This window comes from Plodia interpunctella, chromosome 19 (genome assembly GCF_027563975.2).
Source record: "Plodia interpunctella isolate USDA-ARS_2022_Savannah chromosome 19, ilPloInte3.2, whole genome shotgun sequence".
Taxonomy (NCBI): Eukaryota; Metazoa; Arthropoda; class Insecta; order Lepidoptera; family Pyralidae; genus Plodia; species Plodia interpunctella.
The window spans coordinates 2,617,549-2,761,727 of record NC_071312.1 but is presented as its reverse complement, the minus strand read 5'-3'; the positions used below and the strand labels follow the sequence as shown (position 1 = coordinate 2,761,727).

At 33.1% G+C, this 144,179-nt stretch overlaps 3 protein-coding genes across 4 annotated transcripts; 1 reads left to right on the top strand and 2 right to left on the bottom strand.

Moving 5' to 3' along the window:
* Window positions 1–218: 218 nt before the first annotated feature.
* Window positions 219–1,549, bottom strand: LOC128678262 (uncharacterized). The gene has a single exon (XM_053759694.2). It carries the CDS (start codon window positions 1,305–1,307, stop codon window positions 414–416), a length of 894 nt encoding a protein of 297 aa, XP_053615669.1. The 5' UTR covers window positions 1,308–1,549; the 3' UTR covers window positions 219–413.
* Window positions 1,550–24,447: 22,898 nt separating this feature from the next.
* On the top strand, window positions 24,448–35,232 carry LOC128678318 (synaptic vesicle glycoprotein 2B-like). The gene is made up of 10 exons (XM_053759773.1): window positions 24,448–24,705; window positions 25,686–25,904; window positions 27,220–27,382; window positions 29,218–29,399; window positions 30,866–31,050; window positions 31,468–31,628; window positions 32,530–32,701; window positions 33,091–33,365; window positions 33,530–33,657; window positions 34,649–35,232. Exons 1-10 carry the CDS (start codon window positions 24,681–24,683, stop codon window positions 34,711–34,713), a joined length of 1,575 nt encoding a protein of 524 aa, XP_053615748.1. The 5' UTR covers window positions 24,448–24,680; the 3' UTR covers window positions 34,714–35,232.
* A 46,064-nt stretch (window positions 35,233–81,296) lies between these two features.
* Window positions 81,297–132,651, bottom strand: LOC128678238 (leucine-rich repeats and immunoglobulin-like domains protein 2). Of its 2 annotated transcripts, XM_053759648.1 has the most exons (10): window positions 132,390–132,651; window positions 105,902–105,996; window positions 105,366–105,549; window positions 94,507–94,615; window positions 92,901–92,980; window positions 92,510–92,643; window positions 89,559–89,761; window positions 85,434–85,530; window positions 84,341–84,399; window positions 81,297–83,777 (listed from the first exon to the last, which is right to left on the bottom strand). In XM_053759648.1, exons 2-10 carry the CDS (start codon window positions 105,963–105,965, stop codon window positions 83,766–83,768), a joined length of 942 nt encoding a protein of 313 aa, XP_053615623.1. In that variant the 5' UTR covers window positions 105,966–105,996; window positions 132,390–132,651; the 3' UTR covers window positions 81,297–83,765. The 2 variants fall into 2 exon arrangements, with proteins under 2 accessions (XP_053615623.1, XP_053615622.1); XM_053759647.1 differs by lacking the exon at window positions 84,341–84,399.
* Window positions 132,652–144,179: the final 11,528 nt, after the last annotated feature.

The window sequence follows — 144,179 nt, the reverse complement described above, 5'->3', positions numbered from 1 at the left end:
TCACAACACCGCCACCCATATCCATACCGCTTGCTATTGGGTCGCGATCACATCGATACACCGAGTACCTATTATCAAAGTACTCGGAATCATAGAAGTTATCATTGAGCCAACTTTCGTTTATGCATATAATGTCATAATTTCCTGACAAAACATTTCCTAAAAATTCATGTGACTTTGTACGTAAGCCCCGCACGTTTTGATAGTAAATGGAAATATTATTGTTACCGAATTTTAAATATATTTATTGTTCCACCAGCATATTCGAAACAAATAATAAAATTTAAGACTATATAGAAATAATTACGAGTACATGTTTTCTTACTATAAAAATAAATGCAAAACGAGTTTAGGGTATTAAATATAACTATTATTCTTAACACATTCGACCGGAAATTAAATAGACGGCATAGTCATTTGATTTTGATGAGATCAGATTCACGGGACACCAAAATAGCATGCGAGGTATCACTTTTTCGCACAAAAATTTTACAGTCTGATAACCATATATATTTATATAACTTTTCCTTGGCTATTTTACGAACTTGCTTATAAAGTAATTTATTTTGTGGTGTAAGATGATCACTGATGAAGATGGGACTCGCTGGACCATCCAAACCGGCATCTGCAGTGGTGAGTCCGCGTCGCGCCCGTGCCGCCGTCAACATATCTGTCTTGCGTTTTCTTTGAGTAAAACGGACGATAATATTTGGTGCGAGACTAGCATCACGCGCTGGTTTTATCTCACTTGTCTGGGCATTATTGAAACGTCTTACCCGGTGGATGAAATCAATGTCTGTGGGCTCAAGAGAAATGCCAATCTTAGACGCAATATTACCAACAATGGTGTACAGGTTTTCGCCCTTGACAATTGGTATGCCGGTTATTTCTAAGTTGTTGATTCGTCCTTGTTGCTCTTTTAATCTTAATTGGTCTGTGAGTTCACTAACTTGAGACGCAAGGCTATTAATATCACATTCAATATTGTCCACTTTTTTATTTGTTTTATCATCTGATGATCTCAAATCTGTGATCTCCTTTTTTAACGTTGATTGATCCTCAATAATTTTGTGCATTGTAGCATTTAATTCATTAATTTGTCCTGTAAATGAGTTCACATCATCTCGCAACATGTTTAGTGAACTATTTAACTGTTCAGATTGAGTTGCCAGTGATTCATTAAAAGAAATGGTCATTTTCCTTTGAAAGTCACTCATAATTTCCTGGATATTACAGTGACAATCCGGTGTTTTCCTCTTGGGCCGGTTGGCTTCATGTTTTGGCGATGGAGTTTTGCGTGTGCTCATAGTTAATTATTGTTGTAAACACAAAACACGATAAAATATATTAGATTGAAGCGAGCTAGGCACGTATTCCGCTTTGTCATAAAGCAGGTAGCAATAAAAAGGTAGCCGACAATGTTTATGTAAATTGCACCTTGATTGCACTGATGCACCATTCAAATTAGCACGCACTTACTATAAGACCGGTAATTGAGTCACAAAGCAATGAGATAAGCGTCCTGCCACGAACGAACACTCGACTGAACTGAACTTACCAGCTGACGTGAATCGAGATCGAAAATTGAAACATATAATAAGTATAACTTTGTTCTCCATTGGTGAAACTGGTGTTAGTTTTTATTTAAGTCGGCTAATGGCATCTAACGGCGCGGCCCGATATCTCCGTCGTTCTTATTCATTGACGTCCATTAATGGATCAATGCAGAGATTGTATGGTGCGTCAACGCACGTCAATGTCAAAACCATGGAAAATAACGGAGCGGCGCAGCGCGTCGACGAAATCGAGAGCGACACGGGTAAAAGTGTTTTTTTTTTGCGTGTTGTGAAAATACGCTAGGATGAATGAAATTGAGTCCATAAATCTCATGGCTTAAGGTGCAGACACTAGTAGACAATTGAAACATTTCTATTTGTGGATGATGTTCACTCCCACTACACACAACAGAATTCTAAACAATGTCACAGTTCAGGAAGAATGAAACCACTCTTCGCAATCACGTATATTTTTCACTCGCTTACTAAGTTTACAGCTCGTGTGCTCACGGCGACAATAGCCAAGAATAGGGAGAGAGGATGACTGTTACACCGTAGCGTAACGATTTACCAAATTTACATTAAATTCACACTAATTTTATGACATATATTTAATTTAATTTTTTTTTGTATTGGTTTATATATGAGTAGTGTAGATCCAATTTAGTTTTTTTATCAGCATATATCTCAGCATATATCTGTTCAGTGGCCAGTTATGTATTATACAAATGTTAAAGATTAACCTCGTTATTCATAAAAAAGCTAAAGTATATTTTGTTACTATCGTACTTTATAATACCTGAAATTGACAGTAAGATATAAAACATACTTTACATCTATTCCATATTTATCAATAATGAGGTAAAATTATAATTTGGACACAGTGTTACATACACACATTTAATATTTTCGTATCGCGTCGCTCAATCAGGTAAAGTAATAATAAATATTTTGTCTCAATAAGGTTACGGTGTCACCTCCCGCCGGCCCGTCTAAAATGTTTAATCATAATAAAAGTCGCGAAAGATCGTCGACGTATGAATGAATAAGTTCATCGTATCGTGACATATTTCATTACTCTGAATGCGCTCACGTACATTACTTTTTAAGGCTGTAGCCTTTAAAATACCCTTTTTACTAGGCCGTTCTCCTTCCTTGGCCGTGATGTTTTCTTGCAGAACAATTTCGTAAAAGATTACCTTAACTACATAGACTACTAGGAATATATATATATGTATATATATATATAACGAACATAAATAATGTTCGTTAACTCTTTCACGCAAAATCTACTAGACCGATTGATATCGATTTGTACACGGGTAGAATATAACCTGGCATAACACAGGGTAGTTTTTATCTCGAAATTTCCACGGGAGTGAGGCCCTGGGGCGAAGCTCGAGTGGATAGAGCGTAAAGAAATAACAAACAAAATTATTTTCTCATTCATAATATTAGTTAGGATTAGGAATAATATGATTTAGTGGTAATGCAGTTATTGACAACCATTTAAGCTTGTGTACTATTAAACCATGGAAGCCTACTGCGAAATTGATTTTCCCTTCAATATAACACCTGGACTAGAGCCAAATATCTCATCAAGTGTGTGCAAAGCAAATGATATTGTTTATGATCACTTCGATCCAGTTGGCCGCCTCGCTTAATGATGTGGTTTGTGTATGTGACATGGTGTCAATATCATAACATACACTATATACTATATATTATAGTCGTAACTAATATCATAAATACGAAAGTAGGTTTGTTTGTTTGTTACCTCTTCATGCTCTATCTATTCAACCAATCTTCTTGGAATTTTACATACATGTTGTTTGAAGTATGGAGAAGGGTACTTTCTATGGAAAAATAACTGTTTCCTGTACGAAATTTGTGCGGGCGAAGCCACGAGCAAAAGCTAGTATTATATATATTTTTATATATAATATTATATATAGTATTATTATTTGACGACCTCGGTGGCGTAGTATTTGTTATAAATTATAGTATCGTTGAGTTAGTAACCCATAACATAAGTCTCGAACTTACTTTGGGGCTAGTTCAATCTGTGTGATTTGTCCTAATATATTTATTTATTTATTTATATATTTAAATTCCCGAAAATTCTTTCAAGCTTCTAAATTCGTTAAGTCACTTAATCAAACATTTTCAAGTTATGGTGGAATCAAATCTCAATCTAAAAGCGTTTACAGGCCGCCTGTGGCGATTCTTTTAAATTATTGCTATAACACTGCTGTAATTCAGCCCAAACTGGCGATTTGCCAAATGAGGATCTCGAATGCCAAGCAGTAACTAATGTTTATGAGATAAGACGATTATGTGAATGGTTGTTGTTGGCTATATATCATAAGTTAGTTGGCTTCGTTAGAGACCCATTACTATCTTATTCTACATAAATAGGTACTATTAATTCAAAATTATTGATATTTGTTATTCAACTCTTGACAAAACATCAATACAGCTAACCACGTCTTGCGTGAATTATGTAGGGAACAAATGTCTGGCTATGCCGCTCCCGCCTAGTCCTGGCAGAGAGACAATTACATGACATGCTGGCTTCATGTCGTCAAGGATGATATGCGTTGCAATTGCATCAGTTGGATTTGTTATTGTCGTCACAATGAGCAAGGAACCTAAACCAATGTGTAATGAATAATATTGGATAAGAAACTACCCCCTATTTCTTCTGTCGAGCTTGTGCCCAGAAAATTAACATATTAATGAAGCTCATTATAAAAAACTAAAATTGGGGCAAACAAAATTATTATGGATTCACATCTCGTCAAAGTTAAAGAACTTGAAAGTTGTATAAAATGCTTTTATACGACTTACCCGATACTGTGTGCATAAAATATAGACCGTACAGAGATGGGACTTCAAATTACCTATTCTGGTGAAGGAAAACGTCAGGAAACCTGACACCGGTTGACAGTTTAAGTTCACTAGTGTGTACGTATTACTTGCTACTAGACGTGTAGTAAAAGTCGTATCAGATGCTTTTAGAGGACTTGAGTATATTTATTTTTGATTTATTTTTTGATAGGATTTGGGCTAGGGTATATGGTCAGGGATATGGGAGCAAGAGACTATGAAGGATGAGCGAATAAGAGGATAGATAGTATCATACCTATAATATTTAAGTATTTTAACATGAATAGTTGAAATGAAATTTGGTTTTCCTACATGAAACTTTTAGTTATTGATTTACTTTATAAATAAATAAATATATTAGGACAAATCACACAGATTGAGCTAGCCCCAAAGTAAGTTCGAGACTTGTGTTATGGGATACTAACTCAACGATACTATATTTTATAACATATACATATATAGATAAACATCCAAGACCCGGGCCAATCAGAAAAAGATCTTTTTCCATCATGACCCGACCGAGGATCAAACCCGGGACCTCTCGGTTCAGAGGCCAGCACATTACCTATGCGCCACCGAGGTCGTTTATAGGTTATTTACCATAATATAGGCTTTTTTGTGTTGAGTTTGGTTTGTTACGAAATGGGTTTATAAATATTATATTTATTTCTCACCATATTTTTAATTTGCTACGAAAGAATAATGACAACGCGCGATTGCATTTTATAGAAGCTTGTAATAATATGGCTATTGAAATTTTAATGCAGTATTGAAAAAATACATTTTTAATTTCCCACGGGAACAAATCCCTGAGACGTAGCTAGTTAACATTATGTAAAATTATTACATAATCGTCAACAACTTCGATATCACTTGATAATTTATATTGTTATACCCCACCAACCTACGAATGTGTTATTCGTAATAATAACAGTGGTAAGGCCCTATGTCAACGTCAAATGAATTAATTGAATACCTTGTACTTATTAAAGTAGGCAAGAGACGGCGGTGCATGAGTAAATAATTATTGAAACAGAGTACTGTTTCAATAATTGTAAATATTAAAGTAATACATAGTTCCCATAATTACAAATTTTAAAGTATATAGTAACATACTTTAAAATTTGTAATTGTGGGAACACAAGGAACTGACCACGCGTATGGTTACGCTATTTAGCGCACTATGTTAAATCGTACCCTCTCATCAGAGCGTTTTCCCGGTTACATCCGCAGCCGTTGAGCGTCGGAGCCCAGGGTCCGCTTTCCTACTTTTTCGTCTCCACTTCGCATGATCGTCTGCATTAGCTAGTTGTCAGACCATTGAAACGCATATCATCCCTGACGAAATCAAGCCAGCATTTCTTGGGTTTGCCAGGGCCAGACGGGAGCGACATGGCCAGACATTTTCAATCGCATCAATTTGAAAGAATAAATTAAAATGCACCTTTTACCACTACTATTGTACGTTTCAAAATAGTGCGTTAAACGGAATAACGTTATGGGACTATATCATTAATTACAGTACAGTCGCGGAAATATGGCATAAAATGTATTTTTTCAATTACATATAATAAAGAAAAAAAAAATTATAAAATTCATTTTCCGATTTGTATTGTCTGATGTGTTCACGTCAACGCGCGTATTACAACCCTAGCCGGTATATCTAGCTGGTATATGTATGGGTTTCGCGAGCTCTCCCATCGACTGCAGGAATAAAGGACCTATGTGTCCAATAGGTCCGCAGATATCGACAGGTAAAATAGATTTTCTAGTCTATCCATAATAGGCTACGGTGACAATTCTGTATCTGCTTATAGCAGGAGCGAGGTGATCATGCTTGACCGCCACAAAGGGCGACAATCGGAGACAGGCGGGAATCGCACGGCTCCGACGGTATCACGTCGAAGGTTATATTTATACTTTCAATTGAAAACACGTGCTTAAGTACTTAGTATAAGAAAAAACACATTAAAAATAAAAGTTTTTTGCCATCTTGGTTGACTATATACTGCTACTTTCCCAGGCTTTACTCACACAGCAGAGTCACGCAAGCATGACAAGCTAATTGTTCGATGCCCGAGCTGAATTAAATGGAATTAATTGCTTATAGGCATGTAATGAAGGGTTGTCTGTAGAATTAAAAAGGTTTTATATTTTTCACACTTAAATATTCACTACGATGACGCAATACGACCCAAAAACTATCTTTTATTTAGGGTGAGTCGTATTTTGAGCAGCGCTGACGTTTAGACAAATTGGCGTATTTTGAGATTTTTCGCAGCTGATCAAAGATAACGTTAAAGTTGACTGGTGCAACTGACCTGCTTGGAGTGATGTGTCAAATATTATTTGAAATTATGGATAATAACCAATAACTGGTTATGACATAATGAGTTATTATATTACAGGTTTTACCATCTTTAAATTCAGGAAAATGTAAATGCCTCATTTTAACATTTTTTTCACGAGTCTACTGGCTACATTTCCATTGAAATAAGTAGGTATTTCCTTTTTACTATTAATTGTGACTAGTATTTACACTGTCAAGTTGTATATAAATTAATTAGCAAATAAACTTTAAATGTTTTAATAATAGAATAATATTAAATTATTGATTAGCTGCCTAATACCAAAACAAATTGGTATATTTCACCAAAAACCTAACCCAAACTACCCTAAATTGGGCGAGTAAAATATATAAAGACATAAATTATGTGAACATAGCTGGTGGAGCAGACCTACATATTGTTGAATTAATCAACACTGTGTATGATAAATTGTAGTACAGGCCGAGAATTTCCACTATATTTTCAAAAAGTTACATTCAGCCGTTTCTTACTTTGCATTTTAAGACTTTGTCACTTTCTAAACTTTTGCATTTTAAAAGGAAGAAAACAGTAAAATTATGCTATCATTGTTGTAATAGCCTAAAGCAGAATGAATGCGAAAATATGTTTTATGTAAAAACAAGCGGCCCGTCCCGGCTTCGCTCGGGTAAAAACACAATTTATCATACACTTAAACCTTCCTCAGGAAACACAATATCTATTGGTGAAAACCGCATGAAAATCCGTGCAGTATTTTTTTAGTTTACCGCGGACAGACAGACAGACCCAGCAAAGGACTTTGTTTTATATTATGTAAGGATAAGAAGTAGATCTTAGTAATAAGTTGTCTGCATTACTCGCATATATTTCAGTCGCTATAGCGTTGCTCGTATTCGGTTTGAAGAGTGAAAGAGGTAGTGTAATTACTGGGTACTGAGACAAAAAATCCTATATTACAAAGCTTTCCATCACGTTGATCGTATGCCTATTCGACTGCTTGGTAGTATAATAACACGGCCCATAGCAGTAGCTAAACGAAGTATGGCCACTAACTACGATAACACACAATCCCGAGTACTGTCAACCGCACATTTTCAATGTCAAATTGGCAGTGAATTTGTGCAGGTAGGTGTGCTGTCAACTGTACTCGGAGCTAGCTCGTTAGAGGTGAGAGCCTCTTTGTCATGGCGCTGTCGGCTGGACCATTAAGCTGTTCGGTCACAGCAATAAACTTGTGAGCCCACTGTTACGCCAATGTCAAACTACGGTGGAAATTACAACTAAATAGTGGATTTTCGCCTTAAGTGTTTGGCTAAATGACTTTGCCCAGCAGTGGGACACAAAATAAAGGCTATAATCGATTTATATTTGAATTGTATTCCACATATCATCAGGTCTCGCTCTGGTTGTAACCAGAGTTATTACAGAGTAAGTTTTCACTTTTTTTTGATCTCAAACGTTCACTCAAACACATTCTTTTGCGTTTACATGTAACATATCACGTGGATTTCAACAAATTCATCTAATTCCAACACACGAGATTACACCACCTAACCTCCAATACGTGTAGAGGTACTTAAATCACCGGCTAGGCTTGAGAGGGTATTTGTCATGGGCTGTCAGTTGGGCCATTAGATTATTCGGTTAGATGTCTTGGCCTTGTTGTCCAGTGTCCTGCTATGTGAGCACTTAAAAATTATTGTTATCTATTTAACAATAATAGAGATAATAGAAGGTTTGGTCTCTTCTTGGAATTTAAAACATTACGGTTTTTAAAATTTTGTGATTATAGCAAACTAATTTTTGCCCGCGGCATCGTCCGCGTGTATTTTCCACGGGAATATTATTAGTTTTTGCGGGATGAATGTATCTATCCGGCGGCATGCGGCAAACATGTCCAGCCCAATCCCACTTGAGCTTGGCTGACTTGGCGCCTACGCCTACATTTCGAGTTTTGGAGCGCAGTTCGATGTTTTCTAATTCGGTCTAAACGACTTAAATGTAATATGCTTACCCTTATATATTATACTCGCTTCTGCCCGTGACTTGGCCCTTGTTTTTCCCATGAGTGAAATATTTAGAATCTTTAACTGATCTGGTTTTACCCACATAAACTTTGAACCCCCTTAGAGGATGAATTTTGAAAAATCCTTTTTTAGTGCAAATATTAGACCTTAGGCTAAATTTGAAGTTTTTAAACCCAGCGGTTTGGCCTGTGCGTTGATATGTCAGTCGTTCTTTTATATATATACATATATGAGATAAATTGCCAGAGTCTCGCCTGGACACCAAGCATAAGATGCAGCCTATGCGTGTGATTTACGTTCCGAGAGCGGGGTTATCAATGCGGTTTCAATAAATTTCAACAATGTGGCCGCGTCCCACTGAATTGCTAGATGACATCGTATAAATAGTCCATCATATTCTCTCTCTTTCCACCCAATGGATGGGTGGAAGAATTAGCATTTGATTATATACTGGTATTAATAATATACTGGTACTACTATCAATAATATACTGGTTACACCGCGGGACTTCGCTCCTGTGAGAATTTTGGGATAAAAGGTTGTTATAACCCTATGTGATATCACAGGTTATATCCTACCCGTGTACCAAATTTCATAACAATCGGTCCAGTAGATTTTGCGTGAACTCTTTCACGCAAAATCACATATGGTGCCTTTTATCCCAAAATAATAAAACAAACATACATGCACATCATAATACATCTTCACAAACTTAATAAGCATGTTCTCGAAATACTGGAGGAAACAACCGAAAAGATGTGAGAGAGTTCTGTAAATAGTGCAATAGAGAATTGACCTATCAATCATATATATGTAAACTAGCGTCCCGTCCCGGCTTCGCTCGGGTAAAAACAATAAATTCTTCACCTAAACCTATCTAAAATAACATGAAAATTCGTGTAATATTTTTTCGATCAGACAAACAGACGACTTTGTTTAATATGTAAGGATAAGGAAATAGGATAAACTGCCTAGAATTCTCACATACACCTACGCATCTCCCAGCTTGTGCCTATTCTGTATTCTGTTTCTGTCCAATACGAAACAGACGTAGTAAGCTTGAAATCTAATTGTTAGGCTCTGCTGTACAGTGGAACTGCCTATGGATTGCTGAATGGGTATACATAACATGTACATATGTTACTAGCTTTTGCCCGCGGCTTCGCCCGCATGAGTTATTCTGTGAAAGCGGAACACAAACTTTCACCCCCATTATAGTCAATTGGCTCAACCACCAATTGACTACATTTTAGTATTTTTTTAAATCTACCCTATGTTTGAACGGGAGCCTTGAACTATATGTATACCAAATTACATTAAAATCGGTCCAGCGATTTAGCCGTGAACAGACAGACAAACATACAGATAGACAGACAGACTTTCGCATTTATAATATATATTTTTATTCCTCTAGAGAAAAGATTTTGTGGTGATAAATCCTTTAATAATATTACGAGATATTTAGATGTAAAGTAAATCGTTAATCGAAATTGCCTAAGATAGACAAATTTGGCATGAACAGGGAAAAAGGGTGAGAAAAAGAAAATAAATCTTATTTGTTAATATAAATACACAAATATAAGTTCATACGTACAGAAGAATTTCCAAGAAATGTTTTTAAATTATTTTTGAAAACAATAATGAGATGAAAAAATTCTGGAATCGAGCGGGAATTGAACCCATACCCCTGTCTATATCGGAACACTGTTCTTGACAAGAGCGCCCCTGTCTATATCGGAACACTGTTCTTGACAAGAGCGCCCCTGTCTATATCGGAACACTGTTCTTGACAAGAGCGCCCCTGTCTATATCGGAACACTGTTCTTGACAAGAGCGCCCCTGTCTATATCGGAACACTGTTCTTGACAAGAGCGCCCCTGTCTATATCGGAACACTGTTCTTGACAAGAGCGCCCCTGTCTATATCGGAACACTGTTCTTGACAAGAGCGCCCCTGTCTATATCGGAACACTGTTCTTGACAAGAGCGCCCCTGTCTATATCGGAACACTGTTCTTGACAAGAGCGCCCCTGTCGATATCGGAACACTGTTCTTGACAAGAGCGCCCCTGTCTATATCGGAACACTGTTCTTGACAAGAGCGCCCCTGTCTATATCGGAACACTGTTCTTGACAAGAGCGCCCCTGTCTATATCGGAACACTGTTCTTGACAAGAGCGCCCCTGTCGATATCGGAACACTGTTCTTGACAAGAGCGCCCCTGTCTATATCGGAACACTGTTCTTGACAAGAGCGCCCCTGTCTATATCGGAACACTGTTCTTGACAAGAGCGCCCCTGTCTATATCGGAACACTGTTCTTGACAAGAGCGCCCCTGTCTATATCGGAACACTGTTCTTGACAAGAGCGCCCCTGTCTATATCGGAACACTGTTCTTGACAAGAGCACCCCTGTCTATATCGGAACACTGTTCTTGACAAGAGCGCCCCTGTCTATATCGGAACACTGTTCTTGACAAGAGCGCCCCTGTCTATATCGGAACACTGTTCTTGACAAGAGCGCCCCTGTCTATATCGGAACACTGTTCTTGACAAGAGCGCCCCTGTCTATATCGGGACACTGTTCTTGACAAGAGCGCCCCTGTCTATATCGGAACACTGTTCTTGACAAGAGCGCCCCTGTCTATATCGGGACACTGTTCTTGACAAGAGCGCCCCTGTCTATATCGGAACACTGTTCTTGACAAGAGCGCCCCTGTCTATATCGGAACACTGTTCTTGACAAGAGCGCCCCTGTCTATATCGGGACACTGCTCTTAACAAGAGCGCCCCTGTCTATATCGGGACACTGCTCTTGACAAGAGCGCCCCTATCGATATCGGGGCACTGCTCTTGAACTGAGACAGGGGCGCGTGTTCAATTCCCGCTCGATTCCAGAATTTTTCATCTCATTATTATTTCCAAGAAATTACTTTATAAAAACAATATATGCGATGAAAAATTTCGAGTATATGTAAAGGAGTAATGTAAAATTTGACGTATTAAAAATGAAACGCGAAATTTTGCTAGTATAGAATTTGAAAGAATGTAGAATTTTACACGGAATCTACTGAATTACACTAAGATTCAGTAGTTAAAAGTGAAAAAAATCCCCGGCTGGGGTTTAGCTCATGTGTATCGAGACAAAAACTAATCTATGTGCTATATAGATAATAATTTATATGATAGATAATAATTTATATCCAAATTTAGGTAGTCGTGGACGCAAATATATTGAGATCCAATGTTCGATTCCCAGCGCCTGCAATTAGTTGTACCTGTGATCACATAAATAATATATACACTATATTTTTCTTTTAATTGGTTTGAATGATTTTTGAAAATAAATATTGAACTATAAACGTGATATCAATTAATTAACAAGTAGCAATCCAAACACGATAAGGTAGGTATTCTATGTTATTTATGAAGGCCCATTTCTATCAAAATTAACATCGTAAATTCTATTGTGTTTGATGGAATTATTCCTACCAGTAAATTAATTACCCAGCCTTGCAAATAGGATTAAGATTGTTACTTATTTCATAGAATAAATAATATAAACAATTTACAGAATATTCACCATCGAAACTGTGCTGAATTTAAACTTATCGCCTGACACGAATGTTCATATTCCATTGACCTCTTATTCCAACGTGGTCACGCATTAACTTTATCTGTAAGACTTCACAAAGTACCACAAAGACCTGATGTTTGTGGTCAAATTATTAACTTTACATTCATCATTTGACTACACACGTAAAATGTTCAACAATGTTGTACAAACATACAAACACGTATCACGTTACTGACGTCCACATAGACAGCATGACTTTTTCCCATATCGTGTACGCATCCTGTACAAAGAAGAAAGAACATTACCTATTATACCCTCGAGTAGGGCAGTGCCTAAATCCATAGATTTAGGTGTTATTCATACTTTATTAATGCTGATAAACATCGATTCCCATAAAAAAAAAACAAAGTCGACCAGCCTTGAAGCCCTAGTCAAGAAAGCCAAGACTAAACTCATGATAGTGTTAGTCACCCCTCGTGGGGTGTAGCGGGCTATCGTACCTAAAACTCTAAGCCCTACTAATATAAGTAATCATCACTAGCTCTTGCCCGTGGCTTAGCTCGCGTTAGTTTGGTGCTAATACTTTATTATTGTCAATATCCCTGGTTCTAAACCCATCTAATATTTATATAAACATAAACCGCATCAAATTCCAACCAGTAGTTTTTGTGTGATGCGCAAATAGACAGACAGACTAAGATTCTAATAAAAATTGTTTTGGCTTCTATTACTCACATAAAGAAAAGACATATTTATTTTACTTTAATATCTCCTATGTACAGACATACCTCACTTACAGTTTTATTATATGTATGTATATATATATATCAGGAACCCTGACCTTTAAATATCTCAAATATACAGTTTGTGTCAATTTGAGTAACAAGTACAGTGTTTAATTAGTTTTATGTCTGATGAAACCTTTCGATTACGCGGAAATTTCCAGAAAATGTTTCCAAATTTTCTTTAAATTATTTTGACCTCTTAATAATGTTCCTCAGTCGGTTCTTCTACTTATTCAATGGTCTGACTAATAAGTACTCCGATCGCTGTGAGAAGAAGAGTAAACAGTAATAAAGCGGATTCTGGGCTGGAATTACCCTATTTTAGATAGGTATATAATAGCATAATAATAAATAAATTTATTTCAGATAATATAGTATAGTATAATGCATTGTATAGAGATATAATATATACATATATAATGCATACTTCATAGATACATGGAAGTATCGAGCATAATTAGCTATTTCATAGAGCATTAAAAAATTATACTATGTATGTATTTCTAAGTTTGCATATTATATCAATCTAAGTTGAGTTTCGCGAAACATCTAGAATGAAATATAGTTTATACGACACTATCAAGTCTACAGTGTATAAACAAAGAAAAAATAATTTCATTCTGTTTCAATTGAGGTTAGATATCAATTTCTCATTTTTCTGTGAAAAGTAATACGGCTGTGGGTGGCAGTGCCAAGTCTAGGTATACAATTTCTTGGAATTCCATAAACACAGACTAGTGGGTTGCGCTACTAAACTCTAACGTTAACTTTAATGTGCGCAGAAAAACGCAAAGTACGCCATTTTGTCTAAACGTCAGCGGCGCGCGTCGAAGTCAAAAAGTTGATGTTGCAACTCACCTTAAGTATTAGTTCTGATGAATTGTAGGTCTTTTTGCTAAAGAGTTTTCTTGTTAATAAATCCTATAAATATAATGGGTTTCTCAATATTTATTTGTAAATGAAATGACCAAATTGGTCAATTTCATTTTCATTCATGAATATTATACAGAATTTTATTTATTTATGGAAATATTAGGAGCAATGGGGCAGTGGATAGCGCGCTCGGCCTGTGACAGCGGCGGGATCATTTTCAAAATCAATCATTCATAAAATTGCCATTACCACAGTACAGACTAATTATTTTAAAGTCATATAGTTAAAATATTTATTGTCTTTGTTAAAATTTGAAAATTTTTAATGACAGCGTGGCGGCATCGGTCGAAACGCTCTGAGAACCACACCTACTGACAATCGTTCCGTATATAGGCACAATATTACCTAATATATTTTTATTGCGTACTCGATTCGCCGTCAAAGAAACATCTTTTAATTCAAATAAATTTGTTCCAATCTTTAACCAGATTAATTTTCTCCGACCTATAAGCTACATTCGCCTATGAACTTTTTGCGGTCAAAGTGAACTTTGGCCGAACAGAATCACGTTGCTAAAACAGCTTTAGAAACAGTTCGCGGGTGTATTGTAATTTTTGACCCAGCCCCTTTATAGCAGAGTTACTTTTAAATTTCCCCACGTACCAAACTTTGCGGGGCTACCCACGGCCTGAATGAGAAATAGGGTTTCTTAACGAACTTATTTCTAAACATGCCGCCATATTATTTTTTTATATTTCATCTCGCGGCATTAAAGTAGCTCCTATTGAAAGAGATTTTGGTGTCTGTCAAAGATGCATTTTTCTTTTATTTTCGCATAAATAATCTATTGATACCGGTAAAAAATATAGAGAACACAACAGAAAATGCAAATACGATACTTTCCTACCTCTGTGGTCTTGCGGTCATAGTGCCTGATAGTGACATTAGAGGTCCCGGGTTCGACACCGGTCACGTAACAATGGATTATATTTGTTATAAAATTACTAGCTTTGGCCACGGGAGCAGTTATTTTCCGGGATGAAATTAGACACTACCAATGTATGCAAAATTTCAAAAAGAATAGTGAGTAGATAAAGCGTGAGTAGAATGTTACCTACTAATAAACTCACTTTCACATTTATTAATATTAGTTTGTATATGGATAATAACTGTTGAGTTAGTTTCCTCACAAATCTCTAATTTTGAGACAAATTCAACCTCATTAGTTTCCATCATATTATTTACATACGTATTTCGATTATAAATAAATATATTAGGACAAATTACACAGATTAAGCTAGCCCCAAAGTAAGTTCTAGATTTGTGTTATGGGATACTAACTCAACGATACTATATTTTATAATATATACATATATAGATAAACATCCAAGACTAGGGCCAATCAAAACAAGATCATTTTCCATCATGACCCGACCGGGCATCGAACCCGGGACCTCTCGGTTCAGTGGCAAGCACTTTACCACTGCGCCACCGAGGTCGTCAATTATTTCTACTGTATTAAACATAACGTTTAAAACAGATATGTACCTAATTATATAAAAAAGTTATGTAAATAAGATTGAGTACTGCGATCATCAACACGCGGTGACTGAGGCGATGTTTACACTCCAAACAAAACCATGACAGAATATGCATTATCATCTAGACTATCTAATTATAAATTTCACGAAGCACTGTAATCACATTTTATTGCTTCTTACACGTCATAATTGTTGAATACTATTTCGTCATAATTTTGAAATTGTTTTATAATTTTAATTTTTGTATTGCAAATATCAATTATGTTTTTAAAAGGAAATATCTACTAAGTAGTGAATTGAGACTTTTTTAATCTTAAAAAGGCTAGTCTCCTAATTAAATAAGTGTATTTGGGTCCCTACAATTAGGGACAAACGAACATCTACGTAATTGGGACATACTATTCCAAATGCTTCTCCTAATAGTATTCCTGACTTTCTCCTTCCATTCTCGGAAATAATATTTGGATAAAAAGGTCCATAATGGATGTAGTTATCATAGAGCAAATGTAGATAGCATAAAATGCGCATAAATAGCGAATCTTGAATAGCACACCGTTCGGCCGTAAATATTATCTATGGTCAATAAAATCTGTTTCAACTGGGAGGATGTCTATAAAAGTGAAACGGGCCATCACGTTCTACGATGTTCGATCGATTCCCTTTATGCACCTTGATCACTTGCGATGCATGCTAAAACATCGTTCCATTGTTTTAGTGCCATTGTGGATTCTGGATTTTTCCAGTTTTATCCAGTTAGATCAGACTCCAGTTTGTGAACTGAGCGTAAACCTATCTGTAATTTTTGCTGAACTGACAGATACAGCTGAATACAAAAGTGGTACACATGTTTTTATTTTTCCTTCCATTAGTCTACATACCAGTTTTACACAAAGACAATTTCGAATTAATTATTTTTTTTTTAGTTTCAAAATTACAATACTACACATCAATTTACTATGCACTAAAACAAAAGGCAAAACTAAAAGCAAAAGGGTCTTAAACAGCATTTTTATGTATCTCATGTTCTGTCTGTGTATTCTGTTGTAAGATTGGTTTATGTGGGCGGAGATTCCTTGGCAGGTCGAAATTCAAATGGTTGGATGGAGTAAAGCAGGACACTATAGACTAAAGAAAGCATTCAGAGTTAGAGACCGGAAAGACTGACGATAGATGGAATTAATTGGAAAATGCTGCTTAACCAGGTCAAAGCCCACCCGCAGCTGCTGTATAGATCAAAAATGATTTATAGCTAGGCTCGCGTCTAATGGAGTTTTTATGCACGAAACATCAAAATCTGTCTGGCAGAAGTCAAGTGATACTTGTAGTTCGCCACGAACTTAGACTTTGCGAACATAATAATTTTTTGATGAGTTTTTACAAAATTGTGAATATTTCAAAAACGACTTAACCGATTTTGATGCCCCAAGAACTGAAAAATTCTATTGACAGATCCTACATACCTTTTAAATTTCATCAAAATCAGACCAAAGATTCGAATGTTATCTCGTTACAAACATACATGCACACAAAAAAATATTTTGCCCCAAGTTGACTTGTAAATCTCGCTCGCTCGGTCAACTAAATTACGGAGTATTTTGAATCTAAATATAAACATTTAATAAAAAATGGCAGCGATATAATACTGAAAATGAAATTGAAAAGAGAAAAAAGTGTCAGCGATTTAACAATAGGATCTGGTACGGTCAGGAAGACAATCTCTGCATGGACAAAGAAGTGTCGCTTCTTTGTGTCCGTTCTGAATGACTGACCGAAGTCCGGGCGTCACAATGGATCGATGCTGCCGACTGTACTGATATTCAATCAAAAGCTCTATCTTTCTATATTTCTATGATGGCTGACTTGGCGATGTTCATGTTTTGTAGTGGTTATAATACCTATGATTGAAAGAACCCAGGTTTGATCTTATTTGCATGTACATGATTGTGTATACCATTCTGCCTCATATAAGTATGGTAATTTTAGATCACCACTTACTTCCGATGATGATATGGGCGTATCTAAACATATTTTCTAGGGGGAGCATAAGAGCGGAGGTGAGTCCCTAATAACCTTTTTTTTCACGATTGCAAAGCGGTGAGTTTTCATTCATATAAAAAATAAGCCTTTTTTTTATCTGGTTTGGACACCAGACTAGAATCGAAGTTAAAGTTTACCCTTAAAACAAAGCCATTAAGGGGTTAAAGATAAAGCAACGAAGTAACAACGTCCCGTTTCGCGTTATTAAGCCGTTACGTCCCGCGAGTTGGTGATTGATGGCGCTCCACTCGTTAGGCAAAAAGCCATATTACAGAGAAACAAAAAATATTTCCCATATTGGGGCACAGATTATATAATACTTCCAGTAGGTGGTAATCAGTAGTATCAGTGTTTGCTCCTAGAGCAAAATCCAAATTGAGGTACCTACCGCCTATTTGTGTCACTCTGGCACACTGTCACAATCCGCATGAGACAAATTTGTCTTTTTCTTAGACGTAGTTGTAGTTCTATCATTACTTTTTTTTACTTTTTATTGTGAATGTGTGTCTTTTTGGTAGAAATAAATGCATTTATCTATCTATCTAGTCTAGTATTTAAATTAAATGTAACTTTAAAAAATATCGCTTAAATGTGTTTGACTTTTGGAAACATTTCCAGTTAAACCTTTTTAAAAATTACCAGCCTACCAGAGGTATACCTTGGCACAAAGGTAGTTTGTAGCTTGTGAGAAATAACTATAAATATAAAAATTGAGGAGAAAAAGTGCCTGTGAAGGTCTAATTTCTGAATAAATGATTTGAATTTGATTTGTATCGGTACCTTACTTTGATCTATTTCAATTTAGAGAGAGAGAGAGAGAGAGAATGGTAGTAGTATACACATAACTAATCCGCAAGATTCCTTCATTGGAAGCAATGGTGATCTATTAACTAGACTCTCAGATTGACATACAATTTCAATTACACATTCATATCAATATTGTAATAAATACTAGATATCTTTGCTTCAGCAATAAATTTTCCTGCAAGTGTCTCTGTCAACCTCGTCATGATAAAAACGTGTTCTTGTAACATAAACATGCAAAATGTCTGGCGTCCGCTACCGTCGGCCGTTAGCATGGAATTAGAAATTATAAGACAGTGGAAGTGTCTATGACCTGCTTTTATATCGCCGCCTGAAATATCTAAATGCCTCGACGGTCAATCTTGAGTAAAATCTTATGTTAATTTATCGAATATTAATGATTTATTATTTTTTAAATTTCAATTTAAATTTTTTGATTTAAGTTTTTTATTAAATAAATTTGTCGGATTTTTTTTTATTTATTTATATATTTAAAACTTATTTCACAAAATGTAATCAAGAGGCGGGCTCAATGGTAAGATTTAAATTTTCTGTCTTGCTGTAGCTACACTAGTTTTGAAATATACATCACAGGAAATGAACAAAATGTTAATATTACAAAGGTACATTAAATATGCTACAAAAGGGTACCACTCAGCTTGTGCCGTGACGAAGAGCCAGGACGCTGATTTTCAGTGATATCAAACAAGATGGCACTACCAGAAAAGAGTTTGCAAGATAAATCCGTTTTAATAGTTTTCAGTTTCCAACTTTAAATTACTGTTTCATTGTCGGCTTTGACGTCCCAAAACTCTAGGTTTGATCGATAAAAAAATATCGCAAAATTGTGGAGGATTCGGCAACTATTTTGGGATATGGGAATGTCGACTTTGAGAATATGGTTATTCAAAATTATCTGTCAAGGATTTTCATCCCTTAGTGAACCTTAGTGCAATATCTCCATTAGTAGCTCCATTAGTATCTTCGTTTACAATTCCTTCCATAGTTCCATGATGTTATCATATATTAGGCAGAATGTGGCACTTCTATCTGCTTTATTATCTCGACTTCTCGCGCCGCCGTCCGCGTAGAATTTCATGAATATATTCCCGTACTCCGTATTTCCTCCATCCGTTCCTATTTTACTATCAAGTGGCTTGAGTTTATCTTGTATACATTTACTTTCTGACTTTTATCTCCTTTTTATTGTTACTTAAGATTTTTACATTGTAAATATTCTTTTATCTTTGTATTTACTTTATATATTTACTTAAACGTTGTGACATAACGTAAATTAATACGTATAAATTTATAAACTTTAATATTAATGAGATATTAAGGGTGACTTGCTCTAGTCAAATTTGATGTTAACTTTAAAATGCGTGCCTCATTCGTTTAGATAAAATGGCGTGCTTTGCACCAGATGCAGACAGCATCTGGTTAAAGTCAAGTCAAAATTGGTTGGTGCAACCCATTTTGAGAGTATAAAAAATATGGATCAAATAATTGAAAGTTTTGGTCGTTTACAAAAATAATTATGGTTTATCACTCAACTGTTTATTTTTTTTTTACTTTATGTTAATAAGCTTGTGTACGTTGAGTTGTTAAAATAAATCATTCATTCATTCAACTGATCCCTTTCTCAGTTTCTACCTCAACTTCAGCGCCGTGTCGGTGTGTAGAGTTCACTTTTCTTCTCCATTCCACACGAACGTTATCATCCATGTAAGAAGATCTATCATGTTAAAAGATTATGAAATTAAATTCTGATTTTCCGGAGCGAAACTAGAAATTTCTTTCATTACACTAATTTAATAAACTGGTTTCCACTTTAACGAGCAGTATTCATCAAGGAAAGATACTCAATTACTTACCCGAATCCTTAGAGTGCCTATGTAGTTTATAGAGCATTTGCCTCACCTAGCTCGCAGTTCCAGCATATTATTGTTAAGTATGTTTATGTTTCTTATACTATTTTTTTTAATAAACTTATATTTTATTTCGTCAAATAAGACAGCAAGCTCGTTAGATCCTTAACATCCGATGGAGGCACCACATATCTGTTGAGAGAGAGATTAACTCTTCATTAAAATCATCAGAATTGCAGTAAACAAGTATGCGCTTTACCTAGTCCTTGAATACCTGTTAACCACCCAATACATACAAACAAACAAAGTCACTGATACAATACATGCGTTACAGGCTTTTTAAGAAAGCGATAAGCTATTTTATTAAAATCTCCATCGAATCTAATTAGGAACACTGTTGCAAAAAGTTTATTACACAGTGCACTAGCACTGCAGTAACACACCTAATATAATTTAGAGAAACGCCAGTTTAAATATTAAATCATATTTGAAATACAACTAAATCAATTTATCATGCCCTGGTGAAACGCATTTTGGTGCTAAAATATAAATTTCTTTTTTTTTTTTAATAAATTATGTTAGCGCAAGATCTATATAGAAAGCTATTCTAACATTACCTTTTATCGTCCATCGAAAGAGGCCTGATTGTGTATGTAAGCAATTTAAGGTTCTGCCCCTCTCTTACACAAAGTGAAAGCCAGGCTATCTTTAATTTTGAGTAGAAAGTAACTATGTTGTTTTGGAGGAAATTTAACCTGTGTAACTTTTTATGAACCCTTTTTTTTAACAAAGTTGATTTGTTTTGGACAACATGATAATTAATCTATTAGGCGTGGGACACCCACTGGTTTCAAATTATTACTGGGTACGTAGATTGCAGGGTGGATGCGTGAAGTCCAAAACCAAAAGCAGTGACATAATAATTATGTAGAGAACCTTTATACCTATAGACTGGAAGTGTATGATCTTGTAAATCAATGATATGACTGCTTCATCCAATCCACTGCTGCTTCGGGCGACGATATATTTTTAACTCGCGTGGGCTACAGTTCTGTTGAGGCGAGTCTAAACATACGGAAAAAAAACTATACGACCGATCAAATGCTTACTGGGTACGTAGATTGTAGGGTGGATGCGTGAAGTCCAAAACCAAAAGCAGTGGTACACCTGGGTTAGTGTTCCTATTAATGGGGACAACGGAAAATGTATGTACCTAATCGCGACAATTTTAACGTGCGACTACTTTTATTGACTTCAGTTTAAGTATCTGTAACATTTTATTATTAATTTTAACTTTTCCTACTTGGGCCGCACAATATTGTCATTAAAAACTTTATTAACTGAAGTGTGTGTGTGAAAAAGAATAAAAACCTTATGAAACATTTTCCCGCATACATAAAAACCATTTTACGTCATACCTATCCAGCAGATAACATTTTATCCGCCACAAAACCAGGAGTTAGCTGGCGTTAACTCGACTCTAAATTTTTTTTGACAAATATTTTTCCGACTCCCATTTCCATACCGCGCTAGCTTTACTGTTGTGTGAAAACATCAAATCGTGTATTTTTTTCGGTTGTTCGTTCCGTAACTTCATTTTTTTATTCGATAACGAATGTGACGGTTTTTTGCTTTGCGTTGCGATTTTAATAGACGATAGTTTGTGGGTTGATTTCATTTTGTACAACTAGTTTTTGATGTAAAATGTGAGTGTAGTACTTACGAATATGTGGATACTATCAATATGTAAATATAAAATGTAATGTTGTCTACATTTACTCTAGATACATGGACATACAGTAACGAATTTGCAATTAATTTTGGCATAATAATTATGTAGATAACCTTTATACCTGTAGACTGGAAGTGTATGATCTTGTAAATAAATGGTCTGACTGTTTCATCCAACCGTTCGGGCGACGATATATTTTTAACTCGCGTGGGCTACAGTTCTGTTGAGGCGAGTCTAAACATACGGAAAAAAAATTATACGAGCGATCGGACTAGGCAGTTGGACCAAGCTTTTACATGGTAACATACAACATCACGTCACTCAAAGGGCATTAAAGATGGAAGTAAAGAGTTCCAGGAATAGAGGAAAGCCTAAAATGGATGCAGTGTGTCCAGGATAGTATGAACAGGAAAGGAGGTTCAATGGATATGGTTCGAAATTGAAGGAACTTACATATTATGCCGACCCCACATGAGTGGGATAAGGTCAAGAAGAAGTAAGTAACAAGCAGCTTGTCTAGGTTCAAATGAATTGAAATGAAATACAGTACAATACTCTTTTATTCAGGAAGCTCCTGGCGTTAAAAATTGTTTACAGAAATGAGAAGATAAATAGAAATATTATGGTCCGTATTCGTAGAATCCAGAATCTAATATTTGCTTCTGAAGACTATCATTGGAAATGTGAGGCAATTTTGTCTGTTTATTAAATTTGCACAAAACAATTCTACCAGCGCCGCCGTCTATATTTGCATTGGGGAGCGCAACGCTTTCCAAATTGTTTTTCTAGAATTTTTACTCTGGGCATTCCGTTTTAAATACTATTTTTCTTAGACTTGCAATTTTTAGATATATTTTCGGTTTTATTTATCGAATATAGGTAATTGTAATATAGTAATCGACGACCTCGGTGGCGCAGTGGTAAAGTTCTTGCCACTGAACCGAGAGGTTCCGGGTTCGATCCCCGGTCGGGGATTGAGTTAGTATCCATAACACAAGTCTCGAACTTACTTTGGGGCTAGCTCAATCTGTGTGATTTGTCCTAATATATTTATATTTATATTTATTATTTATATTTAATATTGTATCGTCTTCTTAGCGTGTCGACTTGGCGAATCATTTTAGTGAAGAGCGATAAGGTTTGGTCGCAACAGTCAATTTTGACATTAACTTTAACCTGCTCAGAAAAACGCAGAGTATGCCATTATATGTAAACGTCGGTGGCGCATAGGTTTAAATTAATGTAAAAGTCGAATGGTTCAACCCACCCTAAGACGTTACCGATCAGCATGGCGACATATAAAATTTCTAATCAAGAGAACCATTGCACTGTTACTACAAAAAATTTAAAAATCCCTTTGACTTTGTATTTTTCTTTACTGTGAATGACTTTTGTTCAAATAATAGCCGCAACTAACCACATATTAGCGCCACAATCAAACTTATGTAATTTTTTTTATTTACTAGCGAAAACACAAAAATAATCTTAAACATTTATTTATACTAGATACAAAGTTTTCTTAGAAAATTATATTAAAACTATTATATGTTTCTATTAGACAAAGTTGTTAAAACATAAAAATTGAAATTTTACTTGCGCATCTGAGTAATTAAACAGACCTTTGAGCAAATGCCCCTCGATTACAGAGTAGAGGCAACCACACTGTCAAACAACTTTTCGGAAATAAAAACTAGCACAAAATATTTTTATTATTTTATTTACTTAACATTTTTACGAAAATGTAAACGGTGAATTTAAAGCCTACGGATTTTTCTACCGACACAGTGAAATAGAGAAAGTTGTGTGACGTGCGAAATTAAATAACAAATTTTGCTTGCTCGCCTTCTTTCTATGTCTTGGAAAATTATTATGAAAAATCAAGTCATAAAAAACTGACTAAAAATTAGAGGATATTCCCATTTTTTAAACAAATGCATTTAGTATGATTTTTTTAATATTGATTATGACTATGATTTTTTTATGATCGTAAAACGGATACAACATTTCAGGAAGCTTTGACTTCCTTCTACTCTGTGATGTTGTTACTGAATGGAGAATATTCGTGTTTTAATTAACCCGTTTCTGAGGGCGAAGATTTATAAACCCCGATTTATTTAGCTCAATTAAACACTTCTGTTCTTAGAAAGGCTGTCATGAATAGTTAATAATTTATAGTTTACTAGCTGTGCCCCGAGGCTTCGCTCCTGTAAGAATTCCAGGATAAAAAGTACGCTATATTCCAGGTTATATTCTACCCATGTACTAAATTTCATAACCCTTGCGTCCTATTTGTGACTTCACAAATAATTCCACAAAAATAACTCACTGAGAAAACAGTATGTCACTGTGAGAAATAAGATTCGTTGATAAGACTATTTACTCAAGTGATTTTGATTAACCATCTCAATTAATATCAACAGAATGTATTCTGTATTCAGTGCACGGACTGGCAACACGACATGTGAAGTTCTGAATTTAGTGTTAGCATAAAATTATTCCTAGTTAGTACTAAATATTGTTATAAGTATAAAAAAAAATAACTTTGCACAAGTGGAATCTGACAAAGTGACTAAAGAAAATAATAAACTTACTGATTCCGATGACAAATATAAAATATAACATTTACCTAATAACTTATTAAAAAGAAAAGCTCATACTAAAGTGAAAATGAATAACAACGCAGACGTAAAAGGTAAGTTTGGTATAGTAATTAATTTACTACATGTAAAAATTTAAGAGATTTAATTTTAACAGATTATACATCTAAAAATCGTCTGCAACTATAATAGACAGTCTATTCATTGATAACTATATAACAGGTCCAAACGCGATGGAATCAAATGCAAGTCCTATTTATAGATATCAATATTTAAATGTTACGTTTCATCCCTACAAATACATACGAGTATAGTGTCTCGTCGTCGCTCCGTTTTGAAGTAAAAGAAGAAAACAAACATGCGTTTATATTTATGATATTTGTATAGATTTCTGCGTACTGGTTGGAATAAATTTATAATTTGTTTTTCGATTTTATTATGAATGTAAGTAAATATAACTAAATAAATTCAAGTTAACACAAATGCTTCTCATATTTTCCGCGTTCCTTCTTAGCTAGAGTGATTCTAAATTGCATGACATGTGTACACTGTTTCAAGACATATTTTATTTACCATCGTTATAAGCTGCGTGGAAAATGCAGAATAAGTGCTATTATAATAATATTCTATTTTCTGTAGAACGACCATAAAAATGTTTGCTTAATAATTGTATTTTCATACAAACAATAATGTTATATTCTGGTGGATCACCGACTGAGCGCTTCTCTGCCTCCTCTTCTTTAATCCTACAGGTTATATTCGTAACAAGAAAAAGAATTGAAAGTTGGAATTACATTTTGTGAAAGCCAAATAAGCGAGTTACGATGTTTTACGAAAGGCCCTCAGTCCTCATGGTGTCGTCTGTCGTGAAAACTATACATGCTACAGATAAAGTTTTTACCCAAAATACAAAGACTTAAGTTTTTTCATTACAAAATTTAAGGGACTTAGTTTTTAGTAATTTTTGACGTCAATAAATGATTGATATTATCCTAAGTTGAATACTAATTTCGAACAGAACAAAAATGTTTGTACTAGGCCAATTGAACCAAATATCTCATTTCCTTTTCACCAGAAACGAAGAAGACAGAGAACTCAATGCAGATACTAGAGGAAGCGTTGTCACTATGCAAGTTTGGGAAGTTTCACGTGAGACTGATGATAGCTACTCTACTAGCAGTATTCGCGTCAACAATCGTCACAACTACTGCTTCTTACATTTTACCAAATGCCGAGTGTGATTTAGACATGAGCATCATGCAAAAAGGTGTGCTGAATGCTATGCCGTTTTTTGGTGAGTTTTTGAGTTGATTCACACGTGATCCAATGGTTAAAGCCTGTTTGTGAACTGATATATTGGGATCTATGATTCGAATCTTCTTTCTGTATTCCAATGCCGATGTATCATGTGTAGTATTTTTCATCGATTTCATTACTTGTGAAAAATCATCATGATAAAACTTGAACTTTAGTTTTAAAGATTCAGCTGTGATTTTATAACCATCCTACCTGACTTGAAGACAAAATTCGGAACGCTCAATCAAGCCTACGCTTGCGTGTCCCTTAGTCTCCGTATGACATCTTCGACTACGACTAGGTATCTATCATCACACTTCAAGCATCCAAAAGTTCCCGAGAGCACAGTACAGTGTATAAATAACAGAACACTGCGAAAAATGAAAATCATCATTATCATCTTCATCTTCATGATTTTATCTCAAAATCTTATCATTACGTTGTATGGTTTGTTTATTTAATTCAATTATACTATCAAACGGAAGCGTTAGGACCTGTTTCACCGCTTGCTGATAAAATATCTGATAGCCTATATAATTACACACTTTTACTAACATACAAATAACTTCTGGCACATTTATTTAGTATTAGTATATAGTTTATCTGTCAAATTATTGCATTAATTGAATTTATATTTTATTCTAGGAATTGTAATTTTTATTGTTTGCCAGTTAACATGTTTAACAGCGGCGACTGAATTTAACATTCTTTCTTGAACCGGTGGGTGAACAGGTATTTGCGACTAGCTTTTACCTTCACATGTGTTAATTTTTCGGAATGAAAGATACCCTATGACCTTCTCCATACTTCCTACTATATGTATACAAAATTTCAAGAGGATTGGTTGAGTAGATAGAGCGTGAAGAGGTTACAAAAAAACTTACTTTCGCATTTATAATATTAGTTTGAATTACTCCTATAGCCACTACGTCCCTCCCGATCCGTCGATCCATTGGACTTTCCCACTAGTGGGTGGACGAATAATTCTGTTGATGCGCCTACTGTACCTACCGAATATAAATTGTAACTTCATACGATGTGCTTTCGTGCCTATTTTAATAATAGACGGTCAATAAAAATAGTTCATTACATGCAAGGACAGTGGATTTTTCCATTATTACTAATTAATACTCATTTACTAGCATGCGTACGCGCATCACGCAAAAATATCGAGTTTCCTCTTTTATTTTTGAGAACATAAAAAATATATTAATATATACATTACAGACGAACGATCAAACCACTCAAGTAACACTTCAAGTTTCAGAGAACGCTTCTTGTCGCATTATATTAATATTTTTTGTCATTTCCAGGTCAAGTGGGCGCTAGTCTATTTACAGGTTTCATAGTAGATGCCTTCGGGAGGAAAATATTCCTGGTTGGGGGTAATATTGGAATGTTTGTTTGCTCAATACTCAACGGGTCCAGTCAGACTTATTGGATGCTATTAGTGGCTAAACTCTTCGAGGGAATATTGTGAGTATCATAGATATTAGACTTTCTATTTTTTTCACAGAAAACTGATTTATTTAGGTACATAGCGTTTGATATTACTTAATTATTGTTAGCACCTCAGTTGCATAATATGACAGTGAGACGCAGCTAACCAATCACATGAATTGCGTCTGTTGCGTCTGAGTTGCGTTGCATTGCGTCTCACTTCGAATCGACTCCATAGTGAGGAGTAAAATGCAATCCTGTCCTTCGTCCTCGGTTTGTTTTGTAGAAATTTACTCGATCTTCGATCAGTGTCTCTAAATAGGTACAACTACGGACCCTTGAGGAATTGTTAAGTTCAACGACAATACTACGATGGTTTGAGATAAAAATACGGATACAGTTTCAAAATATTATTTTGGTTTTCCATACAAGTATTTGCTCTTTGTTTGTGTGTGCACATTTCAAACCGGCGACGTGCTTCCCGATTCTAAAAGACAGGATGCCGCAAATGTAAATTTCAGTTTTCTGTGATTTATAGGTATCGATATAGTCTGCATTATTATCGATATAACAAATATCAAGTACAGTATTTGATTTGACTTAACGTCTATAATTTATATCTACTGTAACTGATGAGATTTTAATATAGTAGACGACACACGTTAAGCCGAAATTATTTTACAATAGTCGCTCTAATTAAGAATCAAATTAATTAATCGTTAGAAGAATCGATATACTGATTACTAAGTCGCTCAACCAGTCAAATATCATTAAAATTATTTGCCGATTATATTACACGGTATTGGATAGACGAAAGTAATTTTTAGCAGGAACTATCTCAAATCTCGTCATGTGACAGATGTAACCACTAGTTGAGAAATATTCAGGCGTAAAACCACTATTCAGTGCAGTGGTATTTGGATCCTTTGTCCACGGCACCCGTCTCGCTAGATCTGACATCTGGGAAAAACCGGAATAAGTGATAAAAATAAAGATATTTTTATTGCAGAACATGTGTTAATTTAATACTTATAAAAAATAGTATCAGCCACTAACTATCCTGAAAGTGTACGTAGTATGTATGTAGAAGAATCTGTAATATGTTTTGTAGAAATGTTTGCATGAAGTATGCGCAACATGTTTTGTCGAAACATAGAACAATGGGTGAAGTGCGGGTTAGCATTTCACTTCTCACCATCGTGTCAATTCGAAATGAGACAGAGCGAACCAATCCCATTGCGCCATTGTGACGCAACGACAACCACACTGCAATGTCATTCCTCAGGTCACAGAAATATAGATATTGTGACAAACGATCACAGTTTATGTATGCCGGCTTTTCCGTCCGATTTTTTCTCGGATATCGGATCCAGCAAGATAAACGTCCTGTGGACAAACAGTGTTACTATTTCATCACAAAGTTTGAGGTTTCAGCGAACAATTTATATGTTGGTTAACTTTGCACATCGTTAGTGTACTGTTACCGGTAAAATGACAAAGTTTTCTCCTTTTTAACTCTGTTCCTACTGATTACCAGATTTTTTCCATTTCTTTGAAAGAATAAAAAGTTATTTAACACAAACTAATAAATGTTTCTCGAATAATCTACACTTTTATTCTATTATTATAAAGAGGTAAGCTTGAGTTTGCAGCTTTATGAGTTTGTATGTTTGAGGCTGATAGTCTTCAAAACTACTGAACCGAATTCAATTTTTTTTTTTCACTTTATGAAGGTATATTATAAAAGATTTATATCAGGCTACATTTTATATCAATCTATCTATTATATTTCATATCATTTATATTTTCAAAAAACCTTCACCTTGGAAAATTACAAAAATCATGTTATGATATGATCATTGTTGTTCTAGTGTAAGCATAAGTTATGGAGCAACGGCGTCAATGATAACAGAGTTCATACACAAGAAAATAAGGGACCGAGTGATGATGTTGTATGCTTCCTTTATGTCAATATCATTGATAGGCATACCTCTTTTATCATGGGGGATACTGATGCAGCCGTGGGATGTGGTGTTATTAGAAGGATATTTTGGTAAATATATTTTTAACACGCTTATATTACGTCGATCTGTATGTAATGGAATCTAAGATTTAATCATCTTCCGAAGATCGTAGCGTCATGAAAATTGGCAGCTGTATGTAGTTCTAATGACAGTACCACAATATGGCCGGTACAATAATACTGTCGCACTGATGTGATGATGGAGTCGGAAGATATGAACTGGAAGTTCATGATGGGACATCGTATCGTAGCTGTGTTTGGACTTGTTAGAAAAGTCTTGTAATGAACCTTGACCACGATTAGGTTTCAAGGTCTGATGATGAAGCCGGACGATAGAGACTGTCATCCCATGATGAAGGCTTGATGAGGTTTTGGCTTTTATGTTAATAAAAGCGTGTTTTTCTAATTTTTTTAAAACTATTAATTTATTTATTACGTCAAGATGTCGGTCATCAAAAAGCTTTGAAGCTTCGTCTGTATACGAGTATTATATTTTACAACAAGTTTATTTGTTAGACAAATTAAAAAGCTCCCGACTTTCAATATTAATTTCGCAACAACTTTTGAACGGCTGAACCGATTTTCATGAAACATGGCTAAGAACACTCGGGATAAAATTATCTATGACATAAAAAAAAACAAAATGAAAATCGGTTCATCGGTTTGGGAGTTACGACAGCCACAGACAGACACGTTAAACTTATAACACCCCTCTTTTTGCGTCGGGGGTTAAAATAAAATGCAGTAATAAATCTCATCGATTTTTGTTTAAATTAAAATCAATTCACTGTTTAGAAATGTCACGTATAATTACTACTATGCACAGGGAGACTGACTCACTTATATACTTATGTGTTATCATAATTAGTATATCATAGTTAACATAAATATGTGCTCGTGCATTGATTCAGATTTTCTTAAAAGAGACTTGTTTCATCTCAGTAATAATGACATTCAATATATGATAACATTTGTTACTTGTTTACACGTTCTTATAAAAACCACGTAGAACAAATTTAAACATATTTAACATTGTAAATATTAAATATTTATTTTACACGTATGTACGCACAGTCAATGTGTCATGTTACGTGGCATACACAACTCTATTCCGCTGTAATAGGGAGGAATTTGCAATGAATTTGGGTAGATTGATGTGCTGTTAACTGTAATATACATAGGAGATACATATATTACTAATTGTATTAGTGTTCTAGTAGGTATATTAAAATTAGTCATATTCATTCGATAATAACTGCAAAGGTACGATTATTTTCACTTTTCTTCTATACTGTAGCTACAGCGACGATTCATTCGAGTTCTTTGTGCAAAGATTCCAGCTTCATATACCATGAACTAAGTACTTGGCTATAATGTATTAATCTAATCAATCTGAGATCTGTTCCAATTTTTTTCAAAATCGGCCTATCGGTTTAACTATAAAAACTTGATAGACATACGTAAAGAAGTACCTAATCATAATATATTTCTTTCAGAATTACATGCATGGAACTTTTACTTCTACATTTGCTCGGCGTTCAGTTTAGCTTCTGCTATACTATATTACTACTTACCAGAGAGCCCCAAATTTTTACTAAGCCATGGACAAGAAAATGAAGCTTTGGAAGTATTGAAGGATATTTATAGCATAAACACTGGACATTCTCGAGACTCTTTCCCGGTAAAAAAGCATCAATCTAAATGAAAATATGAATTTACAATTAATAGAATTAATGAAAAAATAAATAAAACAAAGTATGACATAATAATTAAAACATGTATGAATACACAAACGTAGAGAACGGAGTATTGGATTTTTAGTGTGAAAATTTATTTTTATACACATATATATATTCAATCCATTAATATTTATAAAAAAATCATATAGTTGAAAAAATAAACTATAAATAAAAATAATCTTCCAACGCGCCACAGGGAGGCAACGTGTCCAAGACACTAGCAGCGTTTCCTCACTGTATTGCGAGATTTGCACGCTGAGCAAAAAAGGTGCCAAGATATTTTCGACAATTTTCACACTAAAAATCGTCTGCCGTGGACGTGGACGGCTGGTCTATTATAATTCCATTCATATTTCTAGATCAATTCTCTTAACATAACCGGAGAATACGTGCCTACAGACAAGTACAGTATGAAGAAACAATTGGTGAATGCTCTCTTCGAAGTGAAGGCTCTATTCAGGAAGCCTCTTCTCTTCTTCCTCATACAGTTCTGTCTGCAGACTGCTGTCTGTCTATTGGCGTAAGTTATTATATACCATTGTCATTAGCTATTTTGATCAGTCCATTGCTAGCGCTCTCGCCTTGCATATGGATGAATTTATTTGAAATGTTATTGTACAAAAGATGGATTTAACTCTAGGCTAGGTTATGTCGACAGTACTTTTGGTTTTCTATATGATAATCTATTTATTCTATTTTATAAACTTGATTTTATTAATGGTCATATCCATCTGACATACTTTAATATCAAATTTCCGGTCTATATTGATTGCCTAAAGTGGTATCAGCAAACATCATTTTGTCAATCTTCTTTGATGTTGGGTTCTGATATAATACTTATAATGTCGGACACAGCGATAAAGCTGTGACAGTGACGCGCAAAGCAATCTGAGGAAAATTTTAAATTTTAAGATCATTTTAAGAAAACTGACATGCAAAGAAGAATATTGTTGGCAACCAGTGGGCGAAGTACGGGTTAGCACTACACTTCTCACCATCGAATCGATTCGAAATAAGACACAGCGAACCAATCACATTGCGCCATTGTGACGCAACAACAACCACACTGCAATATCACTGGTTCGCTGCGTCTCACTTCGAATCGATCGATAGTGAGAAGTGAAATGCATACTCGCACGTCGCCCTCAGAAGTTTGGAATACATGAAAAAATAGTCATTCCCTAAGTAAAAAAACTCGTTGACGATGTCTCTTTTTCTTGCCTTCTCATTCTGTCCAGAATCGTCTATATTGGGAAATGATGTACAGTGATGCACAGGACACATAATGCGCTGGTCATGTGTGTGGTCAATGTCATTATGACAACGTTTTGTTTTAACTGAGGAGACTTCTAAACCTATCGATACTTGCATTTTTTCTTTCTCAATTGTTATCAATAAATAAAGCATACTTTCTATTTCAGCTACACATCCTTGCGTCTATGGTTCCCGCAGCTGTCGACAGTGGTGGAGAACTACCGGCTGGCACACAATGAGACGCAGAGGTTCTGCGTCATGATTAACGATTACATCAGCGAGACTGACAGGACTCCCGTCATAGTTAGCAACGCCACCAGACCGGAGATATGTATACCCGTAAGGTTCTTCCTTTTACTTTAGATATTTTTTTACGTAGGTAGTTCTCCTCAAACTTCTATCATTTCTATCCGATGCCTTATCATTTCTTCTCCTTATTGATTTTATGAAAAAAAAAATTAAAACGCATGAGATTTGTTTCTTATTTAGTCTTTGCAGACATTCTTTGAATCCTAGCCCAAACTGTTTTAGTTCGTAAATATATTTGATCGAAATGAAATTTTCGTGTGGAAACAGATTTTCTCTTTCTCTCAATTATGAGTTATAATTAACCTGAATGACTCTCTTAAACATAACAAAAGTGCCCAAAATTATAAATCATTAATTCCAAAACGAAGTTGCAAGCTTTAAATAATAAGCCTAAAGTATTTTCTTTTTTTTTATTACAGAAACTAAGTGGATCAGAAACCTATATCAACGGAGTTATAATGGGCGCTGTATCCTTACTCTGCGTTAGTGTCAACGGATTCCTAGTCAAATTCGTTGGACAGAAACCATTGATGTTTGTGATGCTGCTACTCTGCGCAGCTTGCTCTGCTAGCCTTCATTGGACGTATACATCATTGCAAATAGCCATTTTGGTGTCAGCGACGTGTGGGCTTATGCAAACGGTGTTATTTCTACAGCAGAGTATTCTTGTTAGAGTGTTCCCTACTACATTGAGGTACATAAAAGTTTATACCTTATTTTTAATCTGTTACCATATCGTTTTATATGAATATCATCAACTTTCTTTCATCTCAGCGTGATCTTTATATTTCCTTCAAAACTTTAAATTATTTCCACCAAAGTAGTCTTACCAAATTTATTGAGAACCTTTTGTTTCAGGACGCTAACGTTGTCGTTCATACTGATGATGGGGAGAGTGGGGTCTCTGCTCGGGAACATACTGTTTCCAGTGATGCTGCAGGCTGGTTGCATGGTACCATTTCTAACGATGTCCGGAATTACCGTCTGTAAGTTGATGTTTGATGTTTTAGTATTTTGACGACTTAGAAAGTATATTATATGAAATAGAGTTACTATAACTTAGTAATTTTTTTTTTCTTATTGTGATGTGTGATTCCGCCCTAGAATAAGACCACTCTATGCCCTCCTGTGGATGTCGTAATAGATACGTGACTAATGTGTGATTCCGCCCTAGAATAAGACCAATTTATGCTCTCCTGTGGATGTCATGGTAGATACATAGCTTAGGCAGTGGATAGCCAATACTATTCCCAAAGAGACGGCAGGCGGTCGGTAGTAATCATATTTTTTCGCTTAACCCGGTCTTCATGGCGTCACATCCTTAAATTAAACCGGGACATATGCAGATATGAGAGAGAGAGAATATTAGCTTGTTTTGACAGTTACATAGTCATTAGTCATATTTCTTCTCATCAAGATCTGTCCCTTGTACTTTACTGTATACGTGCAATGATGTTAAATAATTGGTCATATATAAAAATATATAGTATAGCTTATTAAAATAATAGCCTCAGAATATAAGTCTGCTTTTGATTAGGTTTTTATTATAAATTTAAATAAATATAAAATTACTTACATTGGTTAATAGTTTATTATAAGTTTGACGATGAAATTATTCACAAGAACTGGCTTATTTTAAATTTTATCTGAAGTGCAAAATACATACTTATAATTTTATTCATATAATAAGTCCTTTGAAGGCTACAAACTAAAGATTAAATATTTATACGTGCCTTTTACTATATTTTTCATAGTAAACTAATTTATCTGATCTTATCTTTAATCAGTTTATAAAGGTACGGGCGGAGTGAAAACTTTCTGTCTGCGTCCATAATTTAATAAAACACATAGGCATCTATAAACAGACGGACATGTTGACATTATTTATCAATATGGTTGATAGGAAAACTTATTATGTTAGATAAACATTTAGTAGTATATTATAGTTAATTATAAAAATCGTGATTTTTTTTCCAGGTTTTGCTGGACTTGTATATTTCTTACCGAATCCGCAGAAAGAGAACCATGCGGGAGATCAGTGAGACCAGTTTTCGAAATTATCGGAAATAGATCTCTCTCAAGGACAAAAACGAAGAAATGAGATTATTTGCCTTCGATACAGTGTGATAGACAATTTTAAAGAGATCTATTTATAATGAAATTGATGAGCCATTGTTGTCGTTTCATTGACGTTTTACAAACTAAACAATAGAAAATTATTGTATGGGTGAGATGCACCACTATGACGTTGAATTTAACCTGTCGCACCGCCCACTTTTAAACAAAATGGCGTACTTTGTGGTTTTTAAGTGCAGGTTAATATTAACGTCCGGTGCAACCCACTCCAAATATATTTTTCGAATTTCTGTGATTTTAATCAAACTGATCACTGTCGTAAAAAAAATGTAAAATAATATTTTAATGGGTACACAAATAATGTAAGTAAATTATTAGATCTTCTTTTTAATATGTGCTTAACTATTTATTTTATTATGGTTAAGTTTTACATGATTGTTAAATTGAATTAGTTAGAAAAAAGTTGAAGTAAAAATATTAGAGAATAATAAAAAAAATCTTTAATTTTCATAAATAGCAATACATACCTTCAGTAGGCCTTCACCTTCTTCGTTTCTAGGTTAAAATAATGACAACATTTCTGGGCGTATGTAGAGTTCATATAACATAAATAAAGCAATACATTAATAGTTTTTTTCCGCAATTTGACGTTATAATAACGAATAATTTACTACCTTATGTAAATCATAACTTGCTCTCCATATGCCAGTGTGCCAATATTAATGATTCTACAAAATTGGATAATGAAAAATTCCATTATGTTTTAAAGGTTCTTTGCTCATAATTACGGTCATGTTTGATCTGTCCGTCGCTAAATGAGTTATGAAAAATTAATTTGTCGCATCAGTCGAATTAATGATTATGACCTCATTATAATTAACACGACGTACCTACATATTTAAAGTAATAATGAACAAAATTCATGAAATATATACGTATTTAATCCCAACTTTGCTATTATAAATGCAAAAATAAATTCGTTTATTTTTCTTCATTTGTTTGTTTCCACCTCATGCTAATTAAACAATCTTCTTAAAATTTCACATTTTTATATACTATGAGAGATATAAGATATAAATACATGAGCCCGTAAGATATTCACATAGCCACAACGATACGTGGGCAAAGCTAGAGAAAATATTAATGTTTATTTACTCAATAAACTTTGAGAATTATTTTTTTTTGTATAATCATTGTGTAAACTATAAATACAACATTTTATATAAAAAGAAACCTATTTCGAAGCAAAATGTTTTCACCAAAACATTACCAAACAATTCGTAAAAGTTTTCATAAGCACACGAGAATTCCGTCAAGGTGGGATCGTGACGCGAATAAGTAAGGAAAAACTATTCGTTCTAATTGCTAGCTGGCCGCCTTCCGCGCGCCAGGAATACGAAACGAGGGTTCAAAGTGGAAGTTTAAAATCTCAATCAGAATAGGTATTAAGAAGATGTCTCTTTATCCTATTGTCAATTATATGTAGGATATAATATAAAGGATAGAGGCATCGGGAGATTTGCGAGCTGGTAGCTTTTTTGTCTCGGTTATTTATTTATTAAATATAATGGCGTATATGTTATTTTTATTGTTCATTAAATAAATCTAAATTCATTACAACTTTACATATAAAACTCTTGCATTACTGAGTGACTGACAGACAACGTATAGCCGAAACTACTGGGAGTAGAAAGCTGAAATTTGGTCTGTAGCTTCCTAGGACAGTGTAGGGGGCACTAAGAAGGGATTTCCTGAAATTTCGACGGGAAACGGGAAACGGACTCACATACGAAGTTGTGGGCAAAAGCTAGTTACAAATATAATAGGTAGGTAGTTGTTAATTGCTTAATCCATTGGATAGCGTCGTTATTCAAGCTAAACAAGTCTGCCAATATTCTGGGTAGGTCGCCTCCCTGTGAGTATTTCGATCTTCATTTGTAATTTATGTTATTGTATCTGTCATATAGTTGATTAAATACAAAGCTAACATTAAATTAGAGGCACAATTAATAAAAGTGCAACACACTGCACTGCAATCGTGCAGTGAAATCGAATTACAAGTCAATTTTATGCACTCGAATGCACGCAGTATCGACTTCGGCTAAAAGGCAAAGCGAAAAACAAAACGGAAAATTGTAGTGTTTGCGAGGTTCCCGCGAAAATTGGAGAAATTCTATTGCGGACTTGCATCGTAATTTTACCAATACTGAGTTTTGACTGGTACATAGTACATTCGTAATATATTTTTTTAAATATTTTTTTAGCTAAACTAAAGTGATTATAGTAAACATCTCTCATCCGAGAGAGAAACAGGTATTATAATTGAGATAATTGTGTTAACCAATGATTGAGTTAGCTGCTCTCAGTAAGTCTAGTGATAAATGTGAAAAATTTATTATGTAAGTGTCGCGAAAAAAAATAATATTACGCCAAACCATGCAAATAATAAAATATTGCATTATGAATTTTTTATTAGGTCTTCCCTTTTGAACACGAATCTTTGTCTTTTTATTACTTCGAAGAAGTTTTTATATACAATTTGCTATATATTAATAACAAATTTGCCAGATAAAACTAATTTAATATTCCAAATAAAACGACTGGTTAAAACCGTACATTAAAGCAGATATTAACAGGATTTATTGTCGCCATACAAAAGTTCCGGCCTTAATCAAGGGGTTTTATTGGAAACAGTATCGTGCATCAATCATCGTCCGGAATCGGTGAAAATTTTCCAAAATTTCCCAAATTTATCGGTGTGGCAATGAGTGTTCGTTTTAAGCAGTATTACTTTTCCAATTCCAATTAAAAGCTGTAATTAATATCTTGGTTGTCAGCTATATTTCAAGTTGCGGTAAATTTGGAATACATTTTGTTAGTTTGCGAACTGACTTTAAACAAATGTTACACTGTTTGTGAATCCAAACCTGGCCGAATGAAATAAAAATAAAAAAGGAAGTATTAAAAAAAAATATCAAAAGAGCGCCAATTTTCTCATAAGTTTGTGCATAAAGTGCTATCTAGTACCTCGAATAAAGTGATTACAAATAATGCAATATCATAAATCTGCGTTTTGTTTTCCCATTGAAGTTTTCCCGTTCACAGCTAATTTTTCACACACTATAATAATTGTAACAGATAGTTGAGTTACACAAATTAATTATACAATTAGTTCGTAATTTAAAGTATATTCTGGCACACGATGTTCATTTGTTGTAAGCGATAGTGTTACTTTCTCTAATCATTCAGCATATCTTTAATTTCCTGTCGTGTTTAATTTTACAATCTTTTAATCGACCACGGATCACTGAATCAGAGTAATTGCCAAATTATGAGATTTCCAACTTTACAAAATTAAGTGAGAGTTACAATTAATATCAGAACGTTATGATATGGGCTAATCCAACATTAAATTAAATATATTTAATACAGTCAACCGTACATTACTCTATATGAACTTAGCTCGTTACAATAGCATAAAACAGTTGATGTGTTGTTAGGTGGGTCAAAAGAATGACGTAACAAGACAGCAAAATCGTTAAAATTTAAAAGATTATTTTTTACGCGGTCGCTGATATTTGGGACCTTGCAGCCTATAATGAAAATGGAAGCGAGGATAACAGAGAGAGCCAAGAGAACTTTAAAATATAGGTATCATAGCATGTGTGAAATCGTAACGGATGATTGCGTGCCAATGATAAAGTAGGGATGCCTACGACCATGCTAAATGGAGACGAAAAAGTAGGAAAACGGAATCTGAGCTCCGACGCTCAACGGCTGAGGAAGTATGCAAGAAGAAGCCTCATATTAGAGAGAGTGTGTGTGTGAAATCCAACCACGCTTGACCGTTTGTTACATAACTATTGTAAGTATTGTGCTAATCTGTTTCATGATGTTGTGTAATCATTACACAAATATATACGTCATAACTTTTATTATCTATTCTTTTATTTGTTATAACAAACTACAAACATAGTAACCTACATATTTATTTACTTTTTTCCTCTACAAATTGTATGTACACTGAAATCGAAAATTATCAAACTTTATTTGGAAAATGTCAAAATAATTCCGGAAATACATTTTAAAATGATTGTAATTTCAGGCGAAGCCAGTTTTGGATGCATGTTTTGTTTGTACATGTCATATGTTTGCAATGTGAACGATAAACAAATAAACGATATTTTTCTTTATTTGTTTTCTTAAATTTGTTAGCGCTAGAAGATTTTCCAAAACTTCTGCTCATGTGGACCTGAAAATGAACCGTGTTTTTACGATTGTACGAAGTCGCGAGCATAAGCCAGCCTTTAACAAATTCACCGCACATTTCCTGAAAATTTCACTACAGATCCCCAAAGCCCTAGGATGTTAGAAATGATACAACTCTGGTTGTCAAAGAACAGCATGCGCCGGCGAGAGCGACGACCACCAATCATAGTCAGGATGAGTGATTCTCCTGCTGACCAATAAAAATGCATGCTTTGTTGAAAATAAAATAATATTGCACGAGAGACTGAGAGAAATTATCCGGACTTTCCTGAAATGGAAAATGGGTTTCAGCTTTACATAAAAGATAGGAAGTATATTTTCACTCGCATATTTTTATCGCCGATTCAAGTCATTTTTGTTGTTTCCAAGTATGCACCAATGTTTTAAAACATCATTGTATATAACACATGCCATGTACCTACTTACTTCTTTTTAATATTTTTCTGTCATTCCATATCACACATCATTACAAGCTCGGCTATACGATCAGATAATCGCGTGTCCTATGGAATCACATAAAAAATTAGCATGTACATTCGATTTCATTTAAAACTCACTTTGCCTAGGTTTCGATTTTGCTAACGCTTTAGAGCCATTGCCGTGTGCATCGACGCGAGGTGATTGCTTTGTCGTGGTTTTAAACAACACACGCTCAGCCCTTTGTATGTTCCGTTTGATTTAAAGTGAGACCATTTGCTATTTTTAGTCAACACTTCGAGTATGTTTATTTATTTATATTTCATGTGGTCTGTGATCAATTGGAGTGCCAGCCAAGTAAACGTTGCCTAATATTTGTAAGCACAAGCAGCGTTAACGTGGTTATAATGTTTTTTACATAAGCGAACAAAACAATTTGAAGTATACTCCAATTTCTGCATTGTGTATTAAAAAGAAATCATAAATAAAATATTAAAAAATATATATATATTCAACAAAATATATCAATACAGATATTATGTTCTGGGTAGATACAATCTTCCGCAAGTCTAGAAAGTTTATATGGTATAAGGTATGGCATAAGCTGTTAATTTTTTTAATAAATATATACTTGCTTTTGTATCTACTAAATGTTAAGTATAATTGGCAATACATGATTTAACCCTTCCGTGTCTGGGTTATTTATAACCCAATAAAGTAAAACAAACGTCGTAAGTACCGTTTACGAGTCGTAAAATTGTTTAATTTGTTCGTTCAACGTTTACCAGTTAGGAATGTATTGTTTTGGAAATATTCAGGTTTAAGTAAACTGCGTGTAAATTGTATTGCTGTGGGAAGACTGAACTGAAGATATAATCGAAAAAAGTGTATTTACTAACAAACTGACCTAGTCGTTGGTCGATAATAAATGAAACAAGAACAAGGAAGAAAATAAAAATCATACAAGTATAGACAATCGGCGGGAATTATTTTCGCAAAAAGTGAAAAAATATTTGAATAAGGAATACAGAAATATTTGAATTTCTTTTGGTTGCCAGTGCAACATCGATACTGAATACAAACCACATGTTTATTACTTTTTATTGTCAGTTTGTTTCCTACCATTTGCATAAAATAAATCATAATATATGATGCCATATATTATGATTTATTTTATGCATTATTTATACTCATGTTTAATAACATTTTTTAACCATTTGTAGGCATAATTTTTTAAGCATAATCATGTTGAGGCGTAACATTAAATTTATTTTGTTGTACTTACTGTCTAATATTTAGGACGCTCAAGTAACAACAAAATATATTTGTTATGTGTTATAAAAAAATATGCCAAAATCGAGCCATGCGAAAAATACACTATGCTATAATAATCTTATGCGAAGGTATACTAACTTCGTTATGCCAAAGTAGAAAATCATAGGTATTTATGCAAAGAAAAGGGATCATCATATTTATTCTCACATTTTCAGTTCAGTTTTTCTACAGTAATACGGTTTCTATATATAATATATATATAAATTTTCTTACTATAAGATTTATTTAAAAATATTTGGATAAGATCTATATTCATTCCTTTTTTTAAAGCACTTAAATAATAAAGCATATCGCAGTTTAGAATTACCATTATAATCTACAGATTAAAAAAAATCATAAATAACTTACAAATCCTATCAAAGAAAACATTACCTCTAAACACATGATCCTCCGACCATGTGTTTAGAGGTAATGTTTATTAAAGGTAACCCATGTAATAAACCATCGATAAAGATGTATCTACGATCAAAGAAAAATAAATAAACGTACACACATTCATTGTAAACAAGAAATGTGCGTCTGCGATTTACGCAATATACAAAAAATAAAAGAGGAGCCAAGTTTGTTCAGGAAAATCCCATGTTTGGTTAGGATCGCCTATGTTTTAATAAGGGCATTGACCAAATATACGGGTCTTATGATTATAGAATGGTATTTTTCATGAACGCACGCACGCTCTGTGTGAAGCATGAGTTTTTTGCGGAAATCATAAATGCAAATTTTTGAAAGATATTGAAAATAAACTATTTAATAAATAAACTTCGAGGCGTTCTATACGAATACAAACTTATGTATACATAATACCATTTATTTAGATGTAGGGCATTGTGATTTTATCACATTTGAAACAAGTCAAGGATTCTCTTAAGCATTAGAACACTGGAATAAATAACTTCATCAAAAATATAGTATAAATCTAATGAATGAATGCCCACTCTCGTGTCATATGCCTGTAATTATAATGAATTTTAAATTAGTTTTATTTCAGTTTAATCGAGAACCTTCTGAAGGCTAGTTCCATTACTTATTCTTTGCTAAATCTAATGCTTTAGCAAAGAATAAGTATATAGGTAGAATATAATATAATAGAATGTATATAGGTAGGAATATATTGAGTCTGCTATCCCAAGCGTAGCTTTATGTTTTAGGATATCAGTATCTATATTGTTTATGTTTACCTATGATTTATCATACTGCACGATTGATTGCGTAGCAGTCCGTTTAAATAAATGACTTTTTATGATTTTTAAGACGGGATTTGTGAAAACTAGCTTTTACCGCGGCTTTGCCGGCATTTATTTTGTGCGTCCGCTTTTAACTTTCAATATTTCGAGTTCTAAGCAACGTATTGCGATAAAAACTATACCAGATTTTTGGTTAGATTATCCGCTATACAACTGTGAAAACTGCATCCAATTACATCCAGTAGATTTTGCGTGATGCACGAACAAACCTTCAGGCAAAAATTGTTTTGGCTGCTGCTGAATACTAAGAAATTAATATTACATATTTTAATATTATATTGAAAATGTAATAATTTTGTCACAAAATAAAATCACAAAATAAACGCGATCAGAGCGGAGGGCAAAAGCTAGTTTTAGTAATAAAAGTCAACGACATATTTACATAAAATCTTATTTTACTATGAAGTTTTACTAAAATCTAAATCTACTCAGTTAAATTATATTTTAAGACAGTCATCCCTTTTGCAGATATTACTTAATTTTAATGTTGCAGTTAAAAGTGAATAGTTAAGTTAACAGTTTGTAGTATTATGATACCCGGACCAACAAACCACAAAGACGTACAGAAAGGAATTACCTACAGCCTCGGAATCCTTAGAATTTCAATATGACTTCTCCATTTACATGCGAATAACGGTGGCTGCCTATCACACCGTTGCACTAATATTGTAAATAAAATTAATTTACGAATATTATTTCCGCCTCTATTCCATCCAAATATTCGTTTGTGTGTCAGTCACCTTCTTTTTTGTATGTCAGTGGACACACTGTGCTAGTAGTGCAAGTTTTCTGGAACAGCGTTAGTGTATAACTGCTTTTGATGCACTTAAATAAAATGCTTTGCATTATCATGCTTTTGATTTTGAAATTGTGATAATGATGTTCAACCAGTAAGTATGGTAGTTTAGTATAAATTCGATAACCTAGAAATTAAATTATTATTATTTTACTTGCATGGTAACTAAATGAGCTAGTGTAGCGCTGTAACTTTTAAGCTAGCTTTGTTCAGAAATTCTCCGTTGAGTTGTCGAGTGATTATTATTTACTATATCTCTCATCCGAGAGAGAGGAACAGGTATTATAATTGAGATAATTGTACTTATAAGTGGTTGTTAACCAATGGTTGTTAACCATTTAAACCGATCAACGCAGAAATACGGATTTTCGATATACGTCGCGTGTATATATGTGTAGTATAAAACAACGGAGCGACTACGCCCTGAGTTGATGCAATGCTTACACTTTTGTGTGATAGGCGGCTGCGTAAAAACCGAGCACAACGAAATCCCAAAAGACTTGGGGTTATGTGCAATCCGTCCCAACGTATATTCCTGCTTTTTATTTTCAAACTAAATGTATACTCGTATGTAACTGGATCCATACAAAGTATATAAAACGGGAAGATTGAATTGCGTCTTTCAAATGCTTTCACCAACTGAATTTTCATATTTTAAGTGGATGGATTTGTTTTGTGATAACATTTTCTCGGCGTTCCATTCTATGTAAGTATAGTAATTGTATTTGTGCATTGCATAGCCCAAATTGATTTGTCTTTTATATGGTTTCACGTCTAGCCGTACAGGTTAGACACAGCCTTCGTTTTTATTTTTTATCTCATAGTAGCGACGCTAATATTTGGCAATATACGTGTAATTATTGCTTAATAACTGGCTGGATTACGAAAAGGTAAAAGAATATAAATTTAACTTTTTTCTAATAAATTATATGTCGGTTTATTATATCACTCATCAATTTATCGAATAACCGCTACCTTTAGCTTATTCAAAATTGTTTTATGTTAGAGGAAAAATGAGTAAAAACATTAACTTAACTTTATGAGCCTTATCCCAAAGGAAATTAGCTTTTGGGACGGTTAGTATGTTTAAGTTTTGTAAAATTTATTTTATACGTACTCTGCAGACTGGCCTATTAAAACAGAACAAGAAAAAAATGAGGAAAAATAGGCTTCTACAAAATTCTGTGAGATACAAATTTTTGATGTGAGAAAAGTAGGTCTTTGCCATACATTTGCTTGGAATCTATAAATTGTCAATTTAAAGATATATTTTAAAGTAAATAATCACACATATCTTTGGATTATGAACAGCTCCTTGAAACTTGTTTCCTTATACATCAAGTGATTGTGATCTTCTATCTTGTGTGCTATTAAATATATAAATAAATAAATAGACACTCAACGTTTATTCATGTAAGTAAACTAATCATAATATAGTATTGGGTTTCAAAATCAGCATTATGACACAAGAGTTATTTTCGGTATGGTAATGCACTGTTTTGCTATGCATGGGACGAGCCAGCGGGGACATTAGTTTATTTAGAATAGTTTAATGTATTTTTCACTAAGTATTATTACTCAAATACTCTCTCTCTCTCTTTCATTTGAGCGTATTTTCGGTTGTTTTCCTCAGCCGTTGAGCGTTAGAGCCCAGGGTCCGCTTTCCTACTTTTTCGTCTCCACTTCGCTCGGTCGTTGGCATCCCCAGTTGTCAGACCATTGGCACGCATATCATACTTGACGACTACACAAACTATTTGTGGCAGTTTTTATATTGCTCAGTATGATATTCAAAACTACAAACCTAAGGTTTTAGGAATAGACAATTTTAGGATTTTAATAAGCATTTCTTATATGATACACTATTTTATTAATTAAAAATTATGTATTATATTTACATCATACAAACTATTATAATAAATAACCAATGACAAAAATTAAATAAATAATATTTCTGGATATTGTTTCTACAGCGGACGCCTCCTAAAAATTATATATATATATATATATAGACTTTGGTAATTAATTTTTATTTTTTATATTTATTTTTGGTAATTATTAAAGTTATTTTGTATTTTAAGCGTACTTTATTTAAAGAGTAGATCATAGTCACATAACTGTTAAATTAAATCAAATCACGTAAAGATGAGAACGGGGATTTTAACTTCAAGTAATTAGTCGCAAAATAAATGTGCTACGTAGAAACTTTAGAAAGAACCACGACTGAGAATTTTCTTCAAATTAATTGGCTTGGTTATGAAATTTATTAGTCTATGACAGATAATTTACGTTACCTATCTGAGAGATATTTCTTAATCTTTATCAATATTATAAGCGTGTAAGTAACTTTGTTTGTTGGTTAGCATGAAAAGCACGCTATAACTACTCAATGAATTTTCCCGAAATTTTGCATTTCAGAGTACGGAAGAGGACTAAGGGTACGAAATTCATCTCGGAAAAAGAACTGTGATTTGATTTGATTTGAAAAGCAATTAAAATTTTATAATTGAAAAAAAAAGTGGTTTACCTCGTTATTCATAAAAAAAATAAAGTTTACTCAAAGTAAATAATAATTGAGTACTAAAAATATGTATAATATTTTGTCACTATTGCACTTTATAATATTTGACATTTACAGAAAGAAACAAAACATACATTTATAACACGAGCATAATTTTCTTAATAAATATATTAATATTTTCATAGCAGTGCTAGCCCATAATCTCGCTTTAATGACCCAGACAGACACATAGCAAATATTTAAAATTAAAAATGTAACAACAAAATATCGGTAACCACAGAGCGGTAACACAAAACAGGACACTGCAATGCGCCGCACTACTGGGAATACTGTGGCGCTAAATCACTATTGGTTGCAGTAAGCCCGGTTCAATGATCATCTCCCTTAAAATACTGCCTTTTTTACCTTTTAGTTTGTAACTTTTGTTTACCGGTACAAATCTACTTTGTTACAATCATAATGGTTTGTGATGACGAAACTGCTTACACTAGAAATTTCAATACAAATCCCAACTATACAACATTATTCCTGTTTCCTGTATGACAGGTTACATTGTATACCTAGTTCAGGCACCAGTTCTCCACAGCAGATCAATTACAATGTTTTAGGTATAGTGTAATCTAGAAACCTGTATTGTTGTGGAGAAAAAAAAAAGTTTTTTTATTTTTTTTATTATTAACATTATAAATATGAAACGAGTTTGTTTGTTACCTCTCCAAGCTTTATCAACTCAATGAATCTTTTTGAAATTTTGCATAGACATGTGGTTTGTAGTACGGAGAAGGAAATTTCATAGAAATCTCGAAAGGACTATAAATCGTTATCAAAAGTAGTAGCATAATTTAAACGCTCGTATTCGTATTTTAAAATTGAAATTAAAACTATAGTAAAAGAAAAAACTTTCTTTTGTCAGACATTTTTTAGTTTTTTTCTAACTTCCGACTAACTTGGCGATAAAGTTTTTAACTTGTGACAAGTTTTAAATGGAATTATCGTAATAAAGACAGACGTGACAGAATTTACTAAGATTCATACGTAATATGAAGAAATTGTGAAGTTAATTTTAAAAGGGTTTTAATTTAACATCTTAGTTTTTGGCAACAAATGAAAGGGTTTATTCTTTCAGAGTGTTTTATTGCTACCACAAATGTCAGATTTTATTGAAGTCCCCTAAAGGCTTGTGACACGACTTTTAGTCATATAGGTACACACTAGTGTCACACATAATTAACTAACAACCAGTGTTATTTAAGTTATTTAATGAATTATTTATGCAGGAATAAATGCAATAAAACAAAAAAAAAAAATTTAAAAAGCAGGTATTGAACAATTTGATAGATATTTTTATTTATTTGAAAGCAATTGTTACATTTTATCACGTTTTAACTATGTTTTGTTGACATTTAAAAAATAATATATATTTTCAACTTGTATTCAATAATTTGATATGTTTTTGTCGATTTCTTTAAAAGTCAATCTTGAACATTTTAAAAATGTCATTTAAATTTTAATTAAGACACTAAATTTGTATCAAACATTAATACTGAACCAGAGACCCTTCAAATTGGCTTTTTAGGCATATTTAACTAAAATAATTGACATTTTATACAAATAGATCATACGGGTCAGTCCAATTTAATTTAAATTTAAAAGTCATTTTTGCTAATTATTTGCAGACGAGACTTGAAATGTATTAATTTTTGCTAATTGTTTGCAAATGAGACTTGAAATGTATTAATTACTAAAATTGTAAAGCAGGGTATTCTTTTTTCATTGCTCAATCTATCTATACTTATATCTATCTGAGCGGACTTAGTAGGGAAAGTCGACACTTTACATTCTAAGGAAAAACACTTTATTTCCGAATGTTTTTTCAGTAAAATGTATAATTGAAACTAATCATTATACAACTAGTATAATCTACATCATATACTACTTTTTAGGTAAATAATAGAGAAGGATTTGAAAAATAGATTTAATTTAAAACACTATATAAAGGATCTCTTATCTTAATATATTTTCAAAAAAATGTTTTATTACAAATAGCTATTATATATGTACGATCAACAACATATTAGGGTGAATTTCACGAGCGTATTGAACGCCGCCGTGGGCTATATTAGTGTTTATAGAATTGTACCATACACAATAATCAATTTAATTATCCTTTTTTATAAATAAAGTACTAGTGCAATAAACTTTTATAAATGTTTAATTTAAAAAAATATATTCTTTATTCACAAAAAATATGCGACACTATTGAAACGCTACACGCCGCGTTCAAACAGTCGTGAAATTCACCCATCAACCTACCCAAATTCATTGCAATATCACCGCTATTACCGCGACATAGAGGTTCATGCAGGGTAACTTGAGGTGCTGTTGACTGTACACAATCAAGCATTTATTATTTATCCATTTTATTAAATTGTCTATGTATCTAGATGAATTGCTCTATGCCAGGCAAATGATAGACGAGAGCGTGTCAACGATCCCCGGACAATGCAAACTCGAAAGAAATTTTTCTTTTTTTCCCTTTTTTTGTACACACAGGTGACATTTTCGGGTTCACAGAATAAATTAGTGTAAAAAGATTTAAGAGTTAGTTTCAAAAGCCTTTGAAGATATCCTTTCTCTTGGAAAATTGACACTAAAAGCAATTTTGGAGCCTGATAAGTTACTTCGAAAAGAGAATTTAAGGCAAGATTAACTTACAACACTTTATTATATTGAAGATCGTTGCGATAATTTATAGACTATAATGTCATGTCACGACTGTGATGTCACGTTGGAGTATCACTTGATATGAAGCATTTGACGAGTCCTAAAATGTGTGATTTAATTTTTGTCATATCCTTGAAAGCATTGTCATTATCGTAGTATTTTTTTCACTGGTGTTTTTTTTTATTAGGGGCTTGGAATAGTCACCAAAATAAAAATTATTCCTCTACCCTATTATGGGCGACTAAAAATAATGGTTTGTATGGCATTATTATCACTTAATAATGCCATACAAACAAAGTTGATTACTATTACTTAATAGTGCTATATATATATATATATATATATATATATATATATATATATATATATATATATATATATACGATTATAGGTAGTTCACGTTTCTAGACAGCTTAATGTTTACCTACCTACACAATGCCTAACATTTTCCACTTTCGACCTATTGAGTTCAATATTGAGGTTAATAAAGTGTGTTAATAGTAAAGTTAATTACAACTAATCTCTTTTAAAGCATACATATTTTTGTTTTATATGTACCTTCTTGTAAAAAGGACCTTAGCAAATGCGTAGTACGAAGACGAAGTCTCGGACAACACTTTGTTATAATTAAAGATAAAGCATGTGATTTATTTATAATATTAATTAAAAGGAAGCCCCTATAAGTGTGCCTATACATAATAATATAATCCAGTAAAGTCATCCAATTGAGGAAGCCGATAGAAACGCGAGGAATGCTCGTTCCTCGGAATGTGTTCGAATTGTCTTGTAACTGAGAATGTACAGGCGACGCGAAAAGTGAGTTCAGTTTTATTTTGTAAATATTCTTCTCCGGCAACGTTAACAATTGAGAAAAATACATTTATCATTTTATTACTAAAGTTTATCACCTAAACGAGGTGCAATTTTATTTTAAAAAACTTGTGATTATATTTTGATTAATCTAAAACTTTCGCATGATTTTAGTCGGTTATACTTTGTATTTTATTCTATTTGCTCAAACTACTCCAATCTTTTGTATGTATATTGTTAGTACTAGTTCGTTAATGAACAGTCAACCACAATTAAGTTATCATGCATAGAATTCCATGTAACGGCAAGAGCGGCGAATTCGGTATGAATTTATAGAGATTGATGTGCCACTGAATGTACAAACAAAACAGGATGGCGAAAAACACACAATACCTACTTATTTTTTCCAAAGATATTGTAACAACAGCCTTTTTTTAAACGTAAATCAAACACATTTAACAATGTAGGTATTGTACAGACACATTTTATTTAAATCTTCAAATTTGTGTCATACTTTACCACAACGATTATTTTTAACACTATTTAGGGATTAAAATATGGATAGAAAATTATATTTTACACTTGTGTAAGACACTATACCTGTCGACTTCATTATCTCGCAGGATACGTAAAACGTAAAGAACATTAAGATAAATTTGCCATCTTCTTTTTTCAAAAACAGAATAGAAACAAAATTCAATTCGAATCGAATTAGCACTACATTGAAGCATAGAATCCATCCGTTAAAATTATTTATTTAAAAATAAACCCTATTGTGCAAGGAGTAGGTAATATTTCTCTTTGTCCTATTTACTTTGCAATCGTGTTTTTGGTAATTAAAAGATTAGATTCTAGTGAAAGGTAAAAGCGTTTATTTAATTTTAGATAAGGTGCTTTACACTACTATTAAGGATTTAATCGTTGCATGAAATTGAAGATGAGTTTGCGAAATATAAAGGAGAAAATTTATATTATAGCTTGCTGGCCTCCGGTATATATTTTCGTTAAAATTGATTTAAAGGCTTAAGTACCATGCGAAACTTTTACATATAATAATGAATCTAATTATAGTTGTACTCCTGGTTCTACTAATTTCCACGTGATACGATGCTTTTGTTAACTTTTGTAATAATATCATTTTATTAACACATTTTAGCTTTGATATTCGAATTTCCTGACCTTGTCATCCCTGTTAAGAATATCTGCATCTTTTTTATCTTTTACACGAATCTAAAGTCTAAATTTTAAAAAATCTAGAGTACGCATAAGCTTGTAACACATTCATTACAAAGTTCAAAGTTCAGTTGTTCAAAGTTTCTGATTAATTAGATCCCGCTGCTTTTTGTTAAAGCTTACCACTTTATTAGAAGCATTGTAACTGTGCTTTATGTGGTTGTTAATGTTTGTCGGTTTCCCGAACATTTATTATTAGTACCATGGACTTTCGTGCTGAAGGTATCTAAATCAATATTTTTCCGTAGTTTCGTTTTTATATGTTACGGCTAAATCTGCTTTTCACCATTCTGCGACGAACGTGGTTGAACATAATTAATAAGTGTCATTTTATCAGTTTAGCATAAATTGTGTTATGTCGCAGTTTGTTTATCTAAACAAAGAGAAAAAAATCTCTAAACATGGCTAGAACTGGGTATAGCCGCTGTCGATAATTTATACCTAGGTGTAATCTCCTTATTTATATCATTCTAGCCGGGATGACGGCTAAACCCAGATTAAGCCTAACATAAGTAGAGTACATGGAAGTTCGGAGTCTAGCCATAACATTTATTGCACGTTACACCTGAATGATTGTGAATCTATCATGTGGTATATGAATCCCTCCCTAGAATTCTACACTCCTACCTCTACCTCCTACCTCTTATATACCTCTTTAGATGTCATGTGAAGTGACTATAGAATAGGTGATAAGGAACAACAGTACCCTATTCCTAAATTTTCAGGTCTCACTCACAGCCAAATCTTAAAAAAATGTAAGGTTTATGATTTAAATCATAATTTTACACAAGCAATGTTCCAACATTGCTTGTGTAAAATTAGTAATCTTATAGTTAAAACATCACTGATTTGATTACATTTGTGGTAGTTCCAGCAAGACTGATTCATTAGAGGGTAGGTGGAAATAAAAAGGTAGTAACTTTGGCCCGTCTCAGCTACGTGGTAAGACTACGTGTACGTGGATTTTAATTCACTTAACATCTACCTTTTATTTGATCCATTTTTTTTACCTTGTTTTACTTGCATTTCAATTTATTAGAAGAACTGTATTGCACAATCACTACATAGTACGAAAAAGTCGTCCTTATCTCGCTTACAATGCGGTTTTTTTTAATATTTCGAAGTCGTTCAGGGTTTTCAAGTTTAAATAAAATTACTATAACTTAATTTACATCATCATTTATTACAAAAATATAATATCGCTTAACAAAACACATAGATTGTTATATTTTTCAATAAGTTTATTATTAATAAAAACAAGAAAACTGACCTTGAGATTGCTCCAGCAGTATATGGTGTACTTTTCACTGTCACTTTATAATTTTTCGAACATCCTTCCAAACCAACGGTTGGTTATTGAATGCCGTTTTAGGTAATGGAACCACAGATAATCAATGAACGAATGATTGAGTGAACTAATCGAACGCACGTTCGAATTTGTTCATTCGATGAAAGTAGTTTTTAATTTGACGAATTTGAATATAAAATTCTAGAAATGATGAATATTATAATAAAAAGTGCTTTTATAAATTATTACGCTAACAATAGTGGTTCCTAAGAAAGGTTGAGGTGTATAATTTATGGATTTACCTGAGCGAAGCCGTGACGGGTCGTTAGTATGTAATATTCCAGTAATATAAACTTAATACAATATGACATTAAGTATTTAAAATATCTATATTTCAAATTTTTCTTAGCGAGTGAGTGTGTTTAGTGTGTGTAGGCGATAATAACACACACACATAAACGCATCCGACATGATGTTTACGACTAGCTACCGACTTCTAGTGGCAATTAGTCACATACACGCTACCGAATCAAACTGTCAATTAATGTGCAGGTTTCCTCACAATGTTTTCCTTCACCGGGCGCAAGTGGTGGTCGATGAAAACTTTTATACATGAGTTATATGAGATTACCTGAAATTACTAATTTTGAATATAATATATAAATATAAAGAATAGGGCAAGTACGATTAGAATCTGGTGAGTATTTCAATAAAACTCACATATTAAATTATTATAAAAGTTATATTTAGGTATATGCCCTATGCTATGTAAACACAAAATCAAAAACCTTGGATTTACCATCACGTGTTGGATCCGTTTGACACTACAAAAATTTCCGCACATATTCCTTTATCTAAAGTAAGAAATCTAGAGATACGTGCTTGGGTCTAAAACGTACCTTGACAAGGGTAAGCCCCTAATATTTTAGTGTCAGCTGTGAAAAGTTTTTTTTGTATTTTTTCACCTCCTAATCACGTGATCGAGATGTTATGTTGAACGATTTCAACAGTCGTTAGTTTGAGATTACTTAAACCTATAAATGTTTTATTGTATTTTTTTTTATTACACTAGCGACCCATCCTGGCTTCGCTCGGGTAAAGACATAATGAATTACACACCTAAACCTTCCTCAGGAATCAAACTGTCTATTTGTGAAAACTGTATGAAAATCCGTGCATTCGTTTTTTAGTTTATCGCAAACAGACAGAGGACTGTTTTATAATAAGGAAGGATTAGGATAACTTTCGAGTAAATATACCTACTTTATTTTTATGTAGAAGATTTAATTTTGATACATGGTATTATCGAATGTTGAATTTTGGAAGTGTTTAATATAATTAGTAGGGCGAGTTGCACAAGTCAACTAGCGTTAACAGTTAATGTTACAAGGACTTTAGTCCGAAACTTCGCACCAAAAATATATTTTAAACTTGAATAGGAAAAGTCCATCGAATCCAGCGCAAAATAAGGCTAACCACAGCAGCAATTTGCGCATCTTTATGTTAATATTGTTCGTGGAATTCAAAATGGCCGCTTTGCCGTTAGTGTATGCCGTAGTTAAAATATAATGACCTAAATTATAAAAGGTACAACGAAACGTGAAATGAAAAAAGGTGTTCAGAAAAAAAAGCACCTATAAAAATGTGGCTTTATTTTCATTATTTCAGTTTTAACAATATGAAAAAAAAATAGATTTGAGCGGAAATCGAATCCACGACCCTGTGACAGGGGCAGTGAGCTGTCGTGGCTGATAACTGTTGATACTAAATATGTATATTTAATTTGTACCTTTTGATTTTTATTACATCTTTGAGAGTGAACGGGACACATGTTTCGATAGCTTCTATCTTTTAATAAACGACAAATTATAAGACATATAAAAATATATAGAAATATCTACATAAATGTCATAAAATATTTTTAGGTTAAGTTCATGGTGTGGAGATGGAGAATATTTTACTAGAAATGAACTATATAATACTAGTTGTTCGCCGCGAACACAATATTTTTTTACGAAATTGTGAATATTTCACAAATGACTGAACCGATTTTGATGCCCCACGAACTTAAAAATTCCACTGACACATTCTACATACCTTTTAATTTTCATCAACATCAGACCAATGGTTTGAAAGTTATCGCGTTACAAACATACATACAAAAAAAAATATTTTTGCCCCAAGTCGAATTATAGACCTCGCTCGCTTCGCTCGATCGGTCAATTATGATAGAATGTTGACCAGCAAAAATGAAAATCTTTGCTGAAATAAAGAGAAACACCATTATACATTATATTAGTATGGAAACACAGCTCCCAAGGCATGTAATTACATCACCGGGGAATGAGTTACAAAATTCCAGTGAAATAAAAACTTCTCGAAAGGTTATATTGTATTCAAATTCTATAAAGTTAAAATGCGCATCACGTTCAGAACATAAAAATATAACGCGAAAAGTGGTCCCCGAATTTTAATGCAATTTAGCCAATGACATCAAAGACAAAAGATGCGTTGAAAGTTATTATAATCTTTACCTTAGCTAAAATATGTCTACACTTGTTAAAAATCTAATGAAATACAAATAGAAAATATTTTTTTAGCCTTTAAAAGCCCTGATTATATTTAATAAAAGTTTCACTTATAGACAGGTTTTTAACAGGCATAAAACAGAACGAAACTGTACCTAAGCTTGATTATTGAGCACTGATTTTATGGCCGGCCGTTCCTCTAACATCAACCCTTCTGGGCAAGTATTAGGGAATACTATTGGTCATATCTGCTATGTAGGCTTTATATCCTCCCGTGAATATCGTATGAGAAACTAAAGGTAGTTTTTCGTACGATATTCACGGGTTATAGAATGGTTTTATTCTAGGGCGGGAACCATACGCCTCTACAAAGATAAAGCAACTGATCTACATAAATAAACTCATAGGCAAAGGAGGCTCAAAAATTACACGCCGGGGACTTAAAACTGATGTTCAATTTGCGGAAACATTGCTAGGGGTATTTAATTGTCAAGGAATGGGATCAAAAGTGTCGTATTGCGTTGTTGGTGCTATGGAGTAAAATCTAATAATTGGATTGTGTAAACTTTAAACGGGAATTATTTGTTTATTCTGATGATGACATCTCTGTTTTGAGATGAGATAAATAATAATAAATAAATAAATGAGGACAAATCACATAGATTGAGCTAGCCCCAAAGTAAGTTCAAGACTTGTGTTATGTAGATACTAACTCAACGATACTATATTTTATAACAAATACATATATAGATAAACATCCAAGACCCGGATCAATCAGAAAAAGATCATTTTCCATCATGATCCGACCGGCGATCGAACTTAGGACCTCTCGGTTCAGTGGCTAGAACTTTACCACTGCACTACTGAGGTCGTCATGATCTATTTATGTAGTTTCAAATCGAATATTTTTAACAGTTGGGGGTAACCTTTGCCCCGCAGTAGGACGGAATGGGTTAAAACAAATACAATGTTGTTTTTGCCTCAAAACACGTCAAAAATTTATTCAGGGTCGTTATCCCTATTGTTGCAGTCTTAAAGTCAGTTTAGTCTTAAAATTAATCCATGGTCAGGTCACTTGCATGCAATATTCGAATTTACTGATTATTTACAAAAACCCTTCTACAACATAACCATGATCCTGTGAACAGTTTATGCCGGTCGAATACAAATCATTCGCTATCGGCTTCTCATTTTTGATTCATAAATCAACTGAAAAACTAATGTCCTTAACTCATATGTCAAAGTCATTAAAGCGTTTTGTCAGAAATGTCTATCACGTTTCGGCAACACCTGCCGAACAATATAGTGTCATCTCTCTCTCTGTAAGTCTTGTCCCTTAATTGGGATGTCCTTACACATGTGGAATACGAGTTTATACGATTAAAATACATAGATAAGATAATAATAAATAAATAGGAAATAGGTAAAGTTATTAAACTTTATTTTATCAAGCACGGAGGAATGAGTTGATCAGTAAAAAATTAAAAGCAACGCAGCCACTCACAAGTTTGCAACTCACTTTAAAATATCGAATTATTTGGGTGGCATTATGGCGCGGCGACAACTATACCGAAGTTAGATAGGTTGTCGGCGTCTCACTGCGAACTGAGAGCTAATTAGGTACGAGTTTACCATTTGATATCGACCGTCGAAAGTTTTCCAAGTGACACTCAGCGTACCAATCACATTGCGGTGGGGTTGTTGTCGCGTCACAATAGCGCACTGTGATTGGTTCGCTGCATCTCACTTCGAAAACTTTTAACGGTTATATTATCGAATAGCAAACTTGTATTTAGCTCTCATCACTACGCACACATGTTTGATAGTAAAAAGTGAAGCTAGCATGCTCTAAAGCCTCAGTTCGAATTTCTAGTTATCTTATTTCGATTTCTATGATTCACATTCACATTCAACCGAACGCATCAGAATACAAGCGCTTTAAATTATTCAGAACAGACATATTAAGTCAGTACTTTGGTTTCTACAGACTACTAATTATTCTGTAGTTTATTTCAAGTCTTTTTTCTCATAAAGTATGTCTCTTTCACGGCATAGCTTCTAGACAGATAGCAATGAAATTTGGCACACGGATAGAATAAAAGAACTTAATCCAAAGACGATCTTAGCCTTCTATACTAGAGTTTTCCCAGAGAATGGAACGGTTCTTCGACAGAATAGAGGAGACATTGAGAAGGACGAAGCAATTGTCGGAGAACCGTTTCAGACTCTTCCATTCATTATGCTCCACTTTTTATCAGTCTCTGATTGGAGGGCTACCACGTACGTCACTACTGTCAAAATCAAGTGTTTTTTTATACTCCAAAATACAAGATTCACTATAAAACATGTACTTTATTAGACTATTAAAATATCAAAGGTATATAATAAAACACATAATTTGGATGTATGTCACGTAATATATTTTCTGAAATTACGTTTTATTGATTAAGATAAAATCAATAAAACGTAATTTTAATTTCAGAAAATATATTAACATTATGTTTTATTGATTATATCTATGAAGATAAAGTGCTTGCCTCTGAACCGAGAGGTGCCGCGTTCGATCCCCGGTTGGGTCATGATGGAAAATGAATCTTTTTCTGATTGGCTCGATTAATAAACTATAGTACCGTTGAGTTAGTATCCCATAACACAAGTTTCGAACTTACTTTGGGGCTAGCTCAATCTGTGTGATTTGTCCTAATATATTTATTAATTCATTTATCTATGGAGGCAACCAACCCTATGGATAAATTCCAAAAAGATAGTCCAGTCCAGAAGCATAGAATTTAACTTCACGCCTGTTTCTTTCATTACTACATATTTTAATAGCATCCTCTTAATGAGGATGTTATATTTTTTGTATATGCTATGTATACAAAAAAGTAGAAACGCGAACCTTTGAATCTAACGCTCAACGAAACACTATGACAAGCATAAGTAAATTAAATTTATTCAAAATTAAATTCCTCTCAAGGCAATAATTCCTTAAATCCCTTATTGCATTACCAATTTGGCATAGTTTTCATCCAGCGCGCCGGCGAGTATGCCGCGAATAGAAATTCAGCATCCAAGTTATGAAACTCACCCAAAATTATTCAGACTGAAATTACACCTTAGAAAAGTTCCTGCTACACGAACTGAATACTTAATGGACGGTATCATGAGTCGCGTCAGAGTATCGCGTTCTCAGGAATAGAAGAGCAAAGTTATACAAAAATCTCAATTTTTATTTACACTTTATTAGCATCAAAAAATTCATGACTTTATGTTAAACTTTCTTACCTAATGTTATGGATGTGAAAGTAAGTTTGTTCATTTGTTTGTTACCTCTTCTCGCTCTACAGCTACTTAATGAACCAATATTGTTGAAATTTTGCCTACAATGTAGTTCAGAGTACGGAGAAGGACATAGGGTAAATCATCCCGGGAAATAGACGATGAAACAGAAATGAACGAATAAAAAATTAATTGTTGAAAAAACCATTTTTTTGGAACTCACATAAACTAAGAACTTTACTGTACACGTTACATATTCAGATTTTTCATGTGTCGTAATAATTATTCTTTTGTTTGTGCTAGGATTTTTTAGCTGTATTATGCTGTCGTTATTCTTCTCAACACCAGGTTTTGCGTCTATCTATCGATTTTAAGTCTAAAATCAGTATCAAAGCATTGTGTTTGCGTGTATTTTTTCTTTTTTTGAAATATTGTAGATTTGGTTGTAGGTTTGCGTCTATTACTCAGATCTATACTCTATGTTCCATTTGTATTCGCCCCGCGGACGCATAACATTCAAATATGATATTATGAGAGATATTTTTTCGATCCGCTTGCTTTATTCATGTGCAGAAATATCATTTTTCACACTTCCTCTTGACCCTGTTTAATATTACAGCAACAGAAATATCTTTTTCTAACACATTCTGTTGCACTATATTTTTTGCCTCTAACCTTGTATGTTAGAATGATATTGAATGTTTCATGTTTTTAACAAGGTTTTTAAAATATCCGATTTCTTCAAAAGAATTGAATTAAAGTGACAAAGCATAATTTAGCTTCGAATATGTTTTAACTTTTTTATGAATAACAGGGTTATTCGATAAGGTAATAATATATATGGACTATTAGCGACGTGGCGCAAGTCATCTAAGTGCGTATAAACCTTCGGGAATAAATTGTCGAGATAACAATACAAACTGCATCAAAATCTGTTATGTGGTAAAAAGGTGAAAGCCTAGAAACAGACAGACGCGGAAGGCAACTTTGTTTTATACTATGTAGTGATGACAAGCAATAATTTAATACTTGATGTCGACGATGTAATTAACAGGACATATAATAAAATTCATTTAATTAGGACATTATTTTTATAAGTTAAAATATGTTTGAAGAAATGAAACTGTTGAGTTTTTGCCTGCTTTATTATGTACAGTGGTTGCTAACACTATTGTCAGAAGTTGTACAATTCGCCTAAAGGTATCTGCTAGGGCTTAATGATTACCGCCACCTAGTGTTAAAAGTACACGCTACTACTGCGCACCAGTGACCTGAAATATAGTCAAACTAGCTTTTACCCACGGCTTCGCCCGCGTGAATTTCCCACGTATTACAATAACAGTATTTTTTCCGGGATAAAAGTTACCCTACCTAACTACATGAATGCAAAATTTCAAGAAGATTGGTTGAGTGTACTCAACGTAAAAAGGTAACAAACAAACTTACTTTCGCATTTATAATATTAGTTAGGATATATTCTACTACTACTACTTTCCTTAGGATGTTTCGTTCACCAGAAACAAATAGTGTTTTTTTATTTATTTATGTGATGAAAATACCATACAATCATAATTGAAATCTGATTATTTATTTCTGAATACCACAATTAATTTATCGATACATGAATGTTGCCATTTCAAAATATCGGATAACTGTTACGCGTCATTAGTCAAACTCATTAACAACAATTTATTAATAGTGATACGGTAATATAATGCGGATACTGGATTAATTTTCATTGAGGATTTTAACCTTAATTTAATTTGTTAAACTCTTTCAATATATATCAATGAGTGTTTTTAACAATAATTATTTTATTAACAATGTGGATTTTAACAATAAGTTAATATGTTATACGTATATTAGGCTAAGCCTAAGGTAGGATTTATGAAAATCCTAGAAAATGCTAGTTCATTCTTAACAGGTTATTCTAGGGGAGTTTAGTTTGGTCTAGGCAGGAGGGGCAGAGCTGCGGACAATAGCTCGTTTTCCAAATGAATAACGTTGTCGATACGATTACTTGCTTGTTAGTCTAGTAATGTTCAAGGCATTTGGAAAAGTATTGCCAAACAATCGAGCCAAAGCCTGAACGGAGTCGCTTTATCATTTTGTCTATTCGATAACGAAGTGAATTAGCATCGAGAACCAACAGTAGGGGACATAAAAGTGAAAATGTTTCGAAGCGTGAACCGACGCGTCGTATTAAGGAAAAAGACAAATCAGTTACACTTGAAATTAAAAGGCATTTTTAAGTAATGGTTAGTAACGCTATATAGTCCTTAGGATAGTTAAATTTGTTACCATCACTCGATTGTCTACTATGCCCAAAAAATGCTCATCGTTACCTCAACCTCAAAAACTGCTTCACACACTAAAACTGAAACAAACTTCAATATTGTCATAATGTTTTGATATTACTTACATAATAAATTCATCATGGATTCTAACGATGTCCAAACAAGTTTAAGTCAGAAACTGTGTCATTTAGTTAATCTGTTTGGCCCAATTCGGTACGACCTTCTATAAAAAGAATTTGATAGATTATGAATTTTTTTCTCTTTTTACAAAGGGTCATCTCTTTCATCTGTTCGTTGCGTTTGGAGCTGTGACGTCGTGAAGCTTCAGTGTGTTTTGAAGATTCGGGTGTGATTTTATTGATCAGGTGCCTAAAAAATCCTTATACCTAGCATAAATGCTAGCTGTCTTGAGGTGAGTGGTTCTGTCCTAGAATAGGACTATTCTATCCTACTGTGTCGCGTTGTCGCCTATATATACATACGATATCCTTCTGACATAAAAGTTTTTTTAGGGATTTGTAGGATATCGTTACTGATCGCATTCACAAATGATCCGACAAAGTACCGGTCCACAATGATGGGTTTTAGCCTTCGAAGTCACCCGGCGTGAAATTGAAGTGTTTCTGATTCCAGTTTTGTTGTTGATATTGTAAACACGAATGGTTTTGGGTGTGAAAAAAGATCGTAACTTCGTCCTTTTATGACATGCGGCTAAACTTGTATTCCATAAGGAAATGAAAATACTTTAATTAAAATAGTATATCTGTTAAAATTGGAAATCTGTACAGAAATCATGGATTAATCATATAAGACAACGCGGTTTATGGGCGCGTACAGCATGAAAAAAAAGTCTTATTTGTTTTTTAATTTTTAAGTAACGGAGTACATCGAAACTGATGACAAATGAAATAAAAATGCATACTTTAAGAGCTATATATACACTCAAGATATACCCGAAATACATACTCTTTCGCAGTTGAGTGAAAAAGGAGAATTGATCCCGGGCCTCGACGCCATGAAGCAAATTCAAATTCAAATTCAAAATTCTTTATTCAATTTAGGATGATATACATCACTTATTGACGTCAAAAATTTCTTAAACTAAGTCTACTGCCGGCTTCCAAAGCGCAGGTGAAGAAGAAGCGGCGCAACAAACTTCACCGCAGCCTTTTCTCCAAGGACGTCAATTAACAAATATAGGTCTTATACATATATTAAAAAAAGCGACGATAAGAGTGATTAATCATCTTTAAAAGTATGGTGTAAGTATCATTACGTTTCATTTTATGGATCTGGGCAAATACGTGACAAATTGACTGTGGCAAACTGACATAGATGTCGAAAAATAGAGCTGTCTAATCCGAAAAAACACCTCCATTAATCGGCAGTCCGATTACAGAACGGTTCAATTTCACGGGCGCCAGTTTTGATTGCGGCCGCTACATAGCGGGCATCATTGACAGCGCCGCTATTTACCGAGTCGGTGGTCCGCGAGGAAACAGACACACATAACTAGATGCCGCAGTATTTTGGGGTTTATTTACCTCTTTTTTAATTATACGTTTTTTACTTTTAGTTAGTTAAGTAATTTAATAGACAAGTTTGTTAGACAAATTAAAAATCCCCGTTTATCAAATATTCATTTCGCTACAACTTTTGAAAGGCTGAACCGATTTTGATCAAACATATCTAAGAAGCCGTTGATGGCAAGTACACTGACAGACAAACTTAGCTGTCAAACTTATAACACCCCTCTTTTTGCGTAGGGGGTTAAAATGAAATGTGTTGAGAATTAGTTGTTTAGTTAAAACTTCGAAGAGCATGCATGAAGCGAGTGAGATAAGATACTGTGAGATAATAAATGAGATTTGTCAGGATCGTGACAATTGGATATCCCTAGTCTCTGCCTATCCCCATGGAAAACAGACGTGTTAATATATATGTAAGTTACGGGCTAGGTAAAAAGAAGTACATTTTTTTACCTGAATCTTCCTCCTAGTGAATGAAGATATTAAAGCGGCTAAATAGAAAAGACGAAAAAAGATCAAAGTGTGTATAAAGTAACCTATCAAACATTTTTTAGATACTTTGTGAAATTGTTGTGTTGTTTTGTTTCCTTACATCCTAAAAGCACATTATGCACGGTATTTCGAATTCGCTAAGGTCTAGTATGTATTCTAATAGTTTATTACTTCAATTCCCCACTAAACAGAAATCTTTAGATAACCCGATATTCGTTGGACTGTACACAAAAGACCCGCAACTACTAGCAGTTCGGAGTGACCACTGCTGAGAAAAAATTGTCAATCACACATTCTGTAAACTTGCCGTCACGTTGGAGCCAGCTGTAGACCTGAGACTCATCATCATCATAATTGCAGCCCTATCTTCATCAGTCTTCGGGCATAGGCTTCCTCCATCCATTGGCACCTCCAGGCATTGTGTTGATGACCTCGGCGGCGACGTGGTAAAGTGCTTGTCTCTGAACCGAGAGGTCCCGAATTCGATTCCCGGTCGGTTCATGATGGAAAATGTTTTTTTTTTTCTAATTGGCCTGGGTCTTGGATGTTTATGTATATATGTATTTGTTATAAAATATAGTATCGTTGAGTTAGTATCCCATAACACAAGTCTCGACTTACTTTGGGGCTAGCTCAATATGAATTATTTCCTCCATGACTTCCTGTCTCGCCTTCCTCATCCAGTTATGACCGAGATGCTTTCGGATATTGTCCATCTCTTACTTGTCGACCTCTTCCTCTGGTGGTCCCTCTCGGTCTCCATTCTAGCATTCTTCTAGTCAATCGCTCGGTAATCATACACGCAACATGTTCTGTCCATTTTGGTGTTCTATGGTGGTCCCGAGGTTGATCTGAGACTAAAGTAAGTATAATAAAGATGTTCAACAAAGCAAGCTAAGGAACATAATTTTTCTTACTTTTACTTCTAATGAAATAGCACAGTATATCGTTTTTCTCACTCATATAACGAATATAAATTTAGGATAAAATTGTCATTAAATAATGGTGGTAAGCCCTTCTGGCACGATAGGGACCAACTCTCTTTAAATGAGTTTCTTTCGGCATTTCTTCTTAGAACGGCTGTGAAGATAGTAGATTGTAGCTTTTTAGTAGCTTCTTAGTGAGATTTCTAAATCAAATTTGACGTGGAAATGTGCCCGTGAAGGTCTAATTTCCGAATAAGTGATTCGAACTTGTCTATTATAACTAAGGGCTGTGTAATCAATACCTAATATTTTGAGGGGTTATAAAGTTGAACTGCTGTGGTTTCATCGCAAACACTGTAGTCGATTAATAACTCATCGAAAACTTCCAATGTTTGTAAATTTTCAGAAATAATTTAATTTATGAACTATTGAACTATGGACATAACAAAAATATGCGTGCAACTAATATAAATGCGCAAGTAAGTTTGTTTGTTACCTCTTCCCGCTCTATCTACCCAAGAAATCTTCTTGAAATTTTGCATTCATGTAGTTTGTAGAAGGTCATAGGGTGCCTTTCATGTCGGAAGAATAACTGTTCCTGCATGTGTACTTTGCAACCCTCCCTAAGTATATTTGAAGAAAAAAAATCTACGTTAAAATTTACAGATAGCTTAATTTTAAACCTTTTATATTACAACAGTAAGTAACCAGACAAATTGTCTAAGAAAATAACAACTACATCACCCGTCTTAAACCGTGCAATTGTCTAAGAATTCCACATTTCTATATCAGGAGAACCCAGCAATAAACACGAAGGTACTTGAATCTTTAAGTCGAGAACATTCCACTCAGTCGAGCGACTCTATGGCACAACAACTAGAGAGAACGACACCCTCTTAAAATTCCTTTTAACTTCTCCAACTAAGTTGTTCTTGGTTAAACTTACACTGAAAAAGTTCAGCTAGAAGGCGCAACTATTGGTTTTAGGCATTTTTTGATTTAAATACTTTTATATTTTTAGTTTAATGTACTATTACTTAAATTACTTTAGCAATTAAATAATAATACACTGCATATATTTAATAACATAAACGCAACTTTTCATGTACCATTTTTATGTATTGTTGCTGACTTTATGTGTTAAAAGCGTAGTAGAAAGCTACTATTTTTATACTGTATTTTACTAACTGCAGCCCGGGGCTTAGCTCTCGTGGGAATATTTGGATAAAAAGTACCGTGTAAGTTACTTGAGATTATGTTAAAACTATGGGCCAAATGTCATAAAAAATGCCATATTAAATTTATACCATATGGCACGAGTAAGATTCAAATTAAAACCATAAGGACGTAACTAGCTAGCTCTCATTCATCCACTTTGGTAACTAAACTTCCCTTATAATATGTTAAAAACACATTTTTTCCCTGTTTAGTAACAATTTATTAAGCAAAATTCAATTATTTTTAGTTTCTTGGTAATTTGTTAATGCTTACATAAATATATATATTAGCTTGTATAGTTACTTAATTACAATAAAGTACCTAGCAAATTTTCAAAAAAAAAATTACCAATCAAAATCATCACAAACCACGTCATTTCTCAAGGTTCAAAAATGATATGAAAATTCAACGTTCAACAAAAAAAAAGGCCAAAGCAAACTGCTGGAAATCTCGTGTACTTTTAGCTTAAAAATCCTACTCCCAAATATTGGAAACTCGTTCCATTTTCATTTTCGCAGCTTGAAACATTCACGTCACTGATTTCAGGTTTTTGATAGAAAATATTATTCGTAAATGCATTTCATATTGTATATACCTAGTACATTCTGTGCCACAACATCGTATTCTTAACACGTGCAAATTTCGAGTCTACAATATTTAATCTACCTCATATTCTGCGTTTTTTTTTGAGATAATTTTTGGGTCAACAAAGAGACGGGCCTTTTTTAAATTATTTTTTTTCAGCATTTATTCTCAGCAGTGGTCGTTTATCGAATCGTAGTTTATAGCTTTTTTAAATATTATTTAATTTAGAATAAAGTAGGCAAAACGCGTATGGCATCCCTGATATTGCAGGCGTTCTTAGGCTGCGGTTACAACTTACCATCTGGTGTGCCGCATGCCTGTTTGCCAGCTTGATAGTATAGAAAAATGAGACGTGAATATTGCCTAAGAAGGTCTAATTTCTGATTAAAATGACTTTGAGACTGATGAAAGGTAATGTTAAGGCATATAGCATAAATTCATCCGAAAAAAAAATTGGTGGAAAGGTATTTTTCTATTTTTTACATGCATTGTATTCGAATTTTAAAATCTGACACTGGAATACTTTTATTACTGGTTTGAAATGAATTGGAATAATTTTGTAATAATATTCATCCTAGCCAGTTCTAGACCAATGTGGTATTGTCACAACCATCTTGAGCGTTGATTAAAATAAGTTCCCTTAATAAATAAACTGGGGACAACAGGGCAATTTGGACTTTCAACCAGATGTAATCAGTTTAATATTTTGGCAGTATTTCAAATCAATATCATTAATTTATAGCTGTTAAGTTATGCAATGATATACTTTCAAAAGTTTTAGTACAAAATTTATTTGATTTTGGTTGGATTTATTTTATTCCTCTTTTAAGGAAATCCCAACCACCTGGGTCTATACTAAACCAATGTTCTTAAAATTTTATGTAGTTTGAAGTATGGTGAAGTGAATGTACCTTTTATTCCAGAAAAATAATTGTTCTCCTTACACGGGGGAAACCGTGTACGAAAGCTAGCTAGTTATTAATTTAGTATCCACTAGAGCAACTATAAATTTGCGGTCAACACATAAAATAGAAGGTAATTAGAAGACCGTTGTCCACCAGTGGGACAACATAGATTAAATACAGAAATAAGCAATTGTTGTCATATTGTCATAAATAGAAGTGGTTGGAAACAAATATCAGTCCCACTGCTAGGCAAAGCCTCCACGGCTTTTGCCCAGCAGTGGGACCTGAAAGCTATTAAATAAAATATTGTCTAAGAAGCTTTCATGACGAGCGATCAAAGAATCGAAATGGGCGCTAAAACGGTGGCTGTTTTAAAAAGGGTTTTCCTTTTCGTTCCCTCATTATTTATTACAACGGCAAAGTGGCTGTGCTTTTTAGCCGACAGCGCCCTCGGGTCAAAACAAATTTCCACATTGGTCCAGCTCTAAGAAACAATTTGGGATGAAAGCCGCTGAATGTCTTGACATCAACATTTTTAAAACATTTTTTCTCTGTTTAATAACAATTTATTAAGCAGCATATATATTTTCTTTTCTATGGTGGTAAATTGTTAATGTTATATATTAGCTTGTAATAAATAAATAAATATATTAGGACAAATCACACAGATTGAGCTAGCCCCAAAGTAAGTTCGAGACTTGTGTTACGGGATACTAACTCAACGATACTATATTTTATAATAAATACATATATATAGATAAACATCCAAGACCCGGGCCAATCAGAAAAAGATCATTTTCCATCATGACCCGACCGGGGATCGATCCCGGGACCTCTCGGTTCAGAGGCAAGCACTTTACCACTTCGCCACCGAGGTCGTCAAATAGGTATATAATTACAATAAAGTAGCGAGTTTAAAAAGAAAAAGAAAATGCTATCTATCAATATTTTTAAAAGAAGAATTACGCGTAGGTAATTTGTCGTTTACTACAATCACTGAAAATATTTCTATCTATATTTAACACTCCTTTTTGGACGATTTATCATCGATTATATAATAAAACCTGTGCTCTAGTTGATGGTGTTTCGGATAATGTGCGAAATGGAGACAGCAAACGACTCATACAATGGTAAAAAAACGATCTGTTTAATTCCATGTGCGACAGGTAATCAGTGAAAAAAATATACTTACCTGAAAAAGTGTCGGATGGTCTAATTTTAATATAAATGCATAGTTTGATATTTGCGGTGCAATGAGACGCAATGTGTCGTTGTGCGTGATTACGGCGAGAAATAAATAAACCATAGTATATATAAATACGTTTTATATTGTGTTTGTGCCCAACGCCTTGTTGCCATGTCGCATTAAGAAAGTCATACATTTTTGGTGTTTTTTTATTCATATGTACATAATAGTATCACGACTTTAACCCATGCAGTGTTAACAGAGTCAAATGTTGCGAAACTCAGCCATATTTAGCGAAACGGCGGGCTTCATAATGCAATTGGGATTCAATAGTGATCGATAAGGAGCTTTTTAAATTTGGAACAAACAAAAAAGAAAATTAGGAAATTTCGTTTTTTGAACGCGATGTTACTGGCCTGATTTTCTCCTGTAACAATTTATCAAAACATCATCTCCAATGTTTTTCTTTTCGCCCGCGATAACAATATTTGCCGGCCTTCATATCCGACAGGACGGACGGTACAAAAACATACGGAATCGAATTATAGACAAACGAAATCACGTTTTTTCCTTTAATATCGATTTTATATTAATACCGGCTTCGCTCGGATAAACCATGATAAACCATGATATATATCTAAACAATCCTCATGAATCACGCAACTTAAAAAACCCGAGTTAAAATTCGTTGCGTAGCTTTAAAGATTTAGCAAACATAAGTACAGACAAGGGGAATGGATTTTTTTATACAGTGACAATGACAGTGGAGCTTGACGGACGTGGCGGTATTGATTTAGTATTCAGTAATGGGACTAATTTGTCATGTAACCATACTAATAAGTACGTATCGTCATAGGACATATACGTACTACCGTGCTAAATTACTAAATGAAAACTAATCATTTATTCAGAAATTAGACGTTCACAGGCACTTTTTCGTGTCAATTATATAGTGATTAATAAAACTTCACTGCTGAGAACAAATGCCAAAAAAAACTCATTTAAAAAATTTGAAGGACTTAACTGATTATTGTTTATCGTATAAAAGTGCCGGTAAAGTTTTAGTTTCTAATTTAATACTTTGACATTACAGTTACGGTAAATACACGGAAATAACGGTAAAGAACCGTTCATTCTATGTTTAATTTTGACTACGATTTTGAAACATCGATAATAAACAGAACATTTTTGGAAATCTATTGGTACTAGTGGTTTAACTATCTTACTAATATTATAAGTGAGAGGATTTATATGTGTATGTATGTTTGTTTCTTTTTCACGCAAAATCGGATGGAAATAAGGATCGGATTGTTACTAAATTTGGTACACGGGCAGAATATAGAATAACAAATAGGGTACTTTTAGGGAGTGAATCCCCGGGTGGCTAGTACCTATATAATAATGTTTTATCAAATGCATAAGTCGTACTCACAATGTCGTAAAGGATTATATGTGTGCCAATATTCTGGCAACTGAATAAAGCAAAGTATAGAGGGAAATAAATAAATTAGAAAACGAACCCTGGGCTCAATCTTATTGCGGCTGAGGAAATAACCAGGAAGCTGTTTTATTAGAGAGAGATTATGATTCGCCGACACAATGTCTCCTCTATTCTGTCGACGAAACGTTCGTAGACGAAACAATTGTCGTAGAACCGTCTCAGACTCGAGATACTTCGTATAATAAGCCAAAAAGTAAATAAAATTTACACATACTTACTTACACACTGTCGAAAGTAATAGAAATTCCCATACAATCACCTCGGTCCGCGAATTCCACAGCCTCATGAATAACCAATTGCATCACTAGCTCCGCGTACGAGCGAACATCCTGCCTACATGATCACGACGTTTATTATGATCTTATTTAAGGCCGGTACACAATGCGTATGTGTGTATGTATGTATTTATGTAAGTATGTATGTAACGTGATAGCTTTCGAACCGTTGGTCCGATTTTGATGAAATTTAAAAGGTATCAACATCGGCCAAGTCGATTTCGAAATATTCGAAATATTATCTCATCATCATCTCATCATAATCTCTCATCATCTACTACGAACGCGAACAACTAGTATATTTTGGTTACATAACCAAAATATATTAGTTGTTCGCCGCGAACGTAGACCTCGCGATGATGAGAGAATATTTAAATATGTGATATATTTATATTATTTAAATATAGTAGTATATTATATTATTTAAATGTAGTATTATAAATATTTAAATATAGTAATATATTTAAATATTTATAATTTATATGTAATTATTATTATACGATATTTAGATTTAGAACGTGATATTGTTTGTCACTCGAGACTTTATAGTCTTTTGAAATATGTGTGTTGTGTATGTGTGTTTTTGGCTTAACTTTTTAATTTATCTCACGGTTGTCTTAATTCGAAGTTTATAGTTCTGTTGGAGCTCACGTGTATTTTTGACAATCAGCCGATTGTTCATGTATAGTGTGGAATTACGCAATGTGTAGAGAATAGAGCAGGACATGGTATGAAATTGTTTAAAATAGACGACATTTTAATGGATGTTGCTACTTTACAATTTGAGTTTGGGTTGGGTTAATTTATTAGAGCTAAAATGTTATGAGACTGTTCATTTCGTGCCTATTAAATATTATTATAATAAGTTATTCATAATAAGTTATGTAACTGATAATTTTTATAAAAAAAATAAATAATAAGTTTTATTTATTTCAGGTACATAACTAGATCTATATTTTATTTATTTCAGGTTAACTAGACTAGACCTAATAACTGTAATTTTTGAAAATAATTAAAAATTTAGACCTTAAAATTGGTATTTCATGGAAATACAAAATATTTTGTAACATAAAATTATAAAAATCAATCGCCATTACAGAAAACAAGATAAACGTTTTGATATTGGTTTAAAAAACATACCCACCTATCACCTAGGAATTTTTACCATTTGGCAAATATAATTCAGTTTTGAACAGACATTTGTCGTTGTCCTCAAACGTAAGGCTATAAATTCAAGTTGTTTTTCAATTACTGTTTTTGGCACTGCTGGAGATATCAAAAGGAAAAGTTCTAACAACTTGTTCTGTTTTGTGTTTGATTATATTTGTTTAATTTAAAACGGTAGTATTTAAATTTCATGTAATACCACATTTTTTAGGATAGAGACCTTTGGAAGACAGAAGGGGAGGCTTTTGCCTAGCAGTGGGACACATAATACAGGCTATAAAAAAAATGTTTTATACATTTTATATTTCAGTGATGTTAGAAAACAAAGAGGATCACTCAGAAATGCAACTAAAACCTTTATTTTCTTAATAGAATTATAATTATTTAAATAATCCATCTCGTGTCCGCATGTTCCCGGTTGTGTTTGGGGTTGTATATGCCTGACGTCAATCCTTGGGAATACTATTGTTATATCAGCTGCCTAGGCTAGGTCCTTAGTCTGGTATCATATATTTTTCCTAGTTATTTTGACAACTTACATTTTATGGCGTTATAAATATCCATCCAAAAGGATTAGTTTCAATTACAGTATCAGGTCAAAACAAATTAATTACGTCATTGTCAGTAAGGCAAATTAGATGATTTATTAAATTTTTGTTTCAATTTTGATATCTGATACTTAAAAATATGCGATGAAAACTTTCAACTTTACTTAAAGTTATAATTTCCGAGTATAAATACCCTCTTCAAAATTCAAAGGTTAATTAAATACTTAGAAAGCCAAATAATTTGACTGTGGTTCAGCAAAACTCCGAATACTTAACCGGTAAATACTTCAAAGCCGGTGAAATTCGGATAATCCGGTCCTAAATGACACCTGTGGCTTTCCCGGTCTATTACAAGTTTGCATTTTTATCAGTTTTTAGGATAATGGAAAATAAAATCACAGAGCAACTGCGTATGGCGGAAAAACTATAGTGGAAAGTGGAGGTGGGAACTATCACAAAGCAAAACGTCCTACAAACTATAATTTGGCGGAAATTGTAGATTGTTCAAATAGTCACCTTATAAAATTGAAATGTACATACTTGTAATGTAACACCGTGATCAAATTACTGCATTTCAGCTACTTTTTTTTAATGTCAAAAAAACATTTTATATGGAGCTTGTACAACAATGATGTATTGTGACGTCACGGATTTTAGTTTTAAAATAGGAAAGTTAAAGGATTTCTAATATACTTTATTGAGACCTAAAAAAATGTGAATCTCGCAATTAATAAAACTGATCAAGTGACAATTCATTGTTGTATTTAGTTATTTAAATACCTATATGCATTTGCTTTTATACCTTGTCAAGTAATCAATTTACGATAATATAAAGAACATTTGGTGGAAAGATTCGTATTATGTATGTAGTTAATTACAACAATTCATTTAAAAATATATATATATTCACAATATAGACTGACTGAAAATTCGAATAATTTAAAAAATAAATAAAAAACCTAGTGTGTATGTAAATATTTGATGGACGTTGTTGTAATTGGACATTACAAATTGTACTTTAATCATATTTTCTAGTATACGCGTGGACAGGTGTCGTATAAAGCACTGTATTTTCTCTTGAAAGAAAGTACGATTCACAACTCGTGTGTTCGCGTCAACATACACTCGTTATAATCTGTACTTTCATTATATATAACTAATAAAATAACACTGTAACATTCAAGACCTAAATCAAATAACTCCTGACCACTAAGAACTTTTTGTAAAACTTACAGAATTAAAAAATCAGCAACTTAAAAGTACTATCACGTAAATAAGAGGTTTTTAGCATTGGATATTCAAATGAGGCCAATTTTCCGGTGTTTCGTTACATAAATTAAGCGATTTGGAACCGGAGTCTGCTATTGGCGCGGCGCCAGAATATTCCGGTAGATTTTTACATCACTACATTATTTTATGAAGCTGTCCACGAACACATTAATTCTGCATAAAAAACTTTTTGCGTAAAAATTAAAGTTTTTTTTTTAATTCAAATATTGTCGTGTAGCTGTAATATAATTTGTCATCTACTGTGATTCAGTTTGTACCAACTATAAGCTAATCATATAATCAACGTAATGTTAATGCATCTATAATTAAAGATATACCCAGGTGAAGTCGGGAAGGGACGCTAGTATTCCTATGATAAAAAAAATCATGTAAAAGCGCCTGTGTAGATCTAATTTCTGAATTTGAATTACTTTTAACAAGAAAACGTCAACTTAATTGAGAAGTCTTAGGGTGAGTTGCACCGTCAAATTTAGGACAATAGAACCTTTATTTTAAATTGGTATTTAAAGACTATAAAGGTGCATTCATACAGCAGCAACAGTATGCTGACAATAACATAATGCGTCTCTGCTAACAAAGGCACATCTTACATTTTTTATTTACACATATAAATATTTAAATGTAACAGTTTTAAAATGAGTTTTGGATTTTGAAATTTACTTTGCACTGAATATTCCTAATCGAAAAACAGTTATAGTAAACACATTATGAATGCTATCGGTATAATAAACCGTAATAATAAGTAATTCAGAATTTTTCAGCTCTTTTGGGAATAAATGTAATAACGTATATTTAGTACCTAACTACCAGCTTCGAGAAATTAGAAAATTATAAAAATTAACGAGTTGCAGAATACAGTATCGCGTGTTTCGATCACTTACCATGTTCTGCCGGACGAGTACAATACCGGAAAATGTATAAAATAATTTAATTGTATTCCTTCTTTGTATTAAATTTTGATTTTTGGATTTCCACCACACAATATAACAGTTAGAATTTATTCTCTAACGAGGAGAAATATTTTTAGATAAATTTGGTGTTTTCCTGAAAAAATATCATGTCATTGAATATAACTAGCTCACACCTCGTTTATGTAACATATGATGCTAGCTAACTCACTCAAGTTTTTACCCTCATTTTGAGGAGCCAGGCGAGTGATTTGTATCACTGGGTTACCTATATTTATTTCGTTTTTCTTAATATTGTGGAATTTTTGTTTGAACCTAGTTTTGGATTCCATTCTTTAGATTATATTATTTTTTATTTAAATCTTGAATATGTTTTCAGGCAAAAAGTTACAATAACACAGACCCATACAGACTAACAAATGTAGGTATAATAAAAATATAACTTCATACCGATCAAGGCAAGAATTTTTATCAGTAAATAGGCATTTTTATAGAATATCTGAGCGGATCGATCAGAGACAGACATCTAGCTCAGAGAATTTCCATAGCGATACAGCGTGGAAATGCCGCCAGTATTATGGGCACTTCTAAGCCGCGTACCTACTATAAGATCAGACTTTTGGAATGAAATTTTTGACAAAGCTTATTGCGGATATTTCAAATGTTCAATATTGACGAAGCATTGCGGATATTTTCGTGTATTTCTATTGGCGTATTTATTTATGTACATTTATTGACGAAGCGTGTTGCGGATAAATATATTTCACTATTTACTAATAATATTTATTCCATATTTAACAAGATGGCGGGACGATTTAAACAAGTTTCAGCGTGGTTGGCAACAAATGGGTGAAGATAGAGAGACACCTTTGGAAGACAAAAGAGGAGGGTAAAAGAGGAGCTTTGCCCAGCAGTGGGACACGTAATACAGGCTAAACAAAGATATAAGTATCTACAAATCAACTTGAGGCAAAAATAATATGTTTGCAACGCGATAACTTTCGAACCGTTGGTCTGATTTTAATTAATTTTAAAAATAATGTAAGATCTGTCAATATAATTTTTAAGTTCGTGGGGCACCGAAATCGGTTATGTCATTTTTGAAAAAATCCACATTTATTTTTTAATAGTGCGTTCGCGAGGTCAAACTATTATTATTATATTATTCAGGTATATTTTAGAATAATACTTACCACTTACATAGTTTAGAATAATACTTAATATTTGGGAACTAATCCCGCGTTATTCACGTCGTGTTAATATGTGTCCTTTTTGTTTTTTCCATTTCATTTACGCATATCAAGTGGTTTATTGTTTATTTCAACAATTTCTCAAACTTTAATCTGCAAAAGTAATCAACTGCGGTACACCACAAAAAGTATAAATAACACAAAATGCGGATATTTTAATTTAATCCAAACAGTCTTTATAAGAAACAAATACACAAACATCTGAATAGATAACGTATACTCGTAAAGTTTTAGTTTTATTAGAAATTATTATGCAGAGGTCATATGAAAATTTTACGTGATTTGAATTTGAATGCATACTTCCATACTAATATAACATGCGAAAGTCTGTCTGTCTGTCTACACAGATCATACTCACACGGTCAGAAGCCGCGGGCAAAAGATTAATATTAAAGGTATCTATGCTGTTCATTTCAAAATTACTTTAATTGTCCTTTTCATTCGTTATAAAATTATTAACGTATATTATATATTACTCATCCTATACTGTACAAACATTATTATGGTGCATATAAAATAAAAATTGCGATTTCCTATTTAACAGTATTTGTAGTATATTATCGATGGTTGACGTCAGGCGACCGTTTGTAAAATTTCAATATTTTTTTTACGCTGATCCCGGTCTTCGCGGCTCCACAACCCCGAACGCTATCGGGAACATGGAGAGATAAGTCTTTCGGATTTATAAAAAATAGTAGATAGCATTTTTTCTCATATTGCATTCGTAGTCTAAAAATATGTATCACTATGTACAATGTAATGCATAATTCAGAAGGAAAACTTAGAGTGTAGATAAGCTGAAGACTTTTATAGGAAAATGGCCGCTTAAAGAAAGCTCTGAACTGTTTACAATGACTGATATGAATGAATGTATGCGACTATTTGCCACTAGACACGGTAGGTAGTCGTAAAAGTAATGTCAGATGCCTTTAGACGACTTGAATAAAATCTGACATCAGTTTTAGCAGATTTCCATTAACTATAATGCCACAAAAAACCTACTAATATTATAATTGCGAACGTTTGTGAGGACGTAAGTATATATGTTTGTTTGTTACTCTTTCACGCAAAATCTACTGGAACTATCGTTATGAAATTTGGTACACGGGTAGAATATAATATGGAATAACACATAGGGTACTTTGGCGAAATTCTCACGGGAGCGAAGCCTCGGGCGAGGATAGTATACAAATAAAAAAAGACATTTCAAGTTATTGAATATGTTAGGATAAATCACACAGATTGAGCTAGCCCCAAATTAAGTTCGAGACTTGTGTTATGGGATACTAACTCAACGATACTATATTCTATAACATATACATATATAGATAAACATCCAAGACCCGAGCCAATCAGAAAAAGATCATTTTTTCACATAATGGCCCGAGCGGGGTTCGAACCCGGGACCTCTCGGTTCAGAGGCAAGCACTTTACAACTGCGCCACCGAGGTCGTCACTGGCGCAGCTAGTATACGGATAAAAATCCATTTCAAGTCAATAGCTCTGAACGCTGATGGAAAAACAAAATATCAATATAACGTTATGTTTATTTTTATATGGAATGAAGTGTACGAATGATAGCGGTCGCTATATCAGAGCAAGGTCCTAAGCGTCGACGGCGCTACAATTTATATCAGACCATGACCGTAAGCTACTTATGCCAATATCACTCTGTTTTCAACGTCAAACAATTCTAACCCTTATGATATGAGGGCTAAGGGCTAAATTGTAAATAATAGGGTAAATGTTTTTCAAATATATGTTATTTTATTTTGACTTCACTTTTTTTAGATAATAAGTTTTTTAAAGTCTATATTATTTTCACGAGGGCCAAGATATTACTCCTTGCTTTCTTTTAATATTATATATCGGCTTCATATTATTATTTGCATGCGATATTACGATTATAATGTATCAGATATTTATGTTAAAAAGCGACAGACCGATTCATAATATTTTAACAATATTATAGTAATGAGTTCATTACTTTAATATTGTTAAAATATTTACTTAACATGATATTTATCATTGAAACTAACACGGAAACAAAACACAACATTATTCAAACAACTTATTTTAAATCAACTAAATCGAATAAACGAAAATCAACTAAAAAGCATATTTTCCTTTTGTGTTTTTTGCACCATATTTTCGGTTGTATTGCTAAACTTAGTCCTAGTAATTATTTGGAGTATTTTTCTTCTGACGGGTCCCACTTTGAAAGGACAGAAACGAGTAGCGACGGAATAAAAGCGTTAAATTTTCCAGATGGCATTTTTTTTTTCAACAAATGAAATTAATAAAAACTAAAGGAAAAGTGTTAATATCTTAGTCGGGGAGGCACTCGGGTGAGGCGAAATTATGAACGAGTATCTTGAGTGTTTCATTAAGAATCCGCCATTGTCTCAGCTTTTCTTTGATTAATTTATTTCAATCCGTCGTTTTCTCATTTGTGACTGTTTTTCTGGGGATTGTTTTAACGACTTTGTCCCGTTTTTGCATTGTTTGCAGCTTACTAGCGGTGTTCTTAAATATTGGACACCAACGCTTTATTATAAAAAAATACGTAAAATATATAGTTATGAATTCAACTTGATACATAAATTTATATTTAAAAAATGGTAAGCCCTTCTGGCATGATAGGGACCAACACTGTTTGAATGAGTTTCTTTCGACATTTCTTCTCAGCAGCGGTCGTTCCAAAATGCCAGCAGTTTGTAGCTTTAAATATCATTTAATTTAGAATATGTCGTGAAAAAGGCCTGTGAAGCCCTGAATAAATGATTTGATTTTTGATTGTAATTTTTTACGAATTTGCACAAAATAAAAATAAGTACTTTTTACGATTTAAGAATACTAGAACCTTAACATTACACATTTAAGTCAACTATGACTAGAATGTATTATAAAACAACAAAATAACATTTTCTATTAAAATGTGTGATGTGTGATATACTAGTAATCTGTTAAGATTATTATTTTATTTTTCGCCAACAAATAAAATATATTGGTAAAAAAATGACATTGGCGCTAGTTTTTATTTTATTGTACGTACCTATAGTGGGCAAACGAGCATGCGGATTGCCTGATGGTAAGCTAACACTGCAGCCTTTGGACACCAACAACCCGATACGGGTCACCGGTGCATTGCCGGCTTTTGAGAAAGGTTAATAGCGCCTTAACTTTCGGATAAAAACTATTTCTGCTTCAATATAATTGATTTTTAAACTTTATACAAAGTTAGTATAATTGATTTCTGCTATTGACATAAAGTATTGGGTTTTAACAAAAGTTTAATGGTTAACCTATTAAATTGTTGAAAATTACAATTAGCAAATTGATTGATTAGGGATTGATTTCCAATCAAACTTTTCAAGCGTGTAATTACATTTGTTTGAAAAATTAATTAGGAATTAGTTGTAGGTACATTAATATTTTTTAATCTATATAAAATGTTGTCATAAGGTGCTTTATGCATACAGCCGTATAAATTAATTCAGAAGTGAAATTATTAATACTATTCAATAATAATAAATAGTTAATTTATAAAAAATATCAAAAATCTGTCAAAAATACATATCATATTTATCCTATACTAGCGACCGTCCCGGTTTCTCTCGGGGAAAACCATAATATAAACACACCTAAACCTTTCTTAGGAATCACGCTATCTATTTAAAAAACCGCGTCAAAATTCGTTGCGTAGTTTTGAAGATCTAAGCTTACAAATGGACAGACTATTAGTTGTTTTTATACTATATAGTATTATTATGATATCGACAACAACGGACAATAGCTTGTGCTCATAAAATTAAATTAGATTTAATAATGGAATTTAATTTATTTGACTCGAAACCTGAGTAGATTCTTCAAGGAACCGTTAAATAATCTTCATTTTATTTCCAATATAATTATATTCTCAGGAGTACAGTTAACAGCACATCAAGTTACCCAGCATATACCTCCCTCTATGGCGCGCTAATAGCGGCGAGTTTGCAATGAATTTGGGTAGGTTGATATACTGTTGACTGTACTCCAGTTAGATAATATATTTTATTACAACAAACCAATTTAGAGGTTTTATGTCTTCATTTTAACTTCTTCTATATTCTTCATATGAGGTCTAAATTAGGTATAGTTAGTTATTTTCAGATTAAAGATACCTAAGTGCTGAATTGACGTCATCAAAGATCGTGTCAATACACTTGCAATAAATACTTTTCGTGGGAATAAAAATAAATCTAATAAAATCAAAAATGATTTAGCGTATCCTTGAAAAATCGACTCAGGTACAAAAAGGTGGAAGCCATTGTAAAGTGGAGGAGAAGTAAGTAGGATAGTGGACCCTGGGCTCCGACACTCTATGGTGGCGCAAGAAACCGGAAAAACGCTCAGATGGAAAAGAGAGAAAGAGAATTACAAGTTAACACATTCCTCATATCTTACAATTCCTTTATCATTTTCCGCATGACAAAAGTAAACTGTTTGCCATTTTATTTGCAAGAGTTCACACTGGTGTGAACTGTTCACATTTCGTGACGGATAGACAGAAATTTAGCGTTATTATGGAAAAATTCACCGAGTACAGAGAAAGCCTACTGAGTGATGCATGGGAACAAGAAACAAAAAAGTCCTAAGCTGACGACAACAGCTTAAGGTACAAACGTAAAGCGGAAATTTAAATTAAAGCGATTAATAAAAGGTTAAATTTATCATCGAGCCGTTTACTTATTTATATAAAGAAACAATTTAAAATAATTTATTCAGAAATTAGACCTTCACAGTCACTTTTTCACGTCAATTTTTATATTAATGCAAGCTACAAATTACAAACTACATAAGCTACAAACTACAGCCAAATATTGACATAGGCTTACTAACAGTGTTCTATTATTTATAATCTGGTATTTATTAACTTTACCTAATAACTATATAACATTTAATTCAATTTTATTGTCACGTGCATGACATATGCGACGTTTATTCTTAAATTATAACATTGCTTTTTTTATTATTTCTGTATATTTATATCTTTTTAATAAGTTTGACAATAATTATTACAAGAACACATTTACCTGAAGCTAATTTGCTAATCACAATAATTATGTTTCATTAGATCTTATAATAATTACATTTTTTTTCTTCATTTAGTCAGAATTTCTGGTTTCTTACCTTTGACATCATATTTAGGCAAAGGTATCCTTCCTAAGCGGTGCGGAAGCGGTGGTAGTGTAATGGTTAAGACGCCCGCCTGTGGATCGAAAGGTCCCAGGTTCGAATCCTACTCGTGCCACATGAGTTTGTATACCAATCTGACTCATGTATAGTAGTTTTCATCGACCACCACTTGCTTCCGGTGAAGGAAAACATCGTGAGGAGACCTGCACACTGATTGATTCTTATTAACTTGTGTGTAAAATGGAGAAGGCAATGGCAAACCATTCCATTATAATGCCAAGAAAGTTGTTGTGTGTGTTTCATTCCACGTAATAACCACGACCCTCAGCCATGAGGAATACGACTATGAAGAAGAATCCTTCCTAAGGATCGCCTATGAAAGAAAATCTTTGTTTGATATTAAGCTCCCTTACTACACATACACCCATCTGAGTATACCCTACTGGGTGTATTGTACGGGAGCTATATAGAAGGGTATATCTCTTTTACTATATAGTCAAGGAAGTTAATAAACGCTCTTCGCTTTTAACGTGGACAACTACAGCAAAGCTGCCTAAATCCTTTGACGCATTGTTTCCAAAACATAACACATCTGATCGCGCGTCGAGCACTCCAATTTATTCGCCGATTTTTTTCAGGATCTGTGATATTTAAGAATTTTTGTTTTTATAACAAAATGTTAAGTAAACCAAGATTGTTTGTTAAGTTTGTAAGAGTGTGATGAAATTTTCATCAGAAGTAAATATAGACAGAAGTTACAAATTAGCTAGATTTATCTTTAAGTATTGTTGCGTCAGATTTATACAATTTATTGTAATTATTCCTAGTAATTTGTAGATACAGAATTTATAGTACTTCTGTAATCTAAGTATGTTATAATTAGTAATTAGTAGAAAATATAGACAGTTGAATAACAATAGGATCGCAGTCCAAACGGGCTGCGCGGGAACTGAAAGGTCAACTGCAAACACTGTTAGTGACTAGTGGTGAGAACACTATTATTCCGTGTGTGAGAAGGACTTACCTGTCAAACAAACACATATCACCAAATAGTATATAATTCACCACGATTTACATATAAATACCAAATAGTCTTCGTTCTTTTCGAGTGTTTTATTGTACTAAAACTGGTATCAGATTTTATTCAAGTGGAATATATACTTTGTGTGTAACTTTGCTAACATCTTACCATTGAGTCGATTCGGAGTGAGCTAACCAATCACAGCACGCCATTGTGACGCAACGACAACCACACTACAATGTGATTGGGTCGCTGCGTCTCATTTCGAATCGATTCGATAGTGAGAAGTGAAATGCAAACTCGCACTTCGCTCTCTGTCATGTCTTTTACAACTACCCACCGACATTTAGTGGCAAGTAGTCGCGTACACACTAAATAGAACTTAAATTGTCAACCATCGTATATCTTTTCACAACAATTGCTTCAAGAGAATGAAAACCCTTCATCGAAATAAGTAATGGTTAATTAAAACTACTATACATGAGTCATGAGTCAGATATACATGAGTCAGATTGGTATACAAACTCATGTGGCACAAGTAGGATTCGAATCTGGGGAACCATTTCGATCTCTGGACCACCACCGTTTCATTTCATATTTTTCGTTTGATGTTTTAAAGTTTGGAAAATGATGGTGTGGTATTTTTCCTTTGGTTTAATAAATAAAAAATTGTTCATACTCATATGTTTATTATAAAAACTTATGTTATCACAATATTGTACAATTTATTCATGTAATAAAATTTAAATACATTTTTATAGTTAACGCTAAATTAACAGTCAACAGAAGCACCGATATGTTTATTAATTCACGTGAAAATTATTTTAACATAGATACCTAACATTTCCGTGGAAAAAATAATATTTTGACAATTTTATTTGTTTTGTCGACGAATACTCTTAGATAATAAATAAATAATTTCTTTTTTTTTTGTAGTGAAGTACTGAAAGTAGGATAAATTATTTTACTATTACAATTTAATAACAACATTATTCTAATATATTTGATATATTTCATATAGATATTACAATTTCTAATTTTATGATATTCATGTTTATTTGATATGATAATGTTTGATTTATTAGATTTAGACGTAAAACGATCATCTATCTAGACGCGTGATATTTTTAAAATGTCACAATTAACTAAATAAAACTTTTTACAATAAAATTCAACATCGCCGTTCTTATAAAAATATAAGATACGTTTTCATTCTTCTAATTAAAAAAAAAAGGACAGTTCTAAAAGATAATATTTTTTTGTGCATTAAGTGAGTTAGTTCAACTATTACATGAAGTACATATATATATTTACAAATTTAGTGCATTATATTGGAAACATCAAATATACAACATCTATACATATAGGAAATTGATTAAAAAAGATTATACGATAGATTGAAGTCGGATGGGTTCACTATAAAATAAAGATAAATAGAAAAAATGTGATATGCATACAGAAAATATTTTCGATATGATAGAGATTATGTTCCTTACATATTATAAAATAAAAACCTCTGCCGCGTCTGTCTGTTCCCGATAAAGTCAAAAAGTACTGCACGGATTTTTATGCGGCTTACACCAATAGATAGTGTGGTTCCTGAGTAAGGTTTAGGTGTATAATTTATTGTGTTTTTTACCCGAGCGAAGTCAGTACTGGTCGCTAGTATAATATGAATCGAAACACATTGCAATACTTTAAAAAACGATCACCAATTGCTTCCGGTGAAGGAAAACATAGTGAGGAAACCTGCACACTGGTTGATTCTTATTAACTTGGGTATGGCATGGAGAAGGCAATGGCAAACCACTCCAATAATGCCAAGAAAGTTGTTGTGTGTGTTTCATTCCACGTAATGACCACGACCCTCAGCCATGAGGAACACGACTATGAAGAGTGAGTTGGACTCGTTTAAAGAGGGATCCGTACCATGATTACATGCGGCACATTAGGATTTTTTTCTTTTTCATGGGTCTGTCTGAATGTTCGACCTTTACAAAGCTAGATTTCTCCCTAATTACACTGAAATTTTGTACACATATATGTATAAGTATATCATCAAAGATGACCAAGTAACTTAAATAAATCTATTTTGTTTTGGGTGCTAATAACGTAAAACATATTTTATGACATATCAATTGAAAAAGCTTATTTTTCGGATTTTTCTAGCAGTTTCGAAGAAAAAATTATGTTTGAATGTCGGAAAGACAGACAGACGCTGTTGATTTTACGAGGGATTGGGATGTTGATTTTCCCTATTGAGTTACGGAACCCTAAAAATGCCAGAAATTCAATCCCTGGCAAACATTTGTTGTTGTTGAACTTAATTTTTCACAATTACTTTTATATATTACAATTATTATTATACATTCTCACTAATGGTCCATTTTAAGATCCTAGGACGGGTTTACCAGAAGGATCACCATATTGTATTCATTGTATGAAGTACATAGTACATATATAAACTAATTAATAACAAACGTAAACCAATTGTCTTGGTACAGTCAACAGCACATCAAATTGCCCTTCATGAACCCTTTATGGCGCGGAAATAGCGGCGAGTTTGCAATAAATTTGCAAAGTTTGATGTGCAGTTGACTGTTACCGTATATGCTTGCGATTTTTTTTTGTAAACAATGATATAAATGTGTAAAATTGTCTTGGTATAATAAAAAAATACTTTTTTCACAAAAAAGATGTTCGCGTTCGACGTTCCAAAAATTACAAAGAGAAATAAAAATGTACTTTATTATTATTATTGCAAAAGTGTGATTTTGATTACTACTAATATTTGAGTGAACACGTTCAAACTTTGAGATTTAATTAATTTAGGTAGGTATACATTTTTACAAATCACTTCGAACAAAAATGATGCGATTTTGCTCCTACACCATATTATTAATAACCATTTGAGAGTCGATTTGTCAGATATCCGATTTTTTTTTTTTGATAAAATTATATTACATTTTTACTTAAAAAAAAAACATTAATACGGTTAAATCTGGACTTGAGGATTAAAATTCCAAATAATCTCACACTTATTTTAATTTGTTGCAATTTCAATAATTGGCTTCGACTGGGTAAAATATAAAATGTATGATGATATTGAAATATCAAACACGATAATTAAATGTCAATAATTTAATTGATCAGTTTTATTAATTACGAGATTTAATTTTTTTTTCGGTCTCTTTAAAGTATAATTAAAATGCTTTTTGACTCCAAAATTTGTGACATCTCAATATTACGATCATACAAACTCCAAATAAAATTTTGTTTTTGACATTAGAAAAAAAATGTCACTAGTTGGAGAATAGCCAATCCAATGAATTCAATATGAGAGCCGCACACTAGCCACCACAATTTTCTTTTGTTAATTAACTAAATAATATAATTATGCCAGTATTAGCGTATGTGGCTCCTTATCCCCGGCTAAACACTATAGACAAACAGTTCGCCAAATTTCGCTGTATCGACGTACATTACTGGTTTTTCTTTAGGTAAATAAACTCATCCAAACTGTTCAATGTACTGTAAACCTCTATGATCATATTCTGGCTTAGTAGGTATTAGTTTTAAAAATACAATATATTTGAATCCGAGGTTGACGGATAAGAGAAAAAACAGAAGTCTGTGCAGTGGATAAGAATCCATTCGTAGTATGCTTGTAAAGTGAATTATCTTAAAAAAAAAGATTCTTTCTCCATCTGGCCACCATCTATATACGTTCGATCGCGTCGGCATTGCACCGAGCGCACACTAGCGCCACTATCAATTTATTTTCAATAAAAGCAAATTTTAAAAATCGAGCGTGGACAAATTATGGTATGCTATATAAAGGACTTAATTAAACATTAATATAGTTTTCTATTTTAGTCACAATTTACTAAACGGACTTCAGTGACCACCGTGTTCCGTTCAGTAGATTGTGTCAACTGTGTCCAATATAAAACTACAATACTTTTTAATGCAGTCATTTATCTAGGGAAGCATATCTAGTCCGAGCAAGATTTTTAAAATTTGACTCTGTTTAAAAGAAATTGATAAAAATATGATGGTGGCGCTAGTGTGCGCTCGGTACACTCCTAAGTTTGGCGATAGTGTATAGTCGGCATTAAATAGATTGAAAGCGCAAAATGGTGTAACAGACAAAATCACACATTTAAATTTATTCAGTATCTAACCCGTTACTTAGTTAGGTCACCTCAAGTTATATTCATTTCCAAGAACCATTAGCATAGAGGCTAGGAGCAGGTTCATATAGCTTGTAGTCGTTTTCACGCCACTTTGAAGTTCGGCTAGGCTTGACCCTGTGAACAAAATTGTATATCAGTGCTTATACTAATTTTAAAGTGATTAAAACATGACTTTCATATTTAAAGTTAATACATTGAATGAAATTATATCTGTTCAATAAATAAACGATTGGACAACACCCAATGGTCCACACTAAGCACTAAGCATGTATCGCGGGTCCGATGGCATAGAAACGGGCATAACACACCCATAACCTAAAAATATGAAAGCTTTTAATTTACGATGTTAAAACTTTCTCAGATTATTTTTAGCATCGACTCTCGTAGACTAAAACGTAGAAGTTCGTAGACCATCTACGACATAAAATTTCGTAGACCATCTATGGAGTAAAATGGTCACGTTTAACTGTATGGATTATATGTGAAATTGAGATTCATATTGACATATGACTTATTGACCATGAAAATATCACCAATTCATTTAAAGTGAAGCAGAATATAATGTAAATACAAATGGCAATAATCTTCTCTTGTGACTCTTGAAGTCGCTAACGTGTTAAAATTTATTCATTTATGTACAATTGTACACAACATAACAGTGTAAATATAAAACTTACAAATAGGATACTAAGTACAAAGTTACTCCTTATTCCTGTAGAAATTTCTACCAGTAGATCTGGGAAAGAATAATGAAAAACTAAATAGGCAAAATTAAAAAAAAAAAACATTTAAATAACAACATCTTGCATCAAAACTGAATAAAATCCAGAACTTGAGCGTAAAGTTTTCTTAGTAACAACAGATGTCTTTTCGGAAATGAGTTCCATTTCGGTAGGAAAGTAGCTGGAGAGATAACTTTCTGAATTTATTTCCCTCTGAACAATTCTAGTTAAGCTACTTTTAACTTAGTAATGGTTGAATTGAAACTTGTGTTACACATTCTTAATGTGTACCGAGGATAACAGATGCACCGTGTACCAAAACTGAAATTAAACTTGGGAAAATAATACGAATTTAAAACATATAGTTTTTACGAGTCTTAGTATGCGATAAAAGAACGACTGAGATTTTACTTCGATTTTTTTTAAGGAAGTAAACTCACGCGGTTGAAGCCGCGGTCGAAGCTACGGGCAAAGGTAGTACATAATAAGATGTGTATTTTTTGACATGAATGTAGTCTTATAAACTGTCGACACAATCAAGAGTTGCCAAATTTTAAGGTCACGTAATTACTGTTGTTAGTGGCAATTGGGAAATCTCTCTTGAATAACTTTTACAATCTAGCTAACACAATATATGTTTTTTATTTAGCAAAACCTATTGCGATAATTTTTTTGTCTTTAAATTTTAATACAAATTACGCAATTGGTTTAATATATATTTAATTGGACAATAAAGTTTGAATGAATGAATTAACGTCTACCTTACGAACCGATGCAAATATAGCAAAAAAATATAAATATTTTTTTGCTATATTTGCATCGAGGCACTGTAGGTAAACCTACAGTGCCTCGATGGAGTACGTTAGTCATTTATACATTTTATTATTTTATACATTTATAAACTACAAATCTAGCGTCAGTTAGCTAATAATAAGAAAATTTAGAAAACTAGTAGATAGTAGAGAAAGACGTGCATTGCTAGAGGCCCACATTTAGCATTGGATGACAACGGTCTCAAGAAAAAGTAATATAAATTAATTAACATTACCTTGTAACACGTGTACCCTGGCAGTGGCTCTCATTCGCAAAGGTGCTTCTAAGACACATGTATAGTTACCGGCGTCTTCAATTTTTAGTCGCGCCACCTGTTGTCAAAATTATTATTTATTACATTCATTTATTTGATTTTAAGCCAAGTCTTACTCTGTCATACATATTAGCATCAAATGTATTGTATATTGTATTGTTTTATTCTATTTAGGATGATATAAATTACATGACGTCAAAAAATTGCTTAAAACTAAGACTACTGCTGACTTCCAAAGCGCAGGTGAACAAAAAGCGGCGCAACAAACTTCACCGCAGCCTTTTCTCTAAGGACTTCAATTAACAAATGTGGATTGATATCACAACTAAGCAGACGAATGTATTATTTATACATTAGTATATATAGACAGATATCTATAAATAAATAAATATATAGGACAAATCACACAGATTGAGCTAACCCCAAAATAAGTTCGAGACTTGTGTTTTGGGATACTAACTCAACGATACTATATTTTATAACAAATACTTATATAGATAAACATCTAAGACCCGGGCCAATCAGAAAAATATCATTTTCCATCATGACCAGAACCCGGGACCTCTCGGTTCAGAGGCAAGCACTTTACCACTGCGCCACCGAGGTCGTCAAAATCAAACTGCAGAGAAAACAAAAAAGTTATTACACAGACAATTTCAGGTACACATATTGCTGTCCTGTTTATCCGTCTATCCAGACATGTCGTGAATGTGTTCTCAGTGAAATCGCGGAAATCAATCGGCAAATATTGTCTCTTCTGAGATATTGCTACGGTATAAAAATGTTTTACTTTATATTTTCGCGATTTGTCGTTATCTTGGCGATTTATTTGTGATATTATTTTGTCTAACATTAAGAAAAAATAAACCTTTTAAAACATACATGTCTATATTTTACTTTTCCCTCCATGTAGTTATTTTTATATAATATCCTTTCTTTACGTATAAAACATAATCCTCTGCCGCGTCTGTCTGTCTCTCTGTATGTCTGTTCGCGATAAACTCCAAAATTACTTTACTGCTTTTCATGTAGATGTATAATTTATTACGTTTTTTTAACCGAGCGAAACCGGGACGAACCGGACCGCTTTCTCATCAAATCTGCTTCCGTGAAAATTATGAAATATAAGCATATATTAAAAAAATGTGTATTAAATAACTTCTTATAAATCGACCTAGTTTTTAATATATGCATAATATTTATATAAAAATAATAGATGTAAGTGTAATATACGTTTATTGAGGTTCGGTTATGAATTCACAATTTGTAGGTCTGTAGTGATATTGGTTTCATGCATTTCTTTTGTATTGTTAGAAAATTTTTGCCATAAAAATAAAACCTTTTCTAATAAAATGGTGCATGTATAAAAAAGCATTAAATTACTCCGATCCAACGCGAGCTTTCGGCTTTCACGAGATAAAAGCTATATAGGCTTTGGAATTTAAAGCACCATTCAAAACGCATTTAAGCTTACGCTTCTATGACATATGATAATTCTGCTAACATCATAAAATTTTATATCGGTATACATGTAATATATATTTTTCAATATTTTTTTATATATATTTCAGCGATTTCCATTTTAGTTTAGCGATTTTACTTGTAAAGTTTAATAAAAGGAATATGTATGGATTTTTTTGGAAAAAATTTTTTCGGCTTCTTCCTTAGCCGTTAACTATTAGAGACAAAAATATATAAAAAACAATAGTGTTAAGCCCTTCTGGGATGATAGGGTCAACAATATATAAATGAGTTTATTTCGAAGTTTTAACGCATTCCACCGAAATAACAATAGATTATAGCTTCTTGTGAAATGGGTACTATTATTTTTTTTATTTTTTAAACAAATAGTAATTTCATTAAAAATATATACTGTGTAAATTACACGTAATTTACAATAATATAAATAATTTAAAAAGTACCTGTGAAAGTCTAATTTCTGACTTAATCATTTTACTTGGCCACTAGATTCGTTTTATGTTTACGGATACATTTATAATGTACCTAGTATCGTTTTGCATAAAATTATTATCACATTGGCAATAAATAACAGAGTATCGGAACTGAAACCCGATCAGAAAATATATTGTTAAATATCACGGTGTTATCTCCTGTTATGTGATTTTAATAGATTTATGGATTTTACATAATGTCGTGTTTTGATTCTCGAGATGTTTTTTGGGACACTCGACCGCTGCTGTGCTAATAGGACTTTAAATTACGTAATTTAAAGTCCTATTGGCACAGATTTTCGTGGAGATTTATTTTTTACTAACACAGTTTATTATACTAATAATATTCATAGATAATAGCCCAAATACGTAAATGGCCTAGTAGATAGACTTCCTGGCTATCTGGCAGCTGTGGAGAACTGGCCGGCTGTGGTGTGTACGAAGTGGAGTCGAAAAAGTATCAATGGCTGCAGAAGCAAACGGGAAAACGCTCGGACGAAATTGAAAGATGAAGTATCGTTGAGTTAGTATCCCATGAGAACCACAGTCTCGATATTACTTTGGTTCTAACTTAAACTGTGTGATATTTATCATATATTTTTTAAAACCTACGCGCCATAAACACAGTTTATTAAACTAACCGTTTATAAAGTTTCACAACCCGTATTCCCTGCAAAACGAAACTATATATTCATACTAGTTCAGAGAAACTTTATAAACCCTATGAAGAAGCAACTCTAGCCGAAATAAAGCCGTATCCACACCACGCTCAACGCCCAGTAATTTTACCTCGGTTTTCTAAATTACCGCAATATATCCTTGGAAAAGTGTAAGTGGCGACTTAAATATTCCATCACTTATGGCCCGAGAGTTTGCTTATATAAAACAAACCATCTTTCGTACATTATTATAGGTTTTTCGAGATTTTGAAAGTCATAACTTTCAACTCGACGTGATAATTATTAATTGATTTGAGAGGTAACATGCTTTAATAGTTCGTCTCTATGATTTATTTCATGAAATAACAAAACTAGAATCGAATGAAAAGTCTAATTATTCTACTAATTAATCTTGTTATTCTGTCAAAGTTGACTTGTGTAACGTAATATTATCACTCACTTCACTTTTTAATTTTATGGCTCCATCGTTTGGCCAAACGATGATTTTGCTAAGTGAACGTAAAATACACCATTTTGTCAAACATCAACGACGTACAGGTCAAAGTCAACGTCGAAGTTGACTGTTGCAACTAGCCCTAAATTGTACAAATAACTACCCTAAAGAGTGACAAACATACACGTTTGTTACTCTTTCACGCAAAATCTACTGGACGGATTATTATGAAATTTGGTACACGGGTAGGATATAAACTGGGATAATACACACAATTCCCCATGGAAGCGAAGCCCTGGGGCGGAGCTAATTTATTATGTAAGTTTAATTCTCAGTTTCGTAACAACACACGAAATATACGTTAGCAAATAAAGCAATCTGCGATGTTGTGACTACAAACAAATGTAATGTAAATCTTATTACATAAAGTACCTACAATTTCTTCAAGAAATAAAATGACAATTTAAATTCTGACATTTGGCAAGCCCAATACACTTCAAGGCAAGTTCTTGCCAAACGGCCTCCCTTCAAATGATAATTATACCGAAAGTTGTTAGCGAGTTGAAACGGTGTGGAACACTTTTGTTGTTGTTACAACAGCTCGGTCTAGATGCAAACCCTAATACTTCAGGCTATATACGGGTTCTTACGGTTAAACTCTTGCTCATTATTGAAACTAAAGTTTTACAAGTATACACTAGGTTTTGCCCGCGGCTTCGCGTGATTTCCCAAGGGAGTTATTGTTCCAAGATGAATGGTACCCTATGTCCTTTTCCGTATTCAAACTATGTATGCAAAATTTTAAGAAGATTGCTTGAGTAGATAGAGCGTACAAACAAACAAACTTACTTTCACATTTATAATATTAGTTAGGATCCACATAAAACACAAGCGCACGCGGTTTTATACACGTATGGAATTTTAAAAATTTCTTTATAATAATACTGCCAAGAAAATCGTATATATTTACCTCATCTATGAGTAATACGATTGAAAATGCTAAATAAGCCACAAATATTACCTGCAGATGGCTGGTCATGGTCAAGTGGTCAGTCTCGACTAACACGCCGCCCCTGACTTCATCCAGGGAGGATGTACTGTTGCCTCTAAACCAGTGCAGCTCTGGACTGACTTCCCCCGGGTACAAGTGAAGCACGGCGCATTTTAACGACAAGGTCTCCCCTGTTTCCAGAAAAGCTTCTTTACTCATTTTCATTTCTGGTGCTGAAACAAACAAACAAACCCTTATGAGGAACGGATTCGAACGTAGCTGTGCGAAGTTTCAAACAACCAATATAGAATTTCGTCTTTTTTTCTATTGGTTGTTTAATACTCAGCTAGATGGGAAACTGTGTGATATAAATTAATAAGATTTCATATATTTTGACAAATAAAATTCTATTGGTTGGTTGAAACTTGATATCGGTTAGCATAGCCCAGCATTGGTGGAGTCCTAGCCTTATACTATATTGTTTTTTTCATTTATGATATCAAATTTATTATATACAGGTTAATATTAAAGTCGAATATTTTGCTCGATGTTTTCATAAAGCTCTAGAAAACCGCTAAATCTAGATCTAGCCTAAAATATTCTGGCTACACCTAGGTATATCAGGTTGTACCTAGGTGCCGCCGCACTTCAGGATTTAGCCGTAAAATATACATACAAAACAACTTATTAGATATTACGAAGACCGGGCCGGGTCGCTGGTTTGAAAATAAAATGAGACATTATGAACCGCATGTCTGTAAATACGGTTAAAGAATCTTTGCTGAGTAAATATGCAATGAAGCGAATATTGCAAGCGTTTGGTTTTCCTTTTAGTACAAACAATATTAATTTTAAATATTTTGCTGTAAAATGAACTTAAACATTTTTTTTATAAATAGTCATAAGTCTATTGTATCTATATGAATAAACAAATGTAAATAAACTAATCGGGTGATTTACTTACTTAATAACAGAAATGGTCGTTTAAAATCCATAATATGCTTCTACTATTTATGTACATATTGTTATATGAATAAGCAGTGAAAGTACACCCTAGTGCAAAATGTCTGAAAGTGACATATCTATTATTTTAGTTCATGGAGATCGAGTATGTCATGCAAACTCAAATGGTCAAACCGGTGGCGGCGTCGTGGATCGGGTCGGAAGGTTCCCTCTAATTGTGGTTGAGCCTCGCGATAGCTGAATCACGCGTCAACTCAGGTCAGCTCGATCTCTTATTAAAAGTTGGTTAATTATGTATATTTATATATTTCCTGTCATCAGCACTCGATCACAATCATAATGTTTCAGTATACCTTTTGACTACGTACTTGATTGTGTACTTACATTGTTATATTACTGATAAAAAAATAATAAATAAATAATGATAAATATAATTTTATTTAGAATATGAAAAGTGCCTGTGGTCGAATATAATTTTATTATTATATTTATTTTAAGCCTAATTTTGAATAAATGATTTGATTTGATTCATGCTTTCTGATGGCATGTCCATCCATTGTATAGATTGTTCAATGGTACGTACAATAGTTATTAAATTTTATACTTACTTGTATTTTCTCTATAAGTGAATTATGTAATTCTACTGAGAAAATAAATTATTTAAACCGATATTTTGGATACTATCTTATCGTCTATGCACTAATTCCTTTATTCGTGATGATTTAGATTAAGTTACACTGTCAAATTTTACGTTAATTTTAACCAGCGCGTCGTTGACTTTTAAACAACATGGCGTACTTTGCGTTTTTCTGTGCACGTTAAAGTTAACGGCGTTGACGGTGCAACCCACCCTTAGAGTGAGTTGCACCTGTCAATGTTGAAGTTATCTTTAACTTGCGCGTCGCAGTCGTTTCGACGGCATTACGTTGTTCTGCGCTGCTTTAAGTAAACGTTAAAGTTGACTGATACTAAAGCTATGGTCGTGACACAATATTTGATTGGGAATATCTAATTCTGATATCGTTGTCACGCAAAGAAGAAGAAGACAAACATTTTCCTGCTCTGGGAATCGTTCAAAGTTTTCCTAATCTTGTTCAAAAACATTTCTTTTTATCAATTCACTAAGGATTTCAAAATGTCTAAGTTATATTAGATTGATCACAGTTTAAGAATTTTTATACAACTGTCTTCGTCTGTCCGCGTCAATATACGGATTGTTTTATCATTTCAAACGTGTTCTCTATTTTGTTGTTGAAGATTAAGAATAAGAACTTCTTTATTTGCATTGAAAGGGTACATATAGTCTTAATTTACGAATTTAGCACACAATTTACAATCATTCAGCCTGTGATGGCATACAAATCTAAAAAAATATTTCCATATCAAACATTAACATAAAAAGCATTTATGTTCTAGTCATAAGTTAGTATTCTTCAATTAAGCTTTACGTCAATTTAGTATTTAAAAATTAAGCACTCTAGAAACATTTTACCGTCAATAAATCATAAAGTCGTTTCTTAAACAATTTCAATTTTAGCTTCTTCATATCTTCCGCTGATTTATTATAAAATATTATGCAATTACAGTAGCAGTTTATGTGCGCGTATTTAAACCATATAGTAGGGAACAATAATATATTTAAGATTTTGTTTAGTCCTGTCCTGCCCTGTTATAATGATTGTATGTCTATAATCCCATATCTTGCAAGTTAAATTTCACCTACTCCTGCTTGTGCTTGTCCTACAGAATTGAAATTTTCCACGTCATTTCAATTTCCATGACAAGCAGGATCTGATGGTGCACCTAGGATCGGCTCCAGATAAGTAAACTAAAGGGTTTACGGCACGACATGTTTTTTTTGTCAAGTTTACAACAAGATCTACTCTAATGACAACAAAAGCTTGCTTCAAAAAGGAAAAAAATACATTTTGTTAAAAATCAACAATAGCTTAAAATCTACAAAATAATAACGATTTACTTTGATTATATAATTATAAAATTGATTTCAGATAACTTACGATGCACAATAAGTTTAAATCTCCTTAGCATAGGCGGGTGGGTGGAGACGTGACAGCAGTATATGCCAGAATCTTGGACTTTGGCGTCTGCTAGTGACAGTTTCCAGTTTTCATCAGCTACGTCCATCCTATATCTGCAAATAAACTCTTATAATAATTTACAAATAATTTTAAAAAATAAATTTCAATCATAACTGTAGTACTTTTGCAAGCAATTATTATTTTAGCTTAAGTTCCATTATTTCTTAATAAACATTATAATATATCCTCCTAGGGTTAGGAACAGGGGCCTCTATTTTGTTGGAACAAAACAAAAGGACACAGACAACTCTAATTAGAGTTCCAACATATATATAATAGGGTCAAAGTAAATACATCGCGTATTTTTCACCTCGAATCCGCAGTGTGTGTCTCTAAATCTAACGTTAGTAGTTTTAAATTGTCGTTATCCAGGACGCGAATCCAGGACACCTGAAACAAATTGACTTGGGTCAGTTTTATCTTTTGTTTTAAAGAAAAATGGGAAAAGATAGTGTTTTAAGTACCTACGTTTTAACTACATTTAGACCTGTGGTACACACAACGAAATGTTCTTATTTTAAAAGCTAGCTTTAGCTTTATTGCAGATACAAATTGGTAGGTAATTGGGTGTTTCACAGAGCGTTTCGATCGCTGCGGCTTCTGCGGCTCAGAGCATAACCTATATCTTTAAATTTACTCAAACACATGGGGCTTAGGACACATGGGGACATGTGTCCTAAGCCCCAACATAGGCACTAACCTATTCCTACTTCTTATCGAGTCGGAATGGCTATTCAAACTATATTCGACCAGTGGCCAAACTGAGGACAAAATACGGGTTTGCATTTCACTTCGCACTATCGAGTTGATTTGAAATGAGACGCAGCGAACCAATCATATTAAGTAGTTGTTGTCGTTACATCACAACGGTTCACTGTGATTGGTTATCGTCTCACTGTGAATCGACTCGATGGTGAGACGTAAATAGAAATATCGGTACTAGGCATACCGAGCGCTCTGTCATTAACGCAGTACTGAGCGATGATCTGGGAAGAATGAAGGGTTTAAAAGGTCAAGCAATAATACGAAATTTCTTAAGTCCACATTTATCATTAAATTTGCAAATTTTATTACGCCATCTCTGTACGGATTAACGAACCATGTTTCTCCTGATTGCACGCGTGTTTCGAATCCGTCGGGAACGGAGAATTAAATCAGACATGATTGTTATGATCGCATCATAATTGCTGATTGTAAGCCGGCTTACTAAACCTAATTTTAATAATTTAAGTGCCTTCCCATGAGTTAGATTAATATAGTTTATGTTATTATGATCTTTTGACGACCTCGGTGGCGCAGTGGTAAAGTTCTTGCCTCTGAACCGAGAGGTCCTCGGTTCGATTCCCGGTCGGGTCATGATGGAAAATGATCTTTTTCTGATTGGCCCGGATCTTGGATGTTTATCTATATATATGTATATTTTATAAAATATAGTATCGTTGAGTTACTATCCCATAACATAAGTCTAGAACTTACTTTGGGGCTAGCACAATCTGTGTGATTTGTCCTTATATATTTATTTATTTTCAACTGAAAATGGTTTTAAAAATAACTCAAAACTAAAGTGACTGTACTAAAATTTAATTTTAATATGTTGTGCTGACTTGTCAAGGCATATTATGCTTGGTTATGGTCTGACTACAAAATATACCGAAGATCATGTGAAGTGGAGAAGAAAAAGCGAACTCTGGGCTTAGACGCTCAGATAAGAGAAAGTGGCTCCCCACTATCTCTTATCTGAGCGTCTAAGCCCAGAGTTTGCTTTTTCTTTAATTTAATATTTCTTACTAACTGTAATAAACTATTATGTATTATAGTGGTAGTATTAGATATATCGGATATAAAGATAAATTCTATGTATAAAATATAAATACGTATAAAATCATGTATTAATGTACCTATGACAATTTTCATACCGTCTTATCCCTAAGTGACGTCACTCGACAATCGAAAACCACAGTTGAGCCGGTATCAGCGTTGATTACAGTATCGTTTGATGTGCCCTCAAATGAAGGCGCTTTGAATCTGAAACAAATAATTAGGGTCAAAATCATGTAATTTTATACAGAAAACAAGAGCCAAGATTTTATCTTATCACCGCATGACGTATCGCGGTCACTTTTGGGGCTATGATGTCGCGTTACCTGGGGTCAATAACCTTAAATTTTGATGATTTGGCTGTGATTAAAAAACCAGCCGCCTGCTTATCGTTGATTTTAGAATGCTATTATTTCCTACATACAATAAAAGATGTATGAAACTTTTCAAATGCACATAGCAATATTTATATAAAAATAGACTAATATATCCTTAAACTACGTATAGAATTAACGTTAACAACTAGCCAATTACGACCACGCATCGACAAAAAAACAGCGTAGTTAAGTAATTCACTTATTAATAGTTTGAAAATCACGGGCTACAAACCATCAGTTTTGTATACCAATTTACATAATAACGACCGAACAAAAAGGTATGACTACAAACCACCTACCTCCCGTGCATTCTGAGGTTGTAGAACCAGAAGGCGAAGTGCAGGATTCTATTTCACTTCTCACTATCATATCGATTCGAAGTGAGACGCAGCGAACCAATCACATTGCGGTGTGGTTGACGTTGCATCACAATGGCGCACTGTGATTGGTTAGTTGCGTCTCACTGCAAATCGACTCGATGATGAGATGTAAATAGCAGTCGCACAACGTACATAGCTCCCTGCCCTGGTTTTCTTTAGAGACTACGAGTACAACGTGGAGTTTTTTTTGAAAATGGGCGTTAAATAGATTTTAATTCAGGGACCACTTCCCACCAGAAGCCGCATGTCTGTTACTCAATACATAGTCCTTATTCCTAAGTATAAAAAGGTATAATAAAAAGGACACGAATCCTATCACAGAAGCTCTCAAACTTTGTACAAAGATCATTTTACACGACATCGTTTTTCTGATAAACATATGTAACAGTTTATATAAAACTTGCAATAACTTCGTATTTGCTATCTTTATAGTCTTCATGTAGCTCAACCCTTCGCTTGTGAGGGATATTGTGTTTCTGAAGTATTGTCATTTTATTTTCGCCTGTTGGATTTGAAGGAAGATTTTATACTATCAGTATGAGGTATGTCTTCTTAGGATGGAAAACATCGTAAGGAGGTAAGGAAACCTGCACACTGGTTGATTATTAACTTATGTGTGAAATAGAGAAGGCAATGTCAAACCATTCCATTACTAATGCCAAGAAAGTTGTTGTGTGTTTTTAATTCCATGTAACGATTCTTAGCAATGAGGAATAAGACTATGAAAAAGATGAGATGTATGTATGATGTTTAGCGGAAATACAGGAAATACTACTTAAAGATACTGTTTAAAATTTGATATGAAAACAAATACCCGTAAAGTTCTAATTCCTGAATAGAAGCACTCCGAGATCTTTAAGCTATCGAAGTCTAGTGTTTTTGTTTATTTAATTAGCGCGAAGATAAAACTTTTTTACGTAAATTCCTGAACAGATAATTATACAAGTATTCGAAAACTTTTTGGAAGAGTTATATAACTTTTCAATAATCTGAAAGTATTCATGGCTCACAATTTTTAATTACAGCGGAATTCAAAAGGAATTTCCTAGAAAGATAAAAAAAATCCTAGAAAAAGTGTTCCCTAGTCGTATTTCAAACGGATTTCTCATATATCGCTGTGAAAAGATATCCAAATAACTACTGATTATTAAAAATATTTTTTATTTTTAGAGTTGATCTACAAAGTTTTATGTATGAAATGTTTGGATGGCAATCGGATAAACGGCTTGGCAAAATTTTATGGGTTCGGGGAAAACCTTTGCCCAGCAGTGGAACATTGTAGGTTAAAAAATATTTCTTTTTTGTAAATATGTTACATTTAAACTTATCTATTATTGTCGACTTCTCACACAAAATAACACAATTCGTTTAAATATATTCATATTTTCTCGTCAGTTTGAGTTGAGCCAAAGTGTATGCAAATGTTTTGTCGCATCGCATTTAATAATCGCAATAATAATGTTAGCAATCTCATTTAATAATATTTGACATTGACAGATGAACGAGACCAAACTTAAGTTTGCTTATAACTGTTTATGAATAAGAGAGTAAGTATTTTCTATAATAATGACAGCGACGATAAATCGTTTTTTATGAATAACAAAATTAAAAAGGGATGAGAGAGAAGGGATAATTCTGGTTATAAGTATACTTATTTAATTTAGTCCGTTATGGGTTGTTGTGACATCGTACCTAGTAGCAAGTAAATATGTAGGTCGAAATTTATGGTCTTGGCGCACCCCTATATAACGCGCTAAACTAGGGCTGAACATCCGTGATTTTGTATAAAGTCCGGCAACAAAAGTAGAAGAAGTAAATTGTGTAACAAATTGTCGTTATGGCAAAATTGTTACTGCGCTGTAGTTTTCCACTGAAATAGGGTAGGTACTCTTTTTCCACGTGGATTACTTTATAGTGAATGTATTAAATTAATGTTATTGATGCGAAAGTTTTGATGAGTGTGAGGATGTTTGTGAATCACGATGTATCTACCAAACGGATTTCAAAGGAATTTTGTAACCTGGAAAATAGTATAGAGGGTGCTTTTTATTCCAAAATTCCTATTAATACATATTTGTATTTACATCAAAGAGCCAACTAATTTCAACGGGTTGAAAGACACACACACACACACACATACGCCTTATTGTCTTGTTTAACCTTAATTTTAATAAAGGAACAAAAGTGATTAATTTGTATATGATGATTATAATATGAACTGAATTTTGTAATAATATCAATAGAGACAGTTTTAACTTCTTGAAAACATCTTTAAAAATATTTATGTGTGTGTCAGATTTTATTGAAGTCGCTTAAAGGCATCTGACGTAACTCTTACGACTACCTATCCCGCTATATACTGGCAGGTAGTCTGATACACACTAGTGAACTAAACTGTCCACCAACATGAAGGAATAAAAGCATTGAAATAAGAATTCAATAACATAAAGGAAAGCCATGGAAAAATTAAGAAATATTGCTTTAAAGCAATATTTCTTAATTTTTCCATGGCTTTCTTATTCTGAAAAGAAGCACAACTGATGAAGGGATTATTAAGGCTCCATTAACAGCTTATTTAGCTCATTATATACTTATATCACGTTATAATTTGCATTCCTTTTACACCATTCTATGCAATCTTAATGTATAACATCAATTTTATAACATTCTTAATGGAGGTTAACATCCATTTTAATTTTAAATGTATTTAGCATAACAATTATTATAGAGATGAATCGTAAAAAAGTACAATAGGAGCTTTGAAAGCCTCTCTGGGTCCATAAAGTTGATGGAAGCAACAAAATAACTCTTATCATGATAATGTTCTTATTACAGCCTCATTTAATTACAAAAGTCCATTTGGCAAGAAAATTAGAAGTCTTTAAAGGTTTTCGTGTAAAACTTCGAGTTTATTTTTAGTCGAACTAATTGATTATTATCACAATCGAATTCTTATTTCGCAAAAGAAAAAAATTAAAAAAAAAATTAAAAATTCTTTATTCTTTATAAGGAGGTTATAACAATAGGTTGCTGGAACTCACCAAGTAAGTTAGAAAAACCTGTGTCTGATGAGTCCCGCTCTTTCATCACAATTCTTATTTAAAGAATTAAAGAATACAGTTCAAAATCTTATAGTTAATTTGTAGTGGCTTACTTTGTACACATTTACAAGTATATAATTACATAAAATTACGATATATATATATATATATAAATATAAACCTACATAAACATACACATATATTCATATAGACACATCCGCAAATGTAAAAATGTTATTATATAAATATCCATATTAACTAATTGAATGTAATAGTGCTTCTGTTTCATCGTAAGAAAGATTCTGTAACCAAGTTGATAGTGTTATTTTACAATCACGATATGTTTTTGTATAAATTCCTATTTTTTTATTAGTCACTTTGTACAAATACTCCGACAATCTAAAATTTTGTTGAGCTGCGAATTTTGTTTTAGCTGTTTGTAAGTTACACATAATATTAAGTCTTCTTTTCGTCAAAAGGTTTTTGTCAAATTTTATTGTTTTATGTAGTCTCAGTACAGAGTGTAGGATATAAAGTTGTCTAATAGTAAGTATGTTGGTGTCAGAGTAAAGCATAGAAGTTGGATAACGGTACGGCTTAAAATACATTAATTTAAGCAAAGAACGTTGGGCTCTCTCCAATTCTATGATTTTTGTTTTAGCCGCACAACCCCAAACTGGGATGCAATAGATAAGGATGGACTGGATAAGGGATATATAAACATTATGTAAAAGTTTAGGATTGGCTACATATCTTAGGTTTTTAAAAATCCAGGATAATTTTCTTATTCTAGATGCAATCAATTCGATGTGTGAATTCCAATTAAGGTTTTGGTCAATCATTACACCTAAATATTTTGTAGTGTTTACTTTATTAATGTTAAAACAATCACACTGTTTCTGGGAATCCTGACAGTCATGGATTTTTAAAGATAGGTTTTGGGGTGGTTGAGTTGAGTTTCGAATGGAAAATGCAATGAAGTTAGTCTTAGAAATATTCAAGGTAAGTAAATTTGATTTTAACCAATTATTTGCCACTTTAAGTCCATTTTCAGCTAAGTCAAATACGTCCTTCCAGGAGTCCCCTGAGAAAACAATGGCGGTATCATCAGCATAGGAGAAAACTTGACCACCCTCCAAATTTAAGTCACATAAACTGTTGATATAAATAAGAAAGAGGGTGGGGCCAAGCACGCTACCTTGAGGAACTCCATAGGATAAAGATGTATCATCACTTGTAAATTCTCCCAGCTTTACCTTTTGTTTCCGATTGTTGAGGTAATCCGTAAAAAGCTTCAAAGATGTTCCTCGTATACCAATATTCTCAAGCTTCTGCACTAGGGTTGAAACACACACCGTATCAAAAGCGTTTTTCAGGTCAAGGAATACGGAAATGCATTTTTTACCTGAATCCATTTGTGAGACTACCAGATTCGTAAAATCGACTACTGCATCTTCGGTGCATCGGCCTGATCTAAATCCATATTGATGAGTCGAGAGCAAGTTAAATTTATTGAGATATTTTAATAATCTGAAGTTAAGTAATTTTTCAATTATTTTTGAGATGGCCGGGAGCACCGATATTTGCCTATATTTACTAATGTCTGCCTTGTTTCCTCCTTTGTGGATAGGGTGAATAATTGAACATTTTAACGCCACCGGAAAGACACCAAGCTTGAAACATAAATTAAATAAGTGCGTCAATATAGGAGTTAGAATATGACTACACATTTTTAGAAATTTTGTGCTGATATTATCCCAGCCAGGGCAGCTTTCACTTATTAATCCCATTAAGACGTCGTAAACTTCTTTACAATCGGTGTCAAATAGTACGAAAGAATGCAATTGGGAACTCGTATTTAAGTTTGAATTTAAAGTGTTATTTGTGTTAATTTTCTCAGCTAGATTTTTTCCAACGTTTGCAAAATACTTATTTGCAAAATTCGCAGATTCGGATGGAGTCGAAGACAAGTTTAATAATTCCGGTTCATGTGATTTAGCTTTTTTTAAGTTGGTAATTGATTTAATTGTGTTCCATAACAATTTTGGATTTTTCAAGGCAAGATTAAGTTGGTTCCTTTCGAAAGCACGTTTAAGTTTTTTCAAAAGATTATTTAGATAATTCCGGTATCGACTATAGGTTATTTTTAATGTTTCATTTTCTGGGTCACTTTTAGATTTATTTTGTAATTTATTTCTATTTTTTATACACTTGACTAGGCCTTGCGTGATCCAAGGTTTGATATTAGTTTTACTTCTAGAGATAGAAATTATTTTTGTGTTCTCACTTATTGCTTCAGATATTTTTTGAATGAGGGAATTTGTAATATTATCAGGGTCAGACAGTAATAGAAGAGAGGGTAAGTTCTTATTTATGAGTGTTTTTACTGCTCCAGGAAGGTCCGTAATTATTTTAGTCTTTTTAATTCTAGGTGAGGTAGTATCCGATTTTAGGTCCAAATAAACGAGTTTATGGTCCGTAACAGTAGATTCTAGAACCGAAATGCACGTAGTAACATTTTTTACATCAGTTCTCAAAATAACATGATCTAGACAGTTTTCTTGTCTAGTGGGAAACAGATGTCCTGGCAAAAGGCCATACAGAGATAACATATTTAAATAAGTAGACCTATTGTAAACAGTGTCTGCTGAATCTGTCGGCCTACTAATTAGGTTGATATTAATATCACCGATTATAATTACGTTCTTAGATCCATTAAGCAAATTTAGATATGAGCCAAGTGAGTTGACAAATGGTTCTACGTTACTGATCGAGGGAGACCTATAAATGCCTAGTAAAACACAGTCACCCAATTCCACCTGGAGACAAGAAGCATCAGATAAAGTTACTTCTTTTACGACTGTTTTTATGTTTTTATTTATATAAATTACAACCCCGTCATTTTGATTATAATATCGAGTCGTCTGATATGAAACATAGTCTTCAATTTGTGGTATAAGTTTATTGACATTCAGTCTACACTCAGTTAGGACGATTATATCAATTGCATTATTGATTGTTGATAGCACAGCTTGCAGGTCATCTAAATTACGATAGACGCTACGTATATTTTGCGCAATAATAGAGTAGTCAATATTTCTGTTTGTATTAATGTCATTAAACTCGTCAGTCGTGCAAGCCATGGAAAAAGTTACGTTTGTTTCGTCTAATTCTTGTGATATGTAAAGATTATTATCCATAGTCAATACTTTGAATGCTACGGGACTTTGGATTTTCAGAGTAATTATAACTTGATACATGAGAAATTGTGAAACAGAGTAAATGGATGAAAGTATATGGCATAAAACATGTTACATATATAGGTTTAGGATGAACAGAAGAATACATATGGTAGAAATAAACAATAGCAGCAGGCAATATTAAAATAAGTAAGCAGAAAATACTCCACAGATTAGAATGAATAGTAGATACGGCTAGTCATTGTGTGGGTTTTGAAAGGTTTTGCACTTGGACTTCGCTGTTTACGATAATAATTGGCGATGCATCATCCTTTCTAAGGTAGACTTTACCGAAGGCCGTCCAGCAGTACTTATATAGTTTGCTTTTTGTTAGCTCCCTAGCCAAAAAGTACAGACGCGCTGCTTTTGCTGTGAGTTGTTCAGAAATGAAGATTGGTGAGTCTCCATTTTTCTTGATACCCAAATGTTTTAAGCTTAACTTGGATGTTTTATTTTTAAGATTGTATGTCTTGCAGGCTTTCAGGAGGTCTGTCTTTGTCAACACTGAGGTGAGCTCCAATACGATCGTTTTATTATCTTTTTCCTTACTTTTCTTAATGCGGAAAATATCCTTTATGTCTTTATTATTAATAGGAGAACAATTGACAGATTCTGAAAGTGTGGTCACCATTGAAATGAGATCTTCTTTTGTCTCATTTTGTTTAGTCGGGACATTGCGTATTTCAATTGAGGTCTTGCGGTTAGATCTTTGCAGATCCTCCAATTGATTTTCCAGGAAGATTATATATTCATGATCTTTTTTCCTCTCAGACTCCAGCGATTCGAGCTTTCTCTCCAGGTTTTCATTTTGAACGCTCACAAAAGAAACACTACTTTCTATATTTAGCATTGATTGCTTCATCTCATTGATAGTATGGGTAAGAGACCCAGAGATCTTGTCCATTTTTTCGTTTAATGACTTCATCATATTTCTCATCTCCTCTTGAAAACTCTCCAAATCTGTGGAATAGTGGCCGCTACTTCTCTTCCTCTTAGTGCGAGCTCCTACGAAGTTCGGTGGAGTAAAATCAAGATCCACTTCTGTCACCATATCCAAATTCGTGTCCGACAGGGATTTGTTTATTGAATCCATAATAACTAATAGTGGCTAAATTATATAATATAATAATCTGCATACAACAATATGACGATTCCAATCACGTTATCAATGAACCAGGGCGTTTAATCTCCGGCGAACCAAGTAATTATTCGAGCCTCGTAAACAATGGTTATATCTTATAAAAGTATAAGTACCTTGTTTTGTAGGCGCTTCGTAGCGCATAACAGTCGTAGCGTTCTGTCTAAGTTGACTTTGTTCTCGGCCGTAATAGGCAACTGATGATCCGTCGTAGCCCGTAGCCCGTAGCTCGTGGAGCCTACGGCGTAGCAGATAATACGAACGCGGCGGCCGGCGGCAGAGCGAGAGCGAGATATAAAGTTGTTCTGCTTACTCGTGTAGGCGGCGCCGGCGCTTGCACTTGCGATGTACTTGGTTGTTGTTGCTACGCAGTTGCTGTGCGCAGGTAACTATTTAAATGAATGGAATATTTTTGTTTCGTAGATGCAGTCTTGGTAAATCGGGCGCGTAATAATATAGTTGAATATCGCGTGCACTGTTTAATAAATGTTCCGTGAGCGAGGTGCGACACGTCTGCTCGCTAATGAGTATCGGACGAAAGAGGACGAAAAGTACAATTTGAACTTAAAGAATCATTAAAAAACAGGCAATCATTAAAGGATTCCAGCGAGGAATGGTTCAAAGAAGGCTGGAAGCATTACCTATGATAGATATCCTTTGATATCCTTTGATATCCCCAAAGATATCCTCTGTGCAAGGAAAGTGCGCCTTTGGATCGCCCGATACGTCGCGAAGTCGTGCTTTATATATCACAGTCATAAATGCTTATTTTCTATTATATATATATATATCCGTGTTTTTTAAGGAATATTGCAAACTCTATATGACTAGTCGAAAAATATAATTGAATTTATCGGCACCTATAAGTATATTGTATATTTTTAAAGTGGCCATTAAATGTACAAGAGATTATATACTCACAGCAAATATTCATACGGAAAACGTAGAGTTTCACCAGTCAACTTTGGCGATGACTTTAACCTGTGTTAACAAAATGGCGTACTTTGCGTACGTTGCTGTCAGCGTAGGTTAAAATAACGTCAAAGTTGTCGGTGCACCCCAATCTTATACTTATTATGTGGGCGTTTATGCAGATATTTTTGTTACGAAAAAGCGGCTGACAATTCTACTTGATTGTAATATATTCGACCGTCATTACTTTGACTATCAAATATCTCGGAGGATCGGAACGTGACTGGTCCCAAAATTTGAGGGAATAAGATCACATAGTTTGAAACTCCCAAATTGTCAAATTCGAAAGCACAATTGGATGATTTGGTCCTAGAAAATTTTGTCTAGAATTTGGCTAAGTTTTCAACAACATTAGACTTATAGTTATCTATGGAAATATGGACTAAACCCTATATATTATATTCCCATATTTAAATCTCATATTGTTGAACATATTTGCCAAATTTTAGACACAAGTTTTTATGACTTCTTAATGGGACTAAGACTTCATAAGTTCTTAGAACTTCTTCTATGATTCTTGTGTATTTATCTCTGTACATTACGAAGTCCGTATTTCCATAAATAAAGTTATTTATTTCATTGATTTCTTAACGACCTCGGTGGCGCAGTGGTAAGGTTCTTGCCACTGAACCGAGAGGTCCCGGGTTCGATCCCCGGTCGGGTCATGATGGAAAATGATCTTTTTCTGATTGGCCCGAATCTTGAATGTTTTTCTATATATAGTCTATATATGTATTTGTTATAAAATATAGTATCGTTGAGTTAATATCCCGTAACACAAGTCTAGAACTTTGGGGCTAGCTCAATATGTGTGATTTGTCCTAATATATTTATTATTTATTTATTATTGTTGCTGGTCTTTTCTTTTTGGATTGTTTTAACTTCGTTATTTATTTACTGTATTCAACCCCAGAAAATGACCGGTTATATTCGCCCGTGGATGTCGTGCAAGAAAACTGAGGGATTAAAGGCCTTGGCAATTTATAGACAACAATATTATAGCATTCCTAAAGAGGATTGACGTCAGGCAAGCGTCCAGTAGTCGAATATCAAAATTTTTAAGGTTAATTGTAATACTGACCTCGGACTTAAAGTGTCACAGCCAAGAATGAAAACGAGGAACGGACAAAAAAGAAAGAAAGAGAGAGAGTAAATTATATAACATTGTGCAATAATTATGGCATTCTGTTTTAAAAATTCGGACCGAATATACACTAGAGTTTCTAGGAATTAATTTGTCAGACCAATGGATTTGAAAATTGATTCTAATGGATGTTCGTAATTAAATTAAATTTTCGCTATAATTTGTAAACACATGACGGTAATCGACAAATCATAATTGAATTCAGGCAGCTTGCAATAGTTTTAAAAGTTACTACTTATTTTACACTAAGTACGAGAGACATAAAGTGAACAATAAGGTATTATGACCTAATTATTTTTGTGATCTTTGGTTGATGTGTTGGTTATTTGTAATAGGTATTATTTAATCAAAATGCAAACTTTCGCACTATTTCTACAAAAACCAAAAGTAAATTTGAATAAAAACGCCTAAATATCACATAGTATATGAATTTGGAATCGATTATGTAAATTTTTATTTATTTTTTTACCCGACTATACAATGAAAATTTTGTTGTGTTTCGCGCGGATCTTGTATGTATGTAACAGTCTTAAGGCCGGTTCACACCTAACGCGTATCCAGTTCGTGCATGCATACACGAATACGTTACAATTCCAAGCGTGTAAAAAAAGGTGCAGCACAAGACTTTGGTGTGCGTGTGGACCTTTAAGTGAAAAAATAACTTGCTTGTCATGAAAATGCATGTTGTTCGTCGCGTACGAATCAAAGATATAGTTCAACATTGGGGAGTCCCCTTTCCCCCTCAGTTGGGGTCGTCTCGGCCTGGAGGTGACCCTCATGTTCCGGAAGACTGTGGGGGGTGGCGTGCTGCCCTCCATTGCTGGGGTCGTGGGTTCAGTGCCGCCGGACTCTGAAACAAATGCGTAGGATATTGATCTTGCTTTTAATCTGTAAGGCGTCTCACCTGATCCTTGTTCAGTATCGCCTCCCTGGCCAAAACACGTCACGAAAGGGACCTAATTTATTGTCTATCTTATGTCTGTATATTAATTCAAAAACCCAACTAGCTAACCCAACTAATATTATAAATGCGAAATTAAGTTTGCTTGTTACCACTAAACGCTTTATCTACTCAACGAACCATCAAGAAATTTCTCATAGAGATGGAAGATGGAGAAAGGTACAGAGAAAGACACAGATACTTCATTCTAGCAAACAGTAAATTTCCCGTGGGAAAGTCACGAGCGTTATTACAAGGTTACCTATGATGTTCTGCGGAGCGATGGCCCTGGTGAGCACCGCCATGAGCAGCATGATGCGGATCATGCCGCCGCATCATACCCGCGCCGAGCAGGCTCTGCAACAAAACAAATGATAAGATTCATGATAATATTAATAAACATATGAAAGGATGACAAGACTCTTAAATAATGATGATGCGTGACGCGCATGTACAGTCAACAGCACATCCAGTTATCCTCCATGAACTTCTATGGCGCGGTAATAGCAGCGAGTTTGCAATGTGAATTTAGGTAGGTTGATGTGCTGTTGACTGTACAGTACATATGTATTAATTTGAGCTGTTGGTTTGGTACTAATAAACAAAGAAATAAAGAAAGAAAAATGGCTGGAATTATGGAGTGGGATTCCGAAGTGATTTCATCATACATTTTGTTTAGGCCCTATGTGTCCTACCACACTGAAGGAAGGATGATATGACGCTACAGAATACGCTAATTCATTGGCATTGTATTAGTCCTCATAAATTTAGCCATGTCGACTCGCTAAGAAGAAAGCAAGCGGTGAAACAAATAAAGGTATTCTTTTTTCTTTCCATGATCACCTATTGGTTGACTGGTAGAAATGGCACAGATTTATGTCCGTCTTTTACATGTTTTTGTAATAAAGTTAAATAAATAATAAATAAAACAAATAGGCCCTCTATTAATGTGAATTATAAAAGACAAATAGAATTCTTGTTCCTTACGTCGTAAATAAAATATAATGTTAAAAACATACGAATACAACAACAATGCAAATACAAAATAATTATTTTTTTTGCAAATAAAAATGTTTTTAAAATCACATTTTAGCTTCATATTTAAGTCCCAAATGGCTTAAAGTTTCACAAAACAAAATAGGTAACTGAATAATCTGAACGTGTTATATTTTATTCACACGAATTGACATTTTAATGCCGACCATGATATTCATCAATCCTTAAGTATGTGTACGTTATTGTGAACTTGTTATATTTTTTGTATAATATTTTTCACGATATTTTTGTGAACTGTAAATTTTTATTCGTCTCTTTTCCTCTCGGTGTAATAAAAACCTCTCTATGTGTCATAACGTCGAGCCTGCCACTGAATCCAGATTAGCAATGTATTTACATTAAGTTTGTCATTTTTTATTTCACTGACACTCATACAACATTTATGAACAAGATTCTAGTCGGTGGAGTTCCTTCCTCTCTATCTTCAACCGACAGCACTCGTGCTCTCTGCTGGGTTTGCATTTCATTTCTCACTATCGAATTGATTTGAAATGAGACGCAGCGACCCAATCACATTGCAGTGTAGTTGTCGTTACGTCACAATGGCGTGCTGTGATTGGTTAGCTACGTCTCACTGCGAATCGACTCGATGGTGAGATGTATATATAGCAAAGTTACACTACGCACATTGCTCCATGGCTGCTTCTTGGCTTCCCTTTTCCTCTTTTCGCTTCTATTTTGCTTAAATAGAGAATTTAACATTAATTTTCCACATCTTAAGTTTGTACATAACTTTTCCCACATAAGTTTGTCAGCATGTCAGTAGTTTACGTGCAACTTATTATTAACTAGCGGCCCGTTCTATCTTCGATCGGGTAAAACAATAACTAATGAATTATACGCCCTCCTCAGATGTCAAACGATCTAACTAATAAATCATACTTCTAATTATACAAACGATCTAATGGTGAAAACCACCGTGAGTTAATCAAATTCTTTATTCAATATAATACATCATTTATTGACGTCAATAAGTCTATGCCCACTTTTAAAACGTAGAAGAGGCGCACAAAAAAAATCGCGTTCATAGAGACAGACAGACGGGGAACTTCTTTTATGCAAGGGTATGTCCTAAAAATTGAGGTTATTTATTTACTGAATAAACGTGAAGTCCCTTATAAAACCCCCGCATTTTCTATTTCTTGACAAATAGAAACGACGTTAATTAGCTTTAATATACTAATATACATACCTACAAATATTTGAGTCTTGCTGTGGGACTAAAAATCTTCCTTGTTTTTATTATTACGTGAAATCGCTTCATGAAAACATCTTTTGATTGATTTTGTGTATTGAATTCAAATTGTATTTATAAAATTGGAACAAAAGGCGGACTTCATGCTAAAAACATTATCATCAGCCAGTCAAAATTTGGTTTAAAGTAAAATGAAACTTAGCAGTGGAACACGAATTAGATATTCATGTTCCACACAATCAAAATGTAAATAGAATAGAACAGATGAAATCTCCCTTGGTTTTCAGAGAAAATAATAGAGAACCATGAAGGAAAATTGGCATTGAATTCCAAACTAGTGTGGGACCGAGGAGGTAAGCAATTTTAAGTCGACCCCTTATTGTAGACTGGAGACTATGCCCGTTTAGTCTCTGCCATTTTGTCTCCTCTGTAATTTATCGAATTAAGTCTAAACGGTCGATGTTTGGAAATTTAGGATTTATGCGCCAAATGGTGCTGATATTTTTATGGTACTGAAAAATAAAACAACGTGCAACGTTAAAAAATATATAAAAATTTTGCTGTAAACAATATGATCGTTATTGTATTTTAATCTGTATGCACATCACTCTTTATGCATGCTCTCTGATTTTATGCTTCGGTTATATGATTATTATTATGTAAACCTATTCGAAATGTATTAAAATCCATGCAATCTACTCATAATTAATTAACACTGTAACAAATGTTTTCTATAGATTTGGGATAAAAAATCAAATGCACCTATACGTTGCCCGGGTTTTAAATGTTGTTATCACCTACGTTCGTTCCCTATAGTTAAAATTTTGTATCCATTTTTATCCCACGCCGTGTGTACCGTTTTTTATGCCCTGTTTACCGCAGCCATGTTATTATATCGTATGGCTTTATTAAGCAAGAATTTATGGGTTAGCGTGTGGCCCATATCTGCAAAAATATTGCGTCGGACAAAATACATATTCAAACGCGGTAATGTCTGACAATATTCGTGTCACGGGCCCATTGCCCTTGCTGTTGTAAGATTATAGTGAAATATCACATCATTGATGCATGTCAAATGTTAGTAAAATTATTTGAAAAAAATTTTATGTCGGTTTCAAATTATTGTTTCGGAAATCTTTTCAGTTATCAAATTGTCGAAAGTATTCTGATAAGGAAATGTTAATATAATTTTATTAACTTAATAAATACTTAAAAAGGTACATACCTACTTTTTTCTACTACACGTATTGACAAATTCGTAAATACTTAGTAACATACTTAGCCGTAACATTATTATAGTCAAAAGGTCAAAAGTCTTTCATAAATATGTATGTGTATGGATGAATATTTTTTACTAACGTAAGTACAACCAGTCTCTAATCTTTAACAGGTTAGATCCTCATAAATTCGCCTTCTCATCTTAAACCCGCAGCATAAAGATTATCACAAATTAAGGAATTAGCTCCTAGAATTTAATCCTTTGGCAAAATAACCCTTTTAAGCGGCTTAACGGAGTACTAATATGATAATAATATTGCAACTGATTAAACACTTTTAATAATATGCTACTATTTTTTATTTCATTGGGCAAAGGAAAGTTTTTGAGTATCCTACAAGTTACTTGATTTTTCTTATTTCCCGTCAAGTGATTAGATTACTTTGTTTGTCTTATACTTTTTAACTAATTATTTGAGACAGTGCTCTTAGTTTTCATCTCATTACTATTTTCAAAAGTGATATTTAAGATGAATCAGCCACGTTCTAGCTATAAGTTGGTACTAAACTACTAAATGGTTTTAACTGTTGTTGTTTGTATATCAAGTCCAAGATCACGGCCAACAATCGCGGATCTTCGGTGTCTTCCAAAAAAAAAATTTTTTATGCCTAGGGCATTCCCTAGAATAGAAAAGCATGATAAACACCTCTAGGAGTCGACTCCTAGAGGTGCTCATCATGTTGGCAGCATTTACACGTAAATAGCAATAGCAATTTTATTCGTTATTTATCTAGTTGAACAAAAATGTACTTCATTTTTACTGAAAACAAATTATTCTTCTATAATTATTCTATATGATTTAACCTTGCCAATTTAGAACGCTCATTTGTTTAGTAAAAGCCAACTTTTAAAATAATCTCCACTCTAAATTTACGTCGGAGCTATCATCAAATTCCACTGTGAATTTGTTTATACACATATGTCATTCTTCAAGAGTCTCAGACATTTTCGTTATCCCACATAAATCTTGCTCGGCTTAAATATTGCGGGCGGCATTAGGAGATTATTGCCATGCTACACCATAGTATTTGTTCGCTGGTTAATGTCTTCTTTCATCTAGATGATGTATCGTCTAATTCGTGTCTCTCTCAACGATATGTTTAGGGCGTGGTTTTCCGCCTTAGTATACGACTTCATATCTTCTCATGGGTGTCGTAAAAGGTAAGTAAGGGACACAAAGCGCAGATTGCTGATAGCAATAATAGCACTCCCATGGAGGAATGATGTTAGCCAGGCGAAGGTTATTTTTATACGCTGACCTCGGGCTTCGCGGTGTCAAAGCCCGGGAACATAACTATCTCTTAGATAAGTGAGTTTTGTTATTAATACGTCTTAACAGAGCTAATGTTAGTAATGGGGACTTGCATTGAATTAAGTAATCAAATATACGATTACTACTACTTCATGTACTTGTACAAGGTACTTTTAATTAACAAAGTTAGGTCTCTATAGCATGCAGTTTCTGAGAATTTTGTTAGTAACGTATTTTAGCTTGAATTCGCGTCAGACGACTAACTACTTGAAAAGATTTTGAATTTTCTGTCGTTCTATATTTTTAAAGACTTTAATTCGTACGTCTATCATAATTTTTGATCTGATTAGAATTAGGGTTAACAAAAAATGTAAAATTGCTATATAAATGACGATGAAAATGATGATTTTTGTAAATTATTATTCATGTTTGTAAATAATCTTACATATTTCATCGTATGTAGTATGTAGTTTAATTATATAGTAATTATCCATACTAATATAGAAATTTGAATGCGCCAAACTCAACAATTAAGGTTCTAATGTAAAACTATTTCTGTTTTTTTTTATTTAAACACAATCTGCGATTCCATAAGTATGTTTTGTACAAAATGTATGATGTAGATAAAAGACTTAACCTAAAAATTCTACAGATGATAGCCTATCCAAAATTATAAAATTTCCACGAAAATCTTTACATATAATAAAACAAATGTCCTCTGCCGGGTCTGTCTGTCTGTCTGTTCGCGATAAACACAAAAACTACTACACGGGTTTTCATACGGTTTACAACAAAATATAGTGTGATTCCTGTGGTGGTAGGTCTATGTGTATTTAAAGAATTGTATTTTTAAAGAAGCCGAAGAGAACGAGCGAAGCCGGGTCTGGCCGTTAGTAATGAATAAACAACGATAATTATATTTTTATAATAATTCATAATTTGATTTACAAAAGATCACATTCCTTCTGGCGAAAATAACTGAAATATCAAGAAATGTCTGATATTTATTTATACGTCGATGTCTTATCTTTTCAGTTTGATATATGGCAACACAAATGGCAACGCGCTCAGGCTATTGATCAATATTTTCTCGGATAATTAACGTCTTCCACGATTGAAATAAATGTTTGGATATCTATGTTTTTCTTGAAATTCTTAAGTACGTTTCGTATTTATTTATATTATATATTTTGTATTTATTTATATTATATGCTGGTATATTTATATACCACTTATATAAATAAAAAAAGCAAAATGCTTATATATTCTATAATTATTGCATTTGGAAGTCTACGAAAATATAAACAAATCTTTTAAAAAACCACATCCAAATCGGTTCACCCGTAGATGAGCAACGGTGCCACGTACACAGACATACACACTGAGCGGTCACTAATAACACCTCTATTTGCGTCGGTGATAAAAAATAGTTACTAACGTCCACATGCCGTCTCATTTTCCCTTATTGTGTACGCATCGTGTTAAAAAGACGCCGTTTGGTTGGAATATCGTACTACATGGATTTTGTTTTATGATAGCCCGCCCATCGAGTTTGAAGGCAACTTTTAAACGTTTCCATGTAATAGTTTTGACCTTGATCTTAATACTTGAAGACTTTGATCTATAAAGGGATAGTAGTAATATTTGTTTACACTGTCCCTACTCCGGCTCCATAGAAGGCCTTGGCAAATATTGCTGTGGCTACGTATTGGTCTAAGTTAATTTAATTTGTGAGCGATTTTGATTTCAAAAAGAAGAAGAGATTTGACAAGGATATTATTATATACTATTAACAGATTATACTACCAGTTTTGTCGACCTCTGTGGCCTAAATAATGTCGGACTCTATACTGAAGATCCCGATCAGGATTGTTCCAGATTAGGATGGTTCAGATTGACCTGTGTCTTGTATGTTTATTTCTGTATATGTTATAAAATGTAGTGTCGTTGATTTAGACTCGAACTTTGGGGCTAACGCAATCTGTCTGTTTTATTATACTAGTACTCATATAAATAAAAACGTAGTAACCACACTAATTTGCCATCCCATCATACTCGCGCCACAAATGATAAGATAATCAAATTAGAGTATATACCAAAACTTCAAATGAAAGGCCTCCAGCCAACGAACTTACGTGTAGTGCTGACGGTTTATCGATAGTAGCGTTGTCGATAGATTAAATTATGTTGAACATTTATATATTGATTTTCCTACGCCTTTAGCAGACAGATTATTTTTGTTAAATATGTTCGTTGATTATACAGTTAGAGTTGTCACAAAATATGAAAGGCGTGAGGCGTATCTGTTTTAATTCTTCCAAAGGTCAAGGCTCTTGATTTAGCTTTCAACGTGTCATATGGTGCTTTGGATGCAGCCTTCGAAATTTTACTGTAGGTATTTTATTGGCCATCTGTACCTACGCTATTTTAATAGAATATAATGTAATTATAATTTGACCAATCGTTAAACCCAAAGATTGTTGCAAAATTAAATTGTGCTTGAACATTAATCCGCCAGTTTTATTTAACCTACAATAATATCTATAATAATTAATCCATTTTTTTAAACACACACTTGTTACATCATATTATTGTGCTTTCTATAATATATTATTATTTACTCATGCTAAGACAGTTTTATCATTACGGTGACAACACTATTATAAAGTTTGTGGGACTGAAATCTAATAATAATCGAAGATCCCGCATGCTTAGCGTCTGTTAGCTAGATGAAAGTTACTATCTCAGATGGTGTGGATTTATGTGGGTAACTTCATAAGTGGATGTAAATCTGAATGATATGAATTTTAATGTCTTGAATGTCGTGATCATGAGTTGGTTCGAAATATATTTGGAGTTTTGTGATGTCTGTATAGGTGTACTGTGGGCGAAGTGCGGGTTTGCTTTTCACTTCTCATCATCGAATTGATTCGGAGTGAGACGCAGCGAACAAATCACATTGCGGTACGGTTGACGTTGCGACACAATGGCGCAATGTGAGTCCCAAGTCAAGAGGAGATTTATTCAAAATTTCATTAGTAGTATTTTCGATTACTTTAGGTTTAAAGTGACATTTTTACCTTTCTTTATTTGATTGCAAATCGGTTAATTTCTTTGTGTCCCGCCTGATAGCAACAAAGACCAGGTGGTGCTCTAGCAAACAGCGAAGTAAGGAAACTTACTCTTTGTTTTGCGAACCGACGTTATCTGGCTGAAACTGGATCACTCCAGTTAAACTTTACAAAGCGAACCTTACCATTTTACGGTCGAAAACAGCTGCTCGGGATAATTTCTAAAAGCTTTTTTTTTACTTGCAATATTTGTATTTAGGGAGGGTAAATATTCGGGCGAAATATATCTTTAACAGATTGACTTGAAATGTTGTATATACTTTAGTTTCGATGACAATATATTATTGTGGCATGCATGACCTGGTATACCCAGTATTGGCTACGGAAAGAATCCTGAACGGTTTATAGTGCGGACATGATTTTTACGTCACGCATTGAACGCAAAAATATCTTTTCAACGACTATAAATGTTTGTCTCAAAAATTAAAGTTTTTGTAAAAAATATGCACAGTGTGATCAATTTTTTTTAAATCTTTTATATATAGCTAGGTCAATTATATTCTCTGATTGAAAATTGATCGACCTCAATATTTATAACTGTCATACAGTGATACTTTACAGGTACAATATTGATACAGACATATTTCATTTTTGTGAGTTATGTCTTTTCCATTCTAATTGTGGTGTCAATAGTGCAAGTAGTATCCCAAACCTTACGACTATTACAATTTTTACCACCATTTTATTATATGCATAGAATAAAATGTCGCATGGTTCCCAGTACTATTTATGTAAAATATTTCAAATATTTTGTCCTATTTTTACGAAAATTGAAACATGAGATTTTTCCACTCCGTCTATAAAAAGATTTCGTCCGAAAACTCCTTTTTCACGCAGACAGAATTTTATCTTTAAGCTTTACGATATTGGTACTTGATCGACACATTCTCTGAAATATCGTTGGCCCATTTTTGTCGGTTTGTACTAGAATTTCTTATCCGTTTGAAGTGTTTTATATTATATTTAGTAACAGATTGTATAAAACATTTTATGATTTTGAAGTCAACATATTCTACTACGCCTGCGTGAAACTCCTACGTAATTATTTACAGTGATAAAAGGTACCGTATGTCCTTCTCAGTAAATCAAACTCAAGTATATGCAAATTTTCAGGAATAGATGGTTGAGTAGATAAAGCGTGAAGAGGTTACCTACTTTTACATTTCTAATATGATTAGGTAGTATGAATATAGGAAGGGGGGCTGCTTTCATTAAGTATTAGCTTCACTATTAAATGCAAGAATAAATAATAGGCTATTTATTAATATTTTTTTTTGGAATTTCCATTTGCTTTTTAGTACTTTATATGCGGAGGTGAGCTTTTATTTATTGCTGCAATACAGATAGACACCTCTGTACTCTTTGCTTTTTTGGTATTTGTTTGTAATACTATGTCTATGTATTGTGTTTTGTGCTATTGTCTTTAGAAATAAAAGTTTTATCTATCAAAAAAATATCACTTTTAATTCTAGTGCTTTGCAATTTCCTATTTGCACAGCATTCACGTTAGAACACGGCACTAATTTTGTCAAGAAATCTAAAGAAAAGAAAGTAAAATTAATCTCGGCTTTTATCTCATTGGAAAGTTCAGGTAGCAGCGTCAGGCAACTAGAAAACTAAGGGAAATAGTTTAGTTACAATCTTTTTGTTGTTGAGAAACAAATAGATGCCATCTGCCACGAGCTAGATCATTCTAGAAACTTCTAATTACAATAGCAGTGAAATAAGTCATGCAGTTTTTGTAATGGTGCTTGAAAAACTGTTTTATCCCTGGTTTTGAGTTGTTTTAGAGCCCGAAAATCTAATTGTAGCCAATACGAGCAAGAAAAATGTGAAATGTTTATTAGTGGATCATGGTTGTGAAACTAGCAGATCTAAAATGGGATGGATTGGTTGTGTTATAGATGACGTTGTTCGTGAGAGAGAATGAAAACGATGGAAATGATAATAGATTAAGGAAATGATGAGCCATAGTTTTCAGTTATATATAATGATAGCCATAGTAATCAAAGATTTGAAATTTCTTCAAATAACTATCATATGATTGTGGATGACCACTGACCCCTCGGCTCGTATTATGCCTAGGACTTTAATGTAAACATTTTGAGCTTAAGTCTAGAATCTAATAGACCGCTATCATTCATTTTAGAACGTCATTCATCTTCTTGTTTTTCTTAATATCATTGATAAAATTCCATGCCTAAAAATTAAATTGTATTCTGGGAAAAATCCTAAGACGGTAAAAAATGTCTCAAATTCTTAAGACGGGCACAAAGTGTGACAAAGAGGCACGGCTAAGAAGGTCCATATAATATTATGAAGTGTTCGGGAAATAGCCAGTTTTCTGTATTGTCACGCTATTTACATGATTTATAAGCTTTCTTGTCATACATCTTTGTACTTTAACCTCTTGCGATTGTTTTTGTATAATTATAGATTATAAAATATCTTCTCTAATTAAAGATAGATGTGGATTATATTTTTTGAAATAATTATTGAAGTCAAAAGAAAATAAAGTAAATTTTTAGGTATCGGAAATCTAGTTTAGGTCACTGTTTGTAAATAAGTGAGATGTCACTGGCATTCTTAAATATTTTAATTAGTTAAGGAGAATGGGCCTTATATTACACCTAATAAGGGCTACTACCCCTTATTAGGTGTAATGTATCGTTAGGTCATTATGACTGTAAAAACAGCTGGCCAACGGATTATCGTGATTAGGTGTCGAAGCACAGAGAAACTCGAAGTATCTAATAATAAAACGCTTATTGTTTTCGAGACATTGGGGAGATATTTTTAAATTACTATGATCTCAATATTTAAGACAATAAATAAATTCAATTGTTTTAAACTGTCAAAGCACCTTCTTGCCACATAGAAATTGTAATAATCAAATAGAAATACCTAAGTGAATAGAGCCTTCAATGTTATCATATACCTACATATTGTAAGTCCATAATGCTATCTAAAATATTATATGCAATAATCTAACCGGAACTTCGCACTCAGTTTGCATATGAAAGCCTTTAAACTTTGGAGCTTTTAACGTCCACACTCATTAGTGATTCACATACGGTGCTAATGTACCAAATTACGTGACACTCGCATGTCCGAATGTGCCATTTGACTAAACTCTGTGTGGACCACAAACGGGAATCTATTAAATTTGTGCGGTTAATATTGTGTATTATTATGAAAGGCGAAAATTTTAGTGTTAATTTTCTAGTTAGGGGATCTTTAGTGACTCAATTCGTGTTAATTATTTTCTTTGGTCTTGTTTGACTTACTCACACCTTTGGCACTGACCCCAAAGTAGATCTTGGCCTCCGAAATGAGATTTTGATTATATTTATATGTTTATATCTGATTTTAATGTTAAAAATAGATACATTGTCATAAATAAATTAAAAGTTTACAATTACACACACAAAAATTAATAATGATGAAGTAAAAATCAGGCAAAATATAAAAAAGTCGCGCTGCAAATTAAGAAAAATTCTGAATTATAAATCGGCAAAATTAGGATCCCGACGGACCCCCAAGGATCTCATGACTAATAAATGAAAACCTTTCAACAAATTAGTGGAAGCATTAGAGTGTACGGGTACGGTCCTGTGACGTCACGAGGCAACTAATGAAATGAGTTTTGACGTTTCAAATTCACGTCCAACTGGTAAAGTTGCTAAGACAGTTTTTGTTTTGGACGAGGAATTTGGATTTACCATGTAACTGAGTACAGTAGTTTGTAGCTTGTGAGAAATAACTATAAATATAAAGATTGACGAGAAAAAGTGCCTGTGAAGGTCTAATTTCTGAATAAATGATTTGAATTTGAATTTGAATCTGAACATAACTTAATAATAAAAACACACTATTTAGATATATACTTACTCGTATATAATCATCATAATTTCAGCCCATTTTCAATTCTAATTTGTTCGGGGGACCTATTATTGTTGGCAAGATACAGATCACAGTGCAGTTTGTTGTCCCCAGCACTGGGAAGTGCTCCATAATTTATTTATTATGCTCTTATTTAGTATATTTGTTCCAATACAAAACAACGGCAATAAAACCTAAGTGCTAGCCACCATAAGGTCCCTTTTGATTTAGACGACCACAACAGTTTGTAGTGCATCAATTTGTAGTGTACATAAAGCCATTTTGTAACTGTATTTTTATTTTGTATAGAATATTCACTGACTGTTGGTCGTAGGCCTCCCCAAAGGATTGTATCCAGTGTTTTCCTGTAACATTTTCTCTGTCACAGACACCCGACTCGTAATGTTGAGATAGTCTGGGAGACAATAAGTTTTTATCCAATTCCATAATCCATTTTAATAAACTCCAATTATTTATTATTATTATTTTGTTTCTAAATAACACGGCCAAAATATTCACGATTCTTAAAACTGAAACGTTAATGGATGGGCAAGGAAAATACCTCAATGTGTTCCGTCCTTAATTACGACTAAAGCTATTTTACAGTCACATAGAGGGCGCGTCAATCCCAAAGGTCATTAGTATAATTCCTGACTCACTTTCAAACTAGGCGGGTTATTCACTATCTAACCATAGGCCAGTGGCCAGCTACGTTTGACCACTGCGTGAGGTGAAAATATTATTTTGTATTCACCATTTTTCACTGAAAAATCTCCAAAATTGCCGATTCGTAATATATCTTTCACCATTCACCATTTAAAAGTGAAAATCTCCAATATTGCCGATTTGTAATTTATATCTTTAGATTTATTTGATGTTAGAAATTCCGAAACAATCTATAATGTATAAATTTGAAGTTTTATTATACTCGTATGCATTATTATCAATTACTACACGTTTCAATCCAAAAATGTATATAATGTTTTTTTCTCTGCCACAGTTGGTCACAGTAATAACCAATGTTGTGATCAAATGGCGAATATAAAAAAATTCAACCGTATCCACTTGATCCACGGTCGCCTCCGTGTGGGGTAAAGTGAATAACCCCCGATTTTTTGTTTCGCTCCGCGCTAATTTGCTTGATTAGTTTGTTGTTTACGCATTTGATGAAAATTAAAATTGTTTTACGAATGTGTTTATAATTTCACTAATGTGTTGATAGCTTTTGTTAGCAATCATTCTTTGTGTTATTCTTAGTTTTAAAATATTCGTGTTGTAACACCAAAAACTACGGAACCCTAAAAAGAGTGTCTCATAAAGTTTGAACTCAGAGAATATTGTCATAAATTAAACCGAAAACATTACATGGGTTTTTAATTTTAATTTAACGAGTATTTAATAGAATCGACTAATGATTAGTCTAAGGCTAATCAAATTAAGTATGATTACTCTAACATACTACTAATCAATATCGATTTGGAACGCAGCAAACTGATTAAATTGTGTTTCCGCCCTAAAAAAGGCCACTCCTTATCCTTCTGTGGATGACGTATGAAGCGATTTAGGGACACAGCCTAGGCATATTTTCGTTTCCGCTAATCCGCCTGATTTAAAAATACATGTATTTTTTATTTTTCCAATCAAAATTAAATTAAAAAATATGGCCTTTATTTCCAGAGAACACATATGATTGAATGAAAAATTTAACTTTTTTTTTTATTTTCAAATCATTCAGCTCCCATTTAGCATAAATAATAAAGACGATGACGTGAAATCCTTCGATGTTGAATATTGAACGAGGCTAAAGGTAATAATTTCCCATTTATATTTAATGGACAATTCATTTTCCTTATTTTTCTTTTTAATTTATTCTTTTTCATTTTGGCAACGGTGTACAACTTAATCCGATTAAGAAATGTACCGACTAAATTAAAGTTCTTAATACGCAAGTAGATTTTTTAGCTTGAAAATGTTAACCTAAATGTTTCATCTTTTATTTGGGACTATGACTGCACACCGTCATTTTACCTGACTTCAACCCCTTTTTGGGAATGCTATTGTTGCTTTTAAACTGCCAAGGCGTTTATTTCAAATAGATATCTAGGCAGACTTTGCACTATTTCCAGAAGAAACATAATTAGCGTCATAAAATAAACATTTTGATTTTTTTCTCCATACACATCGTTAAACTATTGCAGGTTGCGTGTGTTTCCGCTCTTCAATAAAACCACTAAATATCTTCCCGTGGTTATCGTACGAGGTGACTGTGGGACACAAAGCCTTTATCTTAAATAATGTGGCATGATCTGTCAAAATATATTTATCACTAGGAAATTAGATAAATCGTTAAAAATATGATGGTTGTGCTTGTGTGCGGATACAAATACACACCTTACCTACACTTCCGGATCTAACTGAAAGCATAAACCCATCGACAAGATCGTTAAGCGTCACTTCAGCCGCCTGACATAAAAACGTGCTGTCATGCAAAACAGAGTTTTCCCTGTGGACCCACTTTCCATTTCCGATAAGTTCGAAAGGTTGTATGCTCCCTGCAACCTTCACTTTTCCCCTTTAGTTACGCATTTATATGCGAAAGTAAGTTTGAATATTTTTTTTCTGAAAATTTAGGTATTTTATCTATTATATGCATATCGTATATTTTTGTCAATTTCTAATATATACTACCTACATACCAAAGATTGCTATTTTTTTGTGTACGATATAGAATTACATCATTATTATTTACGGGGTAGATAGAGTCGAGAGTCGCGAAATTAGAAGGCCAAGTTTAGCTAGATAGCGGGTTTGTTGGTATTATTAAGGTTCTGAAATAGATAATCTAATAAAATAATAGAAATAGAATGGTTCTGGGAGGTTTGTGAGTACACCAACCTAACCTAAGCAACCTAAGCAAGTATGCTTCGGCAGTAATAAAGAAAAAGAAGACGATAACAGAAAAAAACCCTTCTTTGAATAACTTTTGAACGAGACGTGGAGAAGTAGCTGGTACATTTTTAATTTTGATCACCCCCAAACTTGCATGTAAAATCAAGCTTCATCAATTTTCTTACATTATTAATATCCCCAAGGATTGAAAAAAAAAATATATAAAAACGACATCTTTTTAAAAAGTACTAAACATGGGTAAGTGCCTAATTATCTTGTTGGATTCCAATTAAGGCAAGTAAATTAACACGTAAACAGCTCCAGTGTTTCGATTCTGTAAGAGACGTCACATCACTCACATCGGATTCCGCGCGGATATGGCTAATTTGCATTCTGTAAAACTCCCTCGAACACTAGCGCTACACTTGCGGGTGCGTCGGCGAGTTGAACTAAACTCACTCCGGAATTTTGACAAATATGTATGAGATGACGTGCAAATATGCATTCTGTAAGAAAAACGTCAAGAAATTTGTGAGTTTTTTGAAATATCCACTAGCGCTGGCCAAGTGATTGCGGGGCGAGGTCCCTTGACAATGTCGAAATTCTGCTGCAGAACTTTATATTTTGAACATTCCGTAAGGGAATCAATATCAAGGACAAAGGGAACAAACTAAAGGGGTCGTGCTCGCTTGATCCCAGCGGTTAAGGACTGTAAATGTTATCTAAATTAAAATATTGTTACCAGACTCGTGGCGATTCCTTATCAGCTTATATTATTACTAGCTTTTTCCCGCGTCTTTGCTCGTGTGAGTTTATCTACGAAAGCTTAAAATACTTGATAATTTTCATACAAAATTTCACTCCCCATTAAAGTCATTTGGGAATTGATAATTGAAATACAAGTATTCTATGTTTGAAAGGCGTTCTTAAACTATATGCATACCAAATTTCCTCCAAATCGGTCCAACGGTTCAGCCATGAAAGTGTGCAATATCTCGCACTAGCCTCATCCGGTCAAGACTACAGTTAAATCGATAGGATTTTGCAGGCGGGATTTCGTTCTCTGTCTATCCCCATAGATCTTAATAACTGCAAATTCAAGAGGATGGTTTTTATGTATATAAAATGCACAAATTGCGTCCGTGTGATGCCGGGGCGGGTTGCTAGTTAGACATATAATTTTATACATTTAAAATTATATGTCTAACTAAAATTAAGCCTTCTCTCATCACTACGGATACATTAAAGTTCCAAGGATTTAGTCCGTGCTATAAAGTTACTGTTTGTTTGGGCCTATCTCTGAAACTGGGTGGGTCATACGGTCATCAATAAATTTAGGATGGATTATTTAGATTTTTGTTGTTGTTTTAATTTAAAAGGTGTTAATTGCATAAAAAATCTCTTTATGTGCTATAAACTAAAATATATACATAATATTTATGTTATATACCCTGATTCTCATTCATTTATCTACGGATACTGAGATTAAATATGTTTTTTGGTTAAAATTAAGTTAGCAATACCGATATTTTTAATCGAGTAATTTTCAACGACCGTCGTTGAAAATTACTGTTATTTTACATATTATTACATATTATATTAAAAAACGAAAACACACATGATAGTCTCAAAAGTCAAAAAGATTTCTCGAATCTTCGAAATTAAATACTAACATAAAAAATACTTTATACTCATACAAAGCCCTCCAAATCGATTACATAATAAAAATATTACGGAAATATTTGAAATAAACGGATAAAAAATAAATCATTATATTTTTCATTTCTCTATCCACTTGGTGGCTTTATGAAATACAAAAGAAGAAACTTTTACTTCTTCAAGTCCGATACAGGGAAATCAAAGAAACAACCAAATAAAACTCCCAATAACCGATATTCTGAGGTTATTTGTTTTATAAAGATATCATAACATTGCTGAACTGGAAAAGGAAAACGGATTCCAGGAATTTTTGTATTACTACCACCAAAAAAAAGGGAGGGTTATGTTTTCTGAATTCACTTAAACATAATACCAAAATTTTGAAAATTATAATGACATGAAAATATTCTGAAATCGAACGGGAATTCGGACTTTTTTAATATTAATTTTTATAGTTTGTAAGTCAGAGTCTAGGGAGCCCAGGGGAATCGCTCCGTTTAGCCCTTTTCTAGCTACGCCACTGATTTAAGGACAGATTTCGCACGAATACACATTACACTACTTAGAGTATTGTAATCAAACAGAAAAAAACCTTATCGATTACACTATAGTCAATATTACCTGTGTAACATGTAATAATGTCAGAACTAGTCGGATTGCGATTCAGGAATTCATGGTTGAATGTAAAATTGAAATGTTTTAGCTGCGTATTTTCATATTATGTAAACGTAAATTAAAGTATGTACAAAATAGTTACGCATAATATTCGTAGTTAATTTTTATATACACCTACCTGAATTGTTTAACGTAATAGAATATGCTATATTACTTTTTGCTAGCATGCTGAATAAATATACCTTGTACCTTGTACCCGAAATAAATTTACCTTGGTAAAAAATTCTCAAAAAAACTTCAAATTTTCTTGTAAAAAATTTCCTACTAGGACCTAATGCTTCACATCCTCGTGAATATAGTATGAGGTTATTAAGGCTTTGGCAATTGATAAACAACAATAACATTATTAAGGAAGTTTGACGTTAAGCAGTCGGCCAGCTGTAAAATCACAGGTATTTTTACGCTCATATTTGACGTCATAACCTAAAATGCGAAGTTGAAACACAATTTAGATTTTATTGTAACGTATTCAACTTTCAAGTTTTATTTCTGGTTCATTTTTATTTTACGAAATAAAGCAATTTACTAATCAAAACAGTGACGGAGCACTGCAACGCAATTACTATTCATATTTAATAATGAGCTGTATGTTCATACAAATGTTTTGTAAATCATTTTCAATTTTACTTTGGTTTTATTTTTCTACTCATTTTTTACAAGCTTTTATTTAACTTGCAAGTTAACGAACGAGGTTCCCATGTCTGGGGTGAAATCTTGCAACTTGAAGTTTGAAGCAGATATCATCAACCGATAGAGCTGACATTTTGCATATCATCTTAAACATGAACAGTGGTGTATATTCTAGACTTGGAAACTCCTCAACGGTTTACAGCACGGACCTGATTTTTTATCACACGTTTAATGGAATAAAATCTGTCAGTAGAATAAAAGCTTGCGTCAAAAATGTAATTTTTGTAAAAACTTATTTGGCAACACTCACCGTGGAGCCGTGACTTCAAAATTATACTTGATTTAACCTTATATATAACTATATATTAAATAAGTAAATATCAGTAATATATAATAATAAGAGCTACTGGATAAAAGATCAATTAACTCAGGCAAATAGTAGAAAATGTTGATGTAACAATGATTTTTGGCATAAAATAATTAATGGAATGGTGAGCAAAACGTAGCTTAAAATAGAGACGAGTGATGAACAAAATTCAATTCGGTAAAAATTATTTAAAACATCATATTCGCTGATAAAAAATTGTTTGAAACGGTCGAATTCGTTTACCTGTTTCGTTGAAAATTTAAATAAAACTATTTTACAATACCATTTTGTTTAATTGTAATTTTTTTTCAAGTATTGTTCAAAATGAATGTTTTCTTTTTCAATGTTCAGTATAATTATTTCATTATATATATTGTCACTAGAGGTCGGTAGGTAGTCGGTAGTCGTAATCCTGAAGATTAATGATTATAACGTTATGACGTCACATTGTTGTCATCCTAATTGGCAGGATAGTTGACAAGTGGCAACGCTGTCAATAGGCACAGATGTCGTTGCCTCGAATATAAATCAACAAAAAAGAAAAAAAAAGCCTCGCCACGTCTCAGTTTTGTCAAAATAATGATGTTAATTTTCGCGATTCGGATTTTCAGCCAAAATTTCATTGTTTGGATGATTGTTGTGTAACAATGGATGTTCCGATCTTATACCAGAGGAGTGATTTTTTTCATTTAGACTTTTTTACATTGAGATAATTTTATTTATGTACTAAAATAAATTAACATTTGATTTACAATTGAAGTTAAAAGTAATAAAAAAATATATATTTAATTTTATTAACTGTGGATTAACCTAAAAAGTATTTACTTTTTGATTGATGAGATAACTGGCATTTTCTCATATTAGTCTCTTTCTCAGCCGCAGAGTATCTGAGACCTGAATCGGCTTAGATTGATTATACATAAAATACCTATCTGAACCCGAAAACATTCAGTCATAGCCTACTCAACCATAATTTTCTTCCCTTCCAGTGAAGTAAAACAGAATTGAATTTTTCCACTGCATAATCTCGAAGCATATCGTAAAGTTTATAGGCGTTTGTTTTATTACAAGAATATTTGCACAACGTCTGTGTAACAATAATAAACTTTGCCAGTTTTTGTTGATCAAAGGAGAAAATTGAGTTCATTTTTCGAAGTATTATGTCTTTAAATTACAATATATTCATTTCTTTATTTTGAAATAAGAAGCCTATCTATATGTAAACAAATGTATGTATATTTTAAAAAATAAGCAGCGCCTATGTCTAGAATTTTTTATGTTTTATGTTTTGTTTCCAGTACATAAACTTGTTAATAAATAAATAATTAGTTATTTCGGACAGAATCCCTAGCAAACGTTAGTAATAATGTTCCTAAAGCTAGTTATTTATTTAAATGAATTTGCATGCATTGTTTAAGTATGGGCCCATCCAGCCAGCAATAACAATCAGAAGGCAAAAATTTAATAAATGAATAAAGATTACATTGGATATTTCTTATTTAGGGACAATCAATGTGTGAATGAGTTTCTTTTGCAATTTCTTCTCAGCAGTAGTCGTTCCCAAATGCTAGTAGTTTGTAGCATTGGTAAATATCATTTAAATTTAGAATATGACAAGACAAAGTGCGTGTGAAGGCCTAATTCCTGAATAAATGATTTGATTTTGATAAAAAAATCGGTCTGTTAAAGAAATAAAAATAATAATACTTATAACTTATAAAACGTTTAGAATTTGCTTGCAATAACTCAAAAAATATTACATTGAAATTTACTCGTATGTAAAAGACTTAGTATTTAGTTTTGGGTCGAGCTGCCCTCAAAACGGCTTACCGTATTTGTATATCGCCTTTTGGCTTACCAAAATAATCTCCTGCCATCTGCTAGTGATTCAATAAATCATGAAACAGCTAACAAAGGGAAAATAAAACGTCTTGACGCAAACAAGATGTTCCTTATAGTGTTTATTACCCTGTCTTTTTGGGAAATTCAATTTGCAGCGATGGGAAAACCTAGTCTGAGTGCTCTCACAATTTGAGTTTCGTGTTTCTCGAAATGGAACGGCTGAAATGTTATTACACCATCAATTTTCTCAGTAAAATAGTTTAGCTTCTGTTAACGTGTATTCTGTTAATTTTAATCCGAACATTTTGAACAAATCGGATTTTATTTATTGAAGTATGTATCCCTAGTTGGATTTTATTTGTCGAAGTATAAGTTTTAATCAAGTTTTAATCAAGTTTTAATACATCATCATCAGCATTGGAAATAGGAGAGGCCAGGGTGCGTCACTGTTTTCTTTTAATTATTGCTTTCATATTTAATGCATAAAATGTACATTAAAATATGGTAACATTCCTACGTATTAAAATTTATGTTACCTAGAGGTAAAATTGTACAGTAGTTTTATGTATTATTTATATGCCATTTAAATTAAATAACTTCCCTCAATCACTATTTAGTTAGACCTTTTGACTAGGTCTTTCTGCATGTGGAATCTGAACAGCTAACAAGTGCTAGTAATATTAGGTAGTTTCAGTATGAAAACTATACTTTTTATTGAATGAATTATTATTTTATTTTATTGAATTAAAATTATGTACCTTAATCATTAACTTAAAAATACTGCAATGATAAGACGGAATAAAAGGTAATGTCACTGACCCTCGCCCCAAAGGATAACAAAGGGTGTTCCCTAAATTATATAGAGAAATTAGCGTTGGTCCCCGAGGTGAATACAGGGTGTGTGTACACGCAATGGTGTCACAAACATAATGGCCAAGTGACACAAAATATGGGTTCAATTTGCAGACATATTACAACTTGGCGCCTTAATTTGAGGCTTTTATTTCATGGGAAAGGTATTTTATGGCTATGTATACATAATGTATTTTGATTCCTGAAAACGAAATAGTTGACCTAATAATCTGTCAACTGGAAGATGTCGAAGATCAAGTGATTTGAAGGTAAAAATGTAGGAAAGCACACTCTAGGCTCAGTCGTTTAATAGCTGCGGAAGAAACCCAGAAATTGCTTAATTAGAGAGACTGCCTTAATTTAGAGTTCTGTATTATATTTTATATCTTGGCCATTTTAGTGGTAGTCGTAAAAGTCATGTCATCAGTGTTAGCAATAACTTGAAAATTAACTAGAAAAGAAGGAGAAGAATTTGTTTATTTCCTATTAGGAAGTTTTGGAAAATGAGTGTTCTTAGGTCCGCATTGAATTTAATATTTAAAAATGTTCTGAGATCATAACCTCTTTTTTATGATGCTTGATATGGGGTATTGAGAAATGCTAAATAGATATTGCAATAAAATGTCGACAGTCGTCGGGACTAAGAAAATTTTAATGGAATGGGGAGATAATATGACACCGAAATCCTCAATTTTGATTGGTTTGAATTGTCTTGCCTGTCGATTTTGTAAAATTTTAATTACCCATTTGTTATGACATATCATAATTATTAATCAAAATTCCGCGGTAAGTTTAGTTCAAATAGCTGATACGCTCGAAAGTGTAACGTTAGATTGGAGACAATCTATTTATATAGATTACCAATTAAGAAATTCGCGGCGGATTCAGAACTGCATTTTAGACTAGGAATACCGAACATATATGTAGAAAATAAATGTTCATCACAACACAGTCACACACGAAATCACACGGGACTTGCCCGGGTAATGGCAGAAATGTTTGATGATTGTTCGAAATGTTTGTTAACATCGCACACGTCAAACGATACAGTCCCAAGATGTCGAATGACGGTCGTTTAATAACGGCTATTAGAGGCACGTGGGTTGAAACGAACGAATTCAGCGGATAAGATTGATTTTCGTACATCACATTCTGTCGAAAATATGGTGGCATCATAGGTTACATTTTCACAGTTCAAGTATTTTCACGTCTGTTACATACGTCAGGTGTGCGCAAATTCTTTCTATCTATCACAAAAATACGTTCTTTTACAATCTCTCACAACGTTCCTTTTCTTCCTTGTGCTGTAGGGATATAAACTAAATAGGTATAGGTATATTATATTCACTGGACTGGGCTGACACAGAATTGGACCACTTTATATCCTCTCGTGGATGTCGTATGAGGTGATTAAGGGTTTAACATTGCAAGCTGCAATAATAGCATTTTCAAGGGGGTTGTAATATCACAGCCCAATCTGACAATATTTTAAAGTTTATTTTTTGACCGTGTCCAAAAATAAACTTTAAAATATTGTTAGAGAGAGAATACTCTAGGCAATCTCTTTTCCCAAAATCTACCTCAAAAGACGAATCGTAATAATTATATCGTCGTTTAAAATAGTAATATAGAATTCGCGACGAATTATTCGGTTTAAATCCAATCCAAAATAAGGCGGCATTCGTTCGGCGCAGCGTTTCCAATTAGCGATGAATGAGAAGCTGAACCGGACAGGGCGTAGACTTGCGACTTTTTTTTTTTAATTTATTAACATTGACCACAAACAAGTTCACAGTAAAAAAAAGACAATGAAGTAACATTGTATATCTAGTTAAATATTACTATGGACTCAACACATATTATGGTCACAATTTAAGTAAATATTTATTACAAGTTGTAGAGGACAAGAATCTAGGCAAAATACAACACGTATAAGACGAAAGTTTAGACATAACTTATCACTAGCAAGCTCGCAACATAACACTTTTATCATTCGAAAGTGTATGAGTTCGAGCATATAAACAAGTGAGGAACGAAAAGAATAGACTGTATCCTATATCACTCGGTATCATCGCCACGATTGTACAGAGTTTCGAATATACCCTTCTTATAAGAGGAATATTTTGAGTTGAATATGTCGAGGTGTTGAAATGACTTGTATGTATTTACGACAAAACCAATCGAGTCAATGGACATCTATGCCCGGCGTTGGTTATATACATATCTAATATAGACTCTTCTGCTTCCATACATACAGACGCTCTATTGATTGACTCCATGGTCGACGACCAGTTTCAGCTTAAAAAGGTGACCATGATATTAAAATAGGCAATTGTCTGTCTATGTTCTGATAGGTCAACATATTTTCTTTGATAAATTTTGACAATCAATATTTTTTTAAACGAAAAGTTATTAATATTATTAGTTTAAACTTGTATTACTATTAGATGAAGTGTCGTAATATCACCACGCCAGTTTACTATCTCGAAGTCCTGGGTTCGATTACCAGTGATAGCAAAAATGTATACTTGTCTTTTGTTTCGTTTGTATCTGTGTTGCACCAATTTCTGTGTTCGCGTCCATCGGGCCCGCAATACAAGTATTGTTGTTAGTGTTTGTCGTCTATTGTTGTTTATTTATTCTTAAGTAAAAATCGAAAGTGTGTGGCAAGCGTCAAACCAGTCCTTATTTATTTTTCGTCGCGGTAACGTCTCGCCTTCGCTTCAAAGACAAAGAGTTAAGTGTCCTCTTATTTTCAGACCCATAATGACTTCGCCGAGTTTAAATTAGACGTAGACTTCCAATTGTAACTTGGAATTGGGATTTGTCAGTGAAGTTCGAATGCGACAGTGAAGTTAAAAATAGATGAAAATCTATTTACACGTACAGTACGTTGCTTTAGTCAACTTTGACGTCAACTTTAAAGTAAGCCATTTTATCTGAACGACGGCTGCGCGCAGGTTTAATTAACGTCAAAGTTTTTTGGTGCAACCAACTCGAAGTGTTTATAGTTATGGCGAGTTCCGTGGCCTCATGCCGGACTCCGGTCAGATCAAGAAGGAAAATGATCGTTTTCAGATTGTATAATATGTATTATATACATGTTATAAAATATAGTATCGTTGAGTTAGTATCCCATAACACAAGTCTCGAACTTACTTTGAGGCTAGCTCAATCTGTCTGACTTGTCCGTATGTATTTATTTATTATAGTTAGATAGAGTTACTGTATGTTTAGTGGACCCTGGGCTCCGATACTCAAAGGATTGGTATACAACCAATGTGGCACGAGTACGATTCGAACCGGTACCTTTCGATCACAATCGGACGGTTTTCAACATTGGAACACCACCGCTTCGCACAATTTATATATTAGTATTTATAAATTATGTGGTCTGTTCGTGGCTCGTATCACTTGTTAATCTTATAGTACCCCAATTTTCGACGGGGAGTTTAAAATACAACGGCCGCGAGCCGCGAATGTGCGAACGCTGCATAATTCAATTCCAAGATGTGATACTCCGGAGTATTATATTCTGCGAGCACCAAAAAGGTTAGTACTTATTTAAATAAGTCCGAGGGCTCTTACGGTCTTTTGTTAATGCCGCATTATGTTCTTGTTACAAAGGCATGTATATGCTATGGTTTTTCTCATTTTCCACCTTTTACTCGACTGTTAGGAAATAGTGTGTTTAGATTTCAGGCTTCTTATATGTTTTTAGTTTTTAATGCTTTCCGAATTCCGCTGGATTGTTGTCAGTCATTGACTCAATCATCTCAATGACTGGCCGTTAAGAAAAAAATAAAAATCTTGAAAATAGAACCTGACAGTTAATTTCAGAAAAAAACATGTAGAAATTGTCGTCAAAACAAACGAATTTATCGTGGTTTTGTTGAGAGATTTATATTTTGTTATTTTTTAAAGTAAAATCAGTTAAGTACTTCAATTTTGAAATAAAAATACAATCAAGAAAAGTAAAGTGTGTAGGTAAATACTTAAATAATTAAATTACTTAAGCAAATACAAAACTACAACAAATCCTGTTAGGTAAGTGTATTATTTTGTTAACCTGTGTTTCTGCCAATATTCTCTTGAGGTTAAAATCTTAGCAATCTACATAGCAAACAGAATCCTTCCTAACTAATATTATAAATGGAAATGTAAGTTTGTTTATTTGTTTGTTTAATACCTTTCCACGTTCTGTCTACTCAACCAATTTTCTTGAAATTTTGATTACATGTAGTTTGAAGTGTATTGAGAAGGACATAGGGTACCTTTCATCCCGGAAATTTCCCGGGCGAAGCTAGTTATTAATATTTATCTATAACTGAAGAATTGAAGAACTGTGGCGCGTATTTTTTGCCCTGGACCACCCCATATCTACTCAGCTAAGCGATGTCTGATTTTTTTAGTAAACTTTTATGTTCATTATTACTTATAGTAACAAGTTCAGTTCCATAGATATGGAGCCAGGGTTTAATGTTAGTTTGTATAGTGTAGATCTGAGGGCGAAGTGCGGGTTTGCATTTCACTTCCCACTATTGAATCGATTCGATGTGAGACGCAGCGAACCAATCACATTGCGGTGTGGTTGACGTTGCACCACAATGACACACTGTGATTGGTTCCCGCACTTCGGCCACTGCACTTTATTAAAATCGCTATGTAAACACAAACTATAAGATGCGGAGATGAGAGACATCTATCTCTCTCTCATTTCCACATGTATGATATGCACACGCACAGTGGTGGACAGTTTAGTTCATTAGTATGCGACTACCAGCCACTAGATGGCGGTAAGTACTCGTAAAAGTCATGTCAGATGCCTTTAGGCGACTTCAATAAAATCTGACACCAGCAATAACACACTTGATATGATTATGATTGACACATGTTCCTTTTTGCAATCAGGGCTGTGGTGCCGCGAAGCCTCAGGTTACCGCTACTAATATTGCATTGCATTAGATGCATTGCAATGCAATGCAGTATTAGTTGCAATGCAATGCAATAGTAGCAACTTTACAACCGCCTGCCTGACGTGAACCATGAAAACGCTATTGTTGCTTGTAGCTAGGCTGTGTCCCTTAGTCACTTCTTACGATATCCATGAGAGAATATAGAGTGGTCCTATTCAAGAACCACACGCGTGTAAATGTTTTTTCAGTAAAAAAAGGTAAAATATATCAACTATAGAGACATTGGTTCTTATATAGAAATTCTCGGGTCGTTTTGCCCTCGGAGCCTCCCAAACGAGTTGCTTTATTCAATTTGCGATCCTCCCAAGACTTTTGTGGAACTCCAAACACCCTTTAGGCCGTTACAGAATAACAGTAAAGTACTTCAGTCCTATTTCCTAATAATATTTGTGCTAGTGCTTGCTGCTATTTTAGGCCAAAATCTAAAAATGAAAATATAATTTTTGAATAAACATAAATTTAAATTTGTAAAACAATATGTAGGTATTCTAGTCCAAATATTATAAATTATAATCATGTTCGGAAATCAAATGTAAGCGGATGAAATTACGTCACTTTTTGATATATATTTTTTTGATAAATCCTTAGATTCTATTATTATATATGATTGACATCAATAACAGATAATGTCATTATTGAAAAGGTAATAGAGGCTTACCATTATCTCTTAACGTGCAATATAAGTCTAAGTCGCATAGTGGATAGGTAAATTGACTGATCCGCATCGCAAATTCGTACAATTGACTTAATTTTTAGTATGAATGCGATTCATTTTAGGTTTTGATCTGTGCTAGATTTTGCTTCAGGTAGGCTTGTAGGCATGTTTTTGATGGCATTTAGAAGTTTACATACCCTACTTCACTACATAGTATAAAACAAAGTCGCTTCACGCTGTCTGCCTGGCCCTATATGCTTAGATCTTAAACTGTGCAACGGTTTTGGTGCGTCTTTTTTAAAATAGATAAAAGTGATTAAAGAGGTGTATAGGTGTATAATTTATTACGGTTTTACCCGACCGAAGTCGGGACGGGCTACTAGTAATGAATAAAAATAAATAAAATTATTTACCTATACCAGAAAATGCCTCATGACGAATTCCTGAATCAACAGCAGATGTACAGGCTACTTTCACATTATTTAATTGCAAATAACCAAACCACACAAGTCAAAAAACTTTACACATCACAATACCGAAAATAATCTTTGTACTATATACTATTCACAAAAAAATATAAACTTATTTTTTTTTTACACAACCTTTCGTCGCGAGTTTAAAATGAAAAGTTTCAAGCGGAAAATCGCCTGGTTTTAAGAGACGTCCGCTCAGCTCGAAAGCTGAAGCAGTACTGAAGTATCTCTTAGTTCATAGGTAATAACGCTTACCTTGATACTGAAGACAACATCGCATTGTATGCTTTCGATTGAGTTGTCTGAGCGGGATTTCTTGGAATCTTCTCGACGTAATCCAGTAATGGATACAAAACATTTCGATGTTACCTGAATTCTAAAATCAAATTGCGTTGATGCATTAAGTTTAATGAGAATTATTTTGTTAGTGTTAATGTTTGGGGATCAATTTGTATATTTAAATACCTTTGGGACCTCTTATGAAACCTTCAAATTGTTGATAGGTACTTGTTTCCAAGTACTAATACTGTGGTAAGGAAGTAAAAACTTTGATTGCGTTTATTTAAGACACGTTTAATGTTAGTTTTATCACAGGTATTAAGTGTGTGCCGATTAAGACTTTTAAATCTAACATACAATGGATTATACTGGATTTCGCTCTTGTGTGGTAAATAGAACCGATATTCGTAAATTTATCAATATGACAAAAAAATATGAAATTTAACAATATTGATTCATGTATGTGCTTCGGGTCTTTATCTATAAGCATTAAAATAGAAAATTTTAAGCCATAATGTAACACAGCTTACTGTACTATGGCATAATGTTTTTTAAGTAGGTATAACGTTCGTACGCATATTGGTTTACGCATAACAATTTGAGCCAGTTATGGCTCAAATTGTTATGCGTAAAGTTATAGCCTATGGTTAGTTAAAACCTAACCTTTTTTTTTAACCAAACCTAAAAGTTAATTAGTATGCCACATTTACCCGTATGCAAAAAAACAATTATACCTTGGACCTATTATGCCAAAATATTGTATGCCAAAATCGTTATGCCGAAGAACAATAGGACAAAATAATGTATGCGATAAAAAGTGGCCCCGTGTGCTTCATTCGGCTTTTTATTTTATTTTTTATTTTAATGACCACGTCCCTCAGCCATGAGGAATTCGACTGAAGGAGGAGGCAAAAAATGAAGTCTCTAAGACTAGGACTACGATTGAGTGCCATGCAAATAGGTAGGTATGTAAGGTTTAATTTATATATTTAAAACTAGATGTTGTTAAAATATAGCTTATAGCAATCTTGGATAATGTACCTTCCAAATCGAATTTTTGAAAACGGTTCAGTAGTTTCGAATATTATCATAAAAACTCACAAACACCCAACTTACCTCTTCATAATAATAGTATAGATTTCGTTTGAGATGGTTCAAAACTTTACTTTTATTTAATTAAAATATACTTCAACGGGGTGGCGTGATGGGACAACATCTTGCCAGACTGGCGGGAATCTGCATTGAATAGGGAGTTGTGGAAGCAGAAAGTATTTGCCCAGCAGTGGGACACAAAATAGGCTTACAAAAAATATAAAAAAATACCTTTTAAAACTTATAAAAAATAAAATAAAAAACTGTTTTTAAAACATATGTCGACGGATTTTCCAATCGTTGAAAGCAATAACTCGCATCATCAGTTTTATTCATTGTCCCTACTTTGCATAAATATAGACCATCCCTCTATTCGAAGGTCCTATAAGCCTTACATTGTGATTGCACGGAAGCATATTTTCCTTAGTGGAAAAAGGTCCCTATAAATTTACTTTTACCATCCACAGGTAACTTTTGTAAGGAAGATATTGACAAGCACAATGGCCTCATGTAATACGCTTTGTATGCTGGAAAAATATAGATATTAAAAATAGTTATATCATTTAAAAATGGTCTGACAACTGGAGATACCGACGACCGAGCGAAGTGGAGACGGAAAAGTAAGAAAGCGGACCCTGGGCTCCGACGCTCAACGGCTCCGGAAGAAACCAGGAACACGCTCAGAAGAAGATACAGACAGTATGTATGTTCGATGAGGTTTCAACAGTTTTATAGCAGGTTGTCTAATTTAAAATTTGGTATACATCGCGATACGATGCTTAGACTCCGAGATATTGTCAAAAATAATTAGTAAATAGTAAACGCGGGTGAAGCTACGGGCAAAAGCTTGTATGAAATAAAAATAAAAAATAATATAAATTAATACATATATGGACAAATCACTCAGACTGAGTAAGTCCCTAAAGGCTTATCCTTTTCTTAGAATTTTTTTAGAGCTTTTTTTTAGAAAGCTTTTTATAGAATATATTAAAAATATAAACACAATAAACTTACCTATAGTCGAAAAAACAAAACACAATGAGTAGTAAATATGCTTAATAACAGGGATTTTTCACTAGCTTTACTCCTAAAATGAAACACAAAACACACGCAATGTTTTAAAGAAAAGTCTCTTTAACAAGAAATTCAAAGAAAACGTTTATTTCTGTGAAACTTTTTGATAAATCGAGCATTTTCATACTTAAATACCGTAATTGAACCGTCAGTTTTATCGCATGAATGGGTATTTTACTTGTCCAAGATATAAGCTTAATATAATTCACGTAAGCAAGTGTTCTGTAAGGAAATAAACATAGTACTTCGGTTAGTTTATGAACGGATCCTGGGCTTCCTTTACCGCTGAGGAAACCGAGATAATGCTCATATGAGAGAGAGAGTGAGAGAGACTTACCCTATTTTTCATAAAAAAGTTAAAGCAACTATACGCTAAAATATGTTTTGTCACTATCGCACTTTCTAATAGTTTCCATCGACAGAAAGTGGCAAAACATATTTTATCTTATTTATATATCTATGTAATTATTAGTTTATATATTAACTGTTTAACTTTTGAGTAGATAACAGGATTCTGTTCCGTCTATTTATTGGTACTTTAATTTTTTAAAATGGAATTCTATATTATTATATCATGGTAGTTTGATGTCAACCGGACTATGCGATATAAGATCGCTTTGGTTGTTCGTTAAAACTCTGGCAGCTAAGAAAAATTAAAATAAATTTGAAAACTGACAAATGACGTGTCTTCGGAAAAATTCTGTGATTTGGTGAAACATCTCTTTGTAAAAATAAGAATTACGTTTGTTTTATTGAAGCACTATTAATTGTAATCGAAAATCAAAATATATTTATTGCCGAGGTCCTGGAATTATACATAATTATTTTGAAAATGGTTTCTTCTGTGATGGGTAAATATTTGTCTTGAATTTCTTATTTATTACGGATGATTGTTTTTTTCCCTCTCTCTCTCATCTGAGCGTTACCGGTTACTTCCTCAGCCGTTGAATATCGGAGCCTAGTGTCGGTTTTTTCTTCGCTCTCGACTATTGGCACGCATAATCTTTTTTGACGACATCAAGGCAGCATTTCTTGGATTTGCATTACATAATGATGATTTATTAATTTATATTCATAAGTTATCTAATTGGCATATTAGTTTGGTTTATAGCTCTTATATTTAGGTACTAATATGAATGTTAGGGCTGTTTTCGACAGTGATTGAAGTAGACTAATACCCACTTTGGCTAACGATATACAAATTAGTTGAATTTCTTGCTAAAATACTGGAATATTTTTTTATACTTTACATATTACATATTTAATATTTTTTTAGGGTGTGATAACTCACACCCTAAAAAAATATTCGCACAATGAGTGAGGCCAGCACAAGTTATAGTGAACAACGTCAAAATTTGTATGAAGAATAATTTAAAAATATTGAATAACATAAATTTTGTGACGGTGTTCATTTTTCAAATAAATTTGTGTCAATGGCGACACGATTATCATTTAATCGAGTCGCGATTGACATTTATGCCATGAAAGTTTATTTGAAAAAAAAACTGGAGTTAGCACGAGCTAATGCGAGTGTGTACTCGCAAATTCTCGTGATAACAGTTTGAGAGTCTGCTACTACTCAGGTCTATTGATATCGTACATTTCAGCTATACGCATAAAATAAAACTAATTTTCGGTTTGCCCTTCGAAAACGACAATACGAAACATGTGTTGTATGTAATTTTATTATGAAAAATATATTGGATATTGAACGTTTTATTTTATAATAATGAAATAATTTTAATGTTCACTCTTGTAATAGCTTCTTTAAACATTAAAGGAGTAAAAATCTTATCATGATGAGATATCGAATATATTTTGTTTTGTGGTTTACAAGGCGAATGTTTTACGGATTTAGTGAGTTTTCTGGTTCTTTTCAATTTTATGAAGTAAGTAACAATATCTCGGTTCATCTGTTAACAATCAGACAGTACATCAGTTAAATGCTTCTCATTAGTGTCACGATGAAAAGCCGCAATCAAGGCGTGGTGAGCGCAATTTTAACCAATAGAATCGTCGGGCGATCGAAAATGTTACGGGGATTTAGGAAGAGGAATCAAATACTCAAATTTTGCTATTCAATAGGCGGAATCATCAATAAATGTTATTTTAAAACTGAAAAACTTACAAAATCGAATGCTCGTAATTTTGCCAGCCCTTATCGAATGGCAAATATTAACTATTTTATTACTCATAAATTAAAAAACTTAAAAAAAACTTACAAAGATGTATTCAATATTCAAACTTACTCTTTGTAAGTTTTTTTTACATTTGATATTAACAATTTTAACATCGTCTGAGCAAATGTCATATTTCGCTTCAATAATTATTTAGGTTGCCTAAGTAGTTAGGTTTCGTTATGACCATTCTTGTGTTGGTGTGTTCATTTTATAGTTCCCTAAGAATCAAAAAAATATCTTATTTTCAAAAGCTGTTTATGAAAAGTGAAAAATATCGCGTCGAATCGAGAACATTATACTGTTGTAATTGGTAAAAAATTGTCTGGAATATACTAATAAAATATTATCATTAAAATAATAATTATTTATTTAGGGATTTGACATTGGTACACAATAAGTAAAAGTATCTATTTCAAAACGCATTTTGTAATGTATATTTTTTTCATGTTTTGTTACGTTGGTAGTACTGGTGGTGTGTGTAGTTGTGATACTCGTGATAACTTTATTTGTTCTCTACATACATAAACCATTATATTTATTTTTTGGATTTCGACATTGGTACACAATAAGTAAAAGTAGGTACTTTTAAAATACATATTACAAAAAATAGGTAAAAATTATACATTTACACATAAAAATTATACATACATTTTGTAATGTATATTTTTTTCTTTCATATTGTGTTACGTTGATAATACTGGTGGTGTGTGTAGTTGTGATACTTGTGATAACTTTATTTGTTCTCTACATACATAAACCATTATACGATGCGAATTTGCAATGAACGGATCGTGACAATTATTTTATTTTCAACTGAGTGGATCTAATGTGAAGAAACAAAAAAGTGGACGATGGGCACAGAGCGTCCACTTCTTCGTTTCTTCTCGTAATTCATTCAGCCTCGATTATTTATTTTTATAATTGACAAATTTTATTTAGATGTTATTGGCATTTTTTTTATCTATATCTATAACTATCGTTTTTACTATTTAAACAAGCCATGGCTGTAAATTCATTGACATTACTATCTCAATAAACAATTATTGATGCGGCACTATAGATGTCAAGGAATTATTCGAAATGACAATTTTTTATTAAATGTTATAGTATATTTAACCACCTAGTTAATATGTTTTCTTTCAGAAGAGTTTTTCAATCAGAATATCCACGAGATTGACTAAGAATAGTTGTTTTTTTTTCTTTGTTATGGAAAGAGTATATATAATTCACTTGCAAATTAATCAGCTTTAGGTTCTTTACAATATGTTTCCTGTTCAGAAACTTTTCATATTTTTGATATGTATTAAAAATATTTTTTTGTATTAATAATAATAATAAAATTATATTATTTTTTAATACAAAAAAATATTTTTAATAATTAAAACATTTAATAATTAAAATTTTATTTTAATATAATTTTGTAATAAAATTTGAAAATGAATATATATATATATATATATATATATATATATATATATATATATATATATATATATATTTTAAATATTTTAATATATCAATTATACCTAATAATGTCCTCGACAATTATTTACTACAATTTATTATAAATTGTTTTAAGATTTCATATTTTTCTTTAAGCAAATGGAATGAACTTTTTAAAGATTACTCGTCGTACGCTGGTAGACAAAGGCATATGTTTAAGTCTAGAATATACACGTTGTATATTAGTTTTGCCGCTACTATTTGATACCCACAAAATACTAGTTTTAGTTGTTATTTATTATCATTTTGTTGTTAATAAATCTAGAAAGCAGCTGGTACGTAGTAATAAGGTGCTTATTGTATAAAGTCGTTTATTTTATCTATAACATTTAAATGCTCATTTAAATGTTTCGTATTCAATTTCTTTGCTTAGTGGCCTCGTCGGCATATATGCTAAGGCGGAAACCACACGCCGTATAGTTTTTTTATCTTATGATTTCACATCACGTCTTTTCGTCTTGTTTTCAACGAGTTCAGAATGTTTATTTCAGTCGCTTATTATTAAACTTTATTGTTCCAAGTAAAACATATGGTTTTTACCTTTTTTTACTATAAAACATTTTTTTTATCTCTTAAATAAAATACTTATTAAACTTAGTTACTTTACAAAATCGAGTTCAAATAGTAACGTGTTAAATTAAAGCGAACCTCACAATGCACGTTTGGCAAGTTATGCAGGTACCACTTCTGAGTTTCTATTCTGAGCTTATCTCGTGATGTCTCCCAAACTTTACTAATAAGTACATTCACTAAAATATTAATTACAGACAACGGTATTTACTTAACTGCTGAAATAAACAACTTGAGATAACTCAGACAGATTTTGAAAAGGTAACATTATATTCAAGTTGGATTTTGAGCGATGAAATTAAAATTAAGTGGTTAGGTATGTACCTAATTAATTTGTTAAGTTCTTTAATACAGGTGGATTTCATAGATGTTGAACCAATTTATAAAAAACACATATTCTTGAAATTTTACACAAAGAAAAAAGCAGTCAAATTTTAAAATATTTTACTAATTTAAGAACAAGGGTATTCTTGAAACAATACAAAAGAGCAAAATAAAAGAATTACACAATAGAGTACATAAAATATTATAGAACATCAATCCAACGTAAAACTACAATCCATAAAATTTAATATTTCCCTCCGACGCCTCAAACTGCAAGTAACCCAAACACCATTTTCCACTCCTCCACCTTCACTTCCAGTCTCCCAAGTCCGTTGTTCCTGCTTTCAATAATTTTGCAATAGATCCTCTATTACTTGATCTTTGGTTTTCTTCAACGTGTATTGAAGTTGCATTGGGTCGCTTGAAAAACTGTGGGAAGATTTTCCTGTTTTTAGGTAATTCAGGAACTCTATAGTAAGCATTATTTTCCGTATTCCTGAAAATGAGGGTCTGCAAGTTTCCACTGGGTCTACATTTCCCAAACTTTTAGAAAGAAGAGCCTAAGCTATTATGAAAAGTATTTAAATGCTATAGGAGAGAAAATTAATTGTGGTGCAGATCTTTGAAAAAAAAATGTGTTAAGCTCTTTACGTCGATACCATTTCCCATGATTCTTAAAACTATTTATTTAGTTCAATCAATGTCGAACTAAATAACGAACGAAGTTCGATCAAATGTGTCGTAAATAAAAGGAACTCTTTTATTATTTCCACAATTTGCACCGTTGTGTTGTGTATCTGACGTTTCGAATCACAACTGTCATCGCTCTTTATTGTCTATGCCTCATTTGAACCAGTCAACTTTGACATTAATTTTAACGTGCCGTCATCGTTAAGATGAAATGGTGCACTTTGCGTTAGTATGCACAGGTTAAAGTTAACGTCAAATTTGACTGGTGCAATACACATTTTATTGCAAACTAACAATGCGTCTGTCGAACGACCTGTCATCTTTGTTGTTGGCAGTTTAAAATGTCTTTAGTTATTTTTCTACCATTAGGTATAAAAATATTTGTTCACTAGATTATGTCTATATTTTTACATTTTGAGGAACAACTATTTTGATAATCTAATATCTAATTAAGAATATTATATATTGAGAACACTTATTTTTTTGCGAAAAAGGCTAACATTCATTTCATGAAATAAAAAATAAAATAAAAATAAACTTAAATAAAAAATATAAACAAATTGTACAGCCCATCAAGGGCGTTGCTTTGTGGCGACGTGCCCAAAAGTCTGGCGTTGCCAATTTTCATTACAATGCTGAGCTAGTGGCCAAAGAAACTTCCAGCCCTATGTTCATGGGATACCTCGAACAATCTTTTCAATATACTTGATAAGCCGGTCTTTAGTCCTTGGTCCTAGTGACTATCTATACTTTCCAACTTAAAAAGCTCAAATATTAGCGCCTTTGCCGCCATTTGAGGCTCTCTTCATCAAGTTATTCGTAATAATAGGTATGCTATAAAATATCTATATATACTACATTATAATTTGTGTTATGTCCAATTAATTATTTCGTTTCTATTTTGCAACCGTAGTTGTTTGTTTCTTTCATATTTGATTGATCTTTTGGTAAGCTCGTTTGGTCGTTTTTATCAAAGGCTCATCAGGGTTTATTAATTTTAACGCATATTATTTTATGAGTTGAGTGAGTGAGTTTATTTCATATAGTTTTTCTTGCCAGAGCAGACCTTTAATCTTGACATTTAATTATTTTTATGCGAAGAAAAAGTATATTATATCTATCTAGCTTTGGTTAAATTTTCTCCTATCAAATATATTTAATTGTACGTCTGATTTTTCTTGTTTAATTCAAAGTCTTTGATATATAGGTACTTTGATTGGCCTTTGACAAGCCATTTCCTTTGCACTGAAAGTAATGATATTTAAAATTTAAATAAACATTATTTATTTCTGTGTTTTATCACATTCACCCATTTGAAACCATTACAAAAACATCGCCCATCTCATTATTTACTCCTTTACAATTATTTTATATTTAAACACAATATTATCAAAATATATAACATGAAGATTATTTTATTTTTGTACTAAATAATTATGTAAATAGTCTTTCTAAAGAAAAATTTAGAAGTGAGCGGATCTGATCGGTCAACATATAATTTTTTTTAAATTGGAAATTTCAAAATTTATTCAAAGTTCTAACAGCCAGCAATAAAAAGACAAAACGTAGACAACATTCCAACCTTTTAACATGTTTTGTTATATTTAGTCTATAGTTTATTTTAGTCGAAAAATATTTTTTACTTAATAAAAACGTCGTCAAAATAGGAAAATATACTGCGAAGTATGTCATTGAATATTTTTTTAATAAGGTTTAACTATTCGCATCATCTTAAATTTTCAGTTTGCCGCAATCTATCAATCCAAATTACTAATTAAATTCCCGATAAGTTTCCTAAACTAAACACTAAATACTGTCACGTTTATCCTAACTGATATAAACACGTCTTCTAGTCTAGTGAAGTATTATTAATCCAGCCTTTAATCAAGGTAAGCTGCAATCAGCTTCATTATTTCACTTTAGCTTGTCCGGATTTGGTCTAAATGACAAGCGATTAAACTCATGGCAAGAAAGCAACTTTTTGTCTCTTCTTTTTTTACGCGAAATTTTCGACCACTTCGAGTGAAATTAGGTTTTCAATCGAGTTCTCTATAAAATCTCCATAGTTACGCACAAGAAGTCTATATATTATCGTCATGAATTGATCTATTTCTTAATTTATTTTTGAATTTGTCAATATTCCAATAATAATACTTTCATCTGTGACATTCACGTGATATATGATCATTGTATAAATACCAAAATTGTCGTTTTCCCCACAATCTCTTGTTTTCATTACAATGTCTGCAATAATTGGACATTGCCCAATGTCCTCGTAATTGCGTTGCTTTCTCTCCTCAATATTTGACCAAGTAGGGTGTCTTTTTTGTTTAATAGAACGTGTGCAACGTAATAACCTAACATAACCTAGTAAACAACTAAAAGTATGTATGTTTTATAAAAACAATTACAGAGCAGGAGCGCGAAACATTGTGACAGACGTTGCACAGCTTGTCTAATGGCCGAGCGCGCGTAAACTGGTTTTATCCAGTTGAGACGCATACGCGGCAAGCGGCTAGTAGATAGGCACACGTGCGGTGCATGCTTGTAGAAGTGTACCTACGAAAACGTAGTTGTATGAAGATTTGTCTCTGTTCTTATTCCTTACTCCTGTGTCCAAACATCAGTTTGGAGATTATGTTGATCACTGCCACAAGAGCAAAAGTGAGGGTAATCACTGGAACTTAAAGCTGTTATTGAAATTAGATGTTGTCCAGTACTCAGCTGAGATTAATCTCAGCTGACTGCTGGTCAGTCCCAAAATCGAAATTGCTTAGTTAACTAAGCACTAAAATTTTTGAAAGACTCCTTTCAAAAATTCTAAATACCTGAGTGATTTTAAAGACATTCATAGAACAAAATTCTACGTCTATCAGTAGTTACTCTAAGGTCACGTTCCTCACTCCTGTCGATAACATTATTACTATTGTCTTGATATTACGTTTTGTTTCAGCCATTTAATATTTATTTCCCTATAAATATTGAAAGATTTCTTAGGCTCAGATATTGTTTGATAATTCTTATCTATTTTCCTTTTGTGTTATCAGCTAGAAATCTTATCAATATTAATTAATATTCAGATCTTAAACTATATTACTTCCATTATCATTTAGCCACAATTATTGTTGTTTTTATTTAATCTCCTACTTATATAATACAAACTGTAAAATGAAATATATTTTTAGGTAATTTTTAAACGATCAAATCTGCTAAACTTGTAAGAAAAATATACTTACATAAGTGTAAGTTTAAGTATAAAACTTAAAAATAGAAGTGAAGTAGGTATCCCATAACTTATTCCACGGGTTAAACTAAATGTCTGCCGCAAGCTGCTCTATGTAAGATTGCTTGCTTTGACGTGCAGGTAATACCGCTTAGTATTTTGCTGACGTTACTCTGTATCCCTGAGATATTTATTGTGTTTAAAGTATAATGTGATGTGTCGTTACATGTTTGTCTATATATAAATAACATATTAATTTAGATACATAATGATTTTGTTCTTTTAATTTTGTAATATCTACCAGTGTACCAAAGAAACAAGTTTTCTTTCTTTACTTAGTTAAATTATTACTCACACATTTATATTATCATATTTTTACACGAACTTTATAATCTTTGAAACACATAGACATAATCAAAAAATCTTTTCTTGACTATCCTGACATTTCGTACATTACAAAATGTATGACTTTAAATCTTAAATATTCAATATTCTTTCTTTATTTTTAACTCTTACTGCCAGCTAAATCCAAAACTAAAACCACAGATAATAAAATTCTATCCTTTAACATAAGATTACTCTTGCTTTTCCTAGCGTTCAGTGATATTTTATCCGGCTCGAAGGATTATGTCCAAAACTGAAAAATGAAAAGAGTGTACCTACCTAATTATTACTTATGGCTCCCATTGCATAATTTTATACAAAAAATATGGCAAACAGAAAATTAATTTGATAAAATGTCTTTCAAGTAAAAAAAAACCTAAAATGTTACAACAAATTAATTAAGAAATACCA

Bases quoted from the DNA above. Each gene is read 5' to 3' on its own strand.
- LOC128678262 (XM_053759694.2), bottom strand. From the start codon at position 1,307: ATGAGCACACGCAAAACTCCATCGCCAAAACATGAAGCCAACCGGCCC.
- LOC128678318 (XM_053759773.1), top strand. From the start codon at position 24,681: ATGAATAACAACGCAGACGTAAAAG. The intron at 32,702-33,090 runs GTAAGGTTCTTC...TTTTTATTACAG, and splicing joins GACCGGAGATATGTATACCC to AAACTAAGTGGATCAGAAAC. The intron at 33,366-33,529 runs GTACATAAAAGT...CTTTTGTTTCAG, and splicing joins GTGTTCCCTACTACATTGAG to GACGCTAACGTTGTCGTTCA.
- LOC128678238 (XM_053759647.1), bottom strand. From the start codon at position 105,965: ATGATCCGCATCATGCTGCTCATGGCGGTGCTCACCAGGGCCATCGCT. The intron at 105,550-105,901 runs GTAACCTTGTAA...CATTTGTTTCAG, and splicing joins CGCTCCGCAGAACATCATAG to AGTCCGGCGGCACTGAACCC. The intron at 83,778-85,433 runs GTAATGTTAATT...TTTTGTTCACAG, and splicing joins CAGGGTACACGTGTTACAAG to GGTCAAGCCTAGCCGAACTT.